General features: G+C 39.5%; 2 protein-coding genes across 4 annotated transcripts; one reads left to right on the top strand and one right to left on the bottom strand.

Annotated features, from left to right (window-relative positions):
• The first annotated feature begins 38,764 nt into the window (after window positions 1-38,764).
• LOC134536747 (1-acyl-sn-glycerol-3-phosphate acyltransferase alpha) lies at window positions 38,765-89,885 on the top strand. 2 transcript variants are annotated; one of them, XM_063376655.1, is made up of 5 exons: window positions 38,765-39,014; window positions 42,396-42,529; window positions 76,712-76,893; window positions 78,074-78,239; window positions 83,887-89,885. In XM_063376655.1, exons 1-5 carry the CDS (start codon window positions 38,833-38,835, stop codon window positions 84,048-84,050), a joined length of 828 nt encoding a protein of 275 aa, XP_063232725.1. In that variant the 5' UTR covers window positions 38,765-38,832; the 3' UTR covers window positions 84,051-89,885. The 2 variants fall into 2 exon arrangements, with proteins under 2 accessions (XP_063232725.1, XP_063232727.1); XM_063376657.1 differs by having other exon boundaries at window positions 38,895-39,014; window positions 42,396-42,483.
• A 7,256-nt stretch (window positions 89,886-97,141) lies between these two features.
• On the bottom strand, window positions 97,142-128,374 carry LOC134536746 (integrator complex subunit 10). 2 transcript variants are annotated; one of them, XM_063376654.1, is made up of 13 exons: window positions 128,124-128,374; window positions 126,161-126,228; window positions 124,669-124,796; window positions 120,900-121,015; window positions 119,139-119,220; window positions 118,254-118,381; window positions 112,483-112,598; window positions 111,099-111,250; window positions 107,106-107,324; window positions 106,827-107,017; window positions 102,793-102,960; window positions 101,523-101,782; window positions 97,142-97,657 (listed from the first exon to the last, which is right to left on the bottom strand). In XM_063376654.1, the coding sequence occupies exons 1-13, from the start codon at window positions 128,268-128,270 to the stop codon at window positions 97,483-97,485; spliced, it is 1,950 nt and encodes a 649-aa protein (XP_063232724.1). In that variant the 5' UTR covers window positions 128,271-128,374; the 3' UTR covers window positions 97,142-97,482. The 2 variants fall into 2 exon arrangements, with proteins under 2 accessions (XP_063232724.1, XP_063232723.1); XM_063376653.1 differs by having other exon boundaries at window positions 102,793-102,984; window positions 128,124-128,373.
• Window positions 128,375-138,075: the final 9,701 nt, after the last annotated feature.

The raw sequence follows: 138,075 nt of genomic DNA, 5'->3' as shown, positions 1-138,075 counted from the left end.
GCAATTTGGGGGCTTGGACATTTCTGTCCGCTTTTTGGGTTGGTGGCACTGGTTTTTAGGGCGACATTATGTCGTTTCCCAAGCTGCCAGTCAGCCAGCCTTAAACTAGAAGAAAGAGAAAAATAATAATGGTGCTAGGTCTAGACCCGGCCTCTAGCTGAGCTACCTTGCTGCCCGGCACTTGGCACCGCCAGCCAGTAGCATTCCACTCGTTGGCCAGGTCTGTTTCAACGGTGTATATTTGCACTACAAGGCATGGTCGGTACTTGTCCGGGCAGCACTATAATTAAGCGGCTTAAGGCCTTGTGCAGCGTACCTCTTCACCCACTTACACGAGCAGCATTCCACTCATTGGCTAGGGCTGCTTCAATGGTGTGTATTTGCACTGCCGCAGCGGTTAGAGGCACAACACCTACTCTAGAGTTTAATTATTATTTTTAAGAAACTGCTAAGCCTAATATTCCACCCTACTGCACCCACCATTTGTTGCAGCATTCCACTCGGCAAGGTCAGCTTCAACGGTGTATATTTGCACTGACAGCTGGCAGGCACAGCAGAGTAGCACCTAATTTACTATTATTTAAATTAATCAAGCCCCCCGATTATTTAAATAAATTTTAATTTAAATTTCGAGCTGCCTTGTGTGGGTTTAAATAATTAAATTATTTAAGTAAGCCATGAATTGAAGTGAAACCTCGCAGGTTAAATGCCTATGCGAAAGCAGTAGCCAGTAATTCAAAATCTCATGTCTTTCAGAAACACAACCAGCACTGGGGGTGAAGCCATCCAGGCGGGCCATGCCCATCAGTCATAGAGAGTCAGCCCTAGCACGTCAGGCAGTGAACTCCTGGGAGCCGAACCATCACCCGCATGCTTCGGACCATTTTGAATTAGCATTCAAACAGGTTGGTCGTGCGTGAAAGTGTGTGTTGACTGGTGGGCGCCGTGTAAGCCTAGTGGGAAGGCTCTACTCATAACATGTTCTATGAGCTGCTTGGGTGACGCGGGCTCCACGCGCGAGGATGCATGCACGGAGCCGGCGGAGAGGTACTGCGCTGCTCCGATTTTTATTATTTATTTTTTTTTCCTAACCTAACTAAAACTAAGTGTATTTGGGAGGGGTCCGGGTTAGGGAGGGACCTAAGTGTGTCTCAGGACGAAGCCTATACGCCTTAGTCATGCTGGGATTAGCCATGCAGGGAGAGGGTCTCATGCATCGTGGCTGAGCGCTGCTCCGAGCGCCGGCAACTAGTTTTGCTTGGAGGGGGTCGCGCGCTGATTGGCTGTCAGGCTCGGCCAATCAGGGGGCGCCTCGCCCGCAGCTACGGCGGGCGGTGCGCCAGGATTGATTTCGGCATCTTATACTTCTGTGTATTATTTGGATCATAGTTTCCAAGGGAGGAAATATGCGGATTTAAGCTATTTACGCATTTATCGTAAAAATTTTGGGTTGTGCGGATATAATAGTCTTGCAAAGTTTCTGTGTTAGTTTCACTGTGCAAGTTCTCTACTGGACAGTATATTGGGGCGTCTGCAGCGATTCGAATGCATCTATTCTGAACTCGCTGCAGTTTTATTAGATGGCAGTATGCTGCAGTAGCCCAGACTGGGGCTGCATACGTGATTATCAGGCGTATGAGAGCTTTGTAGAGCAGTAAGCCATTTTTAACTGTGCTGCCACATCGCCTGCTCATTACAGGATATAATGCGTGCATTCTAACCTGAGCTTGGGTTTGTTTGATGTCAATGTGCTGTCTCCACAGAAGTTTCCTATCCATGTGGACACCTAGGTATTTAACTACGTCCTTGTGAGGGATTACCTCATCAAATAGGCGTAGTTGCGGTCTGTTGTCGGCTGGCGGGACGTTTTTGCGTGTAAACACAATCGCCTCAGACTTGGTCGTGTTTACTTTTATGCGCCAGGCTGTACACCACTGTTCGATTGCAGTGAGCGCTGCCTGGAGCCTGGTAGTGGCTAGTTGTAGGTTATGAGACCTGCTATACAGTACAGTGTCGTCTGCATAGCAGCCTAGCTTGACTAGTCTATGTGCGGGGCGAGGCATGTCTCGCACATATATATTAAATAGTACATGGCCTAGGATGCTGCCCTGTGGCACTCCGGCTTTAATTAATTTTAGATCAGACGTTGCCCCTTCAGTTGACGCTCTAAAGGTTCTGCCTGCTAGATAGGATGCTATAAGTTTAGTGTAGCAATCTGGGAAGTTTGCTTCATACATTTTATATATGAGCCCTGCATGAAAAACTCTATCAAAGGCCTTTTCTACATCTAGAAACGTGGCAACTACGTAGTCTTGGATGTTAAATGCGCTGGTTATCTCTTCAGTAAGACGGACCAGTTGATGGTTAGTCGAATGAGCACTGCGAAAGCCAAATTGCTCGTTCGGCAGTAAGTTCTGTTCATGTATGTGTACATTAAGTCTATGTAAAATTATACGCTCTGCAACTTTAGACACAGTACTTAAGAGGCTTGTTGGCCTGTAGTTCTGGGGCAGTGTTTTGTCCTTGCCCGGCTTGTGGAAGACTATTACTTTAGCTTCCTTCCACTGGGAGGGGAAAATATTCAGTCTGAGCATTGCATTAATGCATTCAGCCAAATATTCTAAGGCTTCGTCTGGTAGCTGTTTGAGAACAACTGCTTGTATGCCGTCGTTCCCAGGGGCTTTTCGCGGCTTCATATTCTTGATAGCACGCTTAATTTCTTGGGCCTGGGTGGGGAGAGGCTCAGAGATTGTGGGTTGGCGCAGATTAGCGCGGAGTTCGCGGTAAATTTGCGCTATGAATGGCCTGTCACAAGGCTGCAAATTGGGCTGGAATGCTGTTTCTAAGGTGCTTGCAAAAGCATGCGCCTTGTCTTGGGGAAGAAAGGCAAGTCCATTATTTGTTTGGAGGGGTGGAATTCTATCTACTTTATTCAAAATTCGCTTAGTTATTCCCAGGCACTTCCATCCTGTACATTGAGCTTTGCGATTTTGGCTTCCCACTGGCTGCTTCGCCACAACGAGAGTTCATCTGATATAGCAGTTTGAAGCTCGTTGATTCTGCGTTTAATAATGTGCGTGCGTCGCCGTGTGTATTCTCGGCGCAGTCTGTTCTTTTGCGATATCATATTGCAAATGTATGCTGGCAGCTCGTCATGCACTAACTTAACCTCCTTTTCTGGGATGCACCGGCTAATTCCGTCTTGAATTTTCGCGGTAAAATTGGTTATAGCGGTTTCTAGATTATCACTATTATTTATTTCATCAAGCTCTGAAAGATTTAATGACAAAAAATTTTTAAACCCAACCCAATCTGCATTTTTGTAATCCCTAACTTTACGAGGTGGGTTTGATTCGACATTCGCATCGTCAAAAATTAAGTGAACAGGGAAGTGGTCAGACGTTAAGTCGTGTACAACTTCGAGTTCGAATCCTGAGTTCACACGTTTATTAATAACGATGTCTAGTACATCTGGGAGAATTCCCACATGCCCTGGTAGTTGTGATTTAGTTGGTGGTTATAAAGGATTGTACAATTTGGTGTGGCTCGCTTGCTGTTCCACTCCCTGTGTTTAGCATTTATGTCTCCTACAGCGAGGAAGGTCGGGGCCGCCCCATACAGGGCGTCCAGATCAGCCTCACTCAGGGACCTACCTGGTCGCGCATACATAGAAACAAGTTTTATGTTTTGCCTGTTAATAGTTAGGTTAATTGCTATTGCTTCGAGATTCTGAAAATCGGGGAGCTGCCACTCAGTGTGCTTTATACTTTTATGGACAATAAGGGCTACTCCCCCGCCTCTACGATTTTCTCTGTCGCGCCTTTAGATTACATAATTTAATATAGTAATTCTATCAGTCGGAGTTAAGTGGGTTTCATTAATCGCAGCTATTTTTATTTTATATTTATCTAAATGGTAAATTAATTTCGGTCGTTTATTTTTAATGCTGCGTGCATTCCAGAATAGGAGGGACTTAAGACTATGGGCCGCGGTTGGTATACAACACTGGGCCGGATTATGAGCTGCCATTAAGCTTGGCAGCGAGTGTTTGAACGAAGCCCATCATGGCGTGGACTTTGTCGGGCAGGGAGATGGCTGGGTCGCACCATATTACCATCAGCTGGCACATGGGGACGATTGTATCGGCCAGAGTCGAGTCCGTGTTGAAGGTACTCAACTTTGTCAATACTTGCATGAAGTCAGCCATGCCAGGTTGGGCTGGCTGCTCCGTGCGCATGGGCGGGGCTGATGGCTGCTCTGGGGCCAGGTCAATCAGCATGTCGGCCTCAGGTGCAGGTGCTGCCTGAGGCTGCTTGGGCGGGGGCGTTCGCTGTGCTGGTGCTGCTGGAACCAGTCTGGTGGCCAGCGGCTTGGGCTGGGCAGGCTGCTTGTCGCGAGCAGGCTGCTGTGCCCTCTCCTGGGGGGGCTTCTGGGGTTTGCCCTGGCCATTTTTATGGCCAGTGGCATTTTTTTTGGGCCCTTGTGGTCCCTTTGGCATGCGCAGCCAAGGGTTGTTGGCCAGTACTGGATACTCCAGCTCATTGTACCCCTGACTGCACTGCTGCAGTGGCGTCCAGGGGTTGACGCCAGCCTGGGTCATGTACTGGCCGAAAGTGGCGGGCGGTGGGTACCTGGGGGGGGCCCCAGGGATTCTGCCTGGGGGGGCCCTGGTAGCCGGAGGGGCCTGGCTGTTGAGGCTGGGCTTGCTGCTGCAGTGCAGCCCGCCTGTTGTCCCGCAAGTCACGGCGAGACTGCTGCTCGTGCCTCTTGCGGACGTCGGGGGGGAGGTGACGGCGGGTCTCCTTCTTGTACGCTTCACAGCCTCGGTAATTAGCGCAGTGCTGCAGCTCTCAGTGCGCGCACTTTTTGAATTCGGGGTTTCCCCCGTTTGGACACTCAGTGGCTCGGTGGGGCCCGCTGCACCACCGGCACACAGTTGGCAGTTGGCAGTTGGCAGTTGGCAGTTGCTACACTGGCTAGGTCCTGACGGGCGCCTGTAATTGACCACACGCACAAGCATGCCGCCGAACTCGGTCAATGCGTAGATGCGCTCATAATCACACGTCTGAGGCACCTCTACCACCAATGCATCACATTTTTCTCTGCGCTGCCTGTTCTCTAAGAACCAGTGGTTCTGAACAGGCAGATTCAGAGCTGCAAATTCCTCCAGGAGGAAATCGGCCGGGGTGTGGCGGTGAACTCCGCGCAACACAAATTTCTTAGGCACTTCGTCGCTCTGTAGGAGGACGGAGTGCTGGGCGCCTATTGCTTTTAGGGCCTGGACTGCTCTTTGGTAGTCTGGGACGGACGCAGGATTCACCTGAATCTCGTCCTTGCCGCGGTTCTGGCAGGTGAACTTTTCCGCCAGGGCCTGCTTGAGTGCGGTGTACACCCTTGGGTAGGTGTGCCCCTGGTCCAAGAAGACGAACAGGGGCTTCACTTTTTGTTTTTTGGCTGGTGCCGCAGCTCCGGCGGACTGGCCTGCTACTGGCTGGGGGGGACGGGGGGCAGGGCCCGCCTCATCATCGGAGCTGCCAACATCAAGATGTTGGCGCTTGTTGCTCTTTCCCGCCACCGACCAGCTTCCCTGGTCGTCTGGGGGGTGGGGCCCTGAGGGGGCCTCGTCAGTCACCATTGTTGTGGCTGTGGTTGACATCCTGAGCTCACACAGAACTACCCACTAACCCAATCAGCCCGGTCAAGCCGGGCTGCCGGCTATGCTGTAGGGGCAGCTATGCACCCGGGCCTCTCTGTGTGCTACACTATCCTATACCTATGCAGTAACTGTTACAGCCTGTGCGCAAGGCGCACAATTTAAGTTGTCGTGGCAGTGTTAGCACTTAAAAGTGTTAGCACAGCTTGAAGAGTCTCTTCACACGGCCGCAGGTTGCCTCTCGGGGGCGCTGGTTGCCTCTTGAAGAGCTTCACCGCTGCCGAAGGCGAACTCCCTTGTCCAAAATCCCTTCTCCAATGGTCAATTCTGACCCCCCCCCCCCCCTAGCTTAAATACAACTCATCCATACAATGGTTACTGATACAAGCGATACACATTATAACACAGGCCATCAGTTGTTCCCCCAGTAACCCGCAATCAAGAACACTATTTAGTTATTACGTACACATAGCACTGACAAGCATCTTACATTGTACATTAATTATAAAATACATACGCACTGCAATAAATGTCAATAATGCTTGATGCCATCTAGGTTAGGGTTGCGGTACCACTCGTCGCCTATACCCCAAGGCTTGCGTAAAGAAGCCTGTGGGATACTGCTTTCTTTGCGAGGCGGCCATGTTGGTTTCAGAGGGAGGAGCATGTAGCACTCGTACCAAGAGGCCGAGGCCAAACGCGGGACACGACAACATGTTAGTGCATTTCGACAGGGCCAAACTTTGGTCTATTGTATTCTATTGCATGCCTGTGGTCACCCTTCATTTGGTAGAGGATGACCCCATCGCTTCTTGACTGGGGTCTGTTTGAACGAAAATCGGTTCTTACTGGATCAGTCATAACAGGGTGTGGCACTCGCGAAAGTGTTGCTTGACCATGTTTTATTACAGAATATTTTTGCCATCACAAAGAATTTTTGTCACACCAATATCCTTAATGCATCCCCGAAGTTTTATATAAGCAAATATATACAGGTTAATGCCACGTGGTCGGCTCCCTGGACGACATCAGCACATGGCAGAAAAGTGTATGTGTATTAGATTTCATTATGTTGAGCTTCAAACCTTAGTTTGTGTGAGCACATCATTGTATTTCGTTGCATATTAAAATTTTACCTCAACATGCCTTAAGTCTTAAGAAGTATAACTCCAAAAACAGTTATGATGGATCCAACTAGCACCTATAGTTCAAAGTAACAATGGGCAGTGGCGTAGCAGGGATTTCAATTGGGGGGGGGGGGGGGGGGGGGTCAGCATTTACTCATCCTCAACATGCATCCATCCCCACTTTGAGAGTGGGGGGCCCGGGTGTTCTCCCCCGGGAAAATTTTGATATTTAGGTGCTAAATGGTGCTATTTAAGACCATTTTCGGTAGTTTTGCAGAGGTTTTAAAATGTTATTTTATAAGCAAAATAATATTGACATGACAGAATCTACATGATTTTGCAACTAATATAATTTCAACCTGAATCAATATACCTATCTTACAGTCTTAATACACTACATTGTATAGGAATTACACCATCAATTTCCATTTTTTGTTCGTTGTCTGCACATTTACTGAAGTACAAATTGAAGTCGCCTAGGTTTTTTCGTTAGTTCTTTCAAAATTTCATCTGTAGATATTTGTACACTGCGGTGAATTGAAAGCATTGCCAGCCCATTCAATCTGCCCTGAAATGAGAAATCAGAAAAGTGATATCAAACTATAAACACAGTATATTTGCATAGTTATTCTATACTTGAGTTGAGAGTTCAGATATTTGGGTGTCTCTTAACATCTGATTTTTTAAGGTGATGAAGATGACATGAACTGATGAGGTCGATATGAAGCAAAGATGGAATGCTGGGGTTGGGGGAAATGGGAAATTCCCAAGAAAACCCACTGCCCTGTATTAATGTCCTTCACCTATATATTATTGACTTGAATGGCAGAATGAGTTAATAAAATACACACACATAAGTTTTTTTAACTGAATTCTTTGAGTTTCACAGCAATGTTTACTACACCATGTTATAAAAAACACAGTTAAAATACAACTCTTACCTAAGATACTGTGTTTCGGAGATAGGTCTTGATCCTTTTAAGGGAAGAGAAGGACCTCTCTACAGAAGCTGTTGATATAGGCAGTGTGGCTAATATCTGAAGTAGGCGAAACACATTCGGAAACATGTCACGATTGCACTGTACTAATGCATCCATGGCATTCTGAGGCTTCTTCTCGATATGTTGTCACTTTCTATACCAGAGTCTGATTTCTGCCATTATGGTGGAATTTGGGTCATTCAAATCCCAGTGATAAAAACTAAGAAGTTTCTCAATATCTTCCTCAGAGTCAGCTTGTAAAGAGTCTATATCTGCAGCACCAGGAATAATTGCATGGAATCCTTTCAGCAGAGATGAATGACATATAATTCTACTGTTTAATTCTGTTATGAATGTGTCCAAGAAAGGAATAAACACAGCGATTCTGAAATAATTTTCTGGGGATGCAGAATACTCTTGGGGATTTGGTCTGTGGTTTTGCCTGCCTGTGGTTCTCGGTAGATTCAACAACACTCCATTTTTATCTGCGATGGTTTTAGCTTCTTCGAAAATGATATGGAAATGATTTTCTGCATCATTCCTCAAAACTTGGATTTCTTGAAGAGTCAGCTGAGCCATATCTACTGCTTCTCTCAGGTCAATATTCTTTCTCTGTAAATACTTACTGAATGGCAAACCAATGCTGAATACTTTTTTCAGTATCATCAGAGATATCAAAAAATTGGACTGCTGAATGGCACTTTTAAGAATTGCTGCTTGCTGTGATGTGTCGGACGAGCCTTGCAAGTGAGTAATTTGTTCAAGTGATTCTACTACTGGTTCCAGGAGCTCACAGAAATCACTTACAGCATGATAATGTTCAATCCAACGTGTTGCTCAATTTCTCTTAAGTGTTCGAGCATGATGGTCAGAAACCATTTCTTGTATGGCATTAGTGAGAACAGCTTTCCTCTTTGGATGAATAAAAAAGTCATGTGTCTTTCCAATAATTCCGATACAATTTCGAATATCCTGGACTTCGCAACATTTAGAAATTACAAGATTGAAGGAGTGAGCTGCACAATGAATATAAATAGCTGTAGGGTGATTGGTCTTCACGTGTGCTTGAACTCCATTAAACCGTCCTGACATTGCAGCTGCTCCATCATATCCTTGTCCTCGAAGATATTGTAAATGAATTCCAAATGATGTGAGACTTGATAAAATCAGTTCTGAAATTCCTTTACCTGTGAAATCTGATGTACTGACAAATTGCAGGAAGTCCTATTTCAACATAATTGCTTTTAGGTCTACATATCTAACACAGAGGGACACTCGCTCCACACCAGAAATATCAGCTGTCTCATCAGCCAATACAGCAAAGCATTTTGCTTCATTGACCAAGTTAACTATCTTTGCAAGAAGCACAGAATTACAGGAATCAATCATCTCGTTCTGAATTGTTGGACTGATGTATTTGTTGTTTTCTCCAGGATTGCTAAGAACACTTCTTCAGCTGTCGTCTCCTTGGGCTCTAAATCGAAGAAGTGCACGAAAATTGCCCTCATTACTTTCAGGTTCTTCTCCAAGAACGATTTTTCCCGAATCTCTGTGACCACGGAGATCTATTTCTTGTCTTCCGCAGAATGTGACTGCTTCGATTATCGGGACAATAACTTTCCTGTTTGCCTCAATCTGCTTAGCACGCTGTTTGTCACTTTGGTTTTGTACCGAAAATTCTGTAGGACAGGTTGAAACAACCAGAAAGTGCTCCGCATCAGCAACACAGCCAATGTGATACTGGAGAGATTCATGTTTTGAGAATGATTCAGTAGCTTTCCTCCAACAATCAATTTTTTTTGACCTGACAACATCTAATAAATCGATGAACGCCGGCTGCACGCACGAAAAAGTGTCCCACTACGGATGTCCCACTACGGATGTCCCACTACGGATGTGCCCTGTTTGCTCATTGTACACATGTGTGGCATCTCTCTTCATGCTCATTGTACGCATGCGCGGCATCTCTCTTCCACTCGATTGGAACAACCATCGATTTGACTTTTCAATCATATTTTCGTCGTTTGAATTATTAATATTATGTAATTTAACGATCGTCCACCGATTTTCAGCACAATTGGTACGGTTATTTAAAAGTAATGTTGAATATTCAAATACGTTTTGAACCAACAATGGAGTTTTACAGTTACACATAATTCAAATTACACTCGAGATCTTTTGCACAATGTTTTAAAAAATATTGTAACACATTATAAATAAGTTTGGTGTATTTGGGATGCGTATTTGTTATCAAATCGTGTTTTAAAAACGAAATATTATTCTTCTACCCTGAAAAAAAGTTTATTTATATATATATATATATATTTATTATGAAACAACAAATTTTCTTGTGTGGTCTTGGGGTCAGTGTCGCAAACTTTCAATTCAAAGGATGTCGGTTCGAAGCCTGGCAGGTGTAAAACTTTTTTTTGTACTTCTAAAAATAAATACGGCGCATGCAACATTTCAATAGTAATAAATATATTTGAATTAATGAATGAATGCAACTAAAAGTAAATTTATTAATTAAATTGTACATTTCATTTCACTCCTTTGTATCCATACAAAATAGTGATAATTCAATAAATATGATTCAAATTAAAAAAAAATTTCTTTCTCAAAGAATATAATATTTTTAATGCCTAAATGGTTTGGTTGCAGAAGCCTATTACGGCTCAGTCTCAGGCCGAATATGATATTTCCTTTTCTTCTGGATCAATCATTTCATCAATGGTTTGTTATGACGTCACGTTAAACTATCGTCCGTAAACCGACTTTACAGACAACCAATTTTTTTTTTTGGGGGAGGGCAGTTTTTTTTTTGCCAAAATCCCAAGTTCTTGTGAGTTTATTCCAGCTCCTGATTTTGAAAAAAGGACACACAACTTACAAAATGACCCATTTTCTTTACCTGAATAACATAGCCATGGCCACCGAGTTAACCAGCTATGCTGGAATTTCAGAAAATGCTTTTTCTCTGTACAGCTTCCTTTTCTACGTTCCGTTGCAGGAAATTTGTAGGTTTGTGGAGGCACCCGAATACTTTTCAAAACTTCCTCTCGCTCGTGATCATTCAACAGTCTGTTCAGGTAATGTGTGAAATATCTTTTGCATCTACGCTCTGAGTTGCATTAACATTCATATTTTTATCATGCATAACATCTGTATCTGAAGCTATTGCATTTGTATGGTGTTCGGCAGGGGCGCAACAACTAAATTTCCAAAGGGGGGGCAATATACCTTTTTATAAAGAATCATCAATCCCCCCTATTGAAGCAGGGGGTCCGGGGGTCCTCCCCCGGGAAAATTTGTATTTCAAGGTGGAAAATGGTGCTATTTAAGCAGTTTTATTATCTAAAAATTGATTACACAGCACTTTCTTTGCCCCCGGTTATCACCACTTTAACGTTTCAGAGGGGGGGGGGGGAATACCCTTGCCCCCCCCCCCCCCCCCCCCCCCTGTTGTTGCGCGCCTGGTGTTCGGTATCGTGAGATGTAAATGGGCATTGTCTTTTGGCAAAGAATTTTGAAATAGAAACCTGGCACTTACGCTTTTGTTTATCCATAATGAAATGTCCAAAATTCTTTTCTGAAAAGATAAAGAAAAATTAAATTTGTAGAAGTTTTAAACCTATTGAGATTATATATTTAAATAAAACATTAAAATAAACAATAAAATTCTACTGTAGTGTGTTAGATGTCTTATGTTAAACCAGAGAAAATAATTAAATCATAGTAGTTAGAAGAATGTAATTGTAAGCATTCAGGGGCGTAGCCAGGGGGGGGTTTTAGGGGTTCAACCCCCCCCCCCCCCTTAGCTCCAAATCTTTAATTAATTTCTTATTCATCACTCAAACAAATTTCATATTAAAATTAATAAAATTTTTACCATTACAATATTTAAATTTAAGTACCAAAAACTGCTAAAATAGCACTATTTTACACTTTAAAATCCAAATTTTCCCAGGGGAGGACCCCTGGACCCCCCGCTTTAATACGGGAGGGGGGGGGGCATGCTTCTTAACACCCCCCATACACAAATATTGGCTACGCCACTGTAAGCATTGCATTACTGCAATGTTAGATTTTGTTTTACTTTTTTAAAACAAAATCATTCCTCAAACTCAATTCATATGAGAAATTATTTTTTTCCTAACTATAACTAACCTAGGCAGATATTGTCAAAGGATGAAATGTACAGAATGGAAAAAAAATTATATATTAATTAAATGATAAGTTTATAATTAGATATGGTGATTTATCGCAAAAAATGTTTCCAGCTGACATAGTTTTCAAAATAATATAGCTTGCTATGAATGATTTAACTGGAAATGGGAATTTTGTCACGACATAATTCTTTGAAGGCAAATTACAGATGTATTGCGTTGTAGAAGTGAAATTCTCGCTATACACACGCTGGCCAGTAGCGAAATAAAACCTTCAGTAAGTCATGTATTTGCAGTTTGCACAGCATATTGCAGTCCAGCAAACAGCCAATTTATACGCGATAAATCACCACCTCTACAAATAACATTTATTCGAGTGGCATACTGCATGCAACATGGAATACTTTCATCATCATTAAATGGTGGCACGAACACCGAACAGATAAAATTATTTTTAATTACTGTAAAATTTACATTCAGAATGGGAATATTGTGAAAGTCCGTAATCAGGGCTCTAGTGCAAGCTGTTTTTAAATAAAATGGTAAAGTACGAACGAATGTGAATAGTACAAGCAGAGAAGACTACTTTACAAAGAAATATCTTAATTATATTTGCTGTCGCCCGGGTTCTCGTGTTCGAGACTCGGTGGTGTTCCTAGCGGGAAGGCTGTTCTCTTGCTGGGAAACGTGTCCGGAGGGCGCCAGGCTAACGCGGTGGTTAGCCACGAGGTGGGTCGTGAGGTCCGAAAGCCCCTGCGTGGCCCACTAGGAACGGCGGCGGTGGTGATGATGTTAGGGATCCCTAATGCCTGTTGCCCCACTGGCCCTACACAGCATAGGACGCTGATCCCTAACTGGATTGGTGAGGTTCAGAAATAACGTACACGGCTTTGCACTGTCGTTCACACGTCACGCGCGGAGTGTGCGGAGTGGACGTTTAATTACGTTGACAAATTACACTTGCAATTACATTCACACGATTTCCCTACATAAAGTACACTGTCATTAAACACTGGGCGCTCTGACGCGCCGTTGCTAAAGTTACGTCCTCACGCCAGTCGAGGTTGAGGGAGAGAGTTTGATTAGAGGCGGCTCATCCCGTAATCAGTGAACGGCGACGCGTAATGCGTTGTGCGGGGCGTGTTAAGTTGACGCGGCTGGGTTAGGACCTACACCGGAAAAGGACCGGGCGCACACGGGGAGTAGTTAAAAAAGGTTTCGAGGTCTGACTATAGTTACCAGATGGAAGCTCAATGAAGACAAAGAGATGATGGCTCCCCGTGGGACGAGCGTCCGTCCCGGTCCGCGATTCGCGCTGTACTGGCGTCTGGCCCTGGCGCGAGGTGAGGGGTGAACTCCCTGTCACGCCAGAGTTTCTAAAGTTCTGTTATTTGTAAAAAATTATATTAATAACAAAATGCAAGTGGCGACTGTTCGTTGCTTGATAACTGCTCCAGTGGCGAATGATAAATGCTAATTTGGGGCGGTTTTAGTTAATTCACATATTACACTATTGAATTCAGGCTGAAGGCCGCAAGGGGAGCACTCACAGCTGTTTTAGTAAAACACGACACGTGAGTGGCCCGGGCACTCCTATGTCGCACTTGTGTTGCACGGTGTTGTTAATTCAAAGTGGCGTATTCATTAAAGTGTAGTGAATTTACAGTGTACATGACTCGGTTTGTCTTGCCAATTAAGTTAAGGGCGTTGATAATACCTTACAGTTCCGCGGCGCTCGTCTGACTCGGGTGGGCCATGGCTAGGGGTGCGTTCCGTTAGCGGGTCGGATACTGGCGGTTGCAGGTCGGGCTTTAGGGTGGCCTTCGGCCGGACTACGTCACATTTATGTAACAGCAAAGGAACTATACCTGAGTCATTCACAAAAAAAATTGTGGCTGAAAAATCTTTCGGGCAATTATAGAAGGCACCATACAGGTTACTACTGCAGCAGACAACATGCACTGGCACTGTACTGTTCCCTCAAGTCCTTCAAAACAACTGTGTGCTGTGTGAAACGAGGAAAGGAGCAGGTATGCTCTGTCCAACGCCCGTCAGGTAGTGGTTGTGCATACTTATCCCGTGACGTCACGGCCACATCGTCTACCAGCCAGGCTCCAGGCGGGTAAGTTTTAAGGCGACCTTTTGTGTCTCTGGGGGGGGGGGGGGGGACAAGTCACCGGTACACCCCCCCCCCCCCCCCCCCTTGGTTTATACGCCACTGACAACAGGGTTTAGACTTTAAATAGAAACTTGTGAGTCTTACTTTGAATAAATACATAACTCTGAAATTAGGTTTCAATGTGGCACAGCTTAATTTCTCTTTGGAACATTTAATTAAAACAAAAATATTGACACTGCTCAAATAATTATAGGTAAATAAATTAAAAATAGTAAAGACGCAGGGATTTTTTTTTTTTTTTTTTTTTTTTTTTTTTTTTCCCAAAAATTTATGTAAAGATTAGTAATCTATGCGCTAGGGAACAAGGCGTCTAGCGAGACACCCGATGAGGAAATAGGTAGTCAGCTGTAAACTGTTTACAAAGATGCAGTGTTGTCGTGTTCTGCGTTTGACCTCGGTACGAGTGCTACATTCTCCTCCCTCTGAAACCAACATGGCCGCCTCGCAAAGAAAGCAGTATCCCACAGGCTTCTCTACGCAAGCCTTTGTGTATAGGCGACGAGTGGTACCACAACCCAAATCTAGATGTCATCAAGCATTATTGACATTTATTGCAGTGCGTGTGTATTTTATAATTAATGTACCATGTAAGATGCTTGTCAGTGCTACATGTACTTAATAAATAAATAGTGTTCTTGATTACGGGTTACTGGGGGGGACAACTGATGACCTGTTGTATAATGTGTATCGCTTGTATCAGTAACTATTGTATTGAGAGGTTGTATTTAAACTAGGTATTAATCGATATAAATTCTCTAGGTCCGCTTTGATATTGTCTAGTACTGGATTTTGAATGCCAGGGGATTGCTAGGGATGCAAGTGCCCCTGGCGGTAGGTGTAAACTAGAGGTGGGTTGGGACTAGTGATGGGCAGAACGGTTCTTTTGACCGAGTCTGTTCATTTGGATCAGTTCCGTGAAATGATTCGTTCAGAACGATTCGGTCATCTCGGTCAATTCGTTCTTTTCTGTATATGGGATCTGGCTCTTTTATCAGGTGTCGTAACTCGTTCATCCTTTAGAGTATTATGTACGTATTTTTGTATTTGAATTTGAACATTGCTTTCCGTAGCCAGTGAATCACAGTTGCGTATATGAAACAAGATTATTTATATTTTATTACATTTAAAGTTACAAATATTAATATATAAGCTATTTACACTTTAGTGACAGTAAAGTGTTTACATGTAGACCAACACATTTACAGAAAAAAAGACAAAAATTTAATACTACTACTGCGATTCAGTATGAAGAGAAACAAATTAAGTACATTAATTAACCAAAAAATGGTAAGTGTGAACATTTGTAGTTACTTTCACTGTTATTTTTAATTCATATGGTTTTTTTCTTCTTCCTAATTTGTGTATGTGAATGTGAAAAAGCAATTTTAAACCACTACTTAACAGTTGACATTTTCAAGTATAGATACTTTTCATGTTACCCTATTTTATTTGATCAGTTATCGTTTGCTCATGTGAACATGCGCACGCTGTGATTACTAATTCTTCAGACTCCTGACGTCATGAATCATTTCACGAACGAATCAGACCGGGCGCGTGGCCGGTTCTCTCATCTCGTTCTCTCGTTCTCTCGTTCTCTCCGCGTTTTCGTTCTTCCGAATCTTTCAAGGTACCGGCTCTCAAAGAGCCGGATCTTTACATCGCGACCGAATCGCAAGATTTCGTTCTCTCAAAGATTCGTTCTTTTTGAACGAATCGTTAACGAACGACCCATCACTAGTTGGGACAGCAATTTTCGGTATCAGTTAGGGATGCAACATCGCTCTGAAAAACATCGATATCACGAACATCGATGTTCAAACGAAAAAAGCATCGATGTCAAAAAACATCGTTCTGACAACCGATACATCGATGTTTTAACCGATGTTTTTAAATATCAGGAAAAACATGCCAAAATGATTTAAACTATAGTATGTAGCCAAAAACCATACCTACTACAGGTTCCTGACCACAATATCCACAACCCATTTACAGTCGTGTCTCATGCAGAACAAAAACATGTATTAAAAACAAAGTCTGCTACCAAAAACTTAAAAATCCGCATGAACTACTTGACCAGCTCTCAGTAAACTTCAAAGAGTTGTGGACAAATTTAAATGACTACAGCTTCACAACTTTAGCAGAAATAAAGGTAAACATTAGAAGGGCATGTCCGTAATTCAAATGTATGTAAAACTGGCCGTCTGTTCGGGGTTTATGTGTGTTAGTGAGGCGGAATGATAAGCGCGACGCTCGCTGGTGCTTCCAGCGCGGTATAGCCTCTAAGCGCAAGGCTCTGAACTGGCGCGCATTCGTCTCGTCGTCACAGGATAACTGTGAAAGTTGAGCGGTGACCGTAACATTATATAGCGGAGAAATGAAGAAAAAGGTGTACTGCACTGCCCTTAAGTGGTTTCAAGATTCTGTATCGGTTGTTTTATGCCTAAAAATTACTCCGAAAAAAAAACATTTAAGCCAATTTTCACTCTACTAAAAACACAGTTTAAAAACTTAATCAGAATTCAAAAGTACCTTTCGGCATTCAGCGAACACTCAAATGCTTTTCGTAAACAGACCCCACTTGGATATCTTGAGTAGTTTTCAAATCACGTTTTTCCTGAAGCTCTCCGCACCGTGTGTGTGCCCGGACAGCCTTGTTTTTTATGTTTTTAGTTATCATTTCATGAATATATTGTAAATATTAAAGATCATGAGAGATCTATCTATCCAAAAAACCATTGCGATACGTCATCTAGTTTTCAAGAAACTTTTTTTTTTAATTTTCTATACTTATAAAACTTACATTTTTAAGTATAAATACATATTGCAAATGCTAAACCATTTTGGTTGGTATCCTTATCATTTTTTTCCCAGTATATTAAGAAGTCTAAAATCATTTTAAAAATAACTATTTTTTTACACAATTTATTTTTAATTGAAAAAAATAGGGGAAAAACATGAAGTGTAAGTGCAGGTTTAAAATGTTACATTAATTTTCTCATTAGAGCTAGCGAGACCGTATCGGTAGATACCAATAGCTTGTATGTACAACAAGCTATGAATTGTCCATAAAGTCTCGCTGCTTTTTCCCTATATTTTTATAAATTGAAAAGAAAATTCTTATTCAAACAAATTTTTTTAACAGTATTTATTTTTTCCAAATGATTTTACACATCTTTAAAGTACTGGAAAAAATTGATACTGAAATCAACCAAATAGTTCAATATTTACAACATTTGTGATACTTACTTAAAAATGTAGGTTTTTATAGTAAGTATAGACAGTTAAATAAATTGTATTTTAAAAACTAAATGTCGTATCGTAATGTTTTTATATATTCAATAAATTTTCATGAAATTATAGACAAAATATTATAAAAAAACTAGGGCAATTTTAATGATGAACGATGTCGATGTTTTTGGACTTTTTCGTCGATGCATCGGCGATGTATCGCTTTTCAAAACATCGATGCTAACATCGATGTTTCATGAACGATACATCGATGTTTTCAAAACATCGATGTATCGTTTGCATCCCTAGTATCAGTCCCAACCTGATACTGATACAGTAATGCACCTAGGTACAAGTCTCTGATACTTCTGTATCAGACGGTCCCAGGAGGAAACAAAGCTCCGCGTACGCAGACCGTGCGACCGGAAGGAGAATCTGATACATTATTTATCACGCCCGGTAATTCTCTACCTCTTTACTCTCATGCCCGCCTGATACAGCCAGTATCAATCAGTTCAACATTCACTGCAGTTCGTCCTGGCCGTGTATCACCATGTACATTGTTGCGGGCTGTCATGCTTTGTAGTTAGTATCTTTATAGTGAAATAAGGAATGGATAAGTGCACGAAAAAGACTTCATTTGTGTGGAATTTTTTCACGGAAAATAATGAGTTTGCTAATTGTAATTTGTGTAAACAAAAACTGAGTTATAAATCATCGACTAATCTGAAGAAACATTTGAAACGTAAACATTGATATAGTATGCTCACTAATGTACCTATCTGTTTTTTATTTTTTATTTTTGATAAAATCGTGCATTTTTAATGTATAAAAACACTAGTTACTAATTGTTTTCGAAAAAAGAAAGTCCATATGTTGATTACATCTGTTATTAGTGTCAACTGAGAATTTATTTGCATTTTCATAGCTGTTAGGTGCACAAATATAAATATTATATCTTGTATTAATGTACTTTTTAATATTAAATTTTCATTAGTTTTATTATTGAACGAGACGGTGCACGCACTGCGCACTGAGCGTACTTTGAAGTAGGAGAATAAACAAAACGACTTGTAACCAGGGCTGCCACTCTGATATTCATGAAAAACCTAGATAACCTACAAAAAAACCCAGACACATGGGTAAAAAACCCAGATGCGTCTAAAATGCTATCGTTGAAAATGTTTGCGTACTAATTCAAAAATATAAACATAACTGGTTTTAATATAAAACAATTAATTACCTTACAAGACTGAAAACGGTTAAATACAACCAATACAAGAAAATTACACTGCAGCAAAATGGCTGTATAAGTAATTCTTGGACCAGTACATATCATAAAAAAACCTACAAATATATACATGACAAAACAACAAACACCATCACTGCATCCTTTAAACCGGTAATTGTTTTTATAAAACTGCATCATTCAGAGTCTGATTCTACAAGATTGGTTTGAAGGTTAATTGTTGCATTGGTTTTGTTCTGAAAGCCTCTTTGAAGAATGTGTCTAATTTAATATTCGACTTAGCTTCTTGAAAACTAGTTTTGTGTTTATATGTATTTTTGTGTGTGAAACACATAGACTTGTTTGCATTTATCAAACAGATATTGCAACAGATACAGTAGCTACTACCTTTATTATTGTTTTAGGTATAAAAATAATTAAAATTATAAAAAACCTAGAATTGTTGGAATTCATTATTTAAAAACCCAGAAACCCAAACACCATTGGAAAAACCCAGATCTGGGTGGAAAAACCCATGAGTGGCAGCCCTGCTTGTAACAATATCGCTTTGCGCCTCTCCTTCAATGCTTCAACGCCTTCCCCTGCGCTTCCTCCCCTACATTCTTTCCCTTCTTTATCCCTTATTCGTCGTTCCTGCTCCCTCCCCTTTCACAAGCTCCGCCCAAGTGACCGTCATCTGCGATCGGGTACTGTATTCATTGGCCGTGGTGTTGTTCCAGCTGAATTCTGAACTGATACTAAAGTCTCTGATACTTTTCAAGTGTACTCGTTTGCCGTTCCTGATACAGGCGCGTATCAGTGCCAAAGTATCAGGTTGATACTTTTCGACCCACCTCTAGTGTAAACTAGAGGTGGGTTGTTACTAGAGGTGTAAAAGTAACGAAAAAATGTGTACCCGTATGTATTCGTTACTGTAACAATAAGTTCTCGTTACTTTCGTATCGTTATTCGTTACTTCTAATACCGCATGACATGGCACATGCTATGTTATGTAACAGCATCGAATCGAGTCGTATTTCGTACGCGTACAGTATGACGTCGCGTAAATAAAAATAAATCGAATATAAACAATTAAAAATATTCGATAATTAACAGGTTTTTTAACCAAGAAACAATTAACTCTCATTAGAGCGGCTTTATTATAATATATCTTTTAAGATAAGAACCTAAAACGTGAAAATACGCGATTATAAAAAACAAAAACATAGGTACATATTTATAATTTGTAAAAAATACTTTCTTACGTTGTTTCTGTTTGAATCTAAAACTTTGTCTACACACACAATACCTTTAATAAACAGTAAAAAACTTGGACGACGAATTTCCAAATTATACTTTTATTAATAAACAAAAATCGTGCTTTGTAACGAATACGCGCGCGCATGCGTGAAACATACGAAAGATGCGAGTAACGAAATGCATTCGTGTGTAACATTTCGTTACTCCTTACTAGATGCCGCACCCGTTACTCAGTAACGAATACATACGGTTTGCTACAGCGCTAGTTGTTACAGCAATTTTCGGTATCTGTTCTAACCTGATACTGATACAGCATTGTATCATGTTACAAGTCTCTGATACTTCTGTATCAGACGGTCCCAGGAGGCAACAAAGCTCCGCGTACGCAGACCGTACGACCGGAAGGAGAATCTGATACATTATTTATCACGCCTGGTAATTCTCTACCTCTGATACTCTCATGCCCGCCTGATACAACCAGTATCAATCAGTTCAACATTCACTGCAGTTCGTCCTGGCCGTGTATCACCATGTTGCGGGCTGTCATGCTTTGTAGTTAGTATCTTTATAGTGAAATAAGGAATGGATAAGTGCACGAAAAAGACTTCATTTGTGTGGAATTTTTTCACGGAAAATAATGAGTTTGCTAATTGTAATTTGTGTAAACAAAAACTGAGTTATAAATCATCGACTAATCTGAAGAAACATTTGAAACGTAAACATTGATATAGTATGCTCACTAATGTACCTATCTGTTTTTTATTTTTTATTTTTGATAAAATCGTGCATTTTTAATGTATAAAAACACTAGTTACTAATTGTTCTCGAAAAAAGAAAGTCCATATGTTGATTACATCTGTTATTAGTGTCAACTGAGAATTTATTTGCATTTTCATAGCTGTTAGGTGCACAAATATAAATATTATATCTTGTATTAATGTACTTTTTAATATTAAATTTTCATTAGTTTTATTATTGAACGAGACGGTGCACACACTGCGCACTGAGCGTACTTTGAAGTAGGACAATAAACAAAACGACTTGTAACCAGGGCTGCCACTCTGATATTCATGAAAAACCTAGATAACCTACAAAAAAACCCAGACACATGGGTAAAAAACCCAGATGCGTCTAAAATGCTATCGTTGAAAATGTTTGCGTACTAATTCAAAAATATAAACATAACTGGTTTTAATATAAAACAATTAATTACCTTACAAGACTGAAAACGGTTAAATACAACCAATACAAGAAAATTACACTGCAGCAAAATGGCTGTATAAGTAATTCTTGGACGAGCACATATCATAAAAAAACCTACAAATATATACATGACAAAACCAACACCATCACTGCATTCTTTAAACCGGTAATTGTTTTTATAAAACTGCATCATGTACGTTAGTCTTTATTCAGAGTCTGATTCTACAAGATTGGTTTGAAGGTTAATTGTTGCATTGGTTTTGTGTTCTGCAAGCCTCTTTGAAGAATGTGTCTAATTTAATATTCGACTTAGCTTCTTGAAAACTAGTTTTGTGTTTATATGTATTTTTGTGTGTGAAACACATAGACTTGTTTGCATTTATCAAACAGATATTGCAACAGATACAGTAGCTACTACCTTTATTATTGTTTTAGGTATAAAAATAATTAAAATTATAAAAAACCTAGAATTGTTGGAATTCATTATTTAAAAACCCAGAAACCCAAACACCATTGGAAAACCCCAGATCTGGGTGGAAAAACCCATGAGTGGCAGCCCTGCTTGTAACAATATCGCTTTGCGCCTCTCCTTCAAGGCTTCAACGCCTTCCCCTGCGCTTCCTCCCCTACATTCTTTCCCTTTATCCCTTATTCGTCGTTCCTGCTCCCTCCCCTTTCACAAGCTCCGCCCAAGTGACCATCTGCGATCGGGTACTGCGCTCATTGGCCGTGGTGTTGTTCCAGGTGAATTCAGAACTGATACTAAAGTCTCTGATACTTTTCAAGTGTACTCGTTTGCCGTTCCTGATACAGGCGCGTATCAGTGACAAAGTATCAGGTTGATACTTTTCGACCCACCTCTAGTGTAAACACAAATCTCTCACATCTAGAGGTGTAAATGTAACGAAAAAATGTGTCCCCGTTAGGGATGCAACATCGCTCTTAAAAACATCGATATCACGAACATCGATGTTCAAACCAGTGTTGCCAGACGTACGAGAATTCTCGTATTTGTACGAGAATTTAGAACCTGTGTACTAGAGGTGTAAAAGTAACGAAAAAATGTGTACCCGTATGTATTCGTTACTATAACAAATAGTACTCGTTACTTTCGTATCGTTACTCGTTACTTCTGATACCGCATGACATGGCACATGCTATGTTATGTAACAGCATCGAATCGAGTCGTATTTCGTACGCGTACAGTATGACGTCGCGTAAATAAAAATAAATCGAATATAAACAATTAAAAATATTTGATAATTAACAGCTTTTGTTAACCAAGAAACAATTAACTCTCATTAGAGCGGCTTTATTATAATATATCTTTTAAGATAAGAACATAAAACGTGAAAATACGCGATTATAAAAAACAAAAACATACATATTTATAATTTGTAAAAAATACTTTCTTACGTTGTTTCTGTTTGAATCTAAAACTTTGTCTACACACACAATACCTTTAATAAACAGTAAAAAACTTGGACGACGAATTTCCAAATTATACTTTTATTAATAAACAAACATCGTTCTTTGTAACGAATAAGCGCGCGCATGCGTAAAACATACGAAAGATGCGAGTAACGAAATGCATTCGTGTGTAACATTTCGTTACTCGTTACTAGATGCCGCACCCGTTACTCAGTAACGAATACATACGGTTTGCTACAGCTCTACTGTGTACGTTGTACGAGGTAAAGTTGGATCTCGTACGCTGTTGTACGAGAATTTTGAAGATCACTATCAATGTTAGTTTTATTTTAACCGGGTTCTAGTAAGATATATTAGTTTTATTGTATCGTTTTGTCAAAACAAGTGTATAACATTTCTTTTGTAACTTAATACCATTAAGTCAAGTTCCTGCCCGACAGCGTTGACTTTTTTTTTTTTTTGGCTGGCAACACAGGCGACGCCGACTAAAAGATAGTGTTTGTTTTTTATTAGCAGGTGCCAACCTCTATTTGTCTAGTGCAGGAAATGACCCAGTCAGAATAATGTTAAATGCACAACCCCTAACTCACCATTTAGAGAATTTTGTATGTTAAATTAACGAAAATAAAAAATATATATTTTTTTTTACGAAAAAATAACACAAAAAGAGTGAATGGCAGAAATACCATTGTGTACGAGATTTTTTGTGTCTCGTACGAGAATTTTTGCTCCTTGGTACGAGACATTGACATTTACAATCTGGCAACACTGGTTCAAACGAAAAAGCATCGATGTCAAAAAAACATCGTTCTGACAACCGATACATCGATGTTTTAACCGATGTTTTTAAATATCAGGAAAAACATGCCAAAATGATTTAAACTATGGTATGTAGCCTAAAACCATACCTATTACAGGTTCCTGACCACAATATCCACAACCCATTTACAGTCGTGTCTCATGCAGAACAAAAACATGTGTTAAAAGCAAAGTCTGCTACCAAAAACTTTAAAATCCGCATGAACTACTTGACAGGCTCTCATTAAACTTCAAAGAGTTGTGTACAAATTTAAATGACTACAACTTCACAACTTTGGCAGAAATAAAGGTAAACATTAAAAGGGCATGTCCGTAATTTAAATGTATGTTAAACTGGCCGTCTGTTCGGGGTTTATGTGTGTTAGTGAGGCGGGATGATAAACGCGACGCTCGCTGGTGCTTCTAGCACGGTGTCGCCTCTAAGCGCAAAGCTGTGGACTGGCGCGCAGTCTTCTCGTCGTCACAAGATAGCTGTGAAAGTTGAGCGGTGACCGTAACATTATATAGCGGAGAAATGAAGATAAAGGTGTACTGCACTGCCCTTAAGTGGTTTCAAGATTCTATATTGGTTGTTTTATGCCTAAAAAATACTCCGAAAACACGCCTTTTAGCGTTTTTCACTCTACTAAAAACACAGTTTAAAAACTTAATCCGAATTTAAAAGTACCTTTCGGCATTCAGCGAACACTCAAATGCTTTTCGTAAACAGACTCCACTCGGATATCTTGAGTAGTTTTCATATCACGTTTTTCCTGTGAAGCTCTGCGCACCGTGTGTGTGCCCGGACAGCCATGTTTTTTTATGTTTTTAGTTATCATTTCATGAATATATTGTAAATAGTAAAGATCATGAGAGATCTATCTATCCAAAAACCATTGCGATACGTCATCTAGTTTTCAAGAAACTTTGTTTTTTAAATTTCGATACTTATAAAACTTACATTTTTAAGAATAAATACATGTTGTAAATGCTAAACCATTTTGGTTGGTATCCTTATCATTTTTTTCCCAGTATTTTAAGAAGTCTAAAATCATTTTAAAAATAACTATTTTTTTTACACAATTTATTTTTAATTGAAAAAAAATAGGGAAAAAGCATGAAGTGTATGTGCAGGTTTAAAATGTTACATTAATTTTCTCATTAGAGCTAGCGAGACTGTATCGGTAGATACCAATAGCTTGTATGTACAACAAGCTATGAAATTGTCCATAAAGTCTCGCTGCTTTTTCCCTATATTTTTATAAATTTAAAAGAAAATTCTTATTCAAACAAATTTTTTTAACGGTATTTATTTTTTCAAAATGATTTTACACATCTTAGGCCTGTTCCACAATGACTCGGAAACGGAACAGACGGAAACGGAGTATTGTTCCGTTCCGTCCGTATTTTTCTCGTTCTACAATACACGGACCCGTAAGAAATTTTGGCCAATAAGAAAGAGCGAGCGTGACGTAACTGAAAACTACGAGTATCAAGTGAACTAGGTACCTGTTAAATCGAAATGTATGGCTGTTAACTTGGTTATGTAGTAAGTCGATTTATTATTATTTTTTTTTTGTTTTGCGTTGTGGTAAAGTAGTCCTTCTCCGTCTTGTCATATATTGCAAGTATATTTAACCATGAAAATTAAAAGTTCATCAAAATTCGTCATGATGAAACCCACGTGCACAATTCAAATTTCAAAACAAATCTTGTTTTGTTGTTCACGCATAAAAAAAAAGTAGTCGAGAAATACGGAAACAAACATTAGCAAAACTAATATCTTAATTAACATGAACGCGCAACTGTAGCTTGACAACTGCAGTGAATAAATAACGTGCTCCTATTGGTCTAACGGAGTAGGTAACGTAAACGGAAGACTTCAGCACTGCTGAGCAGGTCCGTACGGGAAGGTACGGGTCCGTCTCTGTTTGTGTGCTATTGTAGAAGCTCTGTTCCGTGAAATACGTCCTCGTTTCCGTGTTCCGTCTCCGTTTCCGTGTCATTGTGGAACGGGCCTTGAAGTACTGGAAAAAAATTGATACTGAAATCAACCAAATAGTTCAGTATTCACAACATTTGTGATACTTACTTAAAAATGTAGGTTTTTATAGTAAGTATAGACAGTTAAAAAAATTGTATCTTAAAAACTAAATGTTGTATCGTAATGTTTTTTATATATTCAATAAATATTCACGAAATGATAGCCAAATTATTATAAAAAACTAGGGCAATTTTAATGATGAACGATGTCGATGTTTTTGGACTTTTACGTCGATGCATCGGCGATGTATCGCTTTTCAAAACATCGATGCTAACATCGATGTTTCATGAACGATACATCGATGTTTTCAAAACATCGATGTATCGTTTGCATCCCTAGTCCCCGTATGTATTCGTTACTATAACAATTAGTACTCGTTACTTTCGTATCGTTACTCGTTACTTCTGATACCGCATAACATGGCACATGTTATGTTATGTAACAGCAACGAATCGAGTCGTATTTCGTACGCGTACAGTATGACATCGCGTAAATAAAAATAAATCGAATATAAACAATTAAAAATATTTGATAATTAACAGCTTTTGTTAACCAAGAAACAATTAAATCTCATTAGAGCGGCTTTATTAAAATATATATTTTAAGATAAGAACATAAAACGTAAAAATACGCAATAATAAAAAACAAAAACATTGTCATGTCCACCAGTTTGGCCTCGGCTGGTATGATAGCACAAGCCCCAAGTGCGCCACCCCTCCTACACAATCTATGGGCAGGAAATTTAGTTCGCCACCCGCCCCTAGATGGCAGACAAAGGGGAATGTAAATTAAGGTAACTTTGTCTACCTGCCCAGCCTAATTCAGGACAAATATGTAAATATATAGTGTTGTGACAAGAAACCTGTTAATGATACAAGTGAATGTAAAGAGTATTGTAATTCGAATATGTATGCACAGGAAGGGTACAGATGTGCCCTCCCTACTGAATATGTACATACATTGTATATTTACCCTGGCTGAGCTAAGCCAGGCAGAAAGCTCTTCTCAGTAATTCTGGGCCAATAAAAGTGTCCGAATACTTGAGCAGTATTGTTTTAGGCAGCGACCTCTCTGGAGGACCGCTCCTTCTTCCTACCTCTCCCTACTCTTGGGCAGCGACCCCTACTCAGATACCGCTCCCACTCTCTCCCCTTCCCCTACTCCTGGGCAGCGACCCCTACTCAGGTACCGCTCCCACTCTCTCCCCTTCCCCTACTCCTGGGCAGCGACCCCTACTCAGGTACCGCTCCCACTCTCTCCCCTTCCCCTACTCCTGGGCAGCGACCCCTGTTCGGGGACCGCTCCTGCTCTCCCCCCCCCCCCCCTGCTCCTGGGCAGCGACCCCATCTCGGGGACTGCTCCCGCTCTCTCCCTGCTCTTGGGCAGCGACCCCTGCTTGGGGACTGCTCCCGCTCCTCTCCTCTCTGCCTGGGACAAGTCAACATACATATTTATAATTTGTAAAAAATACTTTCTTACGTTGTTTCTGTTCGAATCTAAAACTTTGTCTACACACACAATATCTTTAAAAAACAGTAAAAAACTTGGACGACGAATTTCCAAATTATACTTTAATTAATAAACAAACATCGTTCTTTGTAACGAATAAGCGCGCGCATGCGTAAAACATACGAAAGATGCGAGTAACGAAATGCATTCGTGTGTAACGTTTCGATACTCGTTACTAGATGCCGCACCCGTTACTCAGTAACGAATACATACGGTTTGCTACAGCTCTACTCACATCTGCTGCAGACAGCAGCACCTAGAGGTGGGTTGTTACAGCAATTTTCGGTATCTGTACCAACCTGGTACTGATAAAGTAATGTACCTAGTTACAAGTCTCTGATACTTTTGTATCAGAGCAGTAGCGGTCCCAGGAAGCGACATGGTATCAGCATTCTCGTTACAGGATACACATCCTCCCTGCCGTCATCACCAGCGTCAAAAGGTATCGGTGTCTCTGATACATTATTTATCACGCCCGGTAATTCTCTATCTCTGTTACGCTCATGCCCGCCTAAATACAGCCAGTATCAATCATTTCAACATTCACTGCAGTTCGTCCTGGCCGTCTATTACCACATACATTGTTGCGGGCTAAGGAATAGATAAGTGCAGGAAAAAGACTTCATTTGTGTGGAATTTTTTCACGGAAAATAATGAGTTTGCTAAGTGTAATTTGTGTAAACAAAAACTGAGTTATAATGCAATACTATTTGTTAAATAGTGACTGAACTTGCAAAGTGATTTTTTTTTATCGATATTGGCACTGCTATCTGCCTGATGTAACTCAAATGTCTATTGATATAGTATGCTCACTAATGTACCTTTTTTTTATTTATTTTTTTTGATCAAATCGTAAATTTTTAATGTATGAAAACACTAGTTGCTAATTGTTTTCAAAAAAAGAAAGTCCATATGTTGATTACATCTGTTATTAGGGTCAACTGAGAATTTATTTGCATTTTCATAGTTGTTAAGTGCACAAATATAAATATATATTTTATTAATGTACTTTTTAATATTAAAATTTCATTAGTTTTATTATTGAACGAGATGGTGTTTTAGCTTTGCTCCCTAGATCGTGGATCCACATATCTATCACCTAAGGATGATGGATCTAGAACCAGTGTTCTTGGTCTTGTATCGCTATTAGCGTACTAACTAGTCTTCAGTCTTCGCAAGAAGCACGCACTGCGCACTGAGCGTACTTTGAAGTAGGACAATAAACAAAACGACTTGTAACAATTTCGCTCTGCGACTCTCCTTCAACGCCTTCCCCTGCGCTTCCTCCGCTACATTATTTCCCTTCTTTATCCCTTATTCGTCGTGCCGCTCCCTCCCCTTTTTAACAAGCTCCGCCCAAGTGACCGTCATCTGCGATCGGGTTCTGCGCACATTTACCGTGGTGTTGTTCAAGGCGAATTCTACACTGATACTAAAGTACTTGATACTTGAATAGTGTACTCGTTTGCCGTTCCTGATACAGGCGCATATCAGTGACATAGTATCTGTTTGATACTCTGCGACCCACCTCTAGCCTGCGGTTGGCTAACCGTAACCTGACGTAGCGTGTGGTTTAATAATGGGTGTGTTGGTAATGAAATAAACCAGAATTTTGTAACTTTTGTTGCAAGACAGTTTTTTTTCTGGTAGATTGTTATTCAGCTGTTTGTTTGTATTGTGTTTTGGAATGTTTACAGATGCAGTAAAGAAATATGCAGCGAACTTTATCTTGCAACAGATATAATTAAATTAACCAAAAACTACTTCGACGTCAAACCTGCTTTGTATTAAACCATAAAATTACAATTTACGATTCAAAACCGTGTGTTTTCAACTTTACTCTTGTATTGAAACTCATGATTTTGTTAGGTTATATATTAAGCCAAAACTAACGAAGTTATTCTAAACAAACAAATAAATAGGGATGAAATTTTTGCTAGAGAACACTTATTTCTTTCATAAATTTATTTCATAATCAAATAATATAGACCCTGTTTCGGGAAAATACTTGTCGATTTTCATTTCCTTGGTGTAGGTCAGTGGCGAGGCGTGAGGTTTACATGAGGGGAAGCAATAACTCCGTTCACACCAAAACATGATGAGGTTGGGGGGGGGGGGTCTGGGGGGCCTCCGCCGGGAAAATATAGATTTCAAGGTACAAAATGGTGCTATTTAAGTAGTTTTCTTAACTGAACATTGACTATTCCACAGGTAGAAAAATTGACATTTTTTTAAATACATTAATTTTTGAAAAATAATGATTGACTTACATTATTCTGATAGTAAAATACCTACTCTACATTACTTATATACTAAGTGGGAGTGTAGTATCATCGTACGCCCACAAATCCCCCACGCACTGCCAGCCAACAGCCCTCGGGAGAGATGCGCGCGCCCCGAGAGACGACCGCCGACTGAAACGCGACATCGCCACCTGCCGTGCCGAACTGTACCGGACATAGCCGAAGCAGACGGCGGAAGAATTCCACCGTCTGCTTCGGCCATGTTCGCTCCAGTTCGGCAAGAAAGCGTTACCTTCGTAGCTTCTACCACGTATTTTTCCAGCCAATCCCCTCCCTGAACCTTTGTACCATGCCACCCCCCTTCCGAAAGGAAACTACTGCGGCTGCCTTCCTGCTGAAAGCGATCCTACCAGTGCTTCTAAACCTAGCAACGCTTCTAAAACAGCATGTTTTTGTGTCAACGAGTTCTTTTTTTATAGCGCACAGCGCACAGTATTGGGTCCCAAGAAGATAGTGTAAAAAATACATACACCTAACTGCACGAGCCAAAGTAAAATACTATTCTGAATAAAATATTTATTTAAAAAATACAATGTCTGGAAACTGCCTGGGCAAGCACTGCTTGCCTTGCTTGCCCTGACGAGACGCCACTGGTGTAGGTTTCATTTTTGTACTAACAGTTTCGTATCACGTATCCAAATTAATCCGAATCTGATGGAATTAGTTTGTGGTATAGGATGCTTGCTGTTTTTATTTAGTAGATCGAGAGATTCTAGACATATTCACTGGGGAAATAATTATGATTGTAAAATGTATACGAAATAAATACATTTTTACAAGACCTGACATAATTTGTTTGTATCGTGATATGTTAGGTATTTTGAGTTATGTACAGGATTTTTCAACATTCTAAATTAAAACAGCAAGTCTAATGTTAAACAAGACCAACATATAAAGGGTCATGCCGATAGGATCAAGGGATAAACTTGGATACGGGAAACAGAATAATTCCAGTGCTGTTTTCGTTTTGCACTTGTGTGGCAGGTAGATAATAAGTAGGTTACCTAAAGGTTTGTAAGATAGGGAAGGGATAATTGGGTAACATTTATTTTCACATTCAATTGTATTCATTGAATTAGAACCACGTCTGAAGTCGTATGAAGTGCATTTCATTCCTGGCATATGTCCACTGTATTACGAATAAAAATTCACAGATACAACTTCCACGAAAACACACATTTTATAGGTAATAATAACCCTCATTTTGCAATTTTAAAATTCATTTATTTACACATATTCTTAAGCAGGAACATTTAAGTTTATATACATTGCATACGTTTATGTACTTCGTGATCAATTGAAGTCAAATAATAATACACGACTCGACGAGAATAGAAAAGCGTGACTACACTTTCATGCCATGTAATTTTTAATAAAACTTTGACGAATACAGCGAAGCATTTTATATTTAGTAATAAATTATTCCATCTCATCTTGCAAATATTCAATAGAATTCCTCAAATAGTCATCATCACTATCAACAACTAACCTCGCCTGATACATCGCCATTTTATTTTCTGTTGCTTAGCCTCCGGTTAAGCAGCTAGCGGACGGTCCATCCACCCTTTAGGTTAGCCGGGACTTTAACTGGAAGGTAGACGTTAACAGGGAGTCATAAAACCGAAATAAGAGCTAGCCTGCGGTTAAATTTTAGCCGGAACTTTAGCCGAGGGTCATAAAACCGGTACTTAAGATACTTTAATTAAGCATAACTACAACTATGTTTTTGGTTTTTGGCTTTCTAGATTTTTTTAAATTTTTATTTTATTTATTATTTTTTATTATTTTATATATATATTATATAACATAATATAGTCTAATGTATTTAAATTAACGTCTATTCACTAGTTATAGTGGAAGAACTGTCGGTGTATAGGTTTAAATGCGAATGAAAAAAACCATTCGTATTTTATTATTTTTATTAATTAATTGAGGTTTTATATGCGTGCCACTTTCGAAGGACGCCGCCCATTACCATATAGCATGCCAGTCGTATTGGAATCCCCAACTCGATCGGTGTATATTTGCACTGAATGCCCAGGCAAGCGCCTCCAGTCATGGCACGCAATCTACAGTTAGTTGTTAATTTAATTTAATTAGTCACCTCGCACTTTAGCATGGCCATGCCCATAGATGCAGACAGCTTGCCACCCAACCCCCGCATGGTAGAATCTTTCTACTTTGGCCAACTCTTCATCCAGACCATTCTCTGTCTCCTGTACTTTCCTACATTTAATGCATGCAAACTTGCATCCCGCATGACAGTGCCCAGGGTTTTCCCTGTGTCTATGCAGGTTTTACCTGAACCCAACTTAACTAGTAGTTTAGACTAGAGATAAGAGTGAGGGGAGTTAGTCATGGAAACAATCGCTGCCATGGCTGGCCAATCCCCTCCTAGCACATGATGCATGCGACCCTCTCTCTGCATGGCTAATCCCAGCATGACTAAGGCGTGATAGGCTTCGGCCTGAGATGCACTTAGGTCCCTCCCTAACCCGGACCCCTCCCAAACACACTTAGTTTTAGTTAGGTTAGGAAAAAACAAACCTAGCCAGTTGTCGGTGGTCGTCTCTTGGGGCACGCGCATCTCTCTCGCGCGCTGTTGGCTGGGAGTTCCCTGCGCCCTATTGGGTAACCGAAGGCTGGCAGTGCGCGGGGGATTTGTGGGTGTACAGGAGGCGGCCTAGCAGTGGCAACTGCTACCGACCGCGTCCCGCGGGTGGCGGATACGGGAGCCCAGCTCGAGAGTTGCAATATCGCTGGGGTGACTGTGGATAACCAATAGCAGTCCGCGGACCAATGGCCGGCCTGTGGAGTCGTTATTACGGCTATCGGGGTGAAAGGTAGCCTGAATGTAGCTCGGCGCGTGGCAGGAAGCAGCTTCGTCGGCGAAGGCACCGCAGGGGAGCTCGATGTGCCATAGTAGCTAGGGTGCAGACGAACTGCGGGCTGGAACTTGCGGAGCTGTGGACTGCTGAGCGCGCAACGGAACTGAAATGCATTGGAACTCTGAAGGAAGACATCAGGGACCTTCAGCTGGGGCTACTGTAGGTGTGGCAGTAGTAGCCTCGATCGGCGCGACCTTCAACCGTCTCGGGGATTTTGGGTGGCGAGGTTGAATCCCTTCCCCACCCTGGCTTGAAAGGTACATTGCTGTTGACCTGAAGAACGAAAATGAAGATAGCGCAACGTCAGGCTGCCTTTCGCTCCGTGCGCCCGCAGTTCGAGCCGGTTTACTGGCTCGTCTGCCCACTTCTGTTTTAACTGTGGCTGCCTGGGCAGCTGGGCTGGGCTGACGAGTGAAGTCACCCGCCCCTGGGGGCGCACGCACCCCTGGTTAATAATAACCCAGGAGTTCCCAACCTTTAAATGCGGGCCGCAAGGCCCAAGCACCCAACTCCAGCATGGTTGATTTTTCAGCCCCTCCAACTCTTCTTACCTGGACCCTTCTTCCAGTGCCGGTCCTATCAAAATTTTTAGGTGGTGCGAGATCTAAAAATGGCGCCCCTCTAAATAAAAAATATTGTTAAACTGGTTGCTTAATTTCCCACCAAAAAAAAGCAGCCGCCTCAGATTATTAAGCCGAATTACTGCTGTCTAAAATGTCAAATCTTAGAAATGTTTGTTTGACCAGTTTGTGCGATTACCTATATGTCATAGATGTAGTGGACAAATGACAAATAATAATATATATAATGATGTCAACTTTAATTTATTCTATGTTCCATGCAAACATTAATCAAAAAATATGTAGACATGAAGTAAAAATATTTAAAAAATACCTAGATAATCACTTTTCTAGCTTTAGCACTTGCAAATTTTTTTTATCAAGTCAGAATAATTCAACTTTTGGGCAATAGCATTTTCTATAGACAAAATTCCAAGATCGGACAGTCTTTCCTGACACATAGTAGACCGTAGGTAGGTTTTTATGTTTTAATTTACTGAAACTTCGTTCTCCTTTGGCAACAGTTATAGGCACAGTTAGCAAGATACGAAGCACTGTCCATACATTCGGGAAAATATCTTGCCAATCATTTTTTTTTATAAGTCGAAGTACTTTTATTGGCTCTCCTGACAGAAGATCTCTTAGTAATGGGTTCAGGCTCACAAGTTCTTCAACCAATTCATGACCAGATATGTCACATGTTTCTCCATCGGTTAAAGTGATTTGCAATTCAGCACAGGCTTTTTCCAGCATGGATTTTTCTGGAATTATTTTATTTGTCGTATAAAAATGACCATGTATCATTGAATTTTGACAGTTGTTTAAAACGTGTAACCAATGTATTCTCAATTGTGTCTATCATCGGGTAAAAAACGTTCATTTTATATAATTCCTCCGGATCAGTTGGTGTTTCATCTAAGGCTTCGTATTCAAATAACAGTTTTTTCTTCGCGATCGGACTGCCTTAAAAACTTGGTTTATTTCGGCTAGAGACGCTATTTATTTAGCTGTAATTAGAGTTGAGGAAAAGCTGCGGTACTCTTTCACGAATTCCGAACAGTTTTTCAGTAATTGCGATGCATTTGGTAAGTCCATAGTTTCAGACTGCATAGCTTTACTTACAATGTTTACTTGAAACAATATATCATAGCAAGCCACCATTGTAATTATGAACTCAAATTGCTCCATATTCTGAATAAGCGACAATGCCTCTGATGCTGCAACTGAGTCATTAGTTTCTTCATGAAGATTTTGAAGGGCTTCACGAACTGAAGTGTAGTTAAAGCGAACAACAGCAAGACTAGAAACTCTACTCTCCCAGCGAGTTTCGCAAACTTTTTTTAATGATAATCCGTCTATGTGCTTGGATATCACTTCCCATCGTTTGGTTGATCCAGAGAATAAAACAAATAGTCTTTGGAGAAATCCAAATAAAGAAACAGATTTAACGGAACTTTTGGCTGCATCTGCTATCACCAAATTCAAGCTGTGGCAGCCACATGGATTAAAAAATGCCCGAGGATATAGGTTTAAAATTCTGGTTTGTACACCTTTGTTCACTCCTATCATATTCGCTCCATTATCGTAGCCTTGACCTCTACAATCGTTCATGTCTAAATCAAATTCTTGTACAATCGAATCAAGAAAGAGGCCAGTGAGTCCTGCTCCCGAAGAGTCACTTACTGGCTTGTAAGCAACAAAACACTCTCGCACTTCCACTTCTTCTTCATTAACGTCAACGAACCGGAATGTTATTGACATTTGTTCAATGCGTCTTACATCAGGAGTGCAGTCCATAATGATGGAGAAGTATTTAGCTGACTTTACCATATTCACTATATTATTTCGAACTTCACTTCCAAGTAAGCCAATTAATTCGTTTTGAATGCGTTTGCTGAAATTTATTTACAACACGGCGGAGGTGCTCCATCATCACATTGTCAAATTTTCCTAATAATTGCACCAAACCCAAGAAGTTGCCATTATTAGGGGTGTATAATGTTTCAGAGCTCCCTCTAAACGCCAAATTATTGCCTGCCAAGAAGAACACTATCGACAACATTCTTTCGAGGATAGCAACCCATTTCGATTTCTCATCTTCAATCTGTTTTTGTAATTGTTTGTCTATCCCGCTACAGTTCTTCAACCTAATCGATGCTTGTATCCAACTGTTCAAACCACGTCGGTGATCTGAGGATGTTTCGTGTGTTTTGAGACGCGTTGATAAGTGCCGTCAGTCGTCAAATCCTTCTTTTCCCAAATTAGAGTTGGGGTTTGTGTTGAGTAAACGACAGCAAAAACAATATACTTTATCTGCAGATTTAGAGTACACGAGCCATCTTCTTTTAAAAATCTCCCCATTTGGCATTACTTTTTCAAAATGCGAATTTGAAAAATGACGGCCGTCACAATTCTTTGGGTAATTTTCGTTGTTCATTTCATTACAAACAGGGCCTTGAAGAAGGATTTCATCTTTTGTTGCAGAGTCAATAATAAGCGGCCATTTTGAAATATCATCTAGTTTTCTCTCTTTAAAAGATGATGATAACGATTCATCTGCTACAACTTCTTCTGTAATATTTTGAGATGCAGATGAGGTTCCAGGAACAGCTAAATCTTCTTGAAAATGGTGCTGTGTATCTTCAGTGACATAGAATAGGACATACGAGTTAAAGATTTAAATTCTGATGTGCGATAATCTATTCCCACGGACCCACGCGATCGAAATCGCCGGCAGTAGCCAGTTATAAAATAATTAAATTAAGTTTTTTTTCCTTTATTTAAGTTCAGGGACTATTTAAAAACCCGTTTTTTGCACTTTTAATTAATTACAGACCTGTTTTTAACCACCATTATTTAACTGGCAGTTAGTATAACTGATTGATTTTTCATTTATTTTCCATTCAAAATACGTAAAAACTCAGTTACGCTAATTGTCACTTAAATAAAGGCAGTAATACAGGCCCTTAGACAAAACGTTTTTTAATAGTTATTGGACAAAAAATAAATAACTTTAACAAGAGTGATATATAATATATAGTAGGCCTATACAAATTTGTTAAAACAAACTAATACCTACACCTTTACCACCTTATATATAAAACGCAGTATAGGCAAAGATTAAATAATAGTTATTACGTAACAGGTACATCACTTCCATACAAAAGCTACCATACATACACTATAATAAATACACTACATAAGCGCAGTACATCGGGCTGCAAGGAGAAACGTACTCGACAAACGCGCGTAATCATTAAATGCCTAAGACACAGTGTTTAATCTCGCCGTGCGGTTTCGTTCGTTGACAAGTGGATATGTCTTATCGCAGTACCACAGAATACACTAGAAAGTAGTGGTGCACTGATATGACTTTACCGATTACCGATTCTTGAAAGGTCCGCTTTATATGGTAATAAATTATTACGCTATTCATGTTTGCCCTTTGTGTATAAACATGTTAACATTTAAATATGTTAAGATTCTTATCGGAAAATAACTGTACTAAAATAACGGAGATTATTTCAGAACGATTGTGAACGTTTAGAACAAGTAAACGTTAATAACATTTCAATGCAATGTATATGTATAGAAATTAAGTGTCGCCAACGTCTTGTCGCAATATGTATTTCTTATTCGTTAAAACAAACATCGCCGAACATGCACGAAGACGCCATATTTACAAAACTTTGGATACGTTGCTGTTAATATGCGATTAATCGGTATCCGCATCTGTGCTGCACTACTAGAAAGGAACTCATATAAACAATACTTACCTACTTCTGTTTTCTATTAAGAATTCTTCTGTAATAATCTAACGACACACACACTGTACAACACAGATATACACTCGCGCATGTTTGAACGACTTGGCAATTCAATAGACAATGCTTGCCTAGCGAAACAAGTGACGGACGAAATTTATCCCCGCGCCCCACTTGCCCCTAATGAACGACTGGAAATTGGAAGACTCAGGCGCCAAGCAGTTCAAGTAACGGCCGGATGAAGCGCCACTGTAAGCTGTGGGACACAGGATGTAAATAAACAATTGCTAGTAATGTAATACGAATGAGCCACGTTAAAAGAGCTGTCGTACACATAATCATTATTAATTTGGACTCATTCAATTTGGAGATCTGACACCGTGACTTCGGAGGGCGGGTACCTCAATTCGTCCATTTTCCCGTGAGACCGATCGTCACCGTCGTTTGTCTCATGTGTCGGTTGATTTCGGCGCCCCCTCCCTTGATGGCGCCCGGTGCGGTCGCACCGCTCGCACCGCCCTAGGACCGGCCCTGCCTTCTTCCCTCTTGTCCGGTAGTTACCTGCTTGCATAATGCATGATATTTGATCCCCGCATGACCCGGCCCAGGGTTTCCCCTGTGTCTATGCAGGTTTTACCTGGGTCACATTAGCTAGCTTCTAAGCTAGGCGACCAATGGGGCGTCAGTCATGGTGCCAATTGCAGCCATGGCTAGCCAGTAAACCCCAATAAGCACACGATGCACGCGCCCTTGTCCTGCATGGTTAAAAACCCGCATGGTAGATTGTATAGGCTTCGGCCTGAGACACACTTAGGTCCTCCCCTAACCTGGACCCTCCCCTACACACTTAGAATTAACTTAGGCTAGGAAAAAAAAGGAAACCTAGCCAGAGATCCCTACCCCAGAGAAATCTGAGGAAAAATAAAGGAGGAATTGAGATTTTGCATATTGCTTTCTGCTCTCCTCTCCCCTCCCCCCTCACTCTCTTCCTTCCTCTGGAGTGGCCTTCGGGAACTTGCTCTAGAATCTCTTTCCTCCTCCCTCTGGAGCAGCCTTCGGGAGCTCGCTCTAGAATCTCTTCCCTCCTCCCTCTGGAATGGCCTTAGGGAGCTTGCTCTAGAATCCCCTCCCCTGGAGTGGCCCTCGGGAGCTCGCTCTTGGATTCCTACCTCTCCACCCCCTTGGAGCAGCCTTCGGGAGCTCGCTCTAGGGCTCCGACTGATACCCCTTCCTCGTTCCTTACCTGACCTCTCCACTCCATAGACCCTCTCAGCATTGGGCACTACCGGCCTGCAGGAGCTGTGAGGCGACAACGTGTGAGTTCACTACGCCCAGGGGGGTCCTTCACCCCACCTCACACCACTCCAGCACTGGACGCTGTTGCCGGGACATGTCAGTGTTATACGAGAGGGAACGACTCCCAGTTGTCCAACGAATGTTTGAAATTGCTAATATAACAAGTCTCATCATGACATCACAGCAGGGCCCCCAAATGACCGGGGCTACTGTTGCTATGGAAACGGGGCCCATGGGTCTAGGGGACCTGCGAAGGAAAGAAAAAAAACTTAAAACAAAAAAGTAGATAATTTTAAATAAATCATAGAAAACAATTAAACAGTAAGACCTAAATTTAGTTACCGATGAAATATTACACCAGAGTAATATTATTCGGAATATGCTGTGTGTACAGAACGTATTTGAATCTACAACTGTGAGTAACAAAACCACCACCAATTGACGTGACACCATGTTGACAGTGCAGAACACTTACACTCATTTATTTGCTATTATTAAAAATAAATTTACGTTGACAATCGAAACACTGTTTTAATATGTTTTAAAAATAATTGTGAAAAGGTTAAAAACATATATAACTAAAACAATGTACATAGAGCAAAAAACATTTTTTAATATGTTAGAAAAAAGGGGGAGGGGCATCATGACTTCTAGCAACAGAGCCCACAGAATGATGTGGGGGGCCTGCATCACAGGTGTGTTTGCCACGAGCGGCGAGATACCTTAACCTTCAAAAAAGCTGAGAGTGATGAATTAGCTGGTTGGCAGAGCTGAGAGGAAGTAGGGATAGTGATGTAAGAATCATTGACGGATGGCAAGTATATGGAGGGATTAAAATCAGCAGTCATTCAACGACAGGCAGGTTTTAATATCGTTACAAGGTAAAAGCACACATTATTTCATAAATAATCACAACTAGTTGTAGAGGGATATTTTGAAACCAAGATGGCTTCTCTTGTTTTCTTATGTATTTCCTAAATCTTAATTTTAGTAACTCAAGGTCTTTAAAAATACATAGATATTTGTAACTCCCATGACCGTTTAACATGCATATATGTTATCAAGGTTTGGGGTATTATAGTCTCGTTTAAAATGAGAAGCGTGTATGATATTATGGGCAAATATCTAGACTTTGTAAATATCATCTGTGTGTTACATCTCACAATGTGTGTCATAATCTATGCTTTTGTCTATTGACTATTGGCTGGCTCCAGAATGTCAAGCTTGTTTGAATTATTTGTGGTAACTTTAATTTTAGCTTTACCTTTTTTGTATGAAACTAACAAAGTATTTCGTTATTATTTGAAGTTTTTCGTCTACTATGGCGTTGTGTTGGTGAATTCTCTGCTAGTGCTGCCAATTATGGCATGGCGTCCGCAAGATGTGAAAAATTTAATGTAAGTATTAAAACAATTTTAATATGTTTTATCAGCCGCTGCTGCTGGTGAATATATGATTTTAATAGTTATATTAGTAAGACATTTTTACAAATATTTGGAAGTGGTAGTTCAGTATGTGAGTAAAAGAAACATTTTAAATTTACCGGTTCTATTACCGGTATACATTTTTAATGTATTTTATCAACCCATCAAAAGTATAGTGTCTCAGTTTGTTATTAGGCCCGTACCTTATTCGAGACGGTGTCTTGACTATCTGTGTCACCCGCTTTGAGTATAGTATAAACACGCGATCTTGGATTAACACGTGGAACTTCTGTACTGAAACGAAAGTAACTGCTTGGTAGTTTACTGTTATATCGAAGGTCACACTTGTGTAGCTTGAACTCCAATTAGGCCCTATTTTTCTTAAATTTAAACAAGACTGTATTCTACTCTGGTAGGTAACGTCCCGGAATGAGGATGATACAAAATTTAAAATGTTTATAGCAAGTCAACTTGTCGAGTGAAAAATATCTTAGTCTTGCAAAGTTATTAATTGAAAGTATTACTGTGTTACAATGATAAATTATATGTCAGATACATTAGATCGGTTAGGCATCTAAACTTGCAGTTTGCTTAAAATGAGTAAATGTTCGGTAGGTACCTCCCAAAGAGACCGTTGGGGATGCACCGTGATTTTACACTCACTATAAAAGAATTATTCGTATTGCTTTGACCTGTTGACTAGATTTGATGGATCCCACCAGTCATAGTTATTGTCAGTAAGCTTAGTTCTCAGGTGATATTATTATTGCAGTAAGGAAAGCACATAATGCCTGAGAGTAAAACTTGAGATTTATTCTAGAGAATTTCACTGGAAATGACTTGAGATTTGCTTAGTCATAGCCATTGTACTTGTCTTGTAAAGGAAATAAATGTGCTGAACTCGAGACCTCAAACTTAACATTCTCCATACTTTCCTGCGCTGGTGATACTGGTTATTGGTGAAATAATACTTACATCCTAATTGAATTACTATTATCCCCATTGAGCAAATGACACTACCTGCGTGCTACCTCGAACCCTGCAACATCAGTTAAGCACCCACCTGCATCATCTAAACTTATTTGATATATTTGAGGGTGTTTATCAGTTTTGTGTCTTGTATGTGTCAATATCAATATATCTTTAGAGCAGTTTTTTGCTGACAGCATAATTGCATATTTTCCTATGAGTTGTACAGTATGCCTTGAGTGAACAGCAGATTCAAGTGAAAGATAACTGGTCACATTTTACTTCAATTGCAAATTACTGTAATCACTTGGAAGAAGTCGGAACTGTTTGTAACCATTTTAGGGCCAAGTGAGGGATCTAAGGAAAAGGAAATAAGGCTTGAGGAGCTGTATGACTTTCCCCCAACATTCTTCCCCTTTCATCTGACTGCACTTTATTTTATTTAAAGTTAAATTTTTATTCAGGAGAAACTTGGGAATCTCACTTCTTTCTCTAGCTGCATCTGTTTGGCCAATACTTGACAAGAAGATAGTGCATGAATCCTTATTTCTCCCACATAAATGCTTGGCAGCAGTGGGGAATGTGTAGGAAGAAGTAGGTAGTATCCCGTTCCATGTATTTATGATGCACAATGTTCAGTTTTATACAGTACTATATTTATTATTTTTTAATCCTAAAATTATGTTTATATTACTCCGTGAGGTTCATCATAGTTAACTATTTCATAAAAATATTAAATTGAGAGTTTCTTGAAATTCATTGTTGTAATGTTGTTCATTGTTTATAGCCCAGGAAATCAAGGGAATTAAACGGGCGGATGTCGGGAATAGTTAAAGAGAAGCTGAATTTTCATCAGTTATTAGAACACTGTCATAGGTGTATTATCCCAAAAGCTCCTGCCCCTACCCCCTTACACCCCCTTAAACATGGAAATTGTGGCATATACGTATCTAGTATTGTTATAATTGTACATTTTGTTACGGAAAAATGTCAGTATACCTGGATCTGCAAATCGTCTTTGATTTCTCTCGCCATTGATGATAAAGGCATGCCACTCTCGTCTGAAATTTGACCACTTGTTAAGGCTAAAAAATGTAGCCTACATCTTTGAAAAGGGGCATGACAAAGTCCATGTGCACACCAGATGCAATCCTTAAGCCTGGAGGATATGCTCTGCCTAGTATATGAGATTATCCCCTTAATGTAGCTGTGCGGTCCTTACCCCGTATGGGTGGAAACATGGTAGTGTCATTCAACCTGAGATGCTCAAGCCTTTCTGTGGCGGTACTTAGCCGCTGCGACGGTAGAACTCCTCGGGCTGCTTGGGTTCCGCGACTGGCTCAGTCCATGAATGGTTGCCCTCTTTGAGGAAGGTCGTGTGGGTGGTTGTGTCACGCCTCACTCCACGTCACCACGATGTCATTGGGGTGACATGGTCCTGCTCCTGGATGGTCTCTGTCGCAGCTGTGCTGTTCAGTGCCGCCAGGGAGCAGGGGAGGCACGTGTCCGACCGTAGAAAGCTCATGCTGCAGAATGCATGGCTGCTCAAAATAGTCAGGAGCACCACCATCGAGCTTGCCAAGAATCATATAGCCCAGCGAGGTGCATACGTGAATTCAGTCTTAGCCATCTGCAGTTGGGAAGCTGACCCGATAAAACCAGAGCAGCACATCGTGATATATTGCAGTCTGATTAAACTCTATTTTTTATTTCAAATATATTCAAACACTTGGCGGCGAGGCTTGTAGAGTGACTAGCTCTCCTAGGAATGTCGCCTTCCATTATTAACACCAGAGGACCAAGATGGCTAAGTGGGATTCCATGTCAAATCAGCACACATTCTATCTAACCCTCTTCAATGATTTTTGGTAATACATGAATTAATTTTTTTTAGTACTTTTTTTAAAATTAGTTTACAAAATAACACAAATTTTGCATTTTTCTGATCTACAAAAATATTTTGTCATTCGGCAGCTGTTAGTGTTAGAAAGCTCAAATTCATCCCATTTTAAAGCTTTTTTGATGGACTTTCATATGCCATAAAACTTAATTGGGGTTGCTTCATTAAAAAATTAAAAAAATAGAAATAATTGAAAAAAACAAAAATTTGGTTTTCTCAAAAAGTGACAATTTTAACAAATTCCCAAAAATTGGTTTTATTTTTCTTATTTTGTGTATTAAAAATCATTTTGGGATCATAATGGGTTCATGAGATATGAGGCATATGTGGTTAGCAACACTGTTCCCCCCTCCGCACCATAGGTACGTCCTCAGAATGGCTCCCTCTCCCTACTGCCAGATTAAAGGCTTTTCACTGTGCGTACTTTTTATGTTTTAGCATTCTGACAAGGCTATAACTGATGTGTTCTTGTTTTCCCCGCGCAGACTGGCGTCGTCGATGTGCAGGTTCATCTCCGGCCTGGTCGGACTCAAGTGGGAGCTGCGTGGCCAGGACTTGCTGGAGAAGCAACAGGCATGTGTTATTGTGGCCAACCACCAGAGCTCTCTGGATATCTTAGGCATGTATCCCGTTCTTTCATTTACCTCTCTGTGTAAAGTGGGACAAGTCACAACAGGCAGGCTTTCACGGCCATTCTCCGAAGTAGCTTGACTTCTGGGTTGTAGCAGTGCCCTTGGCAAATAATTCACCGACGTTTCGGTCGACATTGCAGTCGCCATCATCAGGGAGCAGTTAGTAAGTAACTGCCAAAGACACGGCTACAACCCAGAAGCCAAGTTACCTACTTCAAGTCACAACGTAGATTACGGTAGCGGAGAAGCATAAAGCTGAGCTCTCAATGGTTTTTCGCGTCCGTCCGTCAACCATCCGCCATCCGTTCATCCGTCCGTCGACAAGTCTAGCAATTCACGATGATCAGCACGGCCCTTAAAGTATTTTTGCATTTTGATGCTGCCACCTGACTAGATGGCTTTAATAGTGGTGAAAATTTCCATTTTATAGGTAGATTAGATTGACAATCATGAGAATTTGTAACAATCCAGGTGACCCTGCTAGTTATGCCTGAATATCACATACATAAAGCTCTCTTAGAAATATGGAGTCTTGCAGGTATTTACCTTGACACTGTTCACTAGGATGAAAGTTGTGAAGATTATTACTGAATTTGGAGTAGCTTTGCAAATAAAAAATTTATGTCCAAATATTTAGATTAATTTTTTCTGTACCAACATATTTTTTCACTGTTCACAAATATACAAAATCAACCCAGTTCATGGTGACTCATTGCTTGGTACAGAAAGATGAAGTTAAGAAAATATCCCAATTTTGAACACATGGTACGACAAAGAAAACATTATGTCCTTAGGGCAATGCAAAAGGTCACTATTGCCCTGTCATGAGCTCCTGCCGATGACTGTGGTCAACGAAATCCAAAATAAAATGAAAAGAGTTGATGATTGGCTCAGCCCATACCACAGCGGTTAAATTCATCTCTCACTCACATTAGAATGTTAAAATAGTGAGCAGCAGACTGTGACCTCCCACCATCAGAGTGATGAATAGTCAGACAAAACACAGTACAAAGCACACACAAAAATGTATCAACTGGGGACTTCCCTGAAAAAAAAACTGCCTTCTTATTGGCTACAGATACTTTTCTTACTATTACTATTCTGCGATTTTCTAGTCACAGAGCTTTCCTGCTGTCTGGGTGAACGTCGTTTGTCTCCCTCTAACAAAGGATGCAATAAATATCATCTTGTCATTTCGGTGCCTCGGTATTGCCCATCTATCCTTCTTTCTTCCACAGAAACCACTGTCCCATGTTTAAGAAATGTCACACAATTTGAATTAAACATATATAAAAAATAGTTGTAAAACTTATTTTCAAACCAACTTAATACTGTAACATATGATTGCACAACTAGTAACTTACAAAAATAATGTGAAAACCAGTAAAAATCCTATTTAAATAGCTTTTCCAAATAAAACACCTAAATATCAGAAACTCTTAGGTATAAAAATATTGAAAATAAAATAAAAATACAAATCTATGTCACCATAACCTTTAACTATTTAATGTGTTAATATACATACTGCCTTACAGAAAAATATTCTCTTCACAAGATCATTTTGCAAAGCTGGGAAAGGCAGGTGCCTGCAATGTCACGTTTTTAGCTCATATAGATCATTAAAGTCAGATTTTGCTCTGATATTTATTTATATATATTCAGTTTCATCATACGTAATTAATTATACTTCTGTGTCTCAATTAATTTTTGTATTAAACTTCAAAGGTAGGTTAAAAACCTTTTAAGATAATAAATATTGCCAGCAAATCCTTGCTAACATGTCGAAAGTTATAATTCCATCAATCTGTCTGTCGAAAGTTAAGGCTTGGATAGCTTTTGACAGATGGACGGATGGAGTTTTTTGGGTCTACTGATTGGCTTCAGGTTACGTGATTGACAGACGGAGGGTAAGTTGTCAGGTGCTACGGATCCTTGAGAGTCCAGTTTTAAGAGACAATGTCCTGTTACTGAAAGTGGACATTTGCCCTTATGCTTCTCAGCTTACAAGGCTTGCACAGCTTCACATTCAAATAAACTAGTACACATGTTGCCATTCTTCAGCCTTTTAATACAAACTGCTCAGATGAAGACTGTTGTCTTTGGATTAAGTAAAATAAAAGGACATTGATAGCTAAGAATGAGTAAAATATAATCAAATAAAACTGTACTGTACTTCCTACTTATTGTTAGAACTATTGGATCTATATTATTTTAAAAATAGTTTTATTACTTTCATATATCAATAAAGCAGATCACGCACGGAACCATGCTTATAGACTATAAATACAGTACGCTCATGCATGCATGTAATTATCTTTGAAGTAATCTTGAAAATAATTAATTGGTCATAGTGTGTGTGTGTGTTATCTTCTACTATAATAACATGGATCTTGGCATAGTAGTAAAATAACACACATCCCTGGGGACTCGAGTTAGAGATCCAGCCAAGCCATCTTGTTTTTCCTTGGTTCCGTGAAACCACTCCAGGCAAATGCTGTTATAGTTCCTCCCAGTCTGTCTTGTTTGTGATGGGTGTTTCTATCAGTAATGACCTACAGTCCTGAGCTAGGGATATTTCCATTTTTAAAAGTGGGTCTAAATTTGGTGCGTCCAATTATCGACCTATCTTTCTTAATTTGTTTTCCAAAAATTTAGAAAAAACGGGGGTTGTCTGTAAAGTCAGTTTACGGACGATAATTTTACGTGATAACGTCATAAAAAAAACATTGATGAAATATTGCATACTTTTTCATTTTCGAATATTATTTACAGTTTTTGCTAATTTAATTTAAATAATTTGTTTAAATATAATCACAAACAATTAGTTAAAAAGCCCGTCTTAACCTGTTGGATATTATAGAAGATTTTCTTGCACGGTGGTTGGCCGGTTCTTGCACGCTCGGCTCAGGCGGAACGTGACAATGAGTCATGCTTTTTCGTGCGTGTAGCCGGCGTTCATCGATTTGTAAGACATTATCACGTCAAAAAGTGTGTGTGTATATATATATACATACATATATTCAAAATTATTAATTTCCCTTTAAAAAATGAATTACATCACAATCAACATGGATTCAGATCTGGCATGTCCGCGACCACCATCTTATCACCTTTTTTAATCCTATCTTCAATGCAGTTACTAATAGAGGCCAGGTTGATGCCTGCTATTTTGATGTGGCAAAAGCTTTCGATTCTGTTAATCATGTTGTTATACTTGTAAAATTATCAAATTTTGGACTCTGCGATATTTTGTTAACAGGTTTACAAGTGTGCCGTTAATTAGTAAATTCGACACGATATATTTTAAATTTTTATTATGATTTTAAATTTTTTGTGTGGAAATTTTATTTGTTCTACTATAGTGTGATTTTACTTTGTTAGTCTGGTGTACTCCTCTGAGTTAAACTTTGTCTCAGTCCTCTGAAGCCCCTTTCCCATCGGCGTATCGGATATTTTGCTGGCCTAATCCCTGACTAGCAGACAGCTTATCGTTTCCCCGCCTTCAGTCACGCCTCAAGCCTGTAATATCATTTCTCTTCGTGACCCTAACTGCATAGACAAGCCTGTAGCTTGCAGGCGACCAGTTCTCAGAGACGAGCTGAGATTGGCCTTTTTCATCACGTGTTAGTGTTATGTTCGCTCCTCTGCAGCCACGACGGGGCGTAGATTCCCAGCAGCGTTGCATTTTACCCCCCCCCCCCCCCCCCCCCCCCCCCTTCACAGTTCCAAGTAAGACCAATGACCGGTCGTAACCCCCTGGACAACAGTGACCGTCCCCAAGGTCGACTCGCAAAAACGAGTGCGCCAGAACTGATAGCAAGCGCTACCTAGCGACCAAGTCGCGAACTTCTCCGCTAGCCTACCCTCTAGGGCGCCAGAGAGCAGCACCTGCTTTCCCTTGAGTTATATGGACGCCGTGGGCGAGTCGATTGTTTTCAACTCAGACCCCTCCGACAGAGTTCTCTACTGTCGCCCAGTGATGCCAACTTCAAAACTCCTGCCAGAGTTTTTTTTTCGCCCGCATTCGGGCAAGTTCGGAATCTTTCGGCGGCCCAGACCCCCCCCTCCACCTGTAAGAGCCGGCGGCCACTTTTAATTACGAGACGCGGTTTGCCGCGAGACAGATCAACTCGCGTCGCGTCTGCAGACAGATCTCCAGCGAGTATCGGCGAATCGGCAGACTCTGCAAGACTTCATCCGACCGCTAACGACTATGTAGTCGCTTTGTATAAGGGATGCTATCCCTCAAGTCAATCCTAGTAGATTAGTCTGTCTGCATAATTTAATTATTTGCCTTCAAAATTTTTTTTTTCTTTTAAATGTTATCATGAAAAAATCATCCGCGTCCTGCCGCGCAAATCGCGAGCTCCAGACCCTGGCTGACTCCACGACTGCAGCGTGCTGGGCAACTCCCCTGTTTTGGTGAGTGATAATTCACGACCCCCCCTTTTTTTTCCCTTAAAATTTTTTTTTGGGGCATTTTCTGCCTCATAGACTGCCTGTATACAAGTTCTAATCAGTTTTGATTTGGACTTTGGCAGACAGGGTCGATGACAGGGAGAGACTGATTGCTCCCATCTCGTGGGCCCCCCCCCCCTACCCTCCTGTTCCGTGGGTCACATTAGAAGAAATGTTTCTACTACCCGACGTGATCGTTTGAAGACCCCGGGTGGTAATGTAAATTCAACATTTCCCCCTTACCTAGCTATGAACTATCTTAAGCGGATGACCAACCCACCAGGGACCAGTGTTTTCCTCAAGAACATGTAGAACGAATAGAACTAATTATTAATGTAATCATCGGATCCATCCAACTTTGGGTGTGAAACTCATAATGTAAATGTTTATATTTCAAACTAAGAATGTAAATTGTTTTAAATAATCGCGGGCCGGCCCCCTTTTTGTTTTTTTGTGTTTTTTTTTTTAAACTTGTTAAAACCTTTTGTATGTAAAGTAATGGAAACAAGATAATTCATCAGGGCAAATAAAACAGGGAAACTATAGATCAAGTTATTCGTGTAGTTTTTATTTATTGATTTTAACGACCCACCAACTTCCTCCTTGCTTGTTACAGGAAGTTCCTAAATTTTGTTTGTTCCCCACCTCGTGTCGCCTCTGGTAAATCAATTTATTTAACTTATTTTTTTTATCCAGCAAGTTTCCAAGGCTCCTTTTATTTAATTCACAATAATTCAATTTTGAGGCACGAGGGGCGTAGCAACTTGGTAGCAGAGCGTGGTTACCTTGGTCTATAGGCATACCTGAATAATATAAGCATATCTAAAATTAAAATAAAAGTACAAAAAAATTTTTTTTAAAATTAATTTTTGATAATAGCAATTTTGTAATAATATTGTAAACTGATCGCTGGTACACCCCGTAGTTATATTGAGTTAAAATTTTAAAATTTATCTTGAGTTAAATTCCCGTGTGGACTTAGGCTAGCGCGTAGCGCGCGAGACGTCCTTCAGCCAGCCAGCTGTCCTCTCCCCACCGCGCGTCCCCGAACGTGCTGTTGACAAGGCCGTAGACATCCCCTCCTCCCCTGCACCCCGGGCGACCGGCGGTGTTATCATATCTCGTTCGTGTCTGAGGCTCGCGCGGACACACACACACACACCCCTTGTTCCCGCAAGTCCCGGAGGTCGCTTACCTCTGAGAGAGACGCCAACAGACGTACCAACTCATTCGTCTGCCGGCAGCAATAGTTAACTTTTTGTATTCTGGGCACATACTTCCGACCCGTCGGAGCAACTACGATATTATTAAGCTAAGTTAAATTAAGAGTGTCTTGTGTAGAATTTAAGGTACTGTTTCAACCATAGTTTTAAGCCTTTGTTGGTTGACCAATCAACGTAAATTTTGTATATGTTTTGCTGTCCTCGTAAGACTGGACCAAGCTCCACCTACGAAAGGGACACAATGCTCACGCCGGAGTATCTCCTCCGTGACGAGCTGGAGTACGAACTCCGATTTCGAGGTTTGTCAGGCCTCGGTGACGTGGCCACGCTCCGGAAAAGATTCCGAGCTGCGTGTGCCGAGGAAATTCAACCACAAGTCACTAATCTCGCTGACTTGGACTCTTTGGAGGAATTTAACTGTGTTTGTAGTAAATTTCAGGAACTCCACAGTTACACTAATTCTGTACGAAATGAGACAAATAGAAACAACATCTTACGTGCGCTAACTCGCTTGAGTCATATTGGCACGAGATTTACCAACCTCACAATAATAGCCACCAAAAAATTAAATGGGATCTACCAAAAGGAGATCGAGAAATGTAGGCAACAGATTCCTGGTCTAAATTTCCAATTGCGGAGCAAACTAGCCGCAATCGACCAAAGAATACTTGAACCCGTAGAGGCAGTGGCAGGAGGAGTAACTGACAGTCAAGTACAGGAACCCCCAAAACAAATGCACACTGGAGGCAGCCCAGTCCCTACCCCACCTCTTTTACCCACCCCACCGCCCTCACCCCCCGTGACATCACGTCGCCGGGCATTGACTTCGACATTCACACCATCTCATTTTCCATCTGCGACTGTCATGGTGACTGGTACTCAGCCGAGCACCAATGTCACCTTCGCCTATCCTATGCATTCGCTCTCAGCTCATCCTGTTTACATGCCCCAACCCATATACCTACCCTCCACCTCACCCGCCATTTTCAACCCCTATCATGAATTCCGGTCAGCCTTCTCATCCCTCCATACCTCTCCGGAAGCCCTTCCCACCTCCTCGGCCAGTGGAAGGTCAGTTTCGCCACTGACAGCCTTTCCTTCCACCCTGGCAGCTACGCTACCACAACCAGCCCCTGTGCACCCTGGTGGCAGGATAGAATCACAACTTCCTTACCCCAGCCCCGCCACCACATACCTGCCATTGGGCCCGCAGGTATACCAACTTCAAAACCAAACTCAACCTCCACCAGTCACACCTCACGCCTCTAATCTAGCACCGAACCCAGTACCTGTGGTTCCTACCTTCAATCAGACAACTGGAGGTAGTTTTTACGCTAAGATACCAAATCCCGTTGAAAGACTGCTGGCCAATTTTAAGGAAACCACAGGGTTGGAGCCCAGGAGCCTAATCGACTTCCTAAAGAATTTGTTCAAAATCAAACAAAAGGCAAACCTTCCAGACAGGGAACTCCTAGAAGTTATTTTCCCCTTTACACAACCACCCTTAAGCGAGCGATTGACACTCGCCATTGAGCAAAATTATTCTTTTGACCAATTTCATGAGGACGTTCTAAATTATTTTATTCCAGCCCGTTTGATGACCAACATCAGACTGGAGTGGTACAATAGGCTACAGCAAAGGAATGAGGCCCTACCTAACTTCATAGCAGACATCAAACTAGCTGCGTAAATTCTTCGGTTGCGAGTACCTGAGAGTGAAATAGTCTCAAACATCCTTGATGGAATTAATCCGCAGGAACGATCGAGGGCAGTTTTTCAGGCCCGACCACAAAATTTTGCCGAGCTTGATCGCTTGTGCATCTCCAACACGAACGTGGAATACGCTGACCACCAGCGAAATCGAGAATCAAATTCCTACACCCACAACAACGCACGGGCGGAAACAGAAAACAAACAACAATTTCCCAATAAACATTTTTCGCAACAAAAGCACAAATCAGAACACGTCGCTAGGCCCCAGTACAAAGATGAGAGCATACCGGTTTGTAGGTACTGCAAAAAGTCTGGGCACTACATTGAGCAGTGTCGTGCAAGAAACTATCGGACAAATTCTAACTATTCGCAAAATCCAAAAAACGTGTAAACCGCTGGCCAGAAAGAATTTTTTCTGAGCCAGCCACCCAAACAACCATTAGGAATTTTTCCCTTCACCAAGGCCCTAATAAAAATTACGAACAAAAACTTCAACAAAACACTGCTTCCCCACACAGAGGAAAAAACAAAAGAAGAAAACAGAAACAAAGGCGAGCTAAGAAAAACAAAGCTCGTCAAGACAAGCAAACGGAAAACTGTAACACGTTTAGGCCTATGTGCAGACGATGTAATTGTCTGCGAACCGCGGACAAAAGAACATGTCATAATATTCTAGCTAATATACCCACAGTTTTGCCCTACGCCAACACAATAATTGGAAAACAAGAAGTTCCAGGCCTAATAGATACTGTATCTGTGCGATCATTCGTGTCAGGCCAGCTATTCAGGAAATTACAACAAGACCGTTTGACTCAAAAGGTAGAGCCAATAAAAATAAAGTGTTTTACAGCTGCTGAACAGCCTTTGAAGGTAAATCGTATTGTTTTTGTTAAAGTAAAAATCGATTTGTTTTCTTGGTCTTTCCCATTCTTAGTAGCAGATGATTTGGCCACAGATTAAATTTTTGGTTCCGATTTTATTGCAAAAACAGGCATGATAATTGATTTGAAAGCACGAAGAGTTCACTTTAAATTTAACAAGCAAGTTTTTGTTTCTTTTGTGTCACCTGACGCAAAATGTCAGAGCAAAGTAAATGCCATTCACACAGAGTCTAAAGGTGATAATAACATTTCACTAACCCATCTTAACTTTGAACAGAAACAAGAAATAGAGAAGTTATGCCGTAACTTTCCCGACGTTTTGAGTAAAAAATTAGGGCGCACCCATCTCACCCAATATGAAATCAAGCTTTTGGACAAAACCCCAGTTAGGTGTCACCCTTACCAATTATTAGGACCTAAAATGCAGATAATGCGGGATCACATACAAAATTTATTGGACAAAGATGTTATCGAACCTTCCACTTCCAGTTTCGCCTCCCCGGCATTTTTAGTACCCAAGGACCAAGGCCAAGGTCACCGCATGGTGGTCGATTTCCGCCGCGTAAATCGGCAAATTGAAGTAGAGATGACGCCATTACCAGACCTAAATTCGGCATGTCACTGGTTTAGTAAAGCCAAATTTTTCAGTGTGTTTGACCTAAATTCGGCCTATCATCAAATACCACTAACACCAGAGTCAAAACACGTCACAAGTTTCTGCGTTCCGTGGAATCTGTATCAATACAAGGTAGTACCCTTTGGCCTAGCCACAGGCGCCCAAGTGTTAACACGCCTTCTAGACCAAATTTTCGGCGACCTGAAATTCAAATTTGTTTTTAATTATCTTGATGATGTCGTTGTTTATTCAGAATCTTTCGAAGAGCATATGGCTCATTTGCAAGAAGTCCTTAAGCGACTACGTAAATCCGGCCTCACTGTTAATACAAAGAAGGTGAAATTTGCAGTGCAGGAAATTTCTTTCCTCGGACACCTGATTTCAAGTCGAGGAGTAACCATTGACCCTAATCGCACACAAGCGATAAAGGATTTCCAACCCCCTAAAGATGCTAAGGGCATTTCCAGGTTTATTGGCATGGCAAATTTTTACGCCAAATTCATACCTAACTTTGCTGAGCATGCAGCACCACTGAATGCTCTACGTAAAAAAAAATTCCGTTTTCAATTGGGGTCCAGAACAGGACAAAGCTTTTGATTTTCTAAAACATGCAATAGCTAGCCCTCCAGTACTTAGAATGGCTGATTTCAGTAAACCTTTTATTTTGCAAACCGATGCATCCAGTGTGGCCATTGGGGCCGTGTTGTCACAAGAATTCGATGGCTGCAGGCAACCTATAGCTTTCGCCTCCCGCACCCTAACACACCAGGAGAGGAAAGCCTCCTCGGTATACGAACTTGAGTGCCTTGCCGTAGTTTTCGGCATAGATAAGTTCCGGCCCTATTTGGAACACAAAGAATTCCTACTAGAAACCGACAACCAGGCCCTTGCTTGGCTTCTAGCCCATCCAAAGCAACTAGGTAAATTAGGTCGGTGGGTTGTAAAAATTGCTTCTCTCAAATTTAACATCCAACATATTCGTGGTTCACAGAACATTGTGGCAGATACTCTTTCTCGAATGTTCGAGAATCCTTCCAACTCCGAGATTCAGGAAAACAATCCTATGGCCTGCCACGCATTGCTCACAGATTTTCCGCTAGCCTTTTCGGATTTACGATCCCACCAAAATTCGGACCGGCAACTGTCTGACATAATTGCGCAAATAAACTCAGGTTCACCCCCAAAATACCACAAACTATCTAAGGGAATTCTTTATCGAAGAACTCAGCAATGTAAGAATTTTAAAATAGCCTTACCTCAAAATCTCAGGGACATGATTTTTCAATATTATTACTCATCACCTTTAGGCGCACATTTAGGCATTTTCAAAACTATTGAAAACATCCGCAAGCATTTCATCTGGGACGGAATGCATAAAGACATAACCCAGAGGGTCAAATTATGCAAGTTGTGCAATTTGAGCAAACCTGCCCAGAAAACACAATTCGGATTTTTGAGTTCCGATGTGGCCGAAAGGCCCATGCAAAAACTTTTCATTGATTTTGTGGGACCCTTCCCAAGGTCAAAAGACGGAAATTCGATGCTTCTAGTATGCGTAGATGCATTCTCAAAATTTGTGTGGCTAATCCCTGTTAGAAGAGCCACGGCCGAAATCACCATTCGAGCCCTCCAAAATTATATTTTCAAAATATCCGGGGTACCTTCCATTATTGTTTCCGATAATGCCACAAACTTTAAATCGACTCAGTTCAAAAACATGTGTTTTTCACACGGGATTCAGCATGTGACCACGACTCCCTACTACCCCCAGCCTTCACATGCGGAGCGTTTCAACCGAAACCTCCGGTCTGCCTTAATAGCATTCCATGCGAACTCGCAGGATAGGTGGGATTCCAATCTCGTGTGGTTGCAAATGGCTTTCAATTCCGCCAGACATGAAAGTCACAAAACAACACCGTTTGAACTCATGTTTACATACCAGCCCAACACCCCACTCTCTAATCAATGGACGTTAAAATAGTTACTGCCAGACGACCCCAGGAACATTAAGGAAGTCTGGAGTAGAGCTCGTAAAAACCTGAACTTAGCCCACGAGGCAAGCAGGCAAAAATATAACAAAAAACGCTATCCCAATCCCTACAGAGTAGGAGATTTAGTGTTGTGCAGAGCACACACACTCAGCAAGGCGATCGACAAGAGGTCAGCCAAGCTTTCATATCGTTGGAATGGCCCCTGGCAGATCCAGCGATACCTCACGCCAGTCACGGTCGCGTTAGCCGACCCCAGCTCCGGCGAATATCGCGCGCGCACACACATTTCTCAGTTGAAGAAAGTACACCCCAACCTAAAATGAGGGCACTCTTCACTGTGTTTCTTTATACAAGGAACAGCGTTCCTACTACGGCATGCCATACTCAACCAACGTGTTGAAATAAAAAAAAAAAACCTAGGTCATAATCATAAGTAAAATAAAAAAATCCATGGTACTAGTTTATAAGAAATTTAGGTTAAGAAGTGTTACACTAAGTTGTCTAGTTTAAAGGGGCGCCCCTAATTCAATAAGTTATCTGTAAGTTTTAGCCTTTATTTAAACACGTAAGAATTGTTAGCCATTGTAAGTAGTTTACTACAGTAGATCCTGGTACAGGGTAAGTTTCTGGAACCCAGGTTTTTGGTGGCTCAAGTGGGCCACCCTGACTCCGTCTTTCAGGGGGGAAGAATGTGCCGTTAATTAGTAAATTCGACACGATATATTTTAAATTTTTATTATGATTTTAAATTTTTTGTGTGGAAATTTTATTTGTTCTACTATAGTGTGATTTTACTTTGTTAGTCTGGTGTACTCCTCTGAGTTAAACTTTGTCTCAGTCCTCTGAAGCCCCTTTCCCATCGGCGTATCGGATATTTTGCTGGCCTAATCCCTGACTGGCAGACAGCTTACCGTTTCCCCGCCTTCAGTCACGCCTCAAGCCTGTAATATCATTTCTCTTCGTGACCCTAACTGCATAGACAAGCCTGTAGCTTGCAGGCGACCAGTTCTCAGAGACGAGCTGAGATTGGCCTTTTTCATCACGTGTTAGTGTTATGTTCGCTCCTCTGCAGCCACGACGGGGCGTAGATTCCCAGCAGCGTTGCATTTTACCCCCCCCCCCCCCCCTTCACAGTTCCAAGTAAGACCAATGACCGGTCGTAACCCCCTGGACAACAGTGACCGTCCCCAAGGTCGACTCGCAAAAACGAGTGCGCCAGAACTGATTGCAAGCGCTACCTAGCGACCAAGTCGCGAACTTCTCCGCTAGCCTACCCTCTAGGGCGCCAGAGAGCAGCACCTGCTTTCCCTTGAGTTATATGGACGCCGTGGGCGAGTCGATTGTTTTCAACTCAGACCCCTCCGACAGAGTTCTCTACTGTCGCCCAGTGATGCCAACTTCAAAACTCCTGCCAGAGTTTTTTTTTCGCCCGCATTCGGGCAAGTTCGGAATCTTTCGGCGGCCCAGACCCCCCCTCCACCTGTAAGAGCCGGCGGCCACTTTTAATTACGAGACGCGGTTTGCCGCGAGACAGATCAACTCGCGTCGCGTCTGCAGACAGATCTCCAGCGAGTATCGGCGAATCGGCAGACTCTGCAAGACTTCATCCGACCGCTAACGACTATGTAGTCGCTTTGTATAAGGGATGCTATCCCTCAAGTCAATCCTAGTAGATTAGTCTGTCTGCATAATTTAATTATTTGCCTTCAAAATTTTTTTTTCTTTTAAATGTTATCATGAAAAATTCATCCGCGTCCTGCCGCGAAATTCGCGAGCTCCAGACCCTGGCTGACTCCACGACTGCAGCGTGCTGGGCAACTCCCCTGTTTATGGTGAGTGATAATTCACGACCCCCCCTTTTTTTTCCCTTAAAATTTTTTTTTTGGGGCATTTTCTGCCCCATAGACTGCCTGTATACAAGTTCTAATCAGTTTTGATTTGGACTTTTGCAGACAGGGTCGATGACGGGGAGAGACTGATTGCTCCCATCTCGTGGCCCCCCCCCCCCCCCTCCTGTTCCGTGGGTCACATTAGAAGAAACGTTTCTACTACCCGACGTGATCGTTTGAAGACCCCGGGTGGTAATGTAAATTCAACATTTCCCCCTTACCTAGCTACGAACTATCTTAAGCGGATGACCAACCCACCAGCGACCAGTGTTTTCCTCAAGAACATGTAGAACGAATAGAACTAATTATTAATGTAATCATCGGATCCATCCAACTTTGGGTGTGAAACTCATAATGCAAATGTTTATATTTCAAACTAAGAATGTAAATTGTTTTAAATAATCGTGGGCCGGCCCCCTTTTTGTTTTTTTGTGTTTTTTTTTTTAAACTTGTTAAAACCTTTTGTATGTAAAGTAATGGAAACAAGATAATTCATCAGGGCAAATAAAACAGGGAAACTATAGATCAAGTTAATCGTGTAGTTTTTATTTATTGATTTTAACGACCCACCAACTTCCTCCTTGCTTGTTACAGGAAGTTCCTAAATTTTGTTTGTTCCCCACCTCGTGTCGCCTCTGGTAAATCAATTTATTTAACTTATTTTTTTTATCCAGCAAGTTTCCAAGGCTCCTTTTATTTAATTCACAATAATTCAATTTTGAGGCACGAGGGGCGTAGCACAAGCTATCTCAAAAACAGAAGTTATGTTTCCATTAATAACTGTAATTCTTCATTTTATTTAGCCAGTTCATTTGTACCTTAAGGTGGTACCTTGTCACCTCTACTTTTTAATATGTACATATATTTATAGATGATATCTCTCAGGTTTTGTCCCATTCATCTGGAGTACCGTATGCCTATGCCAATGATTTTAAAATAAGTAGAACAATCACTTCCCTTAATGACTGTCTTTTACTTCAATCCGACATTAATGCAATCTATAATTGGTGTAACCTTAATTTAGTATTTTTCAACAAGGAAAAAAACCAAAATTATATCTTTTACTAGGAAATATTTTCCAGTGTCTTTTGATTATAAACTAGGTAATACTATAATTCACAAAGCATCTTCCTTAAAAAATTTAGGCAAAATTATATTTTCACCTTCACATAGATTAGTTAATAGCTCAAGAAGAACTCTTGGCTTAGTTAAATATATCACTTTTTACTCTGTTTCATTCCATTATTATTCTGTATTTTTCTTCAATTTGGTCTAAATTAGAATATTGTTTAATAATTTGGAATTCAATCAACTCCTCTGATTCTGTTAAAATTGATTCCATTCAAACTAAAATTGTAAAAATTATAAATTTAAATTCTCCTCTACTCACAATTTTGTTCCTTTAGCTGATCGTAGAGATCTTCTCGATTATCTTTTTGTTAAAATTTGTTATAACTCTTTAATCAACTGTAAATACATTCTCAACAACACTGGACTCAGAGTTCCACTATTTCATAGTCGACTAAAGTCTACCTCATGCACTCTTAAAAAAGAAATGATTTTCTATACAGACTAATTTCTAATTATAATAAGTTGAATAAATTTTCTTAGCTAATTGGCTTTCAGTTAGCTTATTCTTTTTTATACAAACATCAAATATTATTGTTTATAAGGAATTACTGAATTAATTCTTGTATTTAAATAAAATTGTTCTTTCCTAACACTTATAGCTTTTTTTAAATCCAAGTATTAAGTTTGTATCCGTATAATGTTTTATACACATTTGTATCTTGTTAATCGTGTTTATTTTTGAGTTCTTTTTACAATTTATATTGTTTATTAATAAGTAATTATATGTTTTATGTGTCTGTTTATGTTATTGCCTTTATGTTTATTTTATGTTTGAGTGTTTGTTATGTTTGTCCATGTTAGTTTATATTTGTTATCACCGCTACTGTGTGGTACTGTTGCCCTCGTGTGTTCTGTCTGCAATGGTACCGACGATGATGGGAGTCCATACATCCGCAGTGATAAATGTGTACTTGTTTATATCTGCCGTGCCCACCACAAAAGTTTAACAACTGTTGGTGGGCATGTAACAAATAAAAAATTAATTAATTTCACTTTGATAATTTAATAAAAAATACAAATTATGGGAAGTTTAAATAATTAAATAATATGTTTATCTTTGCTATACCATTACTCCTGTTTTGATATAGTTTATAGAAAATTAATTTATTTTTATTTATGAATATTATTTGGTGTATTGAGTTTATTTTTGAAACTATACGTATGCCAGCTGTGAGTACTGAATGTCTGCGAAATTAAAAGACTGCTTCTTCATGTGGTAGTTTTTTCAGTAGAATTCACGAGCTGGGGGTGGGGGGAGGGTATGGAATGGTGATTTTGTGTTGTATTGAAAGGGAATGATTGCTGCTGCTTGCTAGTTTTTTTTTAAATTTCTATCAGTAGTATTTACAGGGCATTTTAAAGTGAGTGTGGGTTTTTTTTCTATATAAAGCAGTTTAGCTTATAAAATAAATGTTCATAGTTGGTGAAGAAATGCTTTGTAAAGAATAAATTTTCTTTATTAAGATTCCACAATTTAGATGGTGGATCACAAAACCTTGAATAATTGAAGCTTTATGGTTCTTAAAACTTGATGGCTGCTATGGTCTGGCAGGTTCTGTAATCCGACACCAGTCGAGCTGATTAGTTTGAGATATTTTCAAGTGAATTCCTTTGGTTGACTTTGACCGCCAGGTCATATTGTTACTGTCTGTTTTCATTTCAGTTCAGTGTTTCCTGTTTTCTAGCCGGTTACAGTTTACATTTTCATAATTAGTGTTCCTGAAATCCAGTTAAAACCTTTTCGTCATTCGGTAATCCTGCGGGGGTGTAGTACCGAACATGCCTGATTTAAGACCTTCCATTACAATAGTAATTAACTGCATCCACATGATAAGATGATATTCATTTGAGAAGGAACGTGTTGATGTTGGATATGTAGGTACGAAATGTCAAAATGAGCAAGATAGCCTAATAATGACTAAACAATGGATTCAAATTTATGTGTTTCTGGTTTTTTAATTTTGGTCCGGCTGTTTAGTTTTCTAGTTTCCCAATATCACTCCAGGCAAATATAGTGATGGTTCTTATAGCTGTGTTGCTTAATTTCTTCCCTAATTGTGTGTGTGTGTCTCTACAAGACCTTACTTTTGATGTGATAAATAAGCCCAAAATAAATTTTAAAAGAAATGTAGTGTGAGCAAAGTTTTGGGTGCAAACACAAGTTCAACATTGGAAAATTCAGAGATGACCCACGTGGAAAGAGCTTCATATCTTTGAGAGAGCCCATCATCTATAAATGTTATCTTATCTTTTTTGGTAGCCGAATGTCAGATTTCACCTTGGGCTTTTCTGGGAACAGTACGAAAAACAATTTGGACTACTGATCAAACTAAGAGGTTTGCTGATAAATAAATCCTCTGATTAAACTGTTTGCTGTTAGGTAATTCATGTGGTTAGTTTTAGCCCGAAATGAAAAGACGATGTTCAATGTCACTAGTACATGGGTTTCTTTTGAGGCACACTTTGAACTAGCATCCTTGGGTATATCAGAGAGGCATGAAATTATATAAACCTCCGTATTGATACTTCTGGAGGCATGATGGAAAGTTATAAATTTTTGTGGGCACTACCATTATAATTGTTATATACTATGGGAGGGGATATTAAAGATAGCATTAATTGTGTTGGGCTTCAGACCATGTTGGAACATCCTTTGAAAGTTCACTGCATTAGTCAAACTGCTTCTACTGTTAGACATGCAATTTACATTTTTTTTTTTTTCAAGCATTAAGTGAATTTATGATTCTTAACTGACTGAAACTGTTTTTATGGGGGGCGATGGAAAAGTACCATACTGGAAAAGTACCATACTGGTATGGTACTTTTCCGTATGGCACAATTCCGCCTCTCTTCTTCGAAAAAGACGGAAAAGTACCATACTGGAAAAGTACCATACTTGGAAAAGGACGAGGCGGAATTGTGCCATATTTTTTTACACACTCCATGGAATGACTGCAACGCCTCTTTTCTCAGAATAGTGTGGAGAATTCGTCTGTAGACAGCGCTGTCAACTCCAACAGTTTCTTAGGTTAACTCAAATGATGTCAGATAGCAGCACGTGTCCTTTTTAAGTATGGCACTTTACCGGTATGGTACTTTTCCGTCTGTTTCGAAGAGGCGAGGCGGAATTGTGCCATACGGAAAACTACCATATTTTACTACATGATTCAAAAACATTTGTGGCAGCTATAAATTATATATTTAAGTATGGTACTTTTCCGTCTGTTTCGAAGAGGCGAGGCGGAATTGTGCCATACGGAAAACTACCATATTTTACTACAAGATTCAAAAACATTCGTGGCAGCTATAAATTATATATTTAAGTATGGTACTTTTCCAGTATGGTACTTTTCCGTCTGTTTCGAAGAGGCGAGGCGGAATTGTGCCATACGGAAAACTACCATATTTTACTACAAGATTCAAAAACATTTGTGGCAGCTATAAATTATATATTTAAGTATGGTACTTTTCCGGTATGGTACTTTTCCGCCTGTTTCGAAGGGGCGAGGCGGAATTGTGCCATACGGAAAACTACCATATTTTAATACCAGATTTTATAACTTTCGTGCCAGCGATAAATGAGATTTAAGTTTACAATATTTTCAAATGATTGCAACTATTAACTTTTTTTAAAAATACAATAAACCAATAATAACTAAAGTTAACAAAAGCAATGTTTCAGTGTTCCTTAAATACAATACCTCCTAAGACATACTTACTACCTTCTTAAAATATTACTACTCCCGAAAAAAAATCCATTTTAAATAACTCGCTGTAATCAAATAATTTATTAGGGCAATCTTACAACTCAAGCAGCGATTGCTGTATGCTTTCTTAACAAAACGCACTATCCAATTTTTCTATACGGGATGACTGATTGTTAGAATAGGCCTATGTGTTTGGCAACAATATTGTGTATCGAAAACTTGCATTAACCCGCGAGGGATCGGCTATAATTTACACTTATTTTTCAAAATTCTGTTATTTATTTTAATGAAAAATTATAAACCAATATTAATTAATGTATTTCATAAACAAAATATTTTTGCAAACATGCTTCAGGATAGATGCTATAAAAGTTAAATTATTTTAATATAATAATATTTAATATAAGAATTAAATAATTGTTAGAAGTTTTAGAGTGCTATTGTTGATATTCACAATTTGATAATGATTGTATTTTATAAAAAATAGTTAGGTAATGTATTGTGGATCATTGTTCTTATTTATAACTTTGTACTAAATAAATAAAATATAGCATAGCCTACCATTGGCATGAGTTAAATTCTGAGTAAATCTTCATTTTATATTATTAAATAAAGTCTTTATGAAATAAATGTAGTTAATATTAATTATCTGAAAGAATTTTAAATACTTTCAGAACTCTTGTAACGCTTATTGATACATACAAATAAAAATCCAAAGGTCTTAAAGAGTTTTATATATTGAAACTCGAAACAATAATAATCTTGGATGCGAGCATACCTACAAAGGTTTGTTTTAGATTTTTTCCTCCGAAATATTTTGTTGTTACTTACTAAATATCTATATTACGTCAGCCAGTAAGCAATAAGTTTGTACTGGCACCGCAAATTCCAGAAATTTCCAAGACATGAAAATCAGCTGTTGCAGCTTTTAAATTTAAGTTCTTAGATTTTTTGAACATACTTTTTAAAGATTCATGTTGATATTGTCTTTACAAAAAAAAAGCCTACAGATATCTGTTATTTGTTTGAGATGAGAGATGGTGAATGTGTAGTGAGATCATTTGTTTCTTTTATGCCAAAACTGTGTCCTTCTCGTCCATAAACCTGATATCAGCACGTATCATACTGACAGTTGTAGTTTAAAACATTGAATAATATTTGTTTATGTATTAAAAATACATTTTCAAACATGTCAAATAAAGAAGGTGTTAATTCGTTCAATAATTGTAATAATCATTTTCTTGCTACATCGAATTAAATTTTATTTATTTTTTGCTTTAAATTTGATTATCTGTTAAACGATAACAATTACTTTCAAATAAATGTGTGAATTTCAATATAAAAATGCTACTATGGTCTTAAGTAATGAAATGCTTATCACATAGTTCGAATACTCGAAAGACATGGGTAAATTATGGCTGGTATCTGAAGAACCTATAGAACTAAGCAGCAATCAAATGCTTGCGATTTTATTTCAAATGTTAACTCCAGGTCACTAGTTGAAATGCAATCCATTGTATTGATCTTAGTCACGTGACCGAAAATCATAACTCCCTGACAACACATAAAAAATAAATTAAATATTGCAAGATTTAAATTATGTTTAAAATGACATGACCTATTGTCATCCTTGAGGTATCAGTTCAATTAAGTTTTGTTTTTGGTTAATAAACTAAGTTACATAAAAAGGACGATAAATTGAAACTCAGCGGATCATTTTACAAAACAAAATATATATTACTACTTTATTTAACCTTCTTTATGTATCTGATGGGTTGTCGGGATTCACAGTCAGTTTTTTTTGGTCTGAAATCTGGTGTGGTTCTGTTTTGGTCGTGTTGGGGCTGTTTTCAGCCATGTACCGTAAAAAATACCAGAAGATTATTTTTACGTACTGGTGTAAGAAATGTAAATATGAATACAGTTTCCTCGCCTGAGGCAGGGTCTATGTGGATGAGGCTGACATTTGTTACGTTTGTGCAGTGTTGGAAAATAAGTTTAAATTACATATCAATGCTAACCTTTTATCAAACACTGCTGTAACGGTGATTTTTTTAGTTTAAAAAAGTAAAAAAAAAAGAAACAAGGTGTGATTTCGTCTAGATATAAGTATCTATATGTTTATTTGACTGGTAATGCTTATAACATGAAATTGATAACCTCTGATTGATTCACATATATATTATAATAATATTAAATTATTAAATCGTTGAATTATTGAATTTACATTAAAGCTCATTAAAATTACATAATTAAAAATATGGCTTGTAAAATATCTGAAATTATGGGCCGGCCCTAAACGGAATATTAGGTTTCATTTAGCGTCGGTAAACAAAAATAAAGAAATAAAACGATAGAAAAAAAAACAATCCCAGAGTGATCAATAAGTGCTATAAAGTCCCAAAATAAATATTTCTGGTTTTTGATGTTGTCTACGTCGTGATACAAAAGTGGTTAGGGAAGTTAAAAAAAAAAAAAAAAAAAAAAAAAAAAAAAAAAAAAAAAAAAAAAAAAAAAAAAAAAAAACAACTTTAGCACCGGAGGTTTGGTGCTCGCTGGCCGAAACAGAATTTATGTCTCTTCAGGGCGCCCTAGTCGTCCTGATTGCTGGAGGACTCGAAGGAGGAACTGCTATGTCCGGATATGGCTCTTGGACCCTTTGACCCTGTCAGACAGGGAGGTGGCTTCTAGTGTTCGAAGCGTAGCTCGCCAGGATCCGAAGATCGCAAAATCACGGAAGTCACGGACGTTTCCATAATTAAAAAAAAATATATGTATATGTTAAATATAACTACTGAAGCATAAATACTTCTACAATGAATGTAGATGGGATAAGAACTAATTAAAATGACTTGTAGGGACAGCATCCCTTGCCGAGCTGACTACATCTTTAGTTACGGCCGGACAAGAGTCTTGCGGGGCGTCTCGCCGATGATATGATTCAGTCCGTAGTTTTCCGAGTGGTAAATAAACAAAACTCTGACTTCGATATCTCTAAGTTGGTAGCACTGGCAGATGTCCACGCGACCTACTGAGAGGTGTCCGAAACGAGTAAATATCGACTCAATCAAATTGTCTGCTACAACGTGGGGCTAATCGAGGGACAGGTACCGATCTCTGGCGACTGGCAAAAGGACTAGCGGACATAGCTTACAACATAAGTCGCCAGGGGGCAGTGGTGTAGCGCGGCCATACGTTAGGAAGGCTGTCTCTTAGCCTTGAGTCGTCGGGGTTATTAGCCCAGGTCATTGCTCTGGCCAATGTTCCCTGTGAAGCCTTTTATGAAAGGGGGGGGGGGAGTGAAAACTCGCAACCTCAGTCGGAAAGGAAGCTCTACCGAGCCTGGAGACGTGCCGAGGTCTTGGGCAAGACGACTCGTGTTCGTGTCCGAAACTCGCTCACGTAAGGAGGGTTCTCAGGAACTGCCTGATCTGATAGTCTGCTGGGGAAAGCACTCCTTGACACGGAGAGGAGGAGGAGGAGAATATCAGCCAGTGAATGTGCGTTAAAAGCGGGGTTAGACGAGTACACTGCTCGACATGCATTGCATTGGCAAAAATCAGATCCAGTAGAGGGAAAGATTGGGGTGACTGGTCTGACAAAGGTTAAATGGGAGTGTTTAAATATGAGCCGCTAAAAATTTTGCTGGAAATTTCGTTATCTGGAATCGTGGCAACAACATGCCAATTCAGCAAATATTCTGGAATTGGTAAAGTACTACAATCATATATGCTCTTTATATGGGACGAATGCATATGCCTCACAAACAAAAAGATCTACAAGCTCTTTATCGCAAACTTAAAGTTTGGTGAGAAAATGAACAGCTATTTGATGGTGTACTCATTTTATTGTATTCTGATTTTCGACAAACTCTCCCCCTTATACCATGCTCTAAACTAGCTGATGAACTTAATGCATGTCTCAAATGGTCAGTGTAATGTCAACCAGTACAGAATTTGTCTTTGAAAACATGATGCATGTGCAATTTCATTTTTTCGGGGCACACTTTTGTTTAAATCTGTACCAGAACTAATACATATAACTAATTATTGTAGTCATAATTCTCTAAGAACTACCACATTTGCGCTATTTACAACTGTTATGTTTGGTTTGTATTTTCCTATATAAATAGGGCAAGCTTCAAGGACACGTTTGTGAATCATGGTCGCCAGGTAGCGCTTGGGAGAAGCCGAGAGCGAGAGATCGCGGACAGAGATAAGACAGAGACAGCATGTATTGTTCTTGGGGAAGGGGGGGGGGGGTGGTTTACCGACGGGACCACGTGGTCAACCAGTGTTGCCAGCTCTGTCTCATTCATTAAAGATAGCAGGCGCGTGCCTAGCTAGGGCTTTCAACTGTTAACAGAGCCATTAGGCTCATTGTCACCCAGCAGAGTATCAGCCCTGGAAGCCCGGGAAGGTCGGAATCCATTTTGCATCCAATAGAGCAGTATTCTTATTTTATTATTGTTTATTACATCAATTGATACAGTAAGGCACTAATGACCTAACATATGTGAAGCAATAATTCTGGAACCAATTCTTAATTAAACTGGTTCTCTTCCCTACGTGTGTTTCACTCGGTAAGTACCTGCATACATATGAAGGATGATGTGGAGCTACGCGTCCTGCTACACAAGTCCTCTATCTGTGGTGGGTTCTTCCCAGTCGTGACATGATATATTTACAATATATTACCTTTTCATTTATTGCACTAACGTGCGTTTTTAATTATAAAATACAGCACTTTCGAATCTTACACAATCACATATAAATAACACACTTTAAAGACTATAAGCATGAATTATATTAGAATATATATGTTTTTTTTAACTTATTGAAGTTATAGGGCCTGATTTTTATTGTAATATTAAATAATATGACATTACTAGATAAATGCAAGAGTATTCTTATTAATTAAAGATATTTTAATATGTATTTTTGGAAAGAAATATAAAAAACATTATACATGCCGAAAATTGCAAGACATTGAATATGAACTGGAATGTGAAACAGATTAAAATAGAATAATTATATAAACGTATTATTACATAAATCTATATAAAGTCCCAAGTTAATTAGAATTAGAGTGACCTATGTCGTTCATAAATGTTTGTTCATATATGTCGTACTTCTAGGAAAGATTTCTTTTAAAGCCAGTTGCCAAGAAATATTTTGTAAATTTTCAAGAAGATTATTATAAATATGTACTACAACATATTATTATTGTAATTTTTTATTTTCAGAAATAATAGTGAATATTTAATGTCGCCCTAACTGGTTTAGACTGACTTTTGTACAAGCATAATTTTTTATACCACGGAAAATGTAATAGAGTACCTACTTTAAAATAAATGATGAATTATTGTCGTGGGCCATTCGCAGCTGGCGCTGCGCCGGGAGCCGAAGGGTGTCGACGGGGATCAATGAGCAGGCTAGTTTTCAAGAATTGGAATGGCTATTGTGAGAGCGACATTGTTCGAGGGTCGGGCCACCCTCCTCACCTGTACCCCTCGCCAGTAACGTGGGCTTGCCATAAGGTGCCAGTTTACAAATATCTGTGATTTAAAATGAATATTTCAGTTACATTAGAAAAATATCGCGTGTAACTCACTCTTACACGTGATAGAAAAGAAATTTTTTTGGCAATTCTAACCTCGATTAATATGTATAGAAGATAATTATCTAAAATAATCACAGAATTAAATGTTATATTTAGATTTTCATGACCCCAACTACAGCATTAAAAATTATATTTATAATTTCTAGGCCTTTTAAAATGTACATCTTCTATAAATTGTATCCTTAACCACATTTCAAATGTTTTCTTATTACTACTTGGCAAAATCATTTATACAGTGTATCAACTAAATAACACAGTGCACATTTTATTTAATTTCATTTATTTTTAAAGTATTTAATAATTCTAACATTTCGGCATTTATTTCAAATTTTATTAAAGTAGGAACAATAAACATGAATTAAAATATTATGACTCATTTACAAATATACTTAAATATCTGTCACAGTTCAAATACTCAGACCATAAGTTGTTTAGTTAATATCAAAACTAAGATTAAATTAGTCGTTAATTTAATATTACAACCTTACATTATAAACATACTGCTACAAAGTAAAAAAAGTATGTCACACACTACTTTTGTTTAAACTTTTTTAAAAATAATTTATTCTAATTTGTACTTAACATATTTCCTCGTTCGTGGGGTCATAGATAATTAAAATGTGGTGTATGATTTAGTAATATATTTGGTGACAGATAATTGACTTTTAAAAGACGGGTTCCTACTGTCGCTTCCTTTGAAAAGGTTAAGAAGCAAGAATATTATCAATTCAGAACAATGTTTCACAAAAACGCTGCATTAATATTCAGACTTTAAATAATACTTCCATCGCTCCTGAAGAAGTTTAATAAAATATAAAGTGGAATGCCTCAATTTTCCAGTATACAATCCAATTAAAGTTTCATATAGATTACAATCAAGGTAAGCATACACTGAACGAACTCCAAACAAACTACCTGTGACTTTAAATTTTTTTGATAATTATTTCACATATACGGCATTCAAACCCTTAAAATATTTCTGCACAGTTATATAATATGCGAACATGGAAACTATATAAATATTTTTTTATAATCTATAAGCCTATGCCAGACTAGATGGCCATATTAGACAAAACCAGTTGGATTCCAAACCTTAAATTTATTGACCTTATTTTACCTGAACCAGAAACGAAATACTAAAAAAAGGGCTTATCCAATCACAGCCAATTACATCAGACCGTATATAGGCTCGAAGACAAACGGAAATTCTGCGCATTCATTTGGTCGCAAGCTAGAATGCAAATATTTATACTTTTTCACAGTGTTAACGATTGAAAGGCAGTTATTTGGGCATGTCCCTCTGCGATTGTGAGCCAATGCAGCATAGATTGGTATTTGAGTTACAAACCTGGCCAAAAATATATATTTTTTGCTTTTCATATGGAGATGCAGGCAGTTATTTGGGCATGTCCCTCTGCGATTGTGAGCCAATGCAGCATAGATTGGTATTTGAGTTACAAACCTGGCCAAAAATATATATTTTTTGCTTTTCGTATGGAGATGCGTTAATTAATCAAATAAAAGCAATCACTTTCAACAAACTCGTGAAAGTTATACGTATGCATACCTGTAGCTGTTTACTCAAGCTTAACCCATATATATGTAGTAACGACTGCGTTGTGGTCCGCGGTCGGCCAGGTGGCTTGAATTGCCGACGTGTTTGACATTTTAAGAACAGTCTAGTCCGCCCTCCTCGCCACTTGTCTACGTCCCCGGCAGTGCGGAGACCAGTTACACAGAGGGTCGGGTTGGCAAGGCCAGCTTCAGAGGAGCCGCCTTGCTGACTGAAAGCGGCCCAAATTACTGACGCGCCACGCATACCAGTGCGCCCCGACGCTTGTTCTGGGCCATTAGGCAGCGGCACCCCTTCGCCCTGGCTCCTTCGTGCCACGTCATTTTTCCAGCAGCATCTCGGTACGTCGACGTCTAAAACCTTCGATAAAGCCAGAAAGGGTGACAGTGGAGGACCGTCCCTATAAAAGGGACGAGTGGCGTCGCGAGAGTCAAGAGTGGTATAGGGGCGACAGCGTGCGATAGTTTGGAGCAGTGTGCGTTGGCGAGCGGGAGTCTCGGCGAGACAAGAATATTGCGTGCTGGGGCGACCCGGCGACTGGCGACAATCGTGCGCTAGTTAGAGGCGTGCGACAGCGGTGGTGCGGAGTCGAGCGAGGGCTGCGGCGGCGGCGCGACGACTTCAGGAGCTAGCAGCGACTACTTGGCGCCGACCTCCCTCTGCGAGTGGGGACTGGGCCGGTGGCGAGAGCTGGAGTGTGTCTGAGTGAACTGCGAGACTCGATAGAGCGGAACAGACTTGTATATAGTGCGGAGACCAAAGTGTAAATAGTGAACAATAAAACAGTATTTAAACAATTAATCTTTTAATTGGGCTATTCCTCTCGAACCCACTTGGTAGGATCGTAACAATATTATACTGCCTACATACTGGATTGGATATATAACAAAAAAAAAAGTCGTAAAATAACTTGAAAGTACATATTTAACAAATAAATAGACACTCGTTAACAAAAGATATAACTTACAACATTTCATCATCATTTTAACTATCATCAAAAGAACCAGCTTGTTTTTTAAAAAAAAACTCTAAGACTTTCTTTGATATTGTCTGCCTTTTTCTATTTAAGTTAGATTTCATGCCAGTGAAAATGGGTCCGAAGGTAACGCGAGCGATTTAAAATATCCTCATTACAGTCCAACCTGAAAAATGTTCTGGAGAAGCTTTCTCTGTACTGAATAAAACGTTTATTTCTCGCTTCGGCTGCTTATTCCGACAACTGACTATTTGGAAATAAAGCATGCAATGTGATCCTCGGAACATGAGTTAATATACTGTGGACTATTGATGACATAGGTTGCTAGGCACACAATTCTACATAATATTAAGCAATATTTATGGTGTACGTACCAAAATTTTCGACACTTATATCGAAACCCAAAGATATCACTTTCAATATTATTTAAAATCGGAGAATATATTCAAGATCTAGCCCTACAATGGCAGCAGCCATCCGAAACTTTGTGGTTCTGGTTGGAGACTTTGTCTGGAAGTATACTTATTAGCCATAGCTGTATTGCCTGCTGCACGATGACCCAATTGAGCTGCGTAAGTTAATTCATCTACAGGAACTTTCTTTCTGAGCTCCATTTTTTTCCCCGGTGCTTTGATTGATCACTCAAATCATCGAATTATTTATACGGTCACCATTTCAATGAAGAGACTGCGGCAGCAGGTAAACCATTTCTTCATTTAACCAGTTTTCAATTTTTTTTTTTTCAAGAAGCTTTTTTCTGTACTGTTGCACAAGGCCCATTTTAGCTTGTGAAAAATCTTAAAACTGTTAATGATGTTTGTAAGATCCGATAATATCTTAGAAGGGCACTTAATAATTTCAGCTAATGTATATATTTTTATAATTCTTAGAGCTTTACATCAAAGAACCTGTCTGCACTTCATCTTATAATATTTTGCAGTTGTTTTTGATTTGTATACATCAATGAAGCCATAGAACCTAAAAAAAATTATAAATAAAAAATAAAAAATCATTATCTGATATATTACGTCATATTTATCTTCGTGCTTCGGGGCCCAAGGCCAATGCTTATCATTAAAGTTGAATTTTTGACTCAAATACCAGCCTGTATGATGCCAAGCTAGTGGAGAAAGTAAATAAATCAAGTTGTGTCGATTAACAAGATAAAAAAATCTGTTCTCGCTAATAAATTGAAAAGCAAACCTCGTTTTAGCACATGTCGGACTGTTAATTCCACCCAGACGCCAGATGAATCCGAAATATTTCTGGATCTCTTCAAATAAGTATCTAATGTGAAGTCAGTACATGCGCACGAAGGTTAGTTTTCACTTAATTTCCTACATAATCTAGAAGTGGCAATCCAATCCTAATTTTAAAAAAAAAATTACAGCATAAAGGCGTAGGTACATTTCAAAGTTCCTGATTATTCTGTAATATTCCAGAAACTTTTATAAACTTATGGCACTTTTAAAAAATTACTTTATGTAACATTATATAATATGTTATTAAATACTCCAAACCGATCGATTTAATATTTTCTCATTTTTCACAGAGTGAAAATTATTCAAATGGTTTTAATTTAATGCATCCAGCATTGAAGAACTTAGAACGATTTTACGTATTATGCATACTACCTTAGTTGTTAATTTTATATAAATTTTTACTTTGGACTTAGGTTTGGATAATATTAACAATGTTTAAAATACATTTAATCAATTAATAGTAAGAAAACTTAAAATATTTTAGTTCCATCACTTCCCATTCTTACTCTAATAGTTCCTTACATAAAGAATATTTTAGCTCAAGTTTTTGGATCATGTTTATGATTCTTTTATAGATTATTCTGGATTTGAGAGTATTCCCACTACATTTTTTTTTGTCTTTCAACCCTTGTTAGTTCCACCCCTTGAAGAAATTGTTGGCAATATAAACATGAGGTAGAAAAAAAAATTAAGAAAGTATTCAATCGTGTTCATAGTGCGTAATTTGTAGAAAATATTTTGAGGTTTTACAGTAACAAGAAAGTTTTTAAATGGTACAGATACTATCATTTAAATTTTTTAATTCTCTCCGTGTTTTTTATCCACTAGCGGCAAATTGGTTTATAAAAAAATTTCTGACAATAGTCTTAGATAAAAATTACATCTAAGATTTACAAACAATTCAAACGGATTCATTGACATGCCTACTAAGAGAGTTATGAATTTCTTTTGTCCTTCAAAGCTTGTTTCTCCCCCCTCCTTCCTTTTCAGTAAGGGTTGGTTGTATAAAACATTATTTTAGAACACAGTTTTTGGTATTACTCCTACGTTGAAATAGAAGCAATATTTGTCATATGTTGTAAGAAATAACCATTTTTCTGTTTTTCAAAAAACGTTGCCCATTTATAACCGTTAGGCGGAATTAACTAATTTGACCGATATTTATCATTGCCAATTTTTATACATTGGTTTGAAAGTTATTTGTTCAAAATTACGATAGATATCGTGTCCATAGAAAATGGAATTTATATAGCTATATAAATATATATAAATTTTTCAGTTACATACGGTTTTGGGGTTATGGACAATGGAGCATAACATTATATAATAATTTTCCAGTAGTCAGACCGTGGCAACATCTAACAATGGGTAAAATAAAAAAACCATATATGGTTTTTATTTTTTGCATATATTATTTATGGTTTATATGCTATCTATTTCCAAGTAAATAATTATAAAGCGTTCATATGAAGAAACAATTTACGGCATAACATATTTATACAATAACAGATATTAAAAAATAGGGCGACTGTGTTGAATGCATCAAAAAATGATTATGCGCCTCACTGAAATACTGCTTTACTTTGGTAACGGTTGTTTTAGTAACGATAAGTATTTTCCGGCCAAAGAAATTTGTTAAAGTAATAATAACACATTAACGTTTTTATATGGTTGTTATTATTATCCTTTTCAACTAAGTTTAGGAGCTTCTCATATTAGACTGATTCATGTTTTATGTTCTATTGCTTGGAGAAAAATCTCATAATAAACAATAAATTATCCATAAACATCTTCGCAGCTGAAGTATTACACAAAAATTAAATGTCCAAATTCAAATACTTTTAATTAGTTTCAGTTCATTAATATGTTAGCTGAGAGTTTTTCAAACTTTTCTGAGACTACGGGTATGTGTTTGTAAAACAAAAATATATTTGCTTAATTTTCAAAACAGTATAGGTATATATTACCCATAATTTTCTTTAGTTATCTTTCTTTCTAATATATGAAAAATAAGTAATGATTATTTCAGATTATCATAATTTCTTAGTAATAAAATATTGGCTAAAAATTTATGGATTCCGAAGACACGTGTCTAAAAAGTGTCTTATAAGATACAGCGATATGAGTAAATCTTTTGTGAAGTGTCTGAAGATACGGCTATGCACATAAAATAGATTTTGTGAAAAATGTACATAAATTTAACACAAATATTTGTAGAAAAACTAGTAACTGGGTATTACTGAATTAGTTTCCATCAGTAACAAATAATTTTTACAGAGTTAAAACTTCTTAAGTGGCTAAATGAACATTAAACCTAAATAAAACACGTTGTTTTTAAAATGTAATTTTTGGCAATTTCATATAAAAATTTAAAATAACAGTGTTCATTGCTCAATTAATATTATACATAATACAGAATCTTAAAATAACAAGAGAAACCAGACCAGTATGCTATCCTTTAACGAACTGAAGACTGTAAATGAAGAACTGTCTGCCTCGCACCTAGCCTGAGAGGTTGGTACAAGCTCATTTCCGTCTCCCAAGCACACTGTGGCGTTGGCGGGGGGAGGGTGTGAGTGACCTTCCTGGAAGGAGCTGGCAACAGCAGCCTATCTCCGCCAACCCGCGCGTCATCCTCTCCCCCCTGCTTCCCCCCACCCCCCTCGTGCTGGCAGCTCGCTTCCTCAATGTTTCGATTACAAAAAGTGATGTGTCCAGGAGCTCCCACATGATTTTTTCCCTGGAGGGGGGGGGGGGGGGGGGCAAAGTCAGTTGTTTCATAATTTTATACTCTAAATATAGAAATTAAAAATTATTCAGACAATTTTTAAGGAAATATGTCTGTTTATTAGTATTCTTCACATATTCATTAATCAGCACTAAAGTTGTTAATATGTTATGTTAATTTTTCATCAAATTGTATGTGAAACTATTTTCCAGTCAAACTCGCAGAGGGGTCAACTGCCCCTGGGTACTGCCCTCCCCCTTGTTGGCACCACTGATGCTGTCGCTTTGTTTTCAGATAGAGTATCAGACTCGCGGACTTTTTTAAAGAATTCAACTCAGTCAAAAATGCAGTCGGGCCCTTTAAGTGATTAAATGAATAGCCTGAAATTTATGATATGTACTTTGAAAATTATATCTCATCATATAACCATCTTTAAGGAAATATTTAAACGTTTGAAACCATAGCGCCATTAAGGTCTTAAAAATCTATAATATAGTTTTTGTTTCACAATTTTATCACAAAAATTATGTAAATCGCACGAGTAAATGTATTACATTTAAATTATTATCCCACCACCATAATGAGTTTGGCTGAAGACCGATCTTCATTATTTTAATACTATTTAATTAAATTTAACCGATAATATATATCCAGAATATTTCCTCTTTTTAAGATAGATGTAAAAATATTCCTAAGAACTTAAACATATTATGTTAAACTAAAAGTATCATTTTGCCTTATAATTATCATAAACTGGTGTTACAACTTAATGTGACTTAATTTTTTTTTTTTAAAGTAAAGTTGTTCCAATCAAGACAGTATACCACGTACGTATCAAAGTTCTCATTTAATGTTAATGTACACCTCGTAGAAAAAATGTTCTTTGTTAAAAACAGTAGTAATATACTTAAATCTATGTCGTTTGAGTACTGTAAGTTTGACATGAATATCTTTCTTTAACAGTTACGTTTATTTTAACACGTTTGGATTGGTATCACACAAGATCTCTAATTTCTAGTGTATGCCACTGTACTTTAAGTTGACTACCACAGAAGAGTTATGAATGTTTGATTTATTTCTCAGGTTCAGTTTTAATGTATGTGATCAAAAAGTCAACCAACCTAATAACAATAATAATAATTTTAATAGTATCGTTCACCAGTGTAATTGCAAGAAGATGCTACAAAGCATAACTGAAGCTTGCTGGACATACAGTTGCATTATTTCTCAAATATTATAAATTATGGTAAAATACGTCTTCAGGGATGACATGCACATTTTTAGAAGCTTGACATATATTTCTACGAGTCAAATCTGACATAATATTGAAATATTAAGTGATTTTGCAGACCAAGTAAAAAAAATACGTGTTTTGCTGTCAGTCTTTTTTTTAACATGCTAATTCAATATTCCTAGCTAAATTTTTCAATACGTTAGTCAATCATAAAAGTTACTCAAATTTTAAAGATTGAAACATACCGGTTATGAATAATCACAGAATTTCTAGTCCATGGATACATATAGTATAAAAGCTAACATGAAGTTTTACACAAATTTTCAGTACAATAATATAAAATAAAAATATCTGACACAAGTGGATATTTATTTACATGAATTGCACCTCAGTGAATTTTTCATTGTCATAAGATAATATCCGAAGAGGTATAATAAAAAAAAAATCTGGTGTAGATAATTCATTAATTTTCTCTTAGTTTAAGCAATATATATTAAATTAAAATTTTAGTATGAATTCAGTAGTGATGTTGTATTATATATTATACCTAGTAAATATTTTTATATCTATTTTTAAACCTTTAAAAAAAAATAATGAAAAATCATAGCCTATCTATCGCTGGTCCGAATGTTATTGAATCTGGTAGTAAAACATGGTAGTTTTCCGTATGGCACAATTCCGCCTCGCCTCTTTGAAACAGACGGAAAAGTACCATACTGGAAAAGTACCATACTTAGATATATAATATTTAGCTGCCACAAATGTTTTTGAATCTTGTAATAAAATATGGTAGTTTTCCGTATGGCACAATTCCGCCTCGCCTCTTCGAAACAGACGGAAAAGTACCATACTGGAAAAGTACCATACTTAAATATATAATTTATAGCTGCCACGAATGTTTTTGAATCTTGTAGTAAAATATGGTAGTTTTCCGTATGGCACAATTCCGCCTCGCCTCTTCGAAACAGACGGAAAAGTACCATACCGGAAAAGTGCCATACTTTAAAAAGAACACGTGCTGCTATCTGGCGTCATTTGAGTTAACCGAAGGCACTGTTGGAGTTGACAGCGCTGTCTACAGGCGAATTCTCTACACTATTCTGAGAACAGAGGCGTTGCAGTCATTCCATGAAGTGTGTAAAAAAATATGGCACAATTCCGCCTCGTCCTTTTTCAAGTATGGTACTTTTCCAGTATGGTACTTTTCCGTCTTTTTCGAAGAAGAGAGGCGGAATTGTGCCATACGGAAAAGTACCATACCAGTATGGTACTTTTCCAGTATGGTACTTTTCCGCGCCCCCTTTTTATGGTGGTAAACATGTACCTAAGTGAAACATATTTGTTTTGTCACTTAACGTCAGGTTATCACAACTGTTTTGTAACTCTATACTGTATTACTGTTAGATGTGATCACTTAAATCTATTTTATACTAATTGTTTTTTTAAAATGCTTGAGAAATTTGTTTGAAAATTATAAAAAAAATTAAAATAGAATAATGCACAGTAGTTAAAAATCTTACTCCTAAACAGTCAGCTTGTGTCTTTGATTCAAAAAATATTTTTACTCACTTCGTTACTGATTTTTGACAAATATATTGATAATGGAAGTTGAATTAAATACACGTCTTTGAAAAAATTATTTATACACTAACTTTGTAATAAAGTTTCATCAGTAAAAATTAATTTTATTAGAAATGTGCTCTACGGTTGGTGCTTACAACACAGAAGTGTGATATAATCTTCATATCATTTTTAAGACCAAGGAATGCTTGTATAGTCAGGTAAGTAAAATCAGATAGAGAAATAAATACTTCACTTTGCATGAACCTAAGTCACTCACTCTTTTCTTTAGATTTTATTGTTGCTACACTTAGATGGCTTGCTTGCACAAGAAAATTGGTTTCGGAACACAAGCCCTAAGGGTGTATCTAACTCAAACTGGAAAAAAAAACAATTTGTTTATGGGGGGTGGGTTCAGAATTCAACCGTACATGGATTAGGAGGGTCCAGTTGTACCATACAATAATAAAGAATAATGAAAAAATAACATTTATCAAAAACATTTTTTGAACAACAATTTTTGAATAATAGTTAAAAAATTTTGTACTACAGCTTCTTGCTCTTTGTTCTTTCACTTGGGTGGGGACAAATCAAGGAGCGGTATTTAGTAAGAAAATTTGTAACAAATACTGTCAGACTATTTAAAAATATATATATATTTGATAATTTATACTGCAGAACCCTGTTATAATATTTTTCAAGGTAGCACAAGAAAAAAACATTTAAGCAATAAAACGTTATAAGCAGGAAATCTCAATTTAGCACTTAATAATGTTCGAGCTTTGTACCAATGGACTCACCAAGCTATGTAAACAACTTTAATGTTAAAACCAAAGATAGTATACTTGATACATGAATTTTCTGAAACAAGCCAACAATTTTTCAACTTCGTCTTGTTCCCTGGTTAAATTTTGTTTATCTTTAAAGATACACTGCCACATTTTTGTAAAATTGTCTCACGATTCATGATGACAACATTAAGAGTGAGAACGTCTACTCCTTCGCCACCTGAAAATGTTTAATTTTGGGATTCTTAGTAAGAATGAAGAAAAAAAAAATTATTTGTAAGCAATAGAAAACACTTTTAGTTACGCCCTCGCTCAATGGTTGGCAACTTAAATATCGTAGGACTATGTACGTGCATCTGAATACCCACTGAAATGGCAAGGAAGAGAAGAGTTGACTAAGGGTGCCAACTGACACGTAACTATGAACATTGTGTACCTTCAGTATATTGCATAAAATTGTATTTTAACAAACTTCATGTATTGTATGGCAGTGATTGGGAACATAAACATACATAAAATAAACTTTTCATCGTAAGTGTTGGAATAATTTGGTTTTAAAACATTTTCCCCCCATTTATTGAATGTTAGAAAGCAAACATTATAAGCAGGAAATTACAATATTTATGGGGGAAATATTGGGACTTTAAAAATATGACATTATAAGCAGGAAAACATTATATGCAGGAACATTATAACAGAGTTCTACTGTATATATTTCTCCCCTCCCCCGTTTTCCCCCCCTACCCAACACTTTCCAGTAGCCTTGTGACTCGCTGCCAGTCTCAGCACGTGAGTAAAGCGGGCGCTATGTTGGCAGGCATGTTCGAGATGTGGCCGGTGATGGAGAAGTGCACCGTGGTGGCCAAGAAGGAGTTGTTCTACGCCTGGCCGTTCGGCCTCGCCGCATGGCTGTGTGGCCTGATATTCATAGACAGGCTGAACACGGACCAGGCGCGACAAACCATCAACAAAGCCACCCTCAACCTCAAAGAAAAGCAAGTGAGTTACGACAGACCTGTTGCATTTTGTTTGTGTACTTTTTATTGGTTTGCAGAGAAATCTGATGACATCATACTTGTAAAAAACACAATTAATAATGAGAGTACTTTGTACGGAACTGTTACTAAAAGTGAAACTTTTTTTATAGGCCCTAAAATACCTACAGTAATACCTCAACTTAGGCTACCCTGTCTTATACGAATCTGGAACTATGCCATTTCAAAATCTCCTCGTTGATTCGTTCATCTTTTGTTTTAACGTCTCGTGACTCTTGTTTCTCCGCTACGAGGAAATTTTGCGTGAGAAGAAAAAAAATCTTTAATCTGTCAGACAACTTTGTTAGATTGTATGAAGCCTTCTACGTCAAAATAACATCAGTTTATGTTTTTGCAATTCTTAAACATATAATTTGTTGAATTATCTAAGATTTAATTACAATTTTCTTATTATTCTTTATTTAATTTCGGGTTCCAACTAAACATAATTTGTATGTATATATTTATATGCAAAATTGTACCCTGACTTGCACGAATTTGGTTTAATGGTTATTGCTCGGTCCTACCTATTGTGTAAGTTCAGGGTAAAACTGTACTTTAAAGTGTGAAGGCATTATTTCAATAGTGGTCCAACATAAAAAAAAAATTGAATTATCCTCACTTTTATGTTGATTCAACTCATGTAACAGGGAAGAAAGGTTTGAGTATTGATTCCAAGAAGTACTGTAATCTCAGGATTTATGACACTGTGTAGTTTAGCAACTTTTGACAAAGTTAGTCGTTTGTCCACTCTAATACTGCCAACACTGTAATTATTTCCTGGTAGCAGATTGTTGATACCCAAACATTGTAATTTCCTTTAAAGTTTTGGAAGAATTTTACTAGTTATTATAAATTATATAACTAGCTTTGATGTAATTTCTTTATTGTGAAAACCAGTTAGATTTTGTTTTAAAGACATGACCAATTTATTTCAGCTTTGTTGAATTATCAGTGTTCCTTAAAGTACATTAGAAACTGTCCATTGCATACTAAGATAATATACAGTTTTTGAAACATACATAATTTGAAAAGTTCACTTAAATAAAAGAAGGCAATAAGATTAATTTATTAATGTTTTACCTGTTGTAATTGGTTTGTGTTGAACTATTGTCATTTGATATAATGTTGTTCTGTTTGTGCAGATAAAAATGTGGGTGTTTCCAGAGGGTACAAGACACAACACTGGGACTATAATGCCCTTTAAGAAAGGTGCGTTTCATGTAGCTATAATGGGGCAGATACCAGTTCTTCCTGTCGTATTTTCTTCATACTATTTCCTCAACAGTGAAACAAAAGAATTCAATCCTGGTAAGTTTTGTGTGTGTTACATATGAGTAATGTAGAACTTTGGGAACTAGGGTTTTAATAAAAATTACATGCCATATTGCCTCCCATATAGGCCCTGAATCTGTACCTCAGAGATATTAAGCATTTTGGTTTATTGTAGAATGTCTTACAAGTTTATTTTACGGTGAACCAAAACATGTTACTCACTGAAAAACTTTAATCAAACATTTAGTGAGAGTTTAAAGAACCTTAGTCCAAAGCTTTAGATGAGCCAGTCAAGTGTAAGTTCAGTGATAATGTGAGGTTTCTGTGGCTGTGCGAAACATGTAAACACTTTAGAATGATTGAATCATGAGTTTCTTCGTACTAGGTTCGCGCATATTCAAAATGATGGGGGGGGGGGGGGGGGGGGGGGGGAAATACAGTAAAACCTTGTTATGATTGTTTTTTCAAGTAGGCAAAAGGAGAAAAAAAAATCAGCTGAGGACCTCTCATGCTTTATTAACAAGTTTATTGTTTAAACCAATGACGGGTATGATCAATGTCCAAATTCTTATAAACTGCTAGGACTATATTCATGCCATATAACAAAATCTTCAACTTTTTAATTAATTTAATATGGTACAGTCAAAAGTCACTTCTTGTTTTCTCCATTTGTTGTCCCTAGTTAAAATCAAGTACATACAACTCAACACATCCAAACATACATCAATGCAACTTTATTAATTTAATGACTCAATGAATAACCAGAATTTACTGTGTCAATTATGTAAAATTTAAAGTACATAGCTTGCTTGAAACAAATAGGAAAACATGTATACTTGGTTATTATCATTTATTTAAAATACATTTAGTATGTTTGATATAGTGAAACTTTAAAACCTGTTGATATTATGAGAAACCATAGCAGTACATTCTTGGTGTACTAATTAATGAACGGATAGAATACTATTAGTTTTCATGCAACAGTGTTGCCATTTGAGTGTAGCCTAGTATGAGTTACTTACATAATAGATAGTTAGCCACTAGACTAGCTCAGTCTTCAAAAAACATTAAGGACCTCTGATTTTTTTTTTAAGTTAGTTGATAATATTTCTGATAAACAAAAATAATTTGTCTTTCCAATTAAAAGTGTCTTGGAAAAATACTTCAACATATATCACAGGCATGAAAAGTGTGTAATTCTCAGTATAGAGTATAGAGTAAGATAGAGGGAGATAGTGAGGTGTAGAGAATGAAATGGAGTTATATAAAGATATATGTAAAACTATATATGAGATGATATATAAAGAAGGATAGAGATAGTGGGAGATATAGATGTATATATGTAGAGATAAAAATAAATCTATAGATGAAGATAGAGATAAAGATAGAGATAAAGAGAGGTATAGAGATATTTATGTATGTGTGTGTGTGTGTGTATATATACATAGAGAGAGAGAGAGAGAGAGAGAGAGAATTAGAGAGAATTATAGAAGCTTCATATATGTGTACCAATTTCAAATTACAATACAAAATTGAATGAGGCATTGCAACCCATTCCGAGCATTAGCTAGATAATGGAATCTTTTCAATATCAGTAAACTTTCATTTTTACACTTTTTCTAAACTGCTTTATAGAGTCTAGATTACATACAGACCATTCATTTTTATGTATATAGAGGTAAATTACTATTCTCTGGCAGAACACATCTGCTGGGTTCTGCCAGTGTTAGGTATGATTTTGCACCTTTGACATTCAAATTAAGAAGACAATTACTGTCTACATCTGATTTTGAAAAACGTCCTCTTCACCCTGTGTTCAACCCAGACAATGCCTGGTACTGCAACTAGTAGTTAATAAAAATTTGCATGAAATATAGTGTTCATGGTGCAATAATAAAACTTTTTATAAAAAAGTTTGAAAAAAATCCATGCTGCTGGGATTTGAACTGGCTACTGTTCATACATTTTCTCCTGGTTGCCATGCACGTAAACTACTTTGCTACAGGAACACAACAGTAATGACGAAGAAACTATGCATGTTCAAGGTTGTTATTCTAATTTTTAAAAGTAAGTAATTTTTTTAAGTTGTGATTTTCTTGTTATAATCATTAAAATAGTGTACAAAATGTATTCCAGGACAGTTTTGCTATCATAAATTTTAATTTTGCATACCGATACGCTAGGTTCATCCCCCATTGTTCATGAAAGGGTATACATATTGAGGACGTACCGGTGCTAAGATTGGATTATTGGTGGAAATTAATGGGCGCCACCACGTGAGTGGGCACGTGGACCCGGCTGGAAAACTCTAACTCAGGGCGTTACGTGGCCCTTGTGCGGCGAGATATTAGCCCTCCTGATTTCTACGCAACACCTGTCCCTAACTAAGCCCGCTCTCAGCGTCGGGCACGCTTCTAATTACCGCAGTGGGCTCTCAGGGCGTCCCACACGCCGCTGACCAGGTTAAGGACCCACGTGCCCCTTCCCCCCCCCCCCCCCCCCCCCAAACACAAAACACGTGACTCAATTAGTTGGTTTTTATTACTCACGTTACACGCCCTTACACAATGCTCCGTTGATACAGCTATAAAACGCCCAAGGCACGAATTGAATTAGGTGAGGAGGCGAACCACGCACGTGGTCGCCTCAAGCCGTTGCTTAATACACAGATGATAGAAAACTCCGGAGAGTAAATAACTATTAATTAATCAGTCTCTCCGACCGAGAGAGGCCCCGAGGGTAAAGAAGAAAAACGATTTGAATAAATTAATTAACAGAACTACTTCTCGGCGAAACAACGGTGATGTCCTCGGGGTGTCTGCAGAGACGTCCGCTCTCGGCCGGCTGAAGAAGGAGACTGGAGCGAGACAAGGGCTTGCGGGAGGCAACATGGCGCCCTTCGCGCCGAACACAATTACCGTTACAACCTAGCTATGTCGTGCCCTGGGTTACTATTGAAAAATACATAAATCCTTTTACAATAATTAGTACATTACATCCATGCCCAGACCGTCTGTAATAATTACTTATATGAATAAAAATGGTTTAAATGAAGTTGCATGCTAGTTCCTCCGTCGCCCGCTAGGGAGCGTCCTTGTTCGTGCTTGCACTTATTAAATAACAAAACATCATGAATTAGTTAAATAAAAGACACTCACATGCATAGCCGTCGTGACACTATTTTGGGGCGAAAAGAAAAGGGTTATGTGCCGTAAATTAGAGATTTAGGCACGTTTATTTAAAATTTTGTAATCTGAAATATTTTGGAAATATTATTATTTTTTTTCTCTCATCTTATTTTCTTTACGGCCAGGCCCTCAGCCTCTGTTCTCAGAGGCGAGCTGATTTTCTTTCCCAGCCTCATGCTAGGCTAGCATTCTGGCTAATATTTCTCCCGCCTCCAGGCACGTCGGAGCCGGTAACGTTATTTCTTCGCGGGTCACCTTTTGCTAAGAGCAGCTTGTGAAGCAGTGCTGAGCCCTGCTAACTCTGTCACGAATCGGTATAAGGTTCACTAGCAGCAAGACACGACAGGAGGATCCCGTGGGCCTTGTGTCCCACAGACCATGCGTTTTTTGAAGCCACCCCCCGCCTGCTCTCCCACCCTCTCTTCTCAGAAGTGGCTAGGAGCGACGACCGCTCGGGTGCGTTAACCGAAGTCAAGGCCATCTCAGGCTTGACAGCCGCAGTTACGATTCTGCACCTTAACGACACCTAGCGACGGCTGTGGTAACTAATGCCACTTGTGAGGCGTCGGCAGCGCCGACACTACCGCGCTCGCGCGGAGGTAACGACAACCTCTCTCCCCTCCTTATGTCTCAGGCCGCTAGGTGGCACCACTGGTTACTCCATTAACCCCCTAGCTTGACACTCTCGTCGGTCACTAGTCGATTTTTTAGTACTTCCTCTCGCCACCAAAAGATAGCGCCTCAGTCGCGCAGTCACTCCAGTAAGATCTATTTTTTTTATGCCGGACACCTTCGGGTGGGCTCGGTAATTTTCGGCTCAGAGCCTAACCCCCCTCCCATTCTCTAGAGACCCCGCGCTTATGATATTCTGGTGATATCCCGCTCTGAACTTACTTCGGTGCGCGCCTCCTGACTGACTGGTACCGTTTGTATCTGCGATCTTCTGCGAATCATCGACATCGTATATTATGTAGTCTTCTCAGACTAAAGGGATGGAGTCCCTAGCTAAAATTATTAACCAGTCAGTAGTTTAGTTGAAAGTAGAGAAACTTAGTATTTTTATATAAATTATTTTTTTAATTAATCATGATGACTTCCGTGGCTACCGCGAATCGTGGTTCGAGTTTGCGGAGACGAGACGCCCTCTCCTGAGCGCCAGGACCAACACCCTGTTTTGGTAAGTCTTGACGTCATCCCCCCCCCCCCCCCCCCCCCCGTTAATTTCCCTCTATTGGCCTTTTGCGCCATTTAAGTATACTGTCTGGAAACAGGTCTAATTCTTTGGAATTTGGACTTTTGTTTCAGACAGGGTTCCAAGTTTGGGGCAACCAAAATCCTCAGCCAGAACCTCTGGAGTTGGTTCCTGCGCAGTATCCAACATCATTAGGCCTACTACCTTGATCACCGTCTACCTACAGCCCCGGGTGATACCCGCATAATTCTATCTTTTTATTCACGAACCCAAGATTAGTGTAACCCAGTTAAGACAGCGGACAGTAAAAAGCAGTTCGAGGAGAAGAAATTTATATTATGTTTTAGAAGGACTATATGTACAATCTTTAAAGTTACCAATGTTAATTTCATTCTTGTTTTTAAATATTTTAATTTTTGTTATACATTCAGGGCCGGCCCTATCGTAAATAACGTTAAGGAATATCATATAATAAGTGTAATTGTGAGTTATGTAAATAAGATCACTTATCAATGAAAAACAGTCTTTACTAAGGAAAATTTAATCTATCAAAAAAAAAGAACAATGATTAATAAAATAAGGAAGTCTATAGACGTAACAGTTGTTTTTATTTATTTAATATATAATAACGATCCTTTTACTCCCAAGTATTTGTAGGGAGTCCCTAAATTTTCTTTGTTTACTCCTAGTGTCGCCTCTGTTGTTGACTTTTATAGTTATTAGTTGAGGGCCTCAGTAATCAAAGCTTCCAAATCTTTTAACCTTATTATTTAATTATTCTTTAAGACACTTGGGGTATTACAGTTACAAAATTATTAATACCAATTAGGGGTGCGGCGCACTGCAGCTAAGCGCCCTCTTGCTGTAGTTCGTGGCGCGCAGTTTGAATCTCACACGGCTACGTACGTCACGACACAAATTCCGGGTAGGAAAGGTGGTGGGAAAGGGAACGGAGGATGATCAGGCTCGTGGGGCGAAGCCCCGGCTGACGTCAATATAAACAAGTTCATGGCGTCAGACGTGGGTCTGCCATCTGAATGAAATCACTGAAAAGTGAGCCCTGTGCATGTACAAATGTTTATGACAGACAGGTAACCAAATTCTGATTCCTAAAATTAAAGGACTGGCCATGACCTATCTAAAGGATTGGGAGCAGTAGTGTGTTAAGGAATATGGTTATGGTACATATGGAGCATATTCAACACCTAAAACATTTTGTCTTTGAATACCACTCTAAGCCTCTCTTCGTAGTATTTTGCAGAAACACAAAATTACCCCTTTTTTTTTATTTTCAACATTTCAGGTCGTATAATCGTAACAGCCCTGCCACCGATAAGCACGAAAAGTTTAACTCCACAAGACGTTGAAAGCCTCATGAATCGGACAAGAGAGTGTATGCTGGATGTTTTCGACAAGACATCGGCTGAAGTTTTAACATCAACTCTACCCACTCCAATGTACCAATAAAACTTTTGAGGTGTTGTAAATATGTAGGTCGTACCGGTACCTTTTATTTTTGAAGCCATGTGTGTTTTAGATTTTGACAAAGGTAAACATATTTTTACCTGTACGTAAGTAAATATTATTTGGTAGATTATTGACCAAGTATGTTGCAGTATTTAGCACTCGCTAAACTTTTGTACTGAAATACTATTGTTCGTATTGCTTTACAAGATGATATTTAAGGCTGGGCACACACAGAATCAGACGAGACACAATACCACATGATGCATCATGACAGCTTAACACCATATTTCCGTTAAGTTATTTCTTCCCATGCTCTCGAAACAAATTTTTGCCATGATACTCCTTGAAAGCTGGATAATATAAAATAGGTCTTTCCTGTATGAAACATACTAGTCGATCTGCATCCAGCTCCATAATGAGATAGACCCAATCAAAATAGTTTACAAGTTAATATTTACTCAAATTAAAGTAATTATAAAAAAAAACATTTAAATAGTGAGCTATAAATAAACTATTACAGAATAAATAAGGGTATGCACACTTCGACATGGCTTAATTGGCAAATTTTTTATACTTTCACAAGTGCAGGATACTGCAGCCATCAGACAGCCTGCTCAAAATGAAGTTGGGGCCATCATTTGATGTTGTCAGCTCGTTTCTGATCGCATCTCATTCTGTGTGCATTGCTTGTTTATAGGTACACTGAGGACAACTACTATCTGACAAAATGTCCTAACGTTTCGTGCCTCATTTTGTGTGTGCCCGGCATGTTTATGTTATGCTTTTTGCCCTTTATTTAAGTATCTTCAATGTTTTACTAATTAAGCATTACATTTTATTGCTGCTGAGAGACTAGGTGTGTGTAAGCACAGTAGAGCTATTTATGTGTACAGGAAGAGATGAAGATAACAAAATATATGTTCTTGATACTCAAAGTGTATCATCATTACAAAGTACCTCATTTTAATGATTTCTCATTTTAAAGTTTATATTTTCAGATCTCTACAAGAATTTTACATTTATCAACAGTTCTTCGTAAAGTATTTTTATTATTATCGAAACTTTGGGTTTCTTCAGGTACATTGTAAGAATGTTTCACTGTAATAGATACATATTTCAAAAAGTAGGTATGTGCGTTACGATTTAGTACTAGGAGTGTAGTTTAGATTTTACGTTACCTGTTAATATTAATTTATAAATATTACTTATATCTTGTACCTGTACAAAATTTAATTTTTTGAGATCTCTGGATACATTTGGAATATTTCAAATACATACATTTTTTTTTTTTTTAACAAAAACTGCAATTGAACAGTATCTACCAAGAACAGAGGGGCATAAAATCTTGCCTGATGTAATAGCTAATGAAAATTTTAAAGAGGAGGATACATATCACCAGTTTATTTAATTTTTATTCATTTTTGTAAGTATGCTTAAGTTTCATGTTCATATTTCAAAATTTTGAGTTTTGAAGCGATTTTATTTTTGAATTAGCCTATGTATGATTTTTCAGTATTATATTTTTACTAAAAAGTTAGGAATCTGGTCGTGACAGTATTGTGTTCTAAACATTTTTTTGCAGTAATTTGTAATTAATAGTTATAGCCAATCTTTACCCTTATTCAAGTTTCAGGTTATTTTTATTTATTTTTTATAAATTATTGCTTCCAGAATTTGACATATAGCTTGACTAAAACCATATTGCCTCTGGCCCATGAAACACTAGAGCTCACTTACAACAAAGTGGAGTTATGGGGTTGAAACTATTTAATATTTGCAGCTACATAGCAGTTGAGGTGTTGCAGAAGACTGCAAAACAGAGGAGATTGATCCATAGTCCTGTCTCTTGCTAAGAGGCTATTTTATATTTTAATCGTGGAATTGTTAACTTTTGTGGAAGACTTGTTGAGCATCATACTGTTACGAAGATCCTTCGACCTTAGATTTCCTACTCCAAGAAAGAGGAAGTCTGATCACTAGATTATCCAGGTCATAGACATTTAATTTCAGTTATATTTTTAATTTGTGTTATTTATTTTAAAAGTTTTCACCCAGCTTTACGTTCAGACTTTATGCCCACAATGCTTAGTTCATTCAGCTAAGCTTGACAATTTCAAATTCTTGATAAAATATTTCATTCTGTCAACAAAATGTGTGACTACTTATTCAGTTTTTTTTTTCTTTTTTTTTTTCTTTCCCATTTGGAGTAGGTGTTATTTCAGGCTGTTTTTAAGTTAAATGGTTTTCGGTAGTCAACAACACAAACAATTTGTTGGGAGTTTCCAAGTGTTCAAATAGGCCGGACTGTGCTAGCTCATGATTTCAATGTTACCATGTTAGTAACTTGTATTTTGAATGCAGTTAGAATTCAGTAAAAGGGTAGCTGTTATTTTTGTCAGTTGGTCATATAAAATTCCACAGAATCTTAGTAAATTTCCAATGTTTGTAATTGGTTTGCATCAGAATAAGAGAGAACATGATATCAATTCCCCCCCCCCCCCCCCCCCCCCCCCCCCCCCCATCATTTTAGAAACGTTTTCTTGCTCGACACAAGCCTGCATCTCACTAGCATCATGACGGTGCTTTTTGTGTGTACGGCGAAAGGATAGTGAATTAGGTCTGAAGGCTTGGTCTTAAAGCCATTTTTTTTTATCATTATTACTATTATTTTAGGGGTATTTCTGTAAATTTTGCACCATTACTCTTGCATTTTTGTAAGTTAAATATATTCAAGTGATATTTACAAAATGTTTAGCAATGGGTGTAAAATGTTGCATAGTGCAGATTTTTCCATGACAAAAGTAACATTTAGTAAGTATCTTTTGACGGACTTGCCACCAAACAACGAATCCATTAAACAAAATTTACAGAAACAGCCCCTAGAGCAAATTAATGCCATCAAAATCAAACTGTTTACTTTCCATCTGAGATCGAGCCTCAAGAAGGGCTCCCGAGAAGTTAATTCAAGTGTTAGCGAGCAGTGCATAACAGCATAGACATAATGCTTAGTCCGCCCTGCTGTCGTGGCACAGAGTAGTGTGGGTGAGTGGTGGGTTGAGGGAGGGGAGAAATAGGTCACTGACGCTGAGACTGGTACCGGAGTGAGTTGATCTGCCAGGCTGGCACTTGGTGCTTGAGGTAGCTTGCAGCTGGCTTCGTCTAGGCGAGGCTGAACAAAGACGGGATCTCCCTTGTAGGATGAAAAATTCCCCAATCACAACACAAGAGTGTAGGGTCGATAGTAATTGCCATAGCATTCTAACCACCGCCCCTTCCTGTTCTTGGTAGGAAAAAGTTAACAGCAAGTAATACCAAAGAGCAATACATCACAGTATTAATGTTTTTTTATACACATGCTTTTGTAAGCTCTCTTCATTTTTTGTGAAGTTAATGTACAGGTGTCAATGTTTGATCTCATTTTTTATATCCATGATGTTCATAATTAGTATATATGTTTTAGACATTTATATTTAGACCAAAGATATTAGTTTTAAATGTCATTAATTTGTAAAATGAATATTTTAAGTATTATAAGACATGAAAAAATTGCTGTAAAATTTTAGTTTGTAATAAATGTTCCTTTAAATGTATGCCATTTTATGTTATAAGATTTAAAGTGTGGAAAAATGTTAAATAGACTTTGTCATTACCAACCATAACCTGATGGATAATTTTACATGATATTTGAATAATCATAAGATTACTTGAAGTTCCTTCAACTACAATAAGGATTACATATTCATAAGATCTGTGACTGACCTTGCCTGATGTCTGTTGGATTATGAACCATGCAAAGAGGCTGTTTCATGAAGTTTTAAATACAGTAGAACCCTGTTATAAAATTTTTCAAGGGGACAATAGGAAAAATCACTATAAGCAGGAAATGCGTAATACGTGAAAAGTTATACACAGTATGTGAATACATCGTTCTTATGGAGAAAATTCTGAAACTTTAAAAAAATGTGATGTTATAATTAGGACAACAATTATAAGCAGTAATTTTATAACAGGGTTCTATGTACTTTAATGAAGTTTTTTCATTGTTTGGTTTTATACAGTTGAACAACTGTTCCTTTTCCATTAAAATGTTCCTAGACTATGTACATAGTTGTATGTTCGACAAACAAATTCCTAGTTTCAATCTTGGTGAGGTATTTATTTCAGTGCAAGTAATGTTTGGTGGTACTTTGTGCAAAATTTACAATCTAAAAAACAATGCATATCTGCAAATCACTGTTGTAATTCGCTAGATTCCGACTGCCTGGCTGGTTCTCAGCCGGCTAGCCTCGATAACTCCTCCGACTCCCGGACAGCTTGAGGGTGAATCAGAGGCCAAATCCGTTATAAGGGCTGCGCCTTCATTTACATGAAATTCTAACACATACATCAAAATTTACCCACGACCAGTCTTCTCCCAGTTCTTTCAATTCAAAAGGATGTACAAGTTTAGGAGACGGTACCCTACATGCCTCCCTACCACACCTCGAGCTCGCAGCAGTGTCTCGGCGGTTGGTCACCAGAGGTCGAACAAGCCCCGTCTCTGTGACCTCGGGTCCGCAGCAGTGTCGACGATTTCCTGGTTCATTGCCCCGTGTCGCTGACGATGCTGCTGATTCAGCATGCCTCTACCCACCGGTCATTAACACTTCTCTGGGGCTAAATAAACGGCCGTCCTTGGCTAATGTCTTGAAGTCGGATGTAGAAACAGGTCAGGGAGGAGCTGGTAGTTTATAAGTAGACTAGGGAGACAGCAAAGAGCACTGTTACCAGGACTCGTGATGCCATGAACCTAGGGTTACACCATAGATGTCTTCGTGCGTGCCTGCCTGACCATGCTACCCTTCCCTTTCTTCCTCACAGTAGCTAATGCAGTGCACTCTGTCTTAAAGTAGTGTGATACGCGTGGACCTGACCTAACCACTAAAAATACTATGTACTAGTAACACAGCATCCAATAACTTAAGAAAAATATAGTCGGTGCAGTGTCTATCAATCTGTTACTGGTCGAGATAGGCGTGTGAAGGGTTGTCCTTCACCCCAGCCAATTGGATACTGCTTTCACAAGGGGAGATGGATGTTAGGAGGGTTCCCACTTTCTGGACACTATGCCAACCATTCACTATACAGGACATTTACTCAGAAAGCAGTACAGTTACACAAGCCTATAATATGCACATTGTAAATTGGAAACCAACAAAAATTACACAATTATGCTTCATGCATCACAAAATGCTTGACTCGAATGTGTCACACAGTATGTCATACATTAGTAAAGCAGAAAGCATATTTTAAAAATGATTTTAGGTATCTGAAATCTACTTTTTTTTTTTGCTAGAGTACCGATTTGAATAGTTACTTCTTGTATCTGTGTATCTTTTATTATCTGTTTAAATAGTGAGACCGCTATTTGTTTATTAAAAATGTTAAATACAAATGTTTTTTTTAACTGATTTTGTGTGTATTTTTTTGTACTTGGTGTGACATTTAAAAATTCTGTATTGTTATTTTTGCCGTAGTTAAATATTTATTACAAAATTTTAGAATATATAAACAATAACACTAAGTTAAGTTGTTTTTTTCATCTATGTTATTACACCCCAGACCACTTTGGCTTGCTCAAAATTCGGTCTGAAGTGGATATACATAAACACTTGCAAAAAAAAAATTATTTTGGTGCTGAAAATTGTTGAAGTTCCAGAATAAATGTTACAATCGTCGATTCATGTATTGGAATAATGTCTCGGATACCAAACTGAATTTATGGTATTTTTATTGATACTTCAAAAAATTCACAGTCATTGTATCAGCCATCTTGCAACCACACAAAGAAGTACATTTAAAGTATAAAACTTTTGCACGTGACCTCTTCCCAGACTTCCACAATAACACATAGGTTGACTTTTCGCAGGTACTAAAAGATATCACTTTACTTACAGGACAGTTTGTACTAATGTCCTGTGGTTACACACAAACTCACGGTACGAAGCCGCAGGACTACGGTATGTCCTCGGAACAAAACAGCGATCACTTGAGGCTTATTTTGGGCAATTACCGTTATAGTTTTGGGCACTAAATTTTGTCTGTGGTATGAAAATTATCTATTTTTATGTGTTATATTTATATATTTTTGCATGAAATGAGTTGGCTACATTAATAAAAATCATAAGGTTACATCAGTTCTGCTTTTATGATGACTCTTTTAATTTTGTGCATGATTATTTTATAAATTCTGTGTATACTTTGTTCAACCAAAAATGTTACCAAAATGCCATAATGAAGAATACAGAGTTTTAGGAGTAAAGTAACAATATTTTTGTGAGCTTTGTTTGTATATATCCAAAATTAATTTAATGCAAAAATTATAATCGTGCTACTGAAATGCTATGCATACCTTTAAGAAATTTGGTCTGATTTTTAAAAATTGTATTTGAAATTCTTGTGCATATTAAAAAAATATTTACTGACAAAACAGCAATTGGTTTATATATATGTATAAGATGAAACCTGTGCTATGAACATTTCTTCCGTTAATAATATTTAAATGTAGATGAAGGAAAGTTAAGTACATTGATATAATATGTTTAATTAATTTCACTGTCATGCCATTTCATCTTACAGCCTGCTTCAAATCTTTTCTTAATGGTTTATTGTGAGGTGTAGGTAGTTGTGGTGTGTTTGTATTCATGTTTTATTTTGAACTAGCTGTGCCCCTGACTTCGTACACGTGGAATTTATTTTTGACTAATAAATAAAGCTTCTTCGTATGTGTTTGAATTAGTATTATTGGGAACATGAACCAAGATATTGTTTGCTTCACTAACACGGGAGTAGCCATGTAGAGTTGGCCGTGTGAAAAGCAACTGACTCTTAAGGTCCACATCTGAAAAACGCAGCTTCTGGCCTTGCTTTGTTTATAGTCATGGCATAAGTGCACCAGGAATTGTACACGTTTAAGGTGAAATGGAAAATTAAGAATAAGTGGGATTCAGGATATAAAAACTTGCTGGCCTTCGCCACTTACCGTTAAATTTTCCACCTCTACTATGTTATTTCAAAAAGAATGTAATAAGTAGACACCCAAATCACAAAGCAATCTCAATAAATTAGTTTATCCTAGCTAAGAAGTTAAATATAAAAAATATATATGAAACCTATCGAAAGCATCAAATCAATATCATTAAGTTTTTAATATCCAAATCACAAATCAAAATCAGTAAATCCATATATCCTAGCCAAGTAAATTCATTGTTAAAATAAGATTGTTGTGCTTAATTCTGTCACAGAGGTTAATAAATTAACAGCACCCTCTATTGATACTACTTTGGTGTACTACGCTGTGATGATCATGTCACTGAGGTAAACATCCGAAAACTTCTGTGAGCTCCTTTTAAAAAGGAACTAATGAAGCCCTATCTTCTGATTTTTCTACGGAATGTACTACGCTGAGCAGACTCCTAAAACTTTAAATTAAGATATCTTTTATTTGTGAACTGATTTTGATGAAATAAAGCCTATATGTTGCCCAAAGCTACCTGTTACCTGTAAAAACCCCTTGAATATTTGTCTAGTTTTGAAGATTAGCATGTTCAAACATACAAAGTTTTTAAAAAAAATAGTCTTATTGTATTCTCTTACACTCCCTGCATCGCCCACAATCAGTTTTTGGAAATTATTTTCAGTGTACAGAGACTACAGTTCTAACAGTTCGTATTCGCAAATAATTAATTCGTATTCAAAAGCTGCTACTATATCACATGGTGTTAGATCGATTATGACTATGACTATCAATTTATATGCCAATGATTTAAAATTATAATTACTTATTTTAATGCCCATCTCAATGGATGCTCCATTGAGTGTCAGTGTTTTGTGTTGTTGTAGTCCATGGTTGATGACATTGATTTTTTCCTACTTCTGGTGCGTGTGACAAAAAGGATACAAATAATATTGTGTTTTTAAGTTTGAAATGATAAATATGTTTGTTTTGAATTGTTTGACACAATTTTTTCCATTACTTTTTAAAGAGAGAGTAGCAAAAAAAAAACATATAATACTTGTTTCATGTTTAAAACGTTGCTGATTGTTCATATTTTTGAGAATAAAGCCTCATTTAACATCAAAAAGGATATTTATATCACACAAATTACTTAATCTCAGCAGGGAACATTGGTATATGACAAACTCGAGGTATTCGTAAGCAAACGAATATTCGTTATTTCAAAGTGTAAGCATTCCAGGTTGGATTGAATACAAATACAGTCGAACCTCTCTGAAACGACCCCTCACGGTTCCCAGGAATAGGGTCGTAGTAGACCACCACCACCACCACCACCCCCCCCCCCCCCCCCCCCCCACCACCACTCAACCAGCTAAGAAACCAGCCCTACAATGGCAGGATGCTGTCACTCACAATGCTAGATGGCTTTGCTTTAAACCCACTTCAACCTTCATAACAAGTCCGTCGCCCTACAGGCCACCTCTAAAGAAAATATGTCAAAAGACAGTTTATTTTTACTTGTTAGTTTACATGTACGTTTTCTGCTTGCCGTAGTTAAATACACTAGAACCCAGATGTCACGAACCCTGGATTTAACGAAGCAGTGATTTTACGAATACATTATCGGGAACCGTCAAAAAATTGGACATTTTGACCAAAATGTGAAAATCAGAAAAAAATTTAAAAAAAAAAAGAAAGAAATGAAAGATCATTCAAATCTGTTAATTTTAACACAGCGTATTTTTGTGTCTGTTTTAATACATCCAATAATGTTCATGTAAGAATAACAAAAAAATAATGGGACATTTCCTTTAAAAATATGTCAGTGGTGGTAGGTTCTGCAACGCGAGTGGGCGCACACTAAGCTCGCCCGGCTGGCTGGCGGCAGCGGCTTCATGACGCATAAGCTCACCCCTCCCTCCCCTCGTTATTCTTCAAAGCTAGCTCATCCCTCCCAGACACACAAACCATCTAGAGTCCTCCCTTATAACACCCCAACTTCGCTCCCCTTTGAAAAACCTTCAGTGAGAAAATGCTCTTTTCACCCTCTCTTCACCCGTAAAATTTGGCTATTATGAATGGGGTACTAAAGCGATGAGGAAATGGTAAGATCGTTGTAAATATTTTCGGACCCCTCCCTCCCCACAAAAACACGCCCAAAAAAAAGTATGTCAAAATATGTCACTTTTCACACCAAGTTCGAGTTCAGTCATCTCTGGCAAGGAATTTACAAGCTTTCAAATAGCAAGGGTCCTATGAAAAGGAATATACCGAATAAAATCAAGCTGCTGTCACCAAACAAAGCATAAAACGACCCAATGCGTGGTCGCTTCGTTATTGCTCGCGCGAGAGGCGAGACGTGGAATGTTAGAAGAAAGATTAATGCGGGGGAGACAGACGGCAGCCAGTGTGTTTCCTGCTTGGGAAATAAGTGGCGTAGCCTTTTTTTTTTTTATGCTGGGTGAAGCGACCTTTTTCTATCAACCCACGGGAAAAGATAATTGCTTGAGCTGTCAAAATAAACATCGCTGCGGCAGTTAAAACGAGTCGAGGCGGGCGTGCATCCAGTCGGTCGCTGTGTATATCTACTCGAAAAACAACATCTCAATTCATAACAATATTCCTTATAATCTGCACGTATTGCCAGATGTTTTCAGCCTGATCCATGCAAGTTCTTTAGCCACGTTTTGAATGAAAACAAATGGCGGGCCAGTGTTGTGCCCTGTTTTGCGGACACATAAAGCTTTTATCAATTTGCTGACAGTTTTAATATATTTTCACTCTCGTTAAAATGAAGCAGATAACGTGATTGTTAACAAGTACAAGCAGCATCCGAGATCGGCTGCAGCGCACGGTACGGGGAGAGGGTGAGCAAGGGCGAGCGAGTGGCCGACTACCATGTTCACACGCTGCGGCCGGAGGGTTTTTCCTGCATTGTATTAATAGTAATTAATATTTAATGGTATTTTATTTATTAAGTCATAATACACAAAATCGGAAGAAAAAACCTGCATAAGTCATCAACAATAGTTCACAAATTCAAGCCAGAAAATATACCAAATCAGACTTCAAAAACTAAGCAAACATTGTCAACCGATCAGGGGCTTGCCGGGGGGGGGGGGGGGGGGGACGAGCGGGACCGGACACCCCCCCCCCCCCCCCAGGGCTAAAAATATTTTAATATATAATTCATAAAATGGAAAAAAAATAAATATTTACTTTTATGAAGTTACGGCCAGTATTTTTAGATAGCCTAAATCAGCAATATTGAACACATTTTTCAAAATTTTCCCGGGGGAGGACCCCCCGCCTAGCTAGGGGGTATGGAATACCCCCCAGGCCCCCAGGAAAGGCCCTAGCCTTCTGACTGACCCCCCCCCCCCCCCCCCCCCCCCCCACAGAGCAAAATCCTGGGCACGCCACTGCAACCGATAGTAATCAAAATCAAGAGAAATCCAGCAGGTAGCTTTGCCTTAAAGGTGAGTTTACGATTAAGAATTAAGACTAAGTTGTGTACTTACCATATGACTATGTAAACTAGTGGAATGGTTTATGATTGTCGTGTGTGAATTTTGACGGGTCGTGTGTGAACCATATGATGACTTAAGACTTAACAGAAATGGTTATATTTTATATTTTTCGTTAAGACTTAAGGGAAGCGACCAATCACAACAAACCGGAACCTTTCAACCAGAAGTTTATGTCTTATTATTGGACCGAGCGAGGCAGTATTTTGGGTTAGAATTCGTATATTTGTATTTACGAATTAATTTAGACATGAGTGAACATTCTTATGCAACAGAATTTGACATTTCAGTAGAAGATGATGTAATGATAGAAGAAAAATCGGGGGATGGTTTGTTGATTGACTTGTGTTTTGTGCTGTGATTGGTTGGAATTAACGACTTCTATGTGAATCATAAACTGGAAAATATAGTTTTGACTTAATCGTGTGCTAGATGTTAAGTTATAATTCTTAAGGAAATCAATTGTAAACCCAGCTTTACTGCGTACCACACTAGACACTCGCAAAAAGCTAAACGTAAACACGTTGCCACAAAAACCTTTATCTGCACCCTGCCGGCAAAGGGACGTGGAATGGGGGTTGTTAAGCGCTGACAGCGGTCGACAGGAAGTGGTATCTATTTTTAGATATGCGCTGCTACGGCAGTACAGCACTCGGCAAGAGAAACGCAGTAACACGCTACTCACCACAAGAAACTTATTTTCTGTCCGATTTTCTTCGGATTTGCGGCAATTTTTTCACGGTTCCTCGAAATCGGGTTGTAATAGAGAGGTGGTCGCAATAAATGGGGTCGCAACAAAAAGGTTTTACTGTATGTAGTTTATTATGTATTTGTATTCGTTAATTTGAATATTCGCACAGGCCTAGCAATAAAAGGAGATAAATGTCAGCCAGGAACGAATAGTTGAAGTTGCACAGGTAGTCATGAATACAGCATTGATCAAGATAGAAGCAGAAAGTGGTCAGATTCTTGTGGATTTGACCCAAATACATAAATATATGGAATGGAATTTTGCAGTTGTGAGTAGCAGAATAGGGGTGTTAGAGAACATAGTTATAAATGTAAGAACGGTTCAAAAAGCAAGTCAAGATTTTTAATAAGTATCCTTAAGATAAATTTCAGAAAATGCAGCAGTTGCAAAAGGCTACACAAGATACACTGGGAAGTAAGATTAATACAATGGATGGACGATTTGACGAAATAGAGAAGAGTTTAAGCAACACAAAGTCTTATGTACTTCGAGAAATCCAGACACTACAGACAAACTACATACGTATTCAACAGAAAAATGTGAGGATCGGGAGTTCAACAGAAAGCAACACTGATAATGCGCAGACCGCTACGACGATTGCACCAATGAAACTGACCCAATTCTCATGCTTCACCATCCAGCGAAGAAGTGGCTGGATAACATTCTGATATATGCAGGGTCAAGTACAAAAAAATCCAAAAAATTCTTACAACATTTTGAGGAGTACTGAAAGATATTTGCACTGACAGAAAGAGAAAAGTTAAAGTTTGTTAGTAATTGTTTAAAAATTCCTCTTATTTTTGGTGGGATTTTTACAGGACAGGGCATTCTATAAATCATTTTTACAACAGGTTTAGTGCACTCATATTCAAAGCAACATAATGATACAATTGCAGGCTGGCTTCAACACAATGAAGCAACCACCGAACAAGTTGCAACTCAGCGCAAACACCACGTTCGCAGGGGGAGTGCAGCATTTTAATACTCAAATTTTTTATCAGTCATAGTGTGCAAATGTAAAACAGCATAGTTTGAACTATAATGTGAAGAATACACGAGGGTGGAATACTACTTCGAAATCCAGAGCTGAGAATCCACAATAAAATGTGTTGCAAGGAGGAAACATGTCTAGGGATACCAATTCTTAACAATACAGCGACGATGACATGTCCACCACCAATTATGACTAATACAAAACATATCTTAGTAAACTAGGAAGGATTGGTGAAACAAAGCTCCTGACAATCCAATATAGCAGTGAAGGAGCAATTTCATTAGTTAACAATAGTTCAGTTGCTATTGATGGTAAAGAGACAGTAAATGAGCAAGTATTCTTGATGGGTGAGCAATATGACACTCCCATCAATGCATAACGTTATGTCCGGAAATCATATTAGTAAACTGTATAAAAGTACCAGTATTATTAGGCAGTGGAGCCGATATAATTAATCAGTACAGATTGCGTTGCAATGATTGAGAGTATTGTACTTACCCATGTATGAGTTGCAGATTTTGTGCAGATTCTTTGTTTAGTAAAATGTACTGTAACCGATATGTGAATTTTCAATTTTGGTTTTACCACAATCACAGTAATACCTTTTCTGCTGTTCGAGCTACTTAAGGGCAGTGGCAACATTTGCAAACCTAAAGGCAGATCTGAAAGAACACTTTTCTATCATCCTGTACAAGGATGAGAATTTTTTTTACATACAGATGCATCCACATGTGCTTTGGGAGCAAGATAAGCACAGTTGGACATTTGGATCTACTTTGACAAGACAAGTCTTGGTCGACAGGTTGAGTAAATAACAAGATGTATAAAAAAATAATTTAATTCATATTCTTATCAAAAAAACATTACAGTTTTCCGACGTGTACATCTACATTTCAGTTCCTTAAGGCTCACTCACACGCCATGTCAGCCGTTTCATTCTGATGACATTATTTTGGTTTAAGGGCTATTCCGGTAAATTTTATCTTAATGGCTCCATTACATTTTATGTTCTTTCACAATCTTTCTCGTTCGATGTTTACCAAGTGGTAAATAACAGCAGTTAAAAATGTAATGACATGTGGCATTTTAAATTCCCCAAATTGGTGGCAAAAATGTAGTAGAACAGTGAAACACAAAATGCGACAGCAGTATTCATGTGACGGTCACTCGGGCGGGCTGCACGCGAGGCTCTGCAGTACGGACGCCCGCTCGCTCACCAGGAACTTGACCACCAGGTCGTCCACGGGCTCCCGGCACCGAGCCACCTGCTGCTTCATGGCCAGCTTGAAGTCCTCCTTCACCCCCTTGTCGGCTCCCCGCGTCGAGATGCGGCGCTGCCTGCCACACAACCCACACCCACTGCAGTGACTACACACACAGTTTCAGTTTCAATCATTAAACCAGAGATTTTGGTGCCTATTTTTAATTTTTTTTTAAAAAAATATATTTTCTTTATGTATCAATTTAGTGTATAGTTCTACAAATATGACGTCAAAATACTTCTTTCTACTTGTTTTACCAAAATAATTAAATTTCGACTGTGATACATGATACATTTTAATAATAAAGTAGTTTGAAGCAAGCAAATCAAGGACAAAAGACAGATTTACTCGCAGCAATAAAAATCGAGGTTGAATCAAATACAAATACAGTAAGTCCTCTATTTACGTTGTACCGATTTACGTCGTTTCGGATTAACGTCGCTAATGTTTGAGTACTCATGTTTCAATTTAAGTTGTCGCCGATTCACAATAACGTCGTTTACAATGACCGTAAATCTTTATTTTAACCAAAACACCGTATATAATTCGTTTATAATTCTTTGTTTCCTTCGGTAGTTAATTTATGCTATGTAGCGTAAGCTACACGTTCACCGCCTTATCTTATCATACATCATGAGGGACGCTTCCTGCTCTCCGCTGCTCTCCGCGCGGTGATGCAATACTACCAGCCCGCCCGCTCGGCCACCCACGTATCTCGCACGTAGAAGTGTTATCTACTTCCCGCAACGACACAGCATTTTCTCCTACCCCTTTTCGTCCAACTCCTTGGCACTTCAGTCGCTATGATATCATTGAGTTGGCCGGAGTTTTAAACGTGCCGTTGTTAACTTATCGTGATTAAATGTGTTTGTAGTAGGCCTACAGTATCAGCTCACTGCAATTTATGATTTTTTCTTCATAATATGTCTTCCAAACGACTAAATTTATCTTCAAACATAATTTCAAAAAATAAGAACAGAACACATGTTTCATTAGCCACGAAAATGGAAGTTTTGAGACGTTTCGATTCGGGTGAGAGGGCTGTTGAGATTAGTAAAGTGTTAGGTCTGCCACCTACCACAGTTCGTACAATTCGATCAAACGCGGACAAAATTAAGAGTACGATACTGAACATGTCATCTGTCAGTGCTACAAAGACGAGTTATACACGTAATAGCGCTATGGAGAAAATGGAGAAGATGCTTGCCGTATGGATTGAAACACAACCAGCACAATTGCTCCATAAATTTAAGGCTTATTCAAAGCAAAGCTCTATCAACTATCTTTGTACTATGAGGAAATGAAACATGTTGAAGGTACTTCAACCGTTAAAGAGGAAGTGTTTAATGCCAGCCGCGGGTGGTTTCAGCGATTTAAAGCCAGGTACAGTTTCCATAATATAAAACCGATAGGCGAGGCAGCAAGTTCCGACACTGACGCCGCAAAGGAATTCATCCCGAAACTTGAGAAGATCATTGAAGAAGGTGGCTACATGCCGAAACAAGTTTTCAATGCAGATGAAACGGGACTTTTCTGGAAAAGAATGCCGGCGAGAACCTACATCGCTAAACAAGAGAGGACTGCGCCTGGTTTCAAGGCTGTAAAGGATCGTGTGACAGTATTGTTGGCGGCAAATGCAGCTGGCGACTGTAAAATGAAACCGCTGCTGATAACCAAGTCAGCCAACCCACGAGCCTTGAAAGGTTACTCAAGGAGCACCTGCCAGTGATTTTAAGAGCAAATAATAAGGCCTGGATAACTGGCCCCCTGTTCAGGGAATGGCTTAACTTGTATGCCATCCCTGCATGGAAAGAGTACTGTTCCAAGGAGAACCTTGACTTTAAAATTCTCCTTCTGATCGACAACTCACCTAGTCACCCACCCGAGGTAGTAGAAATGCATGAAAATTTGAAAGTGGTTTTTCTTCCACCAAACACCACAGCTATCTTGCAACCACTAGACCAAGGCGTCTTCGCATCGTTCAAGGCCTATTATTTGCGGCGTACATTCCAACAGCTGCTTGAAGGTACAGATGGTGAGGATAAGCCTACAATCAAGGAGTACTGGCGTGGCTACAACATTTTGCATGCTATCAAGAATATTGGAGAAGCATGGACTGAGGTCACTAAAAAGTGCTTGAACTCGACGCGGGGTAAACTGTGGCCTGATTGCCTACATAATTTTAAGGGATTTGAAGATGCCTCTCCTGCTGTAGACGTACGCGCGGACATTGTTGACATCGCTAAAAGAACTGGATTCAACGATCTCGAAACTGACGACATTGATGAAGTCTTGGATGCTAATGTAGAAGAGCTTACAAACGAAGAGCTACACCAGCTGGTAATTAATCCTGCAGCAGACAACACTGATAGTGAAGATGATGACCCGGAAGTGAAAACAGACATCACAGTGAAAGAACTAACCTCCGCCTTAGGCCATGTCAAAATGGCATTGCAAATTTTTTCTGAAAAAGACATAAATAAGGAACGGAGCTCTAAAGTGCGGCGAAACGTAATGGAGAGTGTTAGGTGCTACGAGGAGCTCCTCAAGGAGAAAAAGAAGCAGACAACACTTCATGCTTTCTTCGGCGAACATCAAAGGCGGCGACAGCTTCCATGTGTGTAGGAAAGGAATCGGAAAATGTTCAAAGTGACTCGGAATAAATTGACAAACTTGTCACGTCATCCTTTTTGGAATTCTATTCACAATGTGTAGTGTATTCAGAGCTTTTTCATTTAAAATGTTACGTAAAATTATATAATTTATATTGTTTGCGACGTAAATTTAAAGTAGTGTTTCTCATGAAAAATATTTTACATTGATTTTTATTAGAATTATTCCCGTACGTAAATTGTAAGAATTGCGCCGCGCTATTGTATAACCTCTTTTAGGTTTTTATTACTTCATGTGATTATTTTAAATCAAGGGCTCTCAATGTTTGTCATACTTATAGTACTTTTATTGTATGTATGCATTTCTTTTGACTTTGTTCTTACCAGCCTCCAAAAGAAAACAGTTGTTTTCTCCCGCGAATGACTCAAAGTAAAATCTGTGTAGCGCTAAACCACTTTGTATCCTTACACTTTGAATGCATTATGCGTTTATATTACGTACAGTATGTACTATATATCTGTTTTTATATTTCAATCAATAAAGGTAATAAAGCAGCTGGTTAAATAACCATTCTATAAAGCTGAGAAGTACTAGTTGGACTTGTTTCCCACGCTGTCGGTTGTCATTTGCTGATAAAATTGCCCGTTGTCACGTCTGTATGCCAGCGCTTCCGGCCGACCTTGGGCCGTGGCCGGCCGGTGGCATGAAACATGGCTCATTTTGCGTCGTTTCTATTTACGTCGCGGTTTTCAGGAACGTAACCCCGACATAAACCGAGGACTTACTGTAGTAATAATGTATTATTCATATTCAAAAATTTGAATGGTTTGAATGGTTCAAGTCACTTGCTTGATCATTTCTTCATGGGGGGAAAAAATTGTGTATTAATAATAAAATGTGACACGAGTACATTTCCTTTGAAATCGTTACACAAAATTTACAGTAGAAATGTAACAATTGAAGGGTTCATTAAAAAAACAACCATGTAAAAAAATTTCTTTTTCTTCGGGAAACCAATTAAAAATAAATTTAAAACATTGATATTGTAATCATATTTTGTAAACATTATCTGTGCTTACATTTTGTTTTGGCGAGAAACTAACCTTCGGAACGAGGGGAAATTATTGGCGAACACAGTCGCACATCCAATGGTGACGACTGACCGTATGTGACTGACCACGCATGCAGTGGCCACTACGAGTGCTCAAACAGTGGTGCGAAATTACAATTACACACACACTACTATTGTTTCATCCTACCAGGGACACAGGGTTGTTTCTGATGTGAACCCTTCGATCAGCAACTATGGTGAAGCCCGAGGGAGGTACCCGGAGTGCTGGGAGGAGGACAGGATGCCGAGGGGCAGGGCTCCCCCCTGCTCTGTCGACAGGAACATGAACTCCTCCAGGATGTCGGGCCGGACGACGTAGGCGCGGAACAGCTTGTAGCAGAAGCTGCCGTTCTCCTGGATGCGCCTGAGCAGCCGCGCCGCCAGGGCCTCCTCCGCGGGCCAGTCGTACTGGCTCAGCGTGACGGCGTGCCCCAGGGCCAGGTCCGCCCCCACCCCCGGCCTCGCGAACACGTGCCTCTGCGTAGCATTACTGACACTCCACACAACATCCTTCAGTTTTTACAGTTTTCCCTGTCTCAACCAATATAACATGACTAAACTAAACTACAACTATGTACTTACTGAAACATATTTCAAAAACAAAACATTTTTATTTACACATTAAACAGTTCACACAGTTATCATTTCAATCAATGGAAAGTAATCAATGCTGCTAATCTGCAATACAAAACCACTCTGTTTGAATCAATCTTCGAAACGATGTTTAACAAGTGGTATTAATATAGCAGCAGTAGAACATGTGAATACGTAGGGGGCCTGAAAAAATTTGCATCTCGCTACAGATGCTATTTTTTTTTTTTTTTTTGCTAATTTACAGTTTTAATGATTTGTTTTTTTTGCTAATTTGCAATATAAATGCTATTTTAGCAAATTTTATAATAACATGCTTTTTTTTCAGTTAACTTTTCTCATTTATATGAATGTATTCTTGGAATTTTTTTGTATACAGTCACATTTAAAGTTAAGAAAAAAAGTTTTAGAAATTTAAAATAATTTGTGGACAGTTTTGTATTTTTTTTTTGTAGCACTGATAATGGGTTTTAATTCTGTTCCAGCCATCCCTGATCATTCCGGATTTATTCTACACTGTCTTCTCACTACAGGTCATGCGCTAATACATTAAACTATTTCAAACAGATTCATGTGCATGCCATACTTTGCAGTATGTGCGACTATGCACTAAAAAATTTGGGGAAAATATCGTGGGCGTACAAGGAAAACCCACTAAGTCCATGAGATATTCATATGACAAAAGTCCAGTATAATGTGTTTCATGACAAGTATATCATATGACAAGTATGTTATCATGTTAGAGATTAAACATGTTTCAGTGCCGTATATATTTCACGATATTTTACAAACCCATATGAATATAAAAATCAATTTTTTCTCATAATTTAATTACGTGGACTTGAAGGGTTTTCCCTGCACGCCCACGCTGTGTGTTGAGCGCCTGGGTGACGCACCTCGAGGCAGATGAGCAGGGACTTGACGCAGTACTGCAGCACGTGCGCCCGGGCGAGGGGCAGGTAGTGCAGGTGCCTGTCCCGGGACGTGACCCGGAGCAGGGCTGCCCCGCCGCCGGGACCCGGGCCCCCCTGGGCCGCGGAGGGGGCGGGCAGCGCGCCCACCACCTGCAGCACGTACTCCAGACTCGTCTGCAACACCACGGCCACTTCTCGTCCACACCGCGAGGATGGGTGGCAGGGCTGGCCCCCGCCAGGGGCGCTGCCGCGACGGTTTCGCAGTTAACGAACGGTCCCCCCCCGCCCCCCCCCCCCCCCCTCTGTTTTAATCCAAGAGGGGGCGCCATTTTGAAGTCTGGCCAGGGGCACCAGTCACCTTAGCTACATCCACTGGGTGGGGCAATCTTCTGCTAATCCTGTTGGTTTTTTTTTTTAAATCAAATATCAATTTGTTCACTAACACACAATATTTTGCGAATCAAATTTAAAAAATACCAATTATCAAACACCATGTAGTAACACTGCCCAAAAGGTATGAAGAGAAGCAGAGGGAGGGGGATGGGAAAAGTCGTACCAAACCAGGGGCACAAATCTGTAGTATTCCCAAGAGAGACCTGCGCGGGCTGAGTTTTTTCTGCACGTGGGGTTAACCAATCCTAAAGATCCCTACATAGGGTGCTTGTATGTTGTATACACCTCCGACTCGCATAGCACGAGTTCAATTAACGCGAATGTGCATGACGCGAGAACAATTTTTGTGGAATGGTTTCAGATAGTGCGAAATAAAAACCTGCATATCGTGAGGTGAGAATTGATTTTTTGGTATAAATTTACTGCTGCGGGGTGTCTCCGCATCGTCGGATACATCGTGTGAATGCCGCTCGGGCAGTGTCTAGCCGAGCTCGGCGTATCAACTATCGCAGGAAAAAGCCGTCTCAGCTATCATGTTATCTTACCCGCCCGCCACGTGTGTGTGTGTGTGTGTGTTGTTTTCATGACTCAAAGCGCTTCCCAGGCGACTGTAGATATACTAGTTATCGTCAAGCTTTGTTTTGTTGTACACTTTATAATCAGCTAGTCATTTTGTTGTTGTGCGTGGTAAAGTTCGCAGTACATAGGTAATAATTATGAAACGTGCAAAAGAACTACAGTCTGATAAAGGTAGCAAAAAGAAAAACTATTTCTTTAGAAACGAAGTTGGAAGTTGTACGGCGTGCAATTGGTCGCGCATTAGGCCTAAGTGAATTTACGGTACGGACCATTATCATATTTTGCAAAATAAATGATGCTTGTATGATTGTAGAGGAGAATGATCCTAACTAAGAAAGAAGTGACAACTTCAAAAAAGAAATCGATAAGGTATGTCAGGTGTACAAATACTTGTACGAACACAAAAAAAAAGTAAAACACAAACACGGCTAGAAATGTTTTTTGCGCCTGCATCGACTTCCAAAAGAGCAGACCTTGTAAAGAAGGCGATGGCGCCGGCTTGGGAAAGAGAAGATGAAGGTTGTGACATGCCAGCTACCCCTCCCACTTCAGGACAGGAAGTTGATTCACCCCCTGCTGTACTCAAACACAAAGACAGCTCGTTTACATTTTGACTTGTGGAGGAAGAAGCAACTACATCCACATCCGCTTTTTCTCCGGACAATCTACGTTAATCTTTCCATTTATGTAAAGCAATCTGCAACTTATGTCATGTGCATGTGTGTTTACGAGTTAATTTTTTTTGTTTTAGGATTTTTTTTTTAAACAAACGCACGTAAGAATTTAGGGGAAAACTCAAAGGTAACTTGGTGTGTGTGCGCCCAAACAGTTGTGCCATATTATTGTACTTAGATGTTTTTTCCTCAAAGTTAATACGACTGATGCTCTCTACCACTACGTGTGACAGTTTCATTACCTTCCCCTCGTACTTAAAAGGATTTTTTTGTGCGTTCACTAAATCGTACCATGTAAAATAACATTGTTATTAACGGGAATAGCCGAACTCGCGTAACGCGAATTCACTTAGCGCGAGTATTTCTCGGAACCAATTGTTCGCGGTATGCGAGTCCTTGGTGTACTGTCCATATTTTGGCCTACATGCATGCAATAAACAGAAAATTTAAAAACATATAGAAAGTTTTCCATAAGACAGAGTTTTGAATTCAGATATCCATTTCACAGTCGCAAGTGCAAGCGGGCCCACTCACTAGTGTGGGGCTTCTAATTCAAGCGGGGAGGGGCACCCCATGCCCCAACTTGGGATCCATGCCATGACCAACCACACCAAAAGATTAACCCTCAAGGCATGTCACAGCCTTACATGTACAGTCAGCACAGTATATACACGTTAAACCTTGACAAACAGTGAAAACAAACGCAGTGTCAACTTCTAGTTTACAAACATTTATACTTGAAGTTTTATAGCTGTTACTAACCTGGACTAGCATTTGCTCGTTCTTGTTTGACCGTGATTAGGCTTTCTGATATCCTGCTCTTACCGTGCACGAGTTGATAGTGATGACTAGAGTCCCGGGAAATTCGCAAATGCGAAATAACCGCAATAAAAAGCGAAATGACTCAATAAATGCGATAAAATGCTAAATAAGAGTTTTTCTGCGATAAATGCTACTACAGTGGAACCTCATAATTACGAGTACGGGATACTACGAGATCTTCGAAGTTACGACAGTTTTGTAATGCACCGTCAATTGGACTACGTAAATCATGCTAAATTAAAATGGCTAGAGTGATTAAAATGGCATCTTCAAACAAGGAAAAACGCCTGCTGTTAGGAAAAAAAAACATTTACGTAGTATTAACACGGACTGATAAGCGCCTTTGTGTGTGTTGCTGGGTCTGAGGGTGTGTGCGTGCATGCGTGTGTCTGTGACCTCCTCCCCCTCTACAAATGAACAGAGATGACAGATGCCCTTCCCTTCCCCTCCTCTTTCCAACTCTCCGGTGTTTTCCTTTCTTCTCACCACTTACCTCCCCTCCCTGAACAAGCTAGGCGATGGTGACAGCTTTTTTTTTTTGCTGCATCTCGGAGCACGGTCATGAGTGTGACCATTTCATTCGCAATTAAAACAAAAACTGTTGCAGATAAAAAAAAATCACAGAGACCTTTTATATTAGAAATTTAATTTGCTACAACTTTTATTCTACGCGTATTTTTACTACGAGGTACCGTTTCCGAGATATTGTGCGACATTAAGACATTCTGGGAATGTTCAGGATTTTAACTTGGACTTAAATCTTATATATTTGGTTATTACGAGTACTCGTAGTTATGAGGATTTTTCTCGCCATTGTCAGCTCTCGTAGTAGCGAGGTTCCTCTGTACTGCCGTGAATGCACGAAAATCCTGCGGATGGTCCGGCGGTAGCCAGCCAGCAAGCCAAGTGTGTGTAGGTGTGTTTGTAAGAGATAAGAATGTAGGAGAGAGAGAGGGAACAAGCAAGCCGAGTCGGCCCAGTCAGCAGGTGTGTTTGTGTGCGTAAGAGATTATTAGAAACAAGAGGAGAGAAAGAGATAGTGTGAGCCCAGCCTGCGTGTGCGTATGTGTGCGTGTGTGTGAGAGCAAGAAGAAGTCGGCAAGGTCAACTGGTACAGTCTGTTCACACCAGCAATACCCCTCACGTGTCTCATAGGGAAAGGTTATACGGGTAGTTCCGGTGCAGAGTTTTCTTTGCAAATTATGTTCCGCAAGTTAAACGTGGTGTATCCCTAAAACATGTCACACATCTAAATATAAGAATACCTACTGATAAATGTTAGATAAACAGTATCCAGGTAAATAACATTTTAATTGGTTGAAAAATAATTAATCATGTTTTTTTGAATTTTTTTAATATATATATTTTTTTCAAAATGCTACAAAGTGCTATATTTCACTTTTTAAAATGCTACAAAATGCTAAATTTCATTTTTAAAATGCTAAATTATACATTTTAAAATGCTAATTTTTCGGGACTCTAGTGATGACAGGTACAGCAGGAAAGGAGAGGTGCGGGGAGGAACAGCGGGCGGCAAGCGGGACCCACCCTGCTGTCGCCCTTGAAGCAGTAGACGCTGGCGAGGCGCAGGTTCCGGCGCAGCTCGGCGGCCGGCGTCCGGGCGGGCGACTGCAGCATGAAGAGGGCCTCCTCCGACACCTGCTTGTACAGCATGGCGTCCAGCAGGAAGTCCCCCAGACACAGGTCCAGCCGCAGGTGCTGGCTCAGCTTGGCGAACTCTGCGGGCACGGGCGTGGAAACGTCCCGACGCTACCCCACGCGATCCTGTCCGGCGACGTTACAGGGTCTCGCGAGAGACGCGCTCACCCTTCTCGAGCGCGGGCGGGCCGTGCAGCAGGTCCCAGCAGCCCAGCGCCACCAGGAAGTTGGTGGCGACGCCCGCGGCGCCGGGCGAGCCCACGGTGAGGAGCGGCGCGGTGCCGTCGTCCTGCTCCGCTCGGCGCCGCTTGGCCTTGCAGCTGTCCGCCGCCGCCTCCTTGCTCACGAACGCCTCCACCAGCACCAGGGGCGGGTCCCCACCGGCCCCTGGGGGGCACGCGCGTGGATCAGTCCTCGAGTACCTACCGTCCCATCTGAGCAGTGGCGTAGCCAGGATATGTGTATGCGGGGTGTTAAGTAGCATGTCCCCCCTCCCCCCTATTAAAGCGGGGGGTCCGGGGGGTCCTCCCCCGGGAAAATTTGGATTTTAAGGTGTAAAATAGTGCTACTTTAGCAGTTTTCGGTTCTTAAATTTAAATATTGTAATGGTAAAATTTTTATTAATTTTAATATGAAATTTGTTTCAGTGATGAATAAGAAATGAATTAAAGATTATGTGCCGGGGGGAGGGGGGTAATTGAACCCCTAAACTCCCCCCTGGCTACGCCCCCTGAATCTGAGGTATGCAAAAGATTTCATCTTCGAGGAAAACAATTTTAACAAAAAAAGGAATTAAATTCAAACACTAGCACATGTGTAGTTGACAAGGACTACATCATTCATCCCTAGAGGAGCTATCAAAGAAAGGTTCATACTATTTGCAACCAGCTACAACGCTCTGTTAATGTTTGTTTAGCACTGCAGGATTTATGTTTGACACCATAATAAATTGTTTATATTCTAAACACGTTATGTGTATGTCTATGTACATGCATATATATATGTCTATACTCTATATATATGTATATATATGCATGTTTATAACATACTCACATTTGTGTACGTATATGCATATATATATATGTGTGCATCTATGTATCTCTTTATTTTTTTCAATTTAAAAAGGAAAAATGAATTGGTTGAATGTTTTCTAATAACTTAAATTTATAAATTTTTTATATATATTAATGTACTTAACAGCGTATAAATTGCATGATTTATGGAGTTTTTTAGATTGAAAAAATATAGTGTGACCCTTAAGCAAGTTTTTTTTATTATTGGCTTAAAAAAATAAGTTAACATTGCACTGTGTGATTGAGTATGTGCATACATAACTAGAATATGTTTGTTTTTAATAAATATAACTCCATGAGTAAGTACAATTTGTTTAAATAAAATATCTTAGCAGTAGTATGAAGCTCTGTTATGTGCCACCAATCAGTATTTCCGGCACAATTCTAAATTTGAATTTTTGACAAATAATTTTGCCAGTCATTTTTTCAGTTAAAAAACTTTAACTTTTCTGCCTCCTGTACACTCCCATGTAATCTTTGTCAGGCCAGTCTCCCCATGCTGTTCCCAGAGGTAAATCTAATATTGCCAACCATCTAATGACCCAGCAAGTGCGCTCGTCTCATCCCCGCCTCGGCGCACGCCCGTCGCCTGAGATTCTCCTCCGAGCCATGAGAAGAAGTGCTATGTCCTGCAAGCTATTAAAGCAGCTAGGTTCTGAGAGCCAGCCTTAAGCGAGCGATTTCGGGCACACCCGCGGGTCGTCTAAACTTACGTTTTGGCACGCCTCTCCTGCCTTTCCAGGGAACCAGGCCCAGTTCAATGGCCGGACATCAACCCCGGGCTGAATTTGAGGTCACACCATCAGTCTGCGAAGGCACCGCCTCTGCCCTCTCGTGGCAAATTTGCAAGTTATTTCCCCTGGGTGTTTGAATGCCCGCTAAACGCCTCCCCCCTGGTGCCTCACGCAACAAACAGTACCCCGTAGTGCTTTTCCAAGCCACCAGAGTGCTGCACTAGACCCCTCCATAAGCCCAATGCTTTAGCAGTCGCCTCATGTGAGTCGATCACTCCTTGTTTCGGACACCCCTGAGTAGGTCACGCTGACATCGGCCAGTACCACCAACTTCGAGATGTCAAATTCAGTATTTCTCGACCACCCCCTCGGAAATCTTCGGAACCTTTCGGTCCGGAAGCTGAAGTCTCCCCTTCTCCTGTCGAAAGCCATCAGCTCATTTTAATTATGAGTCGCTGCCGCCTCGAAAAGACTTTTACTTCGCACCGCAAGAGCAGACGGACCACGCCGCATCGTCAGCAAGCCGCACATCTAGACTTCACTCCGGTCGTTGTTCTAGTTCGTAGAAATAGTCATGCTTCATTAATAAAACTTGTTTATATTTTCTAATTTTTTAAATTATGGAAACATCTGCGACAATCGCGTGTTCGCGAGCTCCGCACCCTGGCTGATGCTAGAAGCCATCTTCCTGTATGGTGAGTTTTTGACAAATTTTATTCCCAGACCATCATCGCTTTTAGTGGGCATTTTCTGCCTATTTTGCTGTCTGTGAACCAGTTCTGAACATGTTTGATTCAGACTTGTACGCAGACGGGTCCAAGGGCCGGATGCGGACCTAACAACACCACCCTCAAGTCCTTCCTCCAGCAAAATGGATGACTAAGGCGCCCAGACGCCATGTTAATAACTCAACTTAGGCCAGCAAACGGCAAACCGCCAGTCCTCCAGCTTTTTTTATGTCTTCTGTATAAACATTAAATCACTACGTTGAAAAGATCGGAACACCAGAAATTTTTCTTTTGGGACTTTAATCGCTCTAAGCACTCATGCTGGGATTGAAAAAGTTAACCTGTTTATTGTTTTTGATTCTGTTTTAATTATGTCCAATGAAACTTAATGGTAATTTTCTAATTAGGGCTGGCCTATTATTTAAATTATGTAAATTAATTTAATTTAATAATAATTTTAATATATTTGTCAATCAATTTATCAAGTTATAATTTTAATGTGAAAATAATTAAATGTTAAATAAACATAGAGGTACTTAAATCTAGACGAAATCACGCCTTTTTTTGTTCAGCCTTTTGAAATTAAAAGATCCACCAGTTACACAAGTCATCAAGAAAGAGTTGTAGTGTAACAGTGAGCAGCGCAGTTATTCTGCCCCAGATGTTCGCTGGGTCTACTGTACAGCACTGGCGGAGGATAAGAATATCTAAAAATGAACCAGCCAGAGAGAAAGCGAGAGAGAGAGAGATAGAGAGAGAGTGAGTGTGTGATTGAGAGAGATAGTGTGTGTGTGTGTGTGTGTGTTTATGTGCATGTTGACGGTTCTACCTCCCTCATCGTTGTATATGTCCCATGAACTGGCACGATACACAATTAACGCGTCCATCACGAGAGGTCTTCATAACACAACTCTGCTCAAACATGACTGTTTATGCGCAAAAATTCCCACGCAAACAACTGCACATTCCATGACAACTGCAGACATCATTGGGTGTTTTGAAGTGTGGCTTTTATATTCCTTCAGCCCCACGCAAATGTTCCGGTAACGTGAGTGCTAGTTTTCACATAAGGAACTGACAAAGAGTAGCCTGTCACCTCTCCTCCTCTCTGTTGCAAGAAGATGGGTAGCAAATATAATAAACAAAAGGGAAACACTTGTAAAAAATAGCAGTCTTCACCTTTGTCTTTTGTTAGGTAGAGCAGGAATGAGGGGAGAGGGAGATGTGGACGGAGGACTGCCGCCTTACACCCTCCCGTCGTAAACAAAGAACGACCGAAGGGCAACACTAGTGCCGTATTTCTCATGCGCCAATAAGCTGAGACACGGAACACAAAGACTTCACGTGTATCCACGGAACTCTACCGAAGACAGATGTACGGTGCAACTTTTATTCGAGGACGACCCTCACTGTGAAAAAGTCAAGATTTTCATGCCCAAAATTATGAGTGCTACACATACGCAGAAGCGACCCTTCCGAGAGTAAATACGGCATTTTAATCTCCTGGCTCGTAAGATTTATGTTCGGATTCTAGGCACTTACCGGGTGATCTGACCCATCACCGCCACGCACGCGCAGAGGAAGGAGCAAGGAAGGTAAACCAGGCAACAGCGGGGCACGGCTCACCGGAGTCCACGCTGGTGCGGTACTCGTGCAGGCAGCGCAGGAAGAACACGGTGGCAGAGTACATGATCTCCTTGAAGCTGCGGAGCTCCTCCGCTGCCGCCAGCACCTTGGCCTTCACCTTCTGTATCTTCTGCCAGTACAGCTCTTTGTTCCTGCGGCACGTCGTCACTCTCTCAGCACCATCCCTCCACACCAGTCACTTCATTCATGGCATGGCATACCTTCCCGTTATGCAGAATCAGAGGTACAAAGTCTTGTTAAATAAGAGATCCCAATAATGCATTTTTTTTTTTAAATGTACTCCTGACCTCTTTTAAAATTCATAACCATAGCTATGAAGAAGCTTATTTGTTGTTCTTTGTATAGTCTTTAAGTTCAAAGGGGTTTTGATAACAGACAATTACGAAATCACGATGACCATGAGTGAACTTCCAATAGGACGATGTCCAGCATGCCAGGAAGGTCAAAGAGAAGACAAAGATAATGTCAAGGACTAATTATCTCCTTTCTTAAGGAACAACTATGCACAAATTTTTTCCTAAAAAAAAAAAAGAAAAGAAGAAAAACGGCATGTAAATGAAAGAACCCAACATGGCACGTGATGCTAAGATGTCATACGAAAGGTTGTTTGTAAGAAAATATTTTCAAAGCCCTCTGATAAAAGATCAAATCCAAACTATAAAATTTATCAGGTCCAAAACCAGGTTTTAGTATTTTTACAAGTCTTTATTTTGCTTTTATCCAAGACATTTCATTATAAAGATTAAAATTTTGCTACGCAAATCGAATGATTCGATAGTCGACATAGCTGCTCCGGCGGCGAATTCAAGCGACAGGTGCAGAAAGTACCTGTGATACACGTCCAGAAATGGAGTTGAAAACACAATTTACATATATTTATCACGCTCTGCATTATTTTAAATAATTCTAAATTAAATTTTGTATCCGAGATTTGTATTATAAGTGTATTTACAACATGAGAACACATGAATGTACTTGTTACCGAGGTTAGATGTTACACATCTCCGGCGAGTACTGGAAGACTCGCTTGAAATATTTTTTTTATATAATTTAAATATTTTGCATTTTTTGAAAGAAATAAAGAAAATCCAAAGCCTCCACCATCCTCATTGCTGGCCTGGCTGGAAATGGAAAATTGCAAACGCCATTTTATAGTGAGTATGACAAAGCACTGAAACAACTGGAAAATAAAATAAAAATGCTTTCATCCTGGGTGAATACAGATTGGAGAATGAATGATATTTCCCTAAAACTTAATGTGACTGAGGAAATTCTATTAATTTTCCAGACTTCGAGCAAATTCCTAGTCAATTTCCTGACATCCCAGGATGGACTGCAGAGGGCCAGCGGTGGGGTCCCTCACCAGGGCTGCGAGAACATGGCGCTCGTCTCCCAGCCCAGCTTGCGCCCCACGCTGTGCACGATGAGGAACAAGTGTGCCCAGGGGTCCTCGATCCTGCTCTCCAGCTCCGGGAGGTCCTGGAACACAGCCCCGCGCCGCCTTCACACAAGCTCGGTCTGGGTCTGCTGCTGTGCAACGAGAATATGCTGGATGAGAATCTATCACAGTGGAGGCAGGGGTGCACACACGGAAGGAGGGGAGGATTGGGGATTATATATATATATATATATACACACACACACACACTAACACACAAAACCCCCCCATCAATCTTATAAAATCTATAATTATAGCTGCCCGACCCGGCTTCGCACGGCTATACTAATGGAAAAAGAATTATGCCACATCTCCCATTTACAGTAATGGTAAATAATAAAAAATTCCGTGAAAATTTATTACAATGCTGTATAATGTACCGATGGTTTCCCGACTCGTGCACGCAACATAAAACTGATGTACCCGTACTTCGCTACGGCAGTCTACAGGCAGATCACTCTTGCGCCGCTCATAATACATGCCCCTCGTTGTGGGTACGCCACTGCCGCGCGATGCCTGTTGCCATGGAGACGCAGAAGGCATGAACAATGCAAAATACTGTTCTCATGCAGACAAAGTACCCACTGTTGCCTGGTTTTAACCACCTATGCTATGGGATCTAATTTTCGGAAAATGTCATCCTGCGTAACATAAGGAACATTACTGTGAAGTTTCAAGTCTGTAAAATATATATACTTGAAAAAAAAGGGCAATTTTTGATATTTAAAGTACTTGCAAAATTTCAACGGTGATGAGGACTGCACTAACAATGAAATAGCCGTTGCCATAGAGACGAATGAAGCATCAACAAAGCAACAGCCGTTGCCATGGTGATTTCCTACCAAAAACTGGAAATAAAAAAAAAATTTAGGGGTGGACTACCCCTAACATTTAGGGGGATGAAAAATAGATGTTGGCCGATTCTCATAGATACCGGATAAGCACAAAAAATTTCATCAAAATCGGTCAAGTTGTTTCGGAGGAGTATGGCAACGAAAACTGTGACACGAGAATTTTATATATAAGACTAGCTGCCCGACCCGGCTTCGCACAGCTTTACTAATGGAAAAAAATTAAGCCACATCTCCCATTTACAGTAATGGTAAATAAAAAAAATTCAGTGAAAATTTATTACAATACTGTATAATGTACCGGAGAGAAAATGAATAGCACCGATGGTTTCCCGACTCGTGCACGCAACGTACAACTGATGTACCCGTACTTCGCTACGGCAGTCTACAGGCAGATCACTCTTGCGCCGCTCATTATACATGCCCCTCCTTGTGGGTACGCCATTGCCACGCGATGCCCGTTGCCATGGAGACGCAGAAGGCATGAACAATGCCAAATCCTGTTCTCATACGGATAAAGTACCCACTGTTGCCTGGTTTTAACCACCCATTAGATCTAATTTTCGGAAAATGTCATCCTGCGTAACATAAGGAACATTAGGGGCAGGCATATTTCGCGAAAAAATCTGCTCGGCGTCGGCGGTCCCTCTCCCACCCTCCCCCTACCCCTGCCCACTACCGCCACACCTCCCCCTCCACCCCCCAATTCCCACCACACCTCCCCCTCCCACTCCCGCCACACCTCCCCTTCCCACTACCACCACACCTCCCCCTCCACCCCCCACTACCACCACACCTCCCCCTCCCACTACCACCACACCTCCCCCTCCCACTACCACCACACCTCCCCCTCCCACTACCACTTGCAAAATTTCAACGGTAATGAGGACTGCACTAACAATGAAATAGCCGTTGCCATAGAGACGAATGAAGCATCAACAAAGCAACAGCCGTTGCCATGGTGATTTCCTACCAAAAACTGGAAATAAAAAAAAATTTAGGGGTGGACTACCCCTAACATTTAGGGGGATGAAAAATAGATGTTGGCCGATTCTCATAGATACCGGATAAGCACCAAAAATTTCATCAAAATCGGTCAAGCCGTTTCGGAGGAGTATGGCAACGAAAACTGTGACACGAGAATTTTATATATAAGATATATATATATAAGATATATATATATATATACACACACATACACACACACACACACACACACACACACACTAACACACAAAACCCCCCCATCAATCTTATAAAATCTATAATTTCCGCCAACTGATGGAAAGAATTTGAAAGCAAACAGCGAGCAAAGTGGTTCTATCTATCCCCTCCCCAAGCCTCTTTCCACAAACAACCAAAATGAAATTATCTGTACGTTCCTTAGTAAAGTGCTCTTTAATACAGCATGTTTGGGACCACAGCCGTGCTGGATTAGTGAGTTTGTTCGATCATTAAACATCAATACAGTTTTAACAGGAATACCAAAGTAAAGTTAATACCAAATATAAAGTACCGTATTTATCCGCAGAGGAGTCGCCCCTGCGTATGGATCACAGCTGTAATTGGGTCATAAAAATACAACTTTTTTGCGTAACACTCTAAACATTTTATCACTTTCTACATTTTACCCTTTAAATGGTTAAATTCACTGCCTTCCAGGATGGAACATACAGTAAGACATTTTAACATGGTAAAATCCAAAATCCAATCCAGAGAGTATCTCACATAGTAAATTATTCTACTATCAAAATCGATAGGCCTCCAAAAATAACCAAATTTTAAAATACAAATAGTTTATAATTCATATTTGATTGGAGTTGGAATACTATAACTTTGAAAAAACTATTATTAAATTGTGTACAAATATTTGACGTAGCATACCTCTTTAGTTTATAGTATATTAACGTTTAAGTCATTGTGCAATAAAAAGTACCCAGTTTAGAGGTTGTATGATATCACATAAAAATATGAATTACAATCAGAATTTTAAACACATAGGTAACAAGATTCAAATTTAATTCACTACTGTCATGGAAAACAGTAGCATAAAATTTACATGGATAGTTGAAAAAATTATTTTTGACATTTTAAAATTCAAAACAAAAATTATCTGTTTTATTACGGGTACCCATAATGGAAAAAACATATTTTGAGGTAGCCATTAAAACATGCTAGTAGCAAAATGTACATCAATAGTAACAATCGATCTACCTCCACGTGACACAGTAGCAACTTACATGCCGATTTACCTATGACAAAATATGTTGGGCCTCAAAAACCAAATAAAGAAACGTAAATGTTTCTGAATTCCAGAGAAAACTGCCAAAAATGTGTCCGTAATATTGCTGAACTAAAATACAGTTTACCTGGATGCAGTCAACAACAAAAATAAATAAATAAATAGGGTTTAAAATGTAAATATGAACTAATTTCATCACTATATTTTCCTTATATTCTACTGAAGAGGTGGTGTGGACTTACTTGGGACACACAGTCAAACAAATAATATAAAAAAATATAAATATAAAAAAAATAATTAAAAACAGATAGTGGGTAGGTGACGAGGCTGCTCTGCTGTCCCAACTGTAACCTCCTCTATCTGTTGTAATACCCCAAGTGTCTTAAAGAATAATTAAATAATAAGGTTAAAATATTTGGAAGCTTTGATAACTGGGGCCCTCAATTAATAACCATAAAAGTCAACAACAGAGGCGACACTAGGAGTAAACAAAGAAAATTTAGAGACTCCCTACGAATACTTGGGAGTAAAAGGATTGTTATTATATATTAAATAAGTAAAAACAACTGTTACGTCTATAGACTTCCTTATTTTATTAATCACTGTTCTTTTTTTTTTATAGATTAAATTTTCCTTAGTAAAGTCTGTTTTTCATTGATAAGTGATCTTATTTACATAACTCACAATTACACTTATTATATGATATTCCTTAACGTTATTTACGATAGGGCCGGCCCTGAAGGTATAACAAAAAATAAAATATTTAAAAACAAGAATGAAACTAACATTGGTAACTTTAAAGATTGTACATATAGTCCTTCCAAAACATAATATAAATTTCTTCTCCTCGAACTGCCTATTACTGTCCGCTGTCTTAACTGGGTTACACTAATCTTGGGTTCGTGAATAAAAAGATAGAATTATGCGGGTATCACCCGGGGCTGTAGGTAGACGGTGATCAAGGTAGTAGGCCTAATGATGTTGGATTCTGCGCAGGAACCGACTCCAGAGGTTCTGGCAGAGGATTTTGGTTGCCCCAAACTTGGAACCCTGTCTGAAACAAAAGTCCAAATTCCAAAGAATTAGACCTGTTTCCAGACAGTATACTTAAATGGCGCAAAAGGCCAATAGAGGGAAATTAACGGGGGGGGGGGGGGGGGGGGGGGATGACGTCAAGACTTACCAAAACAGGGTGTTGGTCCTGGCGCTCAGGAGAGGGCGTCTCGTCTCCGCAAACTCGAACCACGATTCGCGGTAGCCACGGAAGTCATCCTGATTAATTAAAAAAATAATTTATATAAAAATACTAAGTTTCTCTACTTTCAACTAAACTACTGACTGGTTAATAATTTTAGCTAGGGACTCCATCCCTTTTGTCTGAGAAGACTACATAATATACGATGTCGATGATTCGCAGAAGATCGCAGATACAAACGGTACCAGTCAGTCAGGAGGCGCGCACCGAAGTAAGTTCAGAGCGGGATATCACCAGAATATCATAAGCGCGGGGTCTCTAGAGAATGGGAGGGGGGTTAGGCTCTGAGCCGAAAATTACCGAGCCCACCCGAAGGTGTCCAGCATAAAAAAATTAGATCTTACTGGAGTGACTGCGCGACTGAGGCGCTATCTTTTGGTGGCGAGAGGAAGTACTAATAAATCGACTTGTGACCGACGAGAGTGTCAAGCTAGGGGGTAATGGAGTAACCAGTGGTGCCACCTAGCGGCCTGAGACATAAGGAGGGGAGAGAGGTTGTCGTTACCTCCGCGCGAGCGCGGTAGTGTCGGCGCTGCCGACGCCTCACAAGTGGCATTAGTTACCACAGCCGTCGCTAGGTGTCGTTAAGGTGCAGAATCGTAACTGCGGCTGTCAAGCCTGAGATGGCCTTGGCTTCGGTTAACGCACCCGAGCGGTCGTCGCTCCTAGCCACTTCTGAGAAGAGAGGGTGGGTGAGCAGGCGGGGGGTGGCTTCAAAAAACGCATGGTCTGTGGGACGCAAGGCCCACGGGATCCTCCTGTCGTGTCTTGCTGCTAGTGAACCTTATACCGATTCGTGACAGAGTTAGCAGGGCTCAGCACTGCTTCACAAGCTGCTCTTAGCAAAAGGTAGTCCCGCGAAGAAATAACGTTACCGGCCCCGACGTGCCTGGAGGCGGGAGAAATATTAGCCAGAATGCTAGCCTAGCATGAGGCTGGGAAAGAAAATCAGCTCGCCTCTGAGAACAGAGGCTGAGGGCCTGGCCGTAAAGAAAATAAGATGAGAGAAAAAAAAAATATTTCCAAAAATATTTAAGATTACAAAATTTTTAAATAAAACGTGCCTAAATCCCTAATACACGGCACACTGTCTATCACCAAGCTAGAAATATGTAGGTACTGATGTTACGTGACGAACAGAATAATTTTGGCATATTATGAGTTTTTTATTTTATTGTTTAAAATAATAGTTTCTTTGTCCACGTTCTCTTTTACATTCTACTCTGTTTGGATGCACTGAAATATGTGTGAAATAGTTGTCTCCTACAGAGCCAGTCATCAAAGACATTCTACTCTGTTTGTATGTATGAAACAAGGAATAAGAAAGGAAAGCAAGACACCTGCTCACCTGGATGACCTTGTTGGGCGACATGACGTAGCACAGCAGGAACTCCACGGCCTTGTTGAGAAGCCGGAACAGCTGCTTGGCGGGCAGGACGACGGAGGACGACCCCAGCAGCGGCAGCAGGTCGCACACTGGAACCAATCACGCGCCTCCACTGCAAGGGCCACGCATCTCACCACTTACGTATCACGCGATGGACGGGGGTGCATTTTTTGGAAAACCAGTTTTCAAAACAGACACGGTGAAATTTCACCACAGTGTGTCTGGAAAAAATTGTAGTTTCGGTGCTTATTCATTATTAAACTAATCAGCTAGTAGATGCGTTTCATCTTATTGGGATATGTAAAAACATATATTTCAAAATGAGGTACTTTATAATGAAGTTCCGCTGTATTCTCATATAATTACTTAATTACAAAGTCTAACATGATCTTAAATTATAACTAACAATGGTTTGTGTACTGTTAGTATTAGCAATAGGCATTACTCATGAAAATATTTTTTAACCCCCAAAACGTACTACGTAAATATTTGTTCTTGCAGGCCTGCTAGGTAGGTTTTGAGCACCGGCTGTACTGGTCTGTTTTAAAAGCTTCGATAAGGAGAGGTGCTCACTCGCCTACACAATAGTGTAGCAAGGTGACAACCAAGACTTTATCGTAACGTGCCAGCATCGTATTTGACAGCCTCCGTAACAACTTACTCTGTACTGTTCTCAGATGTCGGTGAGTTTATCTGTGGACGTATGAGATGTATCAGTTGTAACATGTTCATTTTTTTCAGAACTCAAAACATTACAAAACTGATATTTCTTAGAATTTAGTATAGTCCATAGAAATGCCCCACTATGAGTGAAGACTTCGAGAAGGACTTTGGAAGCAGACTCACCCAGGAGTTTGCGGTAGCAGTTGATGGAATTCTTATGATGGCTGTGCTTCTCTGCTGTGAGGAGTGTTTCCAGCAACTTGGGCTGTCAAGGAACACACAAGTAGAAGACATGTACATATAACATTTACATGATATCTGATATGATATGATAACACTTACTCCACTTGTTAACAGCACCATTTCCTTAATTAACCCCATAGCATAACCCAAATTGTATCAAAATATTAAAAAGTTTAAACAATTTTTGTGACACTATAAGAACTCAAGGTCTGTGGATTTCATACAAGGTCAGTGGAATTATTGCAGAGAAGAAAATTTGCTTGAAGTCCAGTCTGTGATGAGGGATCTCTACAGATCTTATTTACTCTATATACAGATATTCTTTGACTGAACTTTATACGACTTTATGGTGGCCAGTGTTAGCAGCCAGGCTGAGCTGAATGGTAGTGGGGATTGACAGTTCCTAGAAGCGACACGCAAGAGGGGTGAGTGCTGTCATCTGAAGAAAGGAAAACGTGTGACGTCACGAAACGAGTTAAGTTGATACGGTGGTGGATGAGACTAGTCAGTAGGCCACTGAGAACAGACGGCTTAAAGTCACTCAGGAAGCAGTATACAGAAGGTCAGATAAACTTACCGGCAACGAGAGAGAGTCACGCAATGACAGAAACCGGAGGTGGCACGAGACAATTCGGATGATGGGCAAGTGGTTAATGGAATTAGCCAACAAGTGATCTATAGTTGACGGTTACGGCAGTGAACGAGAGAGGCGGGTGGCATGGCTATGTCGATGGTGACAAATGTAACTATTTGAGCACCATGTCTTCAGAAATGTTTGTGGGGTGCAAAGAAGCAAGGTTCAAGACATCACACGCCTCAAAATTACAAATAACGACGGCAACCGCCGGGTGGTGGTGGCATGGTTTCCAGGACAGGCAAACCTGCAGGTAATGTCTGTCGATAAACCAAGTAAGTGATCTACAATATTGACAGTGTTCCCAGATCAGCTACCTTCTACGATTAGACAGCAATCTACATGCAAACGGCCAGCTAGGGCATCAAGCATTGATACCCCACTCAATCAGTTTCCTTTAAATTCAGTCTTTAAACTTTATATTTTGAAGAAAATATAAACAATGGCAACAAGAAGCAGAAGTAACATACATGATCAAAACCTCTTGAAGTTCATACCCCAAACTCAGGAGTTAACTTGGACATGACTAACATATATTAATGCGCACCTTGAATGCTGTTTCGTAAAGACTATAGTATTTTATTAGTTTTAAAAAATAGTAATTTTAAAATGCAGTTAAGTTTAAACCACGCTACAATTTACTATGTCATTACAATGTGTGTTATATTTCATAATTCTGCATAATATTTTATTAAAATGCACGAGTATAGTTTCAGACTGAATTCTTCCCTCACAGCCTGGCTGCCGTGTGATGCTAAAACATTGTTTTTGTTCATAATTAGTATAATTTCAAGTATTTCCAGTGTGTGGTAAAACCATCATGTTACAGTACAGCCATGCCGGGTTAGCGATTTTGCAGTATTATCTGTCAATATAGTTATAATGGAAATACCAAATGTTAAATGTTAAATGTGAGCCACAAAAAAACAGGAAACACTGTACTGAAATGAAAACAGACAGTAAAAAGTTCACGAGCAGAAACCGCAAGCGACTCGACTGGTGTTGGACTGGAGAGTGGGCATGGATTGAAAACCTGTCACTGCACTCAGCGACAGTGGTGCTCGTACCCCGTGGGTGGCGACGGTCTGCGGGAAGCGCTGCAGCAGCAGGAGCAGCAGGCGGCAGTGCTCCATGGCATCCTCGCTGCGGTCCGCCGTCACCACCAGCAGCTTCTGCTGCACCTCTGCAGCACACACACACACACGTCATCACACCACACCCCACAGTGCTTCACGCTTCCGAGTTCTCGCTACTGGTCATCTGCATCACCGCCATTTCATCTAGCAGCTGTTTATTCTTTTATGAAACGTCATGTCGAACATTCATCACATCACTTAAGGCTCCGTCTCATAACACGTTGGTTATTTCGTTAATTTATTTATTTATTATTTGTACTATGCACAACAACAGTCGAGGGACTTTCAGGATGTGTTAAGTCGTGCACAACATGAAAACAATCAACACATATATACACGTGTAGACAATGCAATCCACGAAGCACAAATATGTAGCGCTGCTTGCAAGTATGCTCTGTCTGCAGGCAGGCACCACCTGCAGGAAGATGACACTTACAGGCAGGAACTGCTTACAGGACACACACAATGGACAAACGACAAATAAACACATCAAAAACCTTTCTACAATTATCAGCTAAAATTAACATAAAATTTTATGATGCTTACATAACTTATGTCATTCTCATGTCATTATAGTGGAAGGTCTTAAGTCAGCATATTCGGGACAGCGGTCATTCCGGATCAGTGATTTTGACAGATTATTAAACATAAACACAGTTTTAACAAGAATGCCAAAGAAAAATTAATATACAGTATAATGGCATTTTTAACTAGTTGTAATAAGCTGCTATACATAAATTTAAAAAAAAAAAACAGATGAGCATTACTGTTTAAAGAGTCTGATATCTTGTTGCGTCTGTGATTCAGATATATTCTTTGAAAAATCGTAATGAATGTAACCCGCTAGACAGCAGGAAACACTTTAATGAAATGAAAACCTACTGTTAAGATAAACAAACTATAAACAAATTTAAAATGCTGGTAGCACAATAATGCAACCTGGCAGAGGCTACCAGCTAAAACAATATGAAAATGTATGAACACCAATAGCTTATTGGTGTCAGATTACAGAATATGCCGAGACATTTAATTTAATTTTTTTTTTCTGTAAATCTATCAATGTGTTTTATGTTTCATCTTATATTTTCTAAATAGCTATTTTCTAAATGCAATTCAGTTACAATAATTTGAACTTCAATAATCCGAAAGTACGCTTAATCCTAAGCTGAAAGTAACGACTGTGCCTGACTGTGACAAAGGGAGCCAATGCTAAAAACAGACTTGTTCGGTCAGTTGTACCGCCTTCCTCCATCACCTATTAAGCTATTATTAGAAAAACTTACACTATTGTAATACGCAACGTTCCACTCTTTTATCATCCATTGCGTTCCGTCATTTGGTTAAGTAATAACACATTATTATGTAATTTAAGATTTATTTTAAGCAAGATTTCGCTTAATCCAAACATTTTGTAATTCACAAAAAGGTCGGGTTACAATCATTTTGGATTATCAGGACTCCATGGTATTATATAATAGCAATAAAAAGTCACGTGTGACACTGGGCCATTAGGGCGTAAGTTGAGTAAATTACATCGACCTACGTATTTTAATAGGTGCCACCATGTGGTTAAGAGCGACAAAGACCCAGCTATGACTCTTAGCCCAAGTGGGGGGAAAAGAGATGTGGCTCCTTTCAGTAATGCTTTGTGCAACAGATATGGTCCACTCTCAGCATCTGACACATTACCTACCAAGCTGCTCCAAATGACTCTACACTTCCACGCACTCCTACAAGGTCAAAGAGACACACATGGTTCCAGCAACATTTACTTATTACACGTTTCATGCTTCCGCAGTTAATACAGAGCAAACTAATAAGACAGTAGATAAAAACGCCCTGCGGCATAAATCAGTTTAACTGAAGACCAGCGTTCCCACATGGCTGACGGTCTCATCGCATAGGTTTCAGAGTCCCATTTAAAGGTTACAATTAAAATTAATTAAACAGTCAGCCTCCCGAGATGGGTCCCGAGTATGTACGGAAATGTTTAAGAGAATTTAATGTGAATCAGAAGAAGTTATCTTTAATAGTGCGAAACGCTGATATCCTAGGGAACTGAAAGAATTCAGCTTCAGACTGAGAGCTGGCCTCACAGCATGCTGGACGGGAATCCTACACCCAGACAACATGACCATTAAGTCGTTCAAAAATCGTGCCACCAACTTATTGAGAAGAAAATATATTTACTGTAAGTCCTTAAATAGAATAAAACTTTTAAAAGGATTTACCATGGATAATTAAATTTTCTAAATATCACCCGCTTCACGCGGTCTCTGCTCTCCTTCAGAGAAGTTTGTGTCTGTTCTCTTTGCTGCATTAATTATGACAAACAAAAAGGCATTGAGACTTATGACTGAGCCTGTAAGAAAACATAACACTAGGGTAAAAAGAGAAGAACATACAATTATATTTATTTATTAAATCTTTGAGGGTACGAGGCACTGACTCTAATATGCTTTACCCCACTCCCTCCCCTTTCTACCACTCGGGTGAAAACGCGCAGTTAAACACGGCCTAGCACACACATCACACACTGATGTACAGTGATAGTGGAATTGCATCGGGCTTCACGGGGCGTCAAGTGATCGTAATTAGCATTACTTGTGTGGCTTTTACAACTTGAAAATAACATTTCTGGTGAGAAAATTTGAGACCCAATGATAAATGCAAGGGTGCTATTATGATAAATTAACAGGAAAAGCTATTAATTAACAGAAATAACCAAATGAGTGAGACCGAGCCCTAATGGGTTCTTTTTAACCATTTGCCTTTAATTTGGCAAAATAAAAAGTGTTATTTTACATATACATAATCTAAAAGAAATATCATAAATTATAAAAATAAAGTAGTTCTTGAAACACAACTGTGGAAGAAAAACGTATCTAGTACAAAGAATTTCAAAGGGGATGCATCTCAATTTCCTTTCCCCCTGGATAAACACAAATCTGATACCCGCTGACTGTTTTCTTTTACAAAGGAAAGTGTTAAAACATGAAACTACTTAACCTGATATGTTGTCAAATGGAATAGGTTTCTAAAACAGAGTCACATTTCGTGCAGTTACTGACAAGAATGACAGTCAGAAAATGACAGCTTGAATGCATTATACAATACCTACTTAACAAACCAGGAATCACATTTGAAAATCTGGGGTCAAAATTCCATGAAACCAAGAAAATCATCAGCAAATTTACTACTGTAGTAATCAAAATACCAATTTCTTTTTTTTTTCAAATTCTTAATCCGGCATTTAATCACGTTTTCACACGGAAGTAACTAATGCTTGAGAACACACGATAAATCTTTGTGGAACAATGTAACTGTAAGTGATGTCAACCTGCACTCCGATGCTGTGAACTATGTCTCGTCACTGGACCGTGGCACGCCCAGGGGCGTAGCCAGGGGGGGGGGGAGGTTCAGGGGTTCAAATCATCCCCTTAGCAGCAAATCTTTAATTAATTTCTTATTCATCACTCAAACAAATTTCATATTAAAATTAATAAAAATTTTACCATTACAATATTTAAATTTAAGTACCGAAAACTGCTAAAATAGCACTATTTTACACCTTAAAATCCTAATTTTCCCGGGGGAGGACCCCCCTCTGTAATACAGGGGGGGGGCATGCTTCTTAACACCCCCCATACACAAATCCTGACTACGCCGCTAGGCACGCCGCTGGCTGGCTGGTCCTCACCTGGCAGAAGGAACCCAAACATGTCGCGCAGGAAGTTGCAGTTGGGTTCGAAGCTGCCGGAGCGAAGGGCAGCGGTCAGAGCGTCCACTTCCTCCCACAGCTCTGGTCTGTTGGGGAACTTCTCGAAACTGTCAAACAGAACTCGGACTCGAATGGACAAGATTCACTACCTAGCTGCTGGAAACTGCAGTACCAGCAAAAAAAAAACTAATCATATTTTTAATAACATGTCTTACAATCCTTTCATGTCCTCAAACGATTTTCACTCTTATCATTGCAACAGTTTCTTAACTGCTAGAATTCAGCTGACCCGACGATGAAAACAAATCTAATAGCTGATTGTTAATTGCTTTCATTAATTTTGCACCAACCAGCCAACAATGCTATTTCAAAAATTTTATTTTTTTAAATGTATATAAAGTAGGTGGTGTAAATTTTTTGAGTGTAACAAGTCTTCGTAAAGTCTCGGCACTTTCTAATTGGTAGTCCTCTTGTAGCTGTATGCCTGGAATGAGGATGTCTGAATCACATACATGCGTGTCCCCAGGATAGAGAGGATAGTACAAGTGCTTACCAACATTTCTTTTTCCAGGTATAAGAAGTGTGCATAAAATATATGCAGCAACTTCGGTCCCGTGGGAAGTGTCCCTAATGGAGACCTGGAGCTCACAGGCGCCGAGTCAGAGTCATCGTTCAGCACCCTGGAGGGGATGACCCGTGGTAGATGTGAACATGGTGAAGATGATTATCATTATCATTTAGAAGATGATGAATATGATGATGACAATGAAGATTTGATGATGGTGAAGATGTAATTTATGAAGATGATGAATTTGTTTATGAGGTCTGACATGGTCCAGGGGGTTCAAACCCCCCCCCCCCCCCCCCCAAATAAAGGCAAGAATATTATGAACACTCGTGTTATTCGAAACTCATTTTCTGAAGTTTCACACCGAGCGACGAGAGAGAACGTCACCAAGCAGCCCAATTGGTAAGTTAACGTAAACAAATTTGATTTGCAGTGGTTGGTTCATGAATGTCCACTACAACATCCACATCGACCCGGAGAATGTGGTTACTGAATTTGCCAAAAAAAATAGAAGAATTCAGTAAAAAAAATTGTAAGCTTAAAAAAGGTTATTATAAACAATTATTTTTTGGTGTTTATGCAGTTTTTCTTAAAAATATCTAGAAGAACCCCCCCCCCCCCCCCCCCCAAAATCCTGGGTACGCCTATGTCCAGGGCTACGCCCACTCGAGGCTGACGCATCGCCCCCTCCCACCTTACCCATAACCTCCCCTGCTCTATCTACTTGTGCGTGTCGCAGCGAGCTCCACTAAGCGGGCGAGACACACCAAGGCGAAGGACAGGCCTGTCTGTATGACCGTGGCACCGGACATACCGGGTTAAAGAGCTCTCAGTGTGCCAAAATTACATGCAACAAACATAAAAATTTAAATTTAAAAAAAAAAAACTATCTACAATACTCACACCTCGCTGAAACATTTAGCTGCTTCTTCTGGGTTCTGTATGCTCTTCTCCAGGTTATAAGCCTCAAACTGGAATCAAATATGTGGCTTGTTTGTCAGCAAGAATGTATGAATACTAACAGTTGAAAAAAAAAAATCACACATTCCTTGAATAACAGTTACAAAATAAACACTTCTAACGTAAGGTTGAGTGCCCACATATCAAAAAATAACTTAAAACTATTTTGTAAACTTTGATTAAAGCATAAAAAAAATTCTCCTCAAAGCCTTTTTGTCAAGCATTAAGGACAGCAGTAGTCTGTTGGTTGTGCCTGTAAGGCATCATTTGTATACGGTTAGTTAGGTTAGGCCAGGTACATTTAAAAAAAAGTATTTCAAACCCATAATAATTAATTTTGTTGATCTAACCTAACCAACCTTTCACTTCCATTATTATTGGACTTATTTTATACTTTTCTTAAGGATGTTAGACATAATTTATAAGTATAGAAAAAGGCAAAATGCAACAAATATAGCTGACCTGACCTAAAAAAATTTACATATCCCTTATGGTTTGTCATATTTCTATACCTGAATTTTAGATTCTACCCCAAAATTTCCATTGACATCCAAACACAATTTTTTTTTTTAAATAGTCATCTATATGCATAAAAATTTATGTCTTTTTTTAGTTTCTTACAATGGTGCTGCTAAAGTCATAAGTTACCAAAAAAAACTTTTTTTGTGATTTTTTGTTTTCTTTTTAAAACATATGACTGCTCTCATAACAAATTACCAAATGATAATATTTTAATTACAATTAGCTTCTGTTACTGTACAAATATGATATTCCTGGTATCAGACATTTTAAGGATGATGAGTTCTATATTTCAAGACACTATTTATATAAGATCCAGTCAAACAATGAATAAATAAGGTAAGTAACACATCCAAAAAAAAAAAATATTCAAATACAAAACTGGAAATGCATTTTTTTTTATTTCCTGACAATGTTTTTGATAATCTCTGTAAAACAGCCAAACTATTGTATTATTTCATTACCTGAGGCCAAATTACTTTCCAATAAGTAGCATGTTCATGCAGCAATAAGGTTTCGATCACGAATACAGTGAAACCCCTATCGTCCGCCCTCGGCCGATCCGCCACTCCGGTCAATCCAACCGTGCTCGAGCAAAACTTCTCCAGACTCGTCGATGACTCACCACCCGTCGCGCCATTGTTTGGTTGCTTTTATTGCTCTGACATCACTCATATCGTTTCTATCATGTGTGGTTTTTGTACTGTACTGTGCAGTATTTAGTGCTTACGGTTCGTTGGTTTTATTACAGTGTTCTTCTGTATTCGTTACAGTTCCAGAAAGAAGGCCTCCTCGGGAGTTCCAACAGGCTGAGTTAAGTGAAGTACAAGTTCAGTGAGTCACAATGCGGAGACAGACTGCATATATGGCCCAGTGGTGCAAGACTGTGTGTGTGTGGACAGGTACAAGGTAGGGAGCAACCTAGCTCCAGTGCGGAATGTGGACTGTAGACTACACAGACATCCAAAGATAGGTGAATATTTAATGTAAAAAAATAAATGCAATGTTTATATAATAAAATATTTGATGAAATTGAACCAGACAAAAAATTTTGGTATGAAATTAAGGTAACACAAACGAAAGGGGTGAAAACTAGCATTACATATTGCTTGATTACTCTTTAGTAGAAGAAAAACATTTTTGAAGTATTCCAGAATTCACATGATGGTTGCAGGGGTATTAATATTTCAATTCACCACACATTTAGTTCTTTCCACTAGTTATATAAATTCAGTACACTAAAAACTAAACCCTAAAATACTTAAGATAAAAGATTTAAATTCATAGTACTCATTCCACAGTGCAAATAATATTATATTTATTTAGTACAAGTTTAAACTGGCCAAAAGACGTACACAAGAGTAGGTGATCAAAACGTCTGTCATACCTGAACAACAAAATTATCCGGAAAGAGCGTTCTTGCTGTAACAATCCATACTTTCGCACATGCTGTATCGGTTTTTAAGAAATGTTTAGCTCGGGATATAACGTACTCTGAATCTGTTGCATTATTCTTTTCATCCTGTAAAGCCATAACCTAAAAGAATTGTTGTTTAAATAATAAAACCATGGATTTTATAACTTCATAAATATAACAACACTTTTCAAAATTCACACTCGAATCGTAAGCGTTCGATTAGGCGATTCTTTTCTACTCGTGCTAATTTTATGTTCGATAAACAGTGACTGCCATATTTCCAGAAATTTTGACGTCGACCCAAGTGTTTCCCCGTCTCCTTCAGGCCGTTATGCCTCGCCAGCGCCATCTCTTGCATGTGTTGTGCGACGCAAGTGACGGTGACGTGTGACGTTGTGTTTCTTTACAGGATTTGACTTATTATTTTATTGTAAATACATATTTGTTTTACGTTTTGAACATATTTTGCGTATATTTTTATTATAATTAATTTTGTATTGAAGGTTTGTGTATTTGTATATGTTTTAATTTTTCACCAGGCACCAAGGCCGTGGCTTCCGCCTGTGACCAATCAGCGTATTCCGCGGGCTCACGGAGAAGGTGAGGAGACGCGGGCGCTCAGGAGCGGCAGGGGAGTGGGAGTTAGTCGTTCCCAGGACTCGGCAGACAGCGCTCACGCTAGGGTCATCGCTCCGCGCTAGTGGGAGGCAGTCGTGGACCCGGCACGAGAGGCGACGGACGTGTTGGTGACGCCGCTCCGGGACGGTGAGAGAAACGGGCATGGTATTAACAGTGGTTCTAGACTTTGCCGTGCGAAGACGTTTATTTTCAACTTGGCAGTCGAGCTTGTTAATTTGCTATTCAGTCACGAGCTCTCATCGTACTATTTTCACGTATGTGTGTTCTGTTCTCAATTCTGGCGAGTCGCGGTTCATTTCTGCAAACTGGTCATTCGCCGTCATAGGTTCTATGCTTTTCATCTCTTCCTGGCCAGGGTAGTGTACAGTCAGACAGACATTCTATCGCGCGCGGGTCATAAGAATTCAATTCTTTACTGTGGGAGTAATAGTCATCACGGGCGGGACGTCCTGTAATTTTCTTAACCAGATTAGTGCGCGGAACCGGCTTTTGACCCACAGAGAAATAGTCACAGGCGGAAACGCGGCAGCCCCATGTAAAGTGTTCAGCGTCTTGAGTATAAAGGACCATCAAACTTTATTTGAGTTGTTCTCATTTCATCTCTGGAGACTAAGTCCCTCGGCCACGCAGCCCGAACCCCCCTTTACCGAACCCTGAGTAGCCGGCAGAACAGCAGCATTGTCAGGGACTAGTCGATCAGACCACGACAATTTTTGTAGCGAATTTGTTATGTTGAGAAGTTACATATTGAGTGATATAAATAAAATTGAGTGTAATCTCAAAAGACAATACTTGACACCGTCCCCGCTGCCTGTTTTAGAATTAGTGGATTTAGGTTGTTGAAGTTGACGCCGTCGTCGGTGCTCCCTCTGAGAGCACAGGCCATTATGTGTCCTCAACACCTGATCAGTGCCGCGCCTCGAACGCGCCCGCGCGCACAACATAGTGCAGTGCCCCGAACGGCGTGACGTCAGTCACGGCCCCCTACGTGTGCAAAGCGCCCGGCCGGGTGTGGCACTGCGCAAGAGTATTAATTATTCATGCATTTGATAAGAGAAACAGAAACTCATAAGTATAAATTCATTAATAATTAATGTTAATTTAATAATCATTTTATAAAGTGTTATCATTCACAAAACTGGCCGAAATCATCTTCCCGCGCTCCGCAGTTTCCCGCGGAATTTCCCCCCTCCCTGGCCACGGTGGCCAGGGAGGTTAGTCAGTCGCCATCCAGCACTCGCCCGGGCCGGCAGCCCACGCACGGGGAACTCTCAACTTTCGCGCCAACATCACCAGTAACTACAATAGGTAATTATAGCCAAATCGTTTTAATTCAGCTCCCCGGTCGGCCCGAATCGACCGTTCGAGACCCCGCGCGGTCCTTCAATAAAATGTGCAGTCCGCCACAGGACTTTTTGTGTAATACGTAATTGATTAGGTGGCCCATCGTGGCACCTGCGCCTCACGCTGTAAAGTCCCACATCGGGAACTAGTTCATCGCCCCCGCAGGGCAGCACTACGCCAAATGCGAATCTAAACTTCCGGACGAGTCATTAACTGGGACGTGCCACGGTCACGTGTGTGATATCCTGCAGGATTCCACCGCGCCCGTACCCAGCATAACGTGGCCCTCGCCACCCTGCGGAGTAGCCGCGATTAGTTAACCAGCTGAGTGGAACACTTTACCTAGACCCGAACACGGGACTAATCGCAGTGACTATTGTGTAATGTTTGATTTTAAGTAATTTTGTGTAAACATCCACCCCACGCATTTCACGTTGCGTGCCGCGGACATCCACCGAGGAATGAACAGACTTATCGCCTACCAGAGCCTCTCACTCGCAAATCGCCGGGAATAGCCCCTATCAACGTACTTGCCACCGGGCTACCGTGTGGCCATAACAAGTCCGCCAATAGAGGGTGGCGTGCGTGGAGCTTAGGTTGACGATGAAGCGGCCAGTTACGTGAGCGTGTAACGTGTAAAGTGTGCGACGGAATAAACCAGCTAAAAGTACGTGTGTGTTTTTATTAATGAGGTGTCCTGGGAGGCCAAAACAGCCCGGGGAGTCCTTTGTCGACGCGTCCCTGCCTGCAGCCATGGAGCCAGGAACCCTGCCCTTGAGACACAAAATTAAGTAAACAGTTTAAATTCACGTAAAATTCAGATCAGGCAACGGGGACGGCATCAAAGTTTAGAATTTTGACTCTAGGGTGGAGTTCTTTGCCTCGTGGCTGCTGGCAGGGACACGTCGACAAAGGACTCCCCGGGCTGTTTAGGCCACCCAGGACGCCGTTACGATTAAAAAGAACATGTGAATCTAACTGGATTTATTCGTACGTCACACGATACATTATGTCACCTGATGCATGACGTCGTCACATAACTGGCCATATCATCGTCTACCTTTTAATCTCCGCACACTCAGCGCTCGAATGGCGTCATTGTTTCATGGCTTGCGGAACTCCTCGGAAATAGCCCACCGAGGGTTGTAGGTTTGTAGGCTATCCTGAGACTAGCGGTAGTGGAGATGATGGTGCATGATGCGTCTGGAGGCTGTGAGTAATGATGCGCCAGACGGCGAAACAAAGGAATGACTATGACTAACTAATTATAAATTGACCTAGGTGAATAATGGAGTTAGAAAATTTACATGGCGGCTATCCCCGCATGTTCTTCACATATGTAGGGAACACACGTGGCTGATAGCTGGAGCTAAGACTAGAATTAATACCGTAGGATAAAATCTCACATGAAAGCGTTCTTCCGAACAGGAAGAATCTGATACAGACATATAGTTCAGATTAGATTAACATAATTACCAGGGTTCGTCCTCTTAGTGGCGTGGAGGCCACGAATGCTGGGTGCGGGCGCGGCGGTACCGGGGCACGGAAAACTCGCACGTGACCGCAGCACGTCCCAGGAACTGATTCGGTAGGAAATGTCACTGTACGCGTTTAGCTCTAGTCCGCCCCGCGTGGACAAAGTTCAACCTCCTGGCAGAGGTATTACAGCGTAAAGTGCGGGCACATCAGTGTGATGCCCTTGTCATGTCCACTATTTTGGCCTCGGCTGGTATGATAGCACAAGCCCCAAGTGCGCCACCCATCCTACATAATCTATGGGGAGGAAAGTTAGTTCGCCACCCGCCCCTAGATGGCAGACAAGGGGAATGTAAATTAAGGAAACTTTGTCTACCTGCCCAGCCTAATTCAGGACAAATATGTAAAGACCCAGTATTGTAACAAGAAGCCTTTACATTATACCAGTGAATGTCAATAATATTGTAATTCGAATATGTATGCACAGGAAGGGTACAGATGTGCCCTCCCTGATGAATATGTACATACCTTGTATATTTACTCTGGCTTAGCTAAGCCTGGCAGAAAGCTCTTCCTAGTAATTCTAGGTAACAAAAAGTGGCAAGAATACTTGAGCAGTATTCTTAGGCAGCAACCTCTCTGGAGGACGGCTTCTACCCCTACCTTCCCTGGTAGGCAGCGACCTCTCTGGAGGACCGATTCTCCTTCCTACCTCTCCCTGCTCTTGGGCAGCGATCTCTACTAGGGGACCGCTCCCACTCTCTCCCCTCCCCCCTTACTCATGGGCAGCGACCCCATCTCGGGGACCGCTCCTGCTCTCTCTCCCCCCCCCCCCCTCTGCCTGATCTCTCCCTGCTCTTGGGCAGCGACCCTAACTTGGGGACCGCTCCCGCTCCTCACCTCTGCCCGATCTTCCCCTGCTCTTGGGCAGCGACCCCTGTTCGGGGACCGCTCCCGCTCCTCCCCTCTACCAGGGACAAGTCATTCTTAACAAAAGTAGTTACGTATTAAAAGAAACCGCTCATGACTGAGCCACACACATTTAGCAAAGGGCCGAGTGGCACTTCGCACGGTCGATTTAGGGCCTGCCGTGGAGTGGAAGGAAACGGATTGAAAGATTGACCTATGGAAACTACATGCTGGTTTTGGCATGAAAAGTGAAGGCTCCATGTACGCAGAGCTGCCGGCCCTGATGAGTGCTTGATGGCGACTGGCGACTCTCCCTGGCAACCCGGCCAGGGAAGGCTCGATTTCCCGCGGAAAGTTATGGAGCGCGGGAAGATTGTGACGGCCAGTTTTGTGACACAAAATCATCCAAATCAACACGTTATAGAGGTATTTGAGAAGCCCTCAATAGAAATGAATTTTATGTTTATTATTTTACTTCTTACCTCTATGACTTTGTCTTAGTCCTGTTATGAATTATATTTACCAGTATTGTATCTCTATGGTCAGGTCAATTTGGTTTTACTCTTTAAGTATTTTCATGTTTTATCTAAGTAATAATTTTATGAAATGTCTTTGCAAACATTTGTTAAACGGCGACGAATAGGAAATGAGCTTACACCTTTTAATATTGTTTTTGGGTCATTACTGAGGAAAGAGTATATGTGATTGGACGCTCGACTGCGCATATATTTTATTTAAAGAATTTAGTATTTCCAGTGTGATTTCGGAGAGTGTTCAATAGAGAAAGCTTTCACTGTTTGAAACAAATTGGAACGAGAGTTTCTGTTCTACTATCATGGGAGAAGGATCAGAGAGAAAGAGCTCCGTGATTTAGTCATAAATGAATGTAAGAATATCACGTAAAACATTGGTACGACGACTGAATAGCTAGAATCTACGCGAAATTGATGATTTTATAATAAATACCGGAACTACACAATGAAGAAGAGGTAGTTACCGATGTTCGAAGCTCTACTAAAGAATCTACGACGACGATAAGTTTTGACTAACAGCATAAATAGAACTGGATCAACGACGAATTAAGAAGAAAAGAAGAAAAGGACTATCAATCTTCGAGATGGAAGGAGTTCGACAGCGGTAGACGGCATCGTAGACGGTGTACCGGAGGACATCATCCTTCTAGACGACTCCAGGTGACCGACGCCAGTCCTGCTGGAGTACCAGCAGCACGAGAGGAGGTGCATCGAGACGGAGACCCAACCAGCGACATCGGAGGAGAGTGAGATCTAACCAGCAACATCGGAGGAGAGACAGGGGTTCGGAGAGGTTTTCCACAGCCTCTTGGTATTGTAACGACGCGACGAGGTTTGTTTGCCCCATCCCCGAATTAACAAGAACAGCGAGAAGTTACCTGTCCTATTTTAATGGCAAGATATCTTAAACTATGATGTTTACGATCAAGACCTAAGTTGAAACTCGCTAAAACAACTTAATACTACTTAACTACGTAAAGACTTGTAGCTTGTACATACTGGACCTGGTTAACTGACATTGATCAGTAATATGTACGATATCAAAGTTAAAATCTGTTAAAGTCATTAATTGTCTTGAATGTTTAAAGAATAGTCCCAGGTCCAGAAGTCTTGAGACAGTTTGATCTACCGAAAGAGACTGAGCTAGTAAAAACAAAGAAAAGACTAATTTGCCAGTTAAAATGTGTTTCAATAATATTTAAAATATTGACTGATAACCAAACTATTATTCAGTGATACAATTACGTAAAACGTAATTAGTTCTGAAAGACATTTAAGTATAACGGATATTGAAATTTTGTTTAATGAAAAACCTATTTAAACATGAATAATTGTCTCAAAGGTATTTGTATGTTGCTTGCTAATCATTGACTCTGTCACTTTTCATGTTACAGTTGGATATGTTGCAAAAGAGTATTGTCACCCATACAACCATGATTTTGACCCTAGTAAAAAGTTAAATTTTCATTATATTTTATTTTTCCGATTGATAACCATACTTACATATCATGTGTATGTTAAACCAGATAGACAGAAATATTTAGCTTGGATTGTCTTGAAAGAATAATTAGTTTTTATTACACTGAGATCAGCAGTCATAGAGAAGTTAATGCTTTTAAACACACTACTTATATTTGTTGATTTTAAGGTCAGAATACTTACACCAAAGAGAAGGAGACATACTGCTAAGGAATTATACGACATTTTATTGTTTGGTATTCACACTGAGTCAAACTACACCAGTACATACAACTTGAGAATAATTTATTTTCACTATCAACATAACAAGACATATTTTAGTTAATATTCTGTAGAGGTTAGTAGTTGTGCTACATACACAATCACAGCACTAGTACTTTATAGAGTTTTCACGGCGCCCAACTAGACCACATTTTACATTATAGATATTGGCATTTTAGGAAATATACTCTATAGAGTAATTCTGAAAACACTTCAGAATTTTTGGCGCACAACGTGTAAGCCAACGTTAGGGACTATTTTATGATTTTTTTTTGAACAACTCAAGACACTTTGAAAAATACAGACAGTAATTTTGTTTTGTCAAGATGACAGACACAGGTAGGAAGTCATATTTTTTGAGAGGTAGCAATGACACTTCTGACTCTAGTCCTGAACGAGAACCTAGAGAAGTAGTACCAGAACAGCACATCGAGACTACTGGTATGGAGTCACAGCAGGAAATGGAGTTGGGTCATTCGCCGCCGACACCAACTGTTACCCTAGATGCACTGTTCCAGTTCATGAATAAGGAGAAATTAGAACGGGAGCGTAAAGAACAGGAGGAGAAACTAGAACGGGAACGGGAGAAACAAGAACGGGAGCGTAAAGAACAGGAGGAGAAACTAGAACGGGAACCGGAGAAACAAGAACGGGAGCGTATAGAACAGGAGGAGAAGTTAGAAAGGGAACAAAAGGAGCGAGAAAACGCCGAAAGACTAGACAATTTAGTGCAAGTCTTAAATAACACTTTAGGCAGGATTGCAGATGAAACAGCAGAAATCAGGCATGACTTAACTGAAACACAGCACGAGATGCAACAGAAGTTTTCCAGTGTACACACTCGTATTGAAGGTGTAGAAATATTCAGTAAACGCACTGACGATAAAGTAGTACACTTAAGCGAGCGTCTAACAGGAAGGTTAGATATGGTAGAGGCGAAAATAGGGGAAATAGAAAGAGAATCCAGACACATCGCAACATTCTCGCCCCAACTAACGACTCACCACACTAGCGAATGTAATACCGACAAGGAACACACGCCGGTAAACAAATCGATAACGATAGAAGCCGAGCGAAATCCCGCGAATATTAGTACTGCAATTATGTCAGCAGATCCGGTACTTACACTACACCACCCTTCTAAGAAATGGTTGGATGACGTTCCAACATATTCAGGGAAAAGTAATGAAAACCCTCGAAGATTCTTAAATCAGTTTGGAGAATATTGCCACACATTTAAGTTAACAGACGCAGAAAAATTGAAATGCGTTAGCCACTGCTTGAAAAACACGGCATATTATTGGTGGGAGTTGGCGAAAGATTCGGTACACGCATACGAATCGTTTCAGAAAGCTTTCATATCCCAATTTTGGAATACTCGTATCCAAAGCAATTTGCGAATACAGTTGCATTCTGAAAAATTCGAAAATCGTAAATTTCAAAATTTAGAGGCGCATATCAGCGATATGTACGAGAGAACTCGTTATCTTGATTGCCGTATGGAAGACGAAGAGTTTATTGCCATGATAATTTCGCAATTACCACTCAATTATCAATTACAACTTAGTGGACGGCAATACAGTAATATTGTAGATTTCAAGGAACAACTGTTAACGTATGAACGACTCGTTAAGCTCGATAAAACGGTAACGCACAAAGAAACTAACGAGCGCAAGAACACGAACCAACAGACACCGTTATACAATAACTGGCGCAATCGAAATGAAGGGCAGAACAGCGGACACAAACAACCTCAAATTCACACACTGAACGTTGAAAACTGCGGAAGTAATTGGTATCACAATAGATATCGAGGTCAGCGATATGGTAACGGATTTTATAAACCACAGTACTATCGTCGTAGAAACGAGAAGCGACAAGACAGACGCGAAAATGAATCACAGTGGGAGAATAAACGTCAGGAGGGGACAGTTAATTTCAGAGAGAATTCAGGCGAAAATCGAACAACGAAAGAACGATCGGCAAATTACAATAATCATTCCGGAGGTCAGTACAGCATAAATGCACAAACGTTTGTACCGTCTGAAAAAGGGAACAGCTTTAGCACCACCATTCACGACGCGCGACAAGGAGAAAGAAATTCATATTCTATAGCGCCAAGTCACGAGCAAAGCAACACGGAATGGCCGCGCATGCAATCTAGCAGAAGCTCAGATACAAACCAAGGAGGTAATAACACATTTTTGATTTCACCGAATGCAAATAATGGATTTGCTAATTTGTCACAAGAGCAAATTAGAGGATTTAAGGACAGTGCGGTAAACTAATTAGGGATGGCGAAAACCCGCTCCGCACGTCAGTCCCTAATTGTAAGTTAGACGGGGCTAGTATAAAATTGGATCCCGACGCAAATGACAAGAATAATTGTCGAAGCATACACACCATTATGTTCAAAGAAAAAGAGCGTGAATTTTTACTCAGCGAGCCCACAGCAACCGAAGTTCAAGCGAAACAAGCACTATGTCCGGAGATATCGTTAACTTTAAACGGAGTTAAAGTGCCTGTACTATTAGACAGCGGCGCAGAGATATCCTGCATCAGCGAAGACTGCGTAGCCATGATAGAGAGCACCGGAATATCATTACCGAGAATGCCAGTACCAAGTTTAAAGATTCTAGGGATTACATCAAGGGCTAGTCCCATCATTAATCGTCAGACCTTATTGGAAGTAGAAGGTTTAGGTAGCACCAAGTACATTAATGTATTAATCGTAAAAGGATTGGCTAAACCAGTAATTTTCGGTGTAGACTTTCTAACTAGCCATTAAATAATTTTGAATTTTGCAGGTTGGATGGTAACTGCTATGGATGACACAGAAAATACGAAAACTACTGAAAATTGGGAAGTTTCGGAAAAATGCATTGCAATCATTCATAAGGAAACTTCGTGTATTAATAGTGACATAAATTTGATGGCGACCGGAGCTGATTTAATAGAAGCTGTAAAGGGAATTACCATGGTAAATGAAACCGGTAGAAATAATCTTCTTCATGTCTTAAGAAATTTTCAAAATATATTTTCTGAAAAACCTGGGTTAAACAAATTATATACAGCTAGTATTCAGGTCATACCCGGTGAACCATTCCATAAAAAGTCGTATCCCATCCCGGCGAAATATTTGAAAGAGGCTGAAGAATATCTAGACTTAATGTTGGAATGGAATGTAATAAAGCGAGCGCCTAGCCCATTCACGAATGCGATACTCTGTGTGCGAAAGAAAGACGGAACAGTACGTTTATGCCTTGACGCGAGGGAGATCA

The sequence above is a fragment of the Bacillus rossius genome, chromosome 11 (genome assembly GCF_032445375.1).
Source record: "Bacillus rossius redtenbacheri isolate Brsri chromosome 11, Brsri_v3, whole genome shotgun sequence".
Taxonomy (NCBI): Eukaryota; Metazoa; Arthropoda; class Insecta; order Phasmatodea; family Bacillidae; genus Bacillus; species Bacillus rossius.
Note: the sequence above shows the minus strand (reverse complement) of the source record. Positions and strands in the feature narration are given on the sequence as shown.

Coding starts and splice junctions, on each gene's coding strand:
- LOC134536747 (XM_063376655.1), top strand. CDS start 38,833: ATGTCAAGCTTGTTTGAATTATTTGTGGTAACTTTAATTTTAGCTTTA. Junction 39,015..42,395: donor CAAGATGTGAAAAATTTAAT/GTAAGTATTAAA, acceptor TTCCCCGCGCAG/ACTGGCGTCGTCGATGTGCA. Junction 76,894..78,073: donor TCAACCTCAAAGAAAAGCAA/GTGAGTTACGAC, acceptor CTGTTTGTGCAG/ATAAAAATGTGGGTGTTTCC.
- LOC134536746 (XM_063376653.1), bottom strand. CDS start 128,270: ATGGCTTTACAGGATGAAAAGAATAATGCAACAGATTCAGAGTACGTT. Junction 121,016..124,668: donor GTTTGGGTTCCTTCTGCCAG/GTGAGGACCAGC, acceptor TGTGTGCTGCAG/AGGTGCAGCAGAAGCTGCTG. Junction 118,382..119,138: donor CTGCTACCGCAAACTCCTGG/GTGAGTCTGCTT, acceptor GATTGGTTCCAG/TGTGCGACCTGCTGCCGCTG.